General features: G+C 40.3%; 2 protein-coding genes and 1 long non-coding RNA gene across 3 annotated transcripts; 2 read left to right on the forward strand and 1 right to left on the reverse strand.

Moving 5' to 3' along the window:
- Positions 1-23,362: 23,362 nt before the first annotated feature.
- LOC124280971 lies at positions 23,363-27,099 on the reverse strand. Its single transcript, XR_006899806.1, has 3 exons — positions 27,065-27,099; positions 26,621-26,626; positions 23,363-23,440 (listed from the first exon to the last, which is right to left on the reverse strand). It is a non-coding gene; the product is annotated as an uncharacterized LOC124280971 (long non-coding RNA).
- A 5,144-nt stretch (positions 27,100-32,243) lies between these two features.
- LOC124280948 lies at positions 32,244-83,746 on the forward strand. The gene is made up of 2 exons (XM_046716954.1): positions 32,244-32,439; positions 82,678-83,746. Exons 1-2 carry the CDS (start codon positions 32,380-32,382, stop codon positions 83,305-83,307), a joined length of 690 nt encoding a protein of 229 aa, XP_046572910.1. The 5' UTR covers positions 32,244-32,379; the 3' UTR covers positions 83,308-83,746.
- Positions 83,747-111,247: 27,501 nt separating this feature from the next.
- On the forward strand, positions 111,248-128,122 carry LOC124280972 (A disintegrin and metalloproteinase with thrombospondin motifs 20-like). The gene is made up of 5 exons (XM_046716984.1): positions 111,248-111,759; positions 112,984-113,270; positions 114,887-115,057; positions 118,624-118,768; positions 127,721-128,122. The coding sequence occupies exons 1-5, from the start codon at positions 111,438-111,440 to the stop codon at positions 127,753-127,755; spliced, it is 960 nt and encodes a 319-aa protein (XP_046572940.1). The 5' UTR covers positions 111,248-111,437; the 3' UTR covers positions 127,756-128,122.
- The last annotated feature ends 16,057 nt before the right edge of the window (positions 128,123-144,179 follow it).

Genomic DNA, 144,179 nt, shown 5'->3' on the forward strand with positions numbered 1-144,179 from the left:
ACCATACATTTGCCCCTTTGTGTGCAAGACACATGTCGCAGAGTGTACTTTCCTGAATGTTGTTACGCGATCAGAACATGTATGAAGATGAGGATTATGTTTGAAGTGTATATGATACAAAATTGCCACGAGTTTAGTTTTACGCCGCTTTTAAAAATATTCCAGCAATATCACAGCGGCGGACACCAGAAATTGGCTTCACACATTGTACCCATGTTCGGAATCAAACCCGGCTCTTCGGCGTGACGAGCGATCGCTTTAACCATAAGGCTACCCCGCCGGCCACAAAACTGCAGTGACGTTAAGGAGATGTATGACAATCACATGTCAACGTATTTTGTCATAAATGTCCTTCATAAGGAAACAGCCACTCATTCATACACACGTGCATATAGGTTCCAGTGTCAGTGTCAGCAATAATGTTCAGCTTGACATTAAACCCCATTTCTCCGAAACCCACCTTAGATACACGAGAAGTCACTGTCATGACTTCTGACTTTTCCGAAAAAAACCCAATCCTCTTGAGGCGACCCCTTAAAAGCGGGCCCTTTTCTTTCGGGGAAATGTCGATAGCACACGGTGGTCTAGTTCTGGAAAATATGTTCACGTCCCTGAAAGAATATTCAAGATGATCAAATCTTGAGTGTGCGCGTGTGCGTGTGCAAGGCTTCACTCAACATTATTGGTGGAGATTGATTGGGATGTGACGTGAGATGGATTGGTGTTTATTGCACTAACATGGTCATTGGAGTGGTGCGTGAGATGAATTGGTGTTTATTTCACTTACATGGTCACGGTTGTGGTGTGGTGCGTGAGATGAATTGGTGGTTATTTGTACTTACATGGTCACGGTTGTGGTACGTGAGATGAATTGGTGTTTATTGCACTTACATGGTCACGGGTGTGGTACGTGAGATGAATTGGTGTTTATTGCACTTACATGGTCACGGGTGTGGTGCGTGAGATGAATTGGTGTTTATTTCACTCACATGGTCACGGGTGTGGTGCGTGCGATGAATTTGTGTTTATTGCACTCACATGGTCACGGGTGTGGTACGTGAGATGAATAGGTGTGTTTATTGCACTAACATGCTCACGGGTGTGGAGCGTGAGATGAATTGATGTTTATTGCACTTACATGGTCACGGGTGTGGTGCGTGTGATGCGTGTTTATTGAATTGGTGTTTATTGCACTTACATGGTCACATGGTCACGGGTGTGGTGCGTGAGATGAATTGGTGTTTATTGCACTTACATGGTCACGGGTGTGGTACGTGAGATGAATTGGTGTTTATTGCACTTACATGGTCACGGGTGTGGTGCGTGAGATGAATTGGTGTTTATTGCACTTACATGGTCACGGGTGTGGTACGTGAGATGAATTGGTGTTTATTGCACATGGTCATGGTCACGTGAGATGGTGTGGTGCGTGAGATGAATTGGTGTTTATTGCACGGGTGTCACATGGTCACGGGTGTGGTGCGTGAGATGAATTGGTGTTTATTTCACACATGGTCACGGGTGTGGTACGTGAGATGAATTGGTGTTTATTTCACTTACATGGTCACGGGTGTGGTACGTGAGATGAATTGGTGTTTATTGCACTTACATGGTCATGGGTGTGGTACGTGAGATGAATTGGTGTTTATTGCACTTACATGGTCATGGTTGTGGTACGTGAGATGAATTGGGGTTTATTTCAGTTACATGCCCACGGGTGTAGTGCGTGAGCTCCTTTGTATGCCTTGCCGGAACCTTATAAAAATACCACGCACAGCGTTCTAAATGCGAACCATCCAGTCCTTGTTCCATCCCCTTTACAAGGCAGGGTAATAACAAGTACAATCTTCTAACGTCTTGAGGTTACGGATCCCGGATCTTCCCCTCTCTCTGCCCTGGAGGCTCTATCTTAAGTCCAGTATATATATGTTCTTTTAAGAACACTCAAACTGTCCCCTTGACATTCGTGACAAGCATCCATAAATTGAGGACGAAACACGAAACAACGTTGTCACCCGAAAATAGTTTCAAAGGTGTATGCGCTTAATACTTCATGACGTGTTTTACAAGCTGTATCGTGACAATTGGCAGGAAGTAATCTATACACAGCAAACTTCAGCATATCTAATGCTTCGGATGATTCATGTCACAACTGATTGATGGCGACACTCAGATGATATAGACGCCCAATTGATACTTTATCCTGAGTATATAATATCTTCATTATGTAAAGTTTCCATTAAGGGACACGCTTTTAGATCCGGACAAATATATATTCGGAATGAAGTGCTGGAGAACAGAACAGAACAGAACAGATACTCAGCATAAGAGAGAGTGAGTTTAGTTGTACGCCGCACTCAGCAATATTCCAGCTTTTTTTGGCCGCGGTCTGTAGATAATCAAGTCTGGACCAGACAACCCTGCGATCAACAGCATGAGCATCGATCTACGCAACTGGGAACCGATGATATGTGTAAACTTCAGCGACCCTGTCCACCCGATCTCGTTAGTCGCTTCTCACGACAAGCATGTGTTACTGGTGACCAATTCTAACCCGGTTCTTCACGGGTTCAGCAAAAGAGGTACATATATACAGTTAAGTGTACATAGGATGGCGGGATGGTTTACATGAAAGATTGTACAGTTTTCATGATGGTTTTACAAAGTATACATATTTGTTTTAAAACATTAATTCGATTACAGTTAAACAATTCGTTACAAACCGAAACATGAGTCTCATGAACCAATTTAGCCAATGACCTACTTTTCAGCCGATTCCTCGTGTGAAAGTGAAAAAAAGACACTACAAACAACTATGGTTATGCACAATTCCAATTCCTTGTTTCATACGAAACTGGTATTTCCAAATGAATTTTAATTTTAAACTTTAAAAATTCGTATTTCTATATTTTATGACGAGGTTTAGGCAGCATGTCGGTAACTAAGACGTCACAGACTGCCCCTGTTTGATGAGGTCATTAAATGATTCACAATTCATCTGGCTCACTGGTTACGCCTGTTATGTGTTTTTTGCGTTTATTATGTGTATTTTAGTATCGTACAATGTGATCGATATAATATCAAGTCCGTACCAGACCGCTAAACCTTTCTTGCGGCCGAGCCTCGTTTTGAGATTTCCACGATTTCCGTTTGTAAGAGCAGGCTGCACGGCGTGTTTGCAAGGATTGGAAGGAGGGTAGTGTTGCAATATACAAGTGATTAGATGTATCAAATAATACTGATTAATACTTGTATATCCAGTTGAATGAGTTCGTCTCAACATTCTGGACTAATTATTGTACTAAGTTGCACAATGGGACGGAACCCACTCAGCAGGAATCAATGTTTTGAGTTGAATTTGGGTTTTTTAACATAATGGTTTCGGATATAGGTTTACCGATGATGTTTGAGTGAGTGAGTGAGTGAGTGAGTGAGTGAGTGAGTTTGGTTTTACGCCGCTTTTTGTATCATTCCACCAATATCACGGCGGGGGACACCACAAATGGGCTTCACACATGTGAGGAATCGAACCCGGGTTTTCGGCGTGACGAGCGAACGCTTTAACCACTAGGCTACCCCACCGCCCCAGATGATGTTTGAATAAGGACAGAGAAAAATGTTATGAAATTCATCGCCATCATTACATGTGTCGCAGAGGTTACACATTCTTCAAAGTCAATTTTCGTGTATATATATCTACAGCAAAGATGAAGAAAAGATTATTTCTAAGAAAATATGCAGAATTTCAGTTATTTCCTGTCTAAAATGGACATTGAAACGAGTACCACAAACAGTCAATCACTCTATCGATCAATCGATTTATAAACTACCCCATGATAACACATATACATTAACGATATGAAAATCAAAATTGCATTCATTATTTTACTGAGTTAACCTTACAGCGTTAATCGTGATCGTATTAAACTTTGAAAAGGGTTTCCAATACATTACTTGTGACGGGTTAAGAAGACATTTAAAGGTGATTGCATCTGAACAAGTTTGACATTCTTGCGGAAAGGTTAAATAGTGAAATGTTTCAACAATAAAGGTTGACGTGCTCAAGCAGGAATATTGTTACAGATAAAAGTGGGTCATTTTCAAATGACAGTAATTGTAACATATAAAACCGAGTGAAGGACATTCTCACATATTTGCGATGACGACATTGGAAAATGGCTTAACAGGAAAAGAGATCGAGAATGCGTGGTTTTATGTACGTAGTAGTTTTTGTGTTACGACGAGAACGCGAAAATGTCCCTTTTGTATTCTATATTTTGATTGTTGGTGACACCCTTTGCCTTGTAGGAACGTCTCCAATATTGGTCAAATTTCGTAGTGGCATTTTAGAAGTTGGGACGTACAATATTGAACAAACTTCATGGATAAAATTATAGAAGTTGTTTTCCATCAAGTTTGTTCAGTATATCAAACATTGGACGTGCCTATGTATACAACAAATTTGCTAGCTTAAACCACTACATTTTGTAGAATAATAATAATAATAATAATAATAATAATAATATGCAAAAAATTGTATAGCGCCCTATATGGCTTAACATTTAACCGACCCGTGAAGATCCGGGGTGGAATAGGTCTTTAGCAACCCATTCTTGTCATAAAAGGCGACTATGCTTGTCGTAAGAGGCAACTAACGGGATCGGGTGGCCGGGCTCGCTGATTTGGTTGACACATGTCATCGGTTCCGAATTGCGCAGATCGATGCTCATGCTGTTGATCACTGGATTGTCTGGTCCAGACTCGATTATTTACAGACCGCCGCCATATAGCTGGAATATTGCTGAGTGCGGCGTACAACTAAACTCACTCACTCACTCACTAACATTAAACCACTCTAAGGCGCTTAACAGTGTTCAAGGGTGAGAATCTATTGCTGAGGGGTATAAGCATTTTTATATAGATTGGTTTTGAAACAGTTGTATGAATCTAAGTCTTTGATGGTGGCTGGAAGATTGTTTCAGAGCATTGCTGCTAACTTGCTGAAGCATCTGTCCCCATATTTCGCAGTTCTTGTTTTTGGTACAGTGATGAGTGAAGATGTTTGGGACCGCAGGGATCGTGTCGGTCGGTATGGGGTTATGAGCTCCTGGAGGTAACACGGAGCTGTGCCATGCAGCGCCTTGTAAGCATACGTGAGCACCTTGTGCTGACATCGGAGGTGCACAGGTAACCAATGTATATCCATCTGAAGACGAGATATAGGAGACTAGGGTAGTCACACAGGAGGGCGTTTCCATAGTAACGAGATGTTACAAGGGATTGCACCAATGTTTTACAGCAGTCCTCTGTTATGCATGGTCTGATGGCTCCAAGGTTCCTAATTTGGTAGAAACAGGATCTACTGATGGCATTTACCTGTTTTCCATTGAGAGAGTGCTCTCGAGGTGGACTCCAAGAGTCTGAAGCTTGGACTGTGCTGGTTCCAACATGATAGTTCCTACAGAGTGCATGGTTGTTCAGTAGTCACACCTTATTAACACACTATCATGTGTTCAAATATGTGTTCAACGGTAGTGCATTTGATAATATACTCAGCAGCAAAACACAAACCCGTCAGTACGAATTCAAAATTAGATAGGCACTGTAATCAAATCATTACAGAAATGGACATAATAAGCGGATCAAAAACAATTTTTGTGTACAATATCCTACCACATCAATGAATAACTCAGCACAATTTCAAGACATTGCGTGAACGTTTGCAGTCCATTCAGACTCTTGACTTCAGTATCTAGTGTGACCACCACGAGAGGCAATATCTGCAGCACATCGTCTGTGCATGGAGTGCACCAATCGATTGATGAAGGCTATTGTCACCTGGAACCACACTCTGAGAAAGGCCTGGCGCAATATATCGGCTGTGTTCAGCCTTGGTATGACATTATTGAGTCTCCTCTGAATTTCATCCCAAAGATGTTCAATTGGGTTGAAATCAGGACTAAGGGCTGGCCACTGCATAATGTTGACAGCGTTGTGCTGTAGGAAGTCCCGTGTAGCTCTGGCAGTATGGGCGCGGGCGTTATTATGCTGGAAAATGTTGTTCCGGTGACGTGCGAAATGTGGTATGACATGGGGTCAGAGAGCTTGGTCGATGTAGTGCACCGCTGTGATGCAGCTTCCTCTCCCTGGACCAAGGTTCTGGAACAACAAAGGACCCACTCTCTGGTTCAAGCCTTTTCCACCCCATACCATGATGCTTGTACCTCCCCATAAGTCTCTTTTCATAACAGATTGGTCTGAGTAACGCTGGCCACGTCGTCGCCATATTCTTGTTCTGCCATCTGCAGTTGATACGCAGTACCGACTCTCATCGGTGAACAGAACAGTTCTCCATTGCCTGTATCGGCAGTTTTGGTGTTGTAGGGCAACCTGTAGAAGTTCACGCCGATGACGAGGGGTGAGGATAGATCCACGGTAAGGTCTACGGCAATGTAGGTTCTCGCTGTTAAGACGTCGGCGTCCTGTATCAGTACTGATTGGTCTTCCGTATGTTCCGAATGTCTGGCGTGCTGTTTCGGATGCCTGCATGAATGGATTCTGTACATGCTGTCGCACAACATGGCGGTCTTGTCGTCTTGTGGTCATCCTTGGTCTGCCAGTACGGGGGCGATCATTTGTGGTGTTGGTGGCCCGGAAACGTTGCTTCAGAATGTAGATGGTCCGAACGTTGACCTGGAAGTGATTGGACAACGGCTTGTGCAGTGTGGCCAGCTTCAAGTCTTCCTAGCGCCTGGTTCCCTGAGCTGCCATGAGTCGCGGCAGCTGCTGACGTTGTAATGTGAATGTTTCAACCAGGTTTGGGGGTGCATTTTATAGGGCTGGTCCTTGTGAACAGCACGTGCAGCATGAGTGGCGTGCAAAACATGGAGAACACCGTACCATCTCAGAGATCAGGTTGCGTTTTTGAAACCATTTCCTGGGTTCAATTCTCAGTTTGGGAAAGAATGTCTTTGCTCAGGTAAAGTCGGAGATGTTGTCAGAAATATACAATCAAAACATGAAATGAGTTTACAGTTATCCGTTTCTGCGATGGAAAAAATTCCAAACTGACGTTTCTTTTGCTGCTTAGTATATAAGCAAAACTGTGTTACAAAATTGCCAAGAGTTTTTCTCATTTTTCTTGGCGTAGTCAGTCAATACTACAAAGAAGAAACATCGTTCAAGTGCAATGTGTGACATTAAAGGTCACATGCAACGTAAAACACAACTTTGCAGATTCTGATACCTTTCGGTATGGACATACCGAAACAAATCGTCAAAATGCAAATTCAACTTATAAAGTTGAAAAATAACGCGATGAAAAACGCGCGCGAAATCGGAGTTCAAACGTTTCACTAATTTTCCCCAGACTTTTCTGGGGAAAACGGGTTTCAACAGCTGGGCTGCGCTCATAGCATGTGCGCAGTGAAATAGGTTCGCGCAGCTTGGAAGCGGGTTGTCGGGTGAATACTCGGTGAAGGCTTTGGTGTGAGCTATTTTTCTAATGTTTTGTTGATATCTCACAGGCGCAAGCTTTTTATATGTTATGACAGTAAATTAACTGTTTATATAATTTCATTTGTCTATTTCACCACACGTTCTTACCGAGACACTTTCTCAGTCTCGATACTTAAAAGCAATGTCATTATTTAGCGTTGACACAATTTCTAACTGTGATATAGATATGTCGTTGTCACAGACAAAACTCAATGTCTTGTTTTATTGACACCTGTGTGTCTGCCTGCCTGTCTGCTAATGACAATATTCAATACACAACTGCGATCACTGACCACATGCAATTTGAACTTAACACCAATCAGGCTATACACCATAAACAAAACGCATTGATTTATGGCCCGAGTTCGGTCTCTGTCACATTATGTAATTACACAGACAGGCAGGTGTGATACTAGAACACATGACATGTTATGATGTCTGTTGATTGCAAAATGTTATACACAAAAAATGAGCATGTATTTACAAAACCCAACATCTCTATATATACACACACAATGAGCCATGAAGGCGTCATCTGCTAATGAACCAGCCGTTACACTTGAGTGCACACCCACCCGCTCTGACTGGGTTCGGTATCCCGGCTGCTTCGTTTCGAGGGAGGTAAACCTAAGTACAAAATATTGCACTTTTGATTTGCGATTATTCGCTTATAATTTTGTTTATTTGTTTTTTTCATAATCAGCAATGCATATTATATGTCATGAAGAAGTGATAATTGTGTTTTAATTATGTTTGATTTTTTGGTTGCATGTGACATTAACAATTAATAGCAACAATGGCAAACGTATTAACTACTTTACCAAATTCAATTACCCAGTTGACAATTACTCAGTTTGAGAATGACATGTCATGGAGTGCAGAATCCCCACATGATTACTGGAACTATTTTCCTTCTTCATCAACACTGTACTGTTCACTATTTGACCTGTGTGGAACACTCTGGCCTGTGAAGTGGATTCATAGCTCAACATGGATTAAATGAAAGTTCCGTCGGCAAGACACACCTCATCTTCGCAAGGATAACCCGCATTATGAAAGCATCGAAGTGATGGTTTCACCTGTAACTGTGGGATTGCACGCTCAAGAATATAAACCGACGTACAAAAGAAAGCACACACAGGTAAGTAGCGATCAAAACAAGAAAAATGTGTGTGTTTTTTTTTCCAAAAATCCTCAAACAGCAGGTATTTTTGTATTTTTGAAATAATGGAAATTATGCAGATTATTCCAGACAGGCACATGTATGCTAATGGAAATTAGGCACATTACATCAGAGAGGTAAATGTTTGCTGACTGTTTTCCTGATACAATATCAATGTCTCTTACACTAATGCAGCTCATCGAACATTACAAAATGACGAGGCAAACACACCTGGCCCTTTCTGATTCTACATCAGTATCCTTATGACCGTATTCAAGGACATATAAATTACTTATTTCCTATCATTTCCGCTCACCGTTCCGTGGCCAAGCACAGCTAAGTTCATTAATGAGTGTGACAATCCCCAACACACCTGCTTCTCTTTGTCTTGTTATACTCGGAGCACAACACGACCTCTGTAGATGTGGTATTGACAAAATCATCTTGTAGATGCATCGTTTTTCATAACCGAAATTGTCTCATGATTTCTTTTCATAAGAACGTGGAGAACACATTCTTCTCATCTTGCTTCCGTGGCATGTTTGAATGATGTCATTAAAATAACAGCTTTATAAAAATCAGTTTCAGTACGACGTCGGAAATGAGAACTTATTTGACTGGAAGTGGAATCAAGAACAAAGGAACACTATACAAACAGATTGGAGGCTGGCTGTTTTGGGTTCTATATACAAGAGGGGGTGCAAAGTGTTGATGTATGAAAAGAAGGAAAAAATGTTTATCGTCAAGCTGCTGTAACAAAAACCCTTCTTGAGTTTTAGACCAAATCATGATGCGAGTTTACCAAAATATAGATTTTCTTTATAAATATTAGTACTATTTGTGTAAAACTATACTTTTCAAAACTGAATACAGTTTCATGTTACAGTCAGTCCAAAACTAAATTGTCTTGATGTTTTGTCTGTACTTTGCAGCAGACATCATTTTTAGCTCCACAATAGATAATTATCCCGGTCTCAAGAACTCTAAAATAGTGACCTTTGACGTTAGAAGGTTCTGTTCGTTTATTTGAGTCCAACATAATTATAATGGATACACAATCTACAGTTAACCCTGTTCATAACTATACTGTAGTGACACATAGACGTATTCTGATGACGTCATGCCCTGTTTGACCTATGGGCAGCCTTCCCCGATTCTCTTCCTGAAATGGCAATCATACATTCTGTCAGTGACAACGTTATCCATCCGAGACATCTGGACGATGTCAACTACCACCGAAATGCCACCGATACCTTAACCTACTTTCGTTCCATGATCTTTAGCAGGGCAATCTGCCATTAACCGCTGTGATTGATGCTGTCTGAACGTGGAGAGGTTTTACCAACGTCTCACTGACCCTGTCAAGAAACACTGTCACACCTAAACACAGTATGCTTTCTTGAAAACAAAATAATATGAAACAAGAACATGATATCCATAATTGTAAACCAAAAGTCACTGTGTTCTTTAATCTGATTGGTTGAAAAACATGATCAAATGGTATTCGATGCCCGGAAATTCGCTGCGTATTAATGCATAGAAACATCGCTCACACCATTGTATTGTTAGCAGTGGTGACGTCATTCAAATCGAGTCCGAAAGACGTCACAAACGAGCAGTTCGAGAATTTAAAGATGCTACCATGGGAGACAGCCGAAACGGCCGGCTGATGCCATTTCACTGTTCTACCCGTACTCGATGTCAATGAGTGCAGACACAAACGTGTGTGGACCTTTTGGTTTACATTTGTGTTTACAATGTCGATAAACATTGACATTGTTTATCGCCGTCGGTTCCAAATAAATTCCCGTGCTTCCAATACTCAATAACACCCGGAAATTGGCCAACACATGATGTTTATCTCCTAATTTAAAATGTTTGTGTTCCTTAAGTCCTTCTTGAAAAAGCAGTCTGTACGTGAACAAACGAGATCTTTTGTGCAGTTTGTCCTTTCATCGTCTTACTACTGCAATATTCCATGGCCAATGAAGATGAGCTTGGTGAAGCTGTTTGGCTATATTTCAAAGCATTGATATCGTCAGACATGAGAAAATATGTCATTTCTCCTGTTTCATTTACATAAAGGGGCAGTGGGATAGTCTAGAGGTTAAAGAAGCTCGTCACAAATTTTCGATTCCCCACATGGACAAAGTGTGTGAAGTCCATTTCTGGTGTTCCCCGCTTTGCTATTGCTGGAATGTTGCTAAACTCACTCACATTAAATGAATTTATGAATTTATGCAGATAAAAGTTCCATCAGGTCATTACATATTGTAATGTGCCTGTATCGCATAGTGTTCGGAATTGGTTGAAATCTCACAATTGATGATTGCTTCATTACCAACGAACAATCATCGAAAAAAATTGGTTAGCGTCATTTTTCATATTTTCCTATCCAAGTTGTTACTGCAGAAAAGTATAACATGTTGCCACTTGCTACATTAAAGTGATGACTAATATATCATGAACATAAATTTCCTGGAGTCTTAGAGAAATATGCAGTCATGACTTTTCAGTTAGTGGAGTGAGTTTTCTAAGAAATAAACATGTTTTCAGGCCCTGACAACTTCTAAGATATGTTCCATTGTCAAGTATTTCAAAGACTAAAACAGTATTCCAAAATCGTTTATGTTCGATTATGAGAAAATGTGATCGATTGCTTGGTCGTTTGGTCAATTTATCGGAACACCACTAGTATTGCATCGAACCCACAAAGATCTTGGTTGAAATGGAAGTCAGAAACCTATGCTAATTGATCTGGTAACCTAGATTCCTGGTCATGATATCAGTGACTGAATGGTCTAGTATTTTGACGGGCTTATAGTTCGAATATTGCTAAGAACGCCATTTACGTTTACTGCGATAATGATCTCTGTATTAAAACACTGTTTTTACGCGATATCCAGAAAATCACATTCCTTGTTATTTCATACAATGAATAGTATGTATTACTGCAACAATGTTAGATCATGTGAAACACTAACAAAAGAAAATGATCAGTCGATTGACCAACCAAACAGATTCAGTCACACCGCGTCATCCAATGTCGAATACGTAACATAAACTAAACATCATTGCACATAGGCCCAAAAGTTGTGTTTTTGTTATGTCAACAATGTTGTATGTGTGATGCTGAGTGAGTGTGTGACGTGTGTTATACCACACATAACGACCTCTGATATCCAGAAAATCACATTCCTTGTTATTTCATACAATGAATAGTATGTATTACTGCAACAATGTTAGATCATGTGAAACACTAACAAAAGAAAATGATCAGTCGATTGACCAACCAAACAGATTCAGTCACACCGCGTCATCCAATGTCGAATACGTAACATAAACTAAACATCATTGCACATAGGCCCAAAAGTTGTGTTTTGTTATGTCAACAATGTTGTATGTGTGATGTCGGTTATAACATAACGACCTCTGAACTACATCAACAATGTTCTGTATGTGTGACGTCTGTTATACCACACATAACGACCTCTGAACTACATCAACAATGTTGTGTGTGTGACGTCTGTTATACCACACATAACGAGCTCTGAACTACATCAACAATGTTGTGTGTGTGACGTCGGTTATACCACACATAACGAGCTCTGAACTACATCAACAATGTTGTGTGTGTGACGTCGGTTATATCACACATAACGAGCTCTGAACTACATCAACAATGTTGTGTGTGTGTGACGTCGGTTATACCACACATAACGAGCTCTGAACTACATCAACAATGTTGTGTATGTGTGACGTCGGTTATACCACACATAACGAGCTCTGAACTACATCAACAATGTTGTGTGTGTGATGTCGGTTATACCACACATAACGAGCTCTGAACTACATCAACAATGTTGTGTGTGTGATGTCGGTTATACCACACATAACGAGCTCTGAACTACATCAACAATGTTGTGTGTGTGATGTCGGTTATACCACACATAACGAGCTCTGAACTACATCAACAATGTTGTGTGTGTGACGTCTGTTATACCACACATAACGAGCTCTGAACTACACATCAACAATGTTGTGTGTGTGACGTGTGTTATACCACACATAACGAGCTCTGAACTACATCAACAATGCTGAGTGTGTGTGACGTGTGTTATACCACACATAACGACCTCTGAACTACATCAACAATGTTGTATGTGTGACGTGTGTTATACCACTACATAACGAGCTCTGAACTACATCAACAATGTTGTGTGTGTGTGACGTGTGTTATACCACACATAACGACCTCTGAACTACATCAACAATGTTGTGTGTGTGACGTGTGTTATACCACACATAACGACCTCTGAACTACATCAACAATGTTGTGTGTGTGACGTGTGTTATACCACCACACATAACGAGTTCTGAACTACATCAACAATGTTGCATGTGTGACGTGTGTTATACCACACATAACGAGCTCTGAACTACATCAACAATGTTGTATGTGTGACGTCGGTTATACCACACATTACGAGCTCTGAACTACATCAACAATGTTGTATGTGTGATGTCGGTTATACTCACATTACGAGCTCTGAACTACATCAACAATGTTGTTGTGTGTGACGTCTGTTATACCACACATAACGAGCTCTGAACTACATCAACAATGTTGTGTGTGTGACGTCTGTTATACCACACATAACGAGCTCTGAACTACATCAACAATGTTGTGTGTGTGACGTGTTATACCACACATAACGACCTCTGAACTACATCAACAATGTTGTGTGTGTGACGTGTTATACCACACATAACGACCTCTGAACTACATCAACAACATTGTGTGTGTGACGTCTGTTATACCACACATAACGACCTCTGAACTACATCAACAATGTTGTGTGTGTGACGTCTGTTATACCACACATAACGAGCTCTGAACTACATCAACAATGTTGTGTGTGTGACGTCTGTTATACCACACATAACGACCTCTGAACTACATCAACAATGTTGTGTATGTGTGACGTCTGTTATACCACACATAACGACCTCTGAACTACATCAACAATGTTGTGTGTGTGATGTCGGTTATACCACACATAACGACCTCTGAACTACATCAACAATGTTGTGTGTGTGACGTCTGTTATACCACACATAACGACCTCTGAACTACATCAACAATGTTGTGTGTGTGACGTCTGTTATACCACACATAACGACCTCTGAACTACACCAACAATGTTGTACGTGTGACGTCTGTTATATACACACATAACGACCCACACATACATCAACAATGTTGTTGTGTGTCGGACCTCTGTTATACCACACATAACGAGCTCTGAACTACATCAACAATGTTGTGTGTGTGACGTCGGTTATACCACACATAACGAGCTCTGAACTACATCAACAATGTTGTGTGTGTGACGTCGATTATACCACACATAACGAGCTCTGAACTACATCAACAATGTTGTGTGTGTGACGTCGGTTATACCACACATAACGACCTCTGAACTACATCAACAATGTTGTGTGTGTGATGTCTGTTATACCACACATAACGAGCTCTGAACTACATCAACAATGTTGTGTATGTGTGACGTCTGTTATACCACACATAACGAGCTCTGAACTACATCAACAATGTTGTGTGTGTGACGTCGGTTATACCACACATAACGACCTCTGAACTACATCAACAATGTTGTGTGTGTGATGTCGGTTATACCACACATAACGAGCTCTGAACTACATCAACAATGTTGTGTGCGTTTAACTGTAACGTTGATAATGATTTAAGCACCATGTCAATAATGCTGACAGAACATTGTTACCTGCATTGTTACATAACCTATGTCAAATCCAATATGTGATAAAGTTGCTGAACTGCTTTTGTAAATATGCATTAACCATATATAGAACCTAATTTCACCGTTTGCCATTAAAATCGTTATGATTTCAATACAATGCTTTATGGAGTCTCTGAAAAGGGTAGTAATGTGAGCATGGGAAATGAGAAAGAAGCATTCATTTCCTGATCATGTTACCTATCGGCGTATTCTCCAAAACACTCATACATCGTGAAATTGCCTTTGCTTTCACTGCGGTCTCATTCTGATAAAAATCGGTACGAGTCATTCGTCGGAGGGAGTACGACAACAGCGACAGCATTAGAAGAATATAAATGCCCAACAAGCATCAATGATATTGCACAACAAAGTATGATTAACTATGCTAGGAGAGAAAGAGAGCAGTCTTGGTGGGGGTGGGTGGATTGGAGATTCAGGATAACTTGTGCCCAATCCGGGGTGGGTGGATTGGAGATTCAGGATAGTCGAGGTTTCTTTAATTCAACAAGAAGCGCCTTTCTTATGCCTTGAATTTTTCATTGATTTCAATAATTGTTCTCTCAAGGTAAAGTTCAATCAATATGAAAGTATGATCCCACTGAGCACAAGGAATGTCAGAAATCTAACAACCAACTGTAAAGTAAAAAGCAAAATATCGGTTGTTCGTGACAGTTTGTATGTCTGCTGTTATGACGCTGATTAAGGCACGACTTCCAAGGTTTTCATCACGTCAGTATCCTCCAATTACAAGGACGCCGATGGCTGCAGAATTGTTCCAAGGTCACTGTGTGGTTATCTCACACTGAGACACTGTGGTGCATGACCGGAAGTGATCGATTCGTTTGTAACTTTGCCGAACGGCTCACGTTCTACCATTAGAGAAGGACACCGGCTTTGGTGGGGTTACTTTTCATGTAATTTACCCCAAGCGTGGTATTTTTTCCGGAATGGCTAATGATCAGTTACCCGCTGCTTACAGGCACAGACAATGTACAGTACAGGCCAAAGCAGACGTGACTTTTATCTTAAAGAGAGCTACGGTCCATGATCTGAGGCTCAATTTTCTGTCAAGGTCCAGCCAATGTAAGAAGTGATAAGTATCTTATTTGACACCGACTCTGTGTAACTGGGAAATCATGAACTATTTGATTGCTATTAGGGGAGGTTAAATAAGCATAGCGTCATGTTTTAAGTTATTGCACTTAAATCGTGACATACTTTTAGAATGGTTCTTTCCAAGCCTTTTTCATGTGGGGTGCAACGATTAGAATTTAAGAGAAAAAGGTTTGTTTCTCGATGGCCTTTCCCACATGAAAGATGAAAGACACACTTAATAAGTTAACATGTACATAGTGTTCCTATTACACTGACGTGCTGACCATCTCGAGATAAAATCTTCAGTCAATTAGTATGATTTGACATGTATCATAAATCACGAATTTTGCAGTCATTATTCAAATACTTATTATGATTTCTAATTTCGAAATGATCGTGAATCGTTCTCAAATATTACCAAAATGTTTTTTTATCCCCTCCGATAGCAACAGGTCAATATGTTTACCTCCCAGATGTTTATTAACCCCCAAAATCAAGTGCAAATCAACACTAAAGTCGTCGGACACCGGATCGGTTTAAATTCCGTTCACAATTTACGACATTATCATGCAGCCCAACCAATATTTATATTGTCTCGGCTTTTTGGTACACAAGGCAGAGATATATAACGACTGTGAGACTTCTTAATATCTCATGAGACTTCTTAATATCTCACAAGGGTTAGAGATATCTTCTTCCATGAATGAAATGGCTCCGTTGAGGAATCAAACTGTACCTAAAAAGGATTAGGGATAATCCAAATTGAACGGACTGACCGTTCCATAAGCAGAGGAGTGGGACAATGTGATTTGTCTTTTTATAGTTTATCGATTATGTGAGATTTGATGGCTCTTAAGGGCGTAAGTACATTTATTATGCTCAACTGTTGCTTCAACAAATACAGGCAGAACAGACTCAACAACGAGATGCTTTCTTCTTTAAGTGGCATTTAGAAGCTGGTATGATGAAGAGGAACAAGTTCTATGGAATCACAACTTCTTTGTTGTAATGGATGCGACCTTTCTGTGTAGATACTAACAACGTTATTGAGCACTATACTGTAAAGTTGCATCATTGCAATGAAGAAGTTGTCAATCTACTTGACATGTTCCTCTTCAACGTGGATGTTATTGACTATTGTGGTTCTTTTATGGTACTTTATTCGGTTGGTTTTTTTTGCCTGTTGGTATATAAAGGAACTAACTTTATACGTTTCTGGAGGTATAAACGATTTATGCTCATGGCAGCATAACTGAAAACAAGACTTTATTGGTAAGCCAACCAAGTGCCATGGGATTGCTTGCGATTTGTTTAGAAAAGCATAAAATGCGTAATGTATGTTTCAATTTTGATATATTCATCAATTAAATGGATTTAAGATTTCACTCTTCCAAGGACGTCATGTTGCAGATGGAATAGTGTTGGAAAATTGCGGCTCATTAGTCTTTTTAAAACAGATTGATGTTCTGTGAACTGCTGACCAAAGACCCAGCAAGTGACTGGGACAAAGACACCCATTCATTATATCCGTCAGTTCGCTATAAGCGAGTTCGTAATAAACGTAGTTACGTCATACCACTCTTGCTCAGAAGTTGTTTGATCAAGATTACAACATTTAAGGCCTCAGTAAAGTTTTCTATGGTAGACATGTGGAGGAAAGTTCCAAATCTGATGCATCAGTGACAAAAATGAGGTCCGATGCAATTCCCTATTTCGACTTGTAGTTTACGTTCCCGAATTATTGCAGGTGAACAAATGTCTGAACATATGTTTATGACGGGTGCCACCGGTGGGGCAGGAAACGCTCACTTTTTTCACAAACACCTGGTATCATCACAATGTCATAGGGATTCATAAACAAATGCTCTGTCATCCTATCGTGTTGTGAAAATCACTGGATTGTTTGGTCCAGATTCGATTTGTAATACTGCTGAACTGACTGCCTGAGTTTGGTTTTACGCCGCTTTTAGCAATATTCCAGTAACATCACGGCGGGGGAAAAATGGGCTTCACACATTGTGCCCATGTGGGGAATCGAACCCGGATCTTCGGCGTGACGAGCCAACACTTTAACCACTAGGGCTACCCCGCCACCCCTCACCGCAAATACGTTTTTAATCTTTATTTGGCTTCCCCTAACATGCAGTAAATAGAAGCGACAAAACCACACCCATAAGAAATCTCTACTAAAAGTAGAGTAGATTGTACAATTGTGACTATATCATGAGTATGTATTTGTTTCAGCAGTATTCCCACATGGGTACAATGTGTGAAGCCCATTTCTGGTGTCCCGCGCCGTGATATTGCTGGAATATTGCTAAAAGCGGCGTAAAACTAAACTCAGTCAGTCAGTCAGTCAGTATTTGCGGTGAAAGGATTACGTGGAAGGTCAAAGATGGGACTGGTGTTAATTAAATCGAGATGGCCTTTCTCCCTTAGTGAAACAAACAGTTCCTGATTCTACTGTCACGCTCAACTCATAACCCCATGACGCAGTATTCCAGTCATCAGCTTCACTGAAGTTCCAGCTGAAGCTGTCGGGGAAACCAAATAAAGTTTTAAAAAAACGGATTTGCGGTGAAAGGAAGTGGAAGGCCTGAGATTGGAGTGAGTGAGTGAGTTTAGTTTTAAGCCGCATTTAGCAATATTCCAGCAATATCAGAGCGGGGCCACACCAGAAATGGGCTTCACACATTGTACCCATGTGGGAAATCGAAACCGGGTCTTCAGCGTGACGAGCGAACGCTTTAACCATAAGACTACTCAAACGTCCACCTAAGATTGGACTGGTCTTAATTACGTCGAGATGGCCTTTCTCTCTTAATGAAACTGATAGTTTCTGATTCTACACATGTCATCGGTTTCCAATTGCGCAGATCAATGCTCTTGTTGTTGATCACTGGATTGTCTAGTCCAAACTCGATTATTTACAGACCGCCGCCATATAGCTGGAAAATTGCTGAGTGCGGCGTAAAACTAAAACTCAACTCACTCCCAACTCATAACCTCATAACGGAGTATTCCAGAAATCAACTTCACCGAACTTCCAGCTGAAGTTGTAACGATAATGACGGTTCTTTTCCTACATTTAAATTTATGGAGCAGGTTTAAGTTCACCAAGGGAAAACTGTATATATTTACAGCCTATACCAAATTTCAAATTTATTTTTATTATTTGTAATTAAACGTTTATGGACGTTTGTTTCAATGCAGTTGCTTCAAGACCGCACCTCTAAAGTAGTGAAGGTTGTCAAGTGAGGCGAAGTAGGTGTACCGTTTTAGGTTACTGCATTAATATAGCAGGATACATTCACGGGATATACCACTCATTGTATACTATACTGAAAGATGGTTGTTTCCCTTGATGCAATTTTTTGGTTTCATCAAAATATAATATATTTAAAGACAAAACGATTGTCTAACAACCAGGCACAAACATGAAATAGAATATTCTATGAAAGGATCGAACCACCAAACTTCAGTTTTCTTTGAATATACTCTGTGCACTCGTCCTCGGAGGCCGTCCAGATTGATGAAAATAATACAGTTTGTGTTGACAGACAAACAAAGTGAATATAGAATGACTTCAGTCAAAGTTGTTGGGGCTGAAAATTAGTTTGTGAGTAGTCTCCCTTTAACTGATCACCGCAATTGGATCGCTGTATGGAAATAAAGGGAGTGGACCCTATTAACAACCATTTTGAAAAATTATCAGTCAAACAAATACAAAGAAATGCTATTCTAGGTCCAAGGGCAAATAAAGCCCCATAGATTGTGGATCATCTCAAAACTGGACCGCTTCACTAATTGAGGTCGCGAGTTGACCTGGCATATTGTATAAGAAAGCATTCATGAAAAGTTGATACAAACTAAAAGTGTTGATACCCCTAAACGACTCCATGTATCCAGGTAACAAATCTGTTCAAAATCACACAAACAATGCCGTATAACTGAATATCATTTGAGAATTATTGTTTTAAGACATGTGGCAGTGTAATGTTTCGAAATTTCGAGAAAAAGGTTTCGTTTCTTCATGGGCTTAACCCGATGAAAGTTAGACACACCCATTATACATTGCTGTCCTGTTACATTGGTAAATAAATAGACATTGACATGCTGCCCATCGAGAGATAACCCCTTGTGTCAAGTAAGATTACCTGACTTTCCATATATATATACGAACTTTACATAATTCAAATAATTATCATGATTATTTATTTCTAAACCATATCTTAAATCGTCCTTAGATATTACCAAAATGTTTTAATTATTCCCTCTGATAACAACAGGCCAATATTTATACCTCCCCAGAACTCAATTCAATTCGCAATGGCGAAATTCAACCCAAAATCTGCCGGACACTGGATCGGATTAAATTGCGTTCACGGTTTACGACATTATCATGCAGCCCAACCAATATTTATAATGTTTCGACTTTTTGACACACAAGGCAGGGATATAAAACGACTTTGAGACTTCTTAATATCTCACTAGGATTGGAGATATCTTCTTCCGTGAATGAAATGGTTCCGTGGGGGAATCAAACTGTACCCAAAAAGGATTAGGGATAATCCGGGTTTAAAGGCTTGCCGTGCCACGAACAGAGGATTGGGACAAATTAATTTGTTGTTTTTTGTAGTTTATCGATTATGTGATATCTGTTGGCTCTTAAGGACGTAAGTACATTTATTAATGTGTGATGCTCAATTGTTGCTTTAACAAATGCAGGCAGAAAAGACTCAACAACGTGATGCTTTCTTCTTGAAGTGGCAGTTAGAAGCTGGTATGATGAAGAGGAACAAGCTATATGGATTGACAACGTCTTTGTTGTAATGGATGCGACCTTTCTGTGTAGATGCTAACAACGTTATTGAGCACTATACTGTTAAGTTGCATCCATTGCAATGAAGAAGTTGTCAATCTCTATAACCTGTTCCTCTTCAACGTGGATTTTATCGACTATTGTGGTTCTTTTATGGTGCGTCATGGGATCACTTGCGATTTGTTTGGTTCAGACCCAATTTGTTTGCAAACAACACCGTACAGCTGTAATACTGCTGAAGGAAATACATACTCATGATATAGTCAAAACTTTCTTATTGGTGTGGTTTTGTCGCTTCTATTTACTGTATGTTAGATGAAACCAAATAAAGATTAAAAACGGATTTGTGGTGAAGAGATTACGTGGAAGGTCATATCTGGTGTTAATTAAATCGAGATGGCCTTTCTCCTGATTCTACTGACTGTGACACTCAACTCAATCCCATAACGTAGTATCAGAAATCAGTTTCACTGAAGTTCCAGCTGAAGTTGTAGCAATAATGACATTTCTTGTCAGACATGTCAAATTATAGCTCACATTAGTTCAACAAAGGAAGACTTTATATGTTTACTGCCAGTGGAAAATGGAAAATGAATTGTTATTATTTGTACTGAAACGTTTATGCATGTTGGTGGCAATGTAGTCGCTTCAAACACTCACCTCTAAAGTAGTGAAGGTTGTAAAGGTTTATTTAAAACCAGGCATTAAACACACTTAATGTGTTCTATTTCCGATAAAGCAGGTATTTATTCGTCCTACGTGTGAAAATATCGGTTAATAAATAACCTAACACCAGTTTTATACTCCGAGGTTTAAGTTATCTCAGTGTTTGTTTAAAACTGTCTTTGATATATGATGCACGTAGTTTAAGTAAGAACCAAAATAAACTCGCTGCAAATATATAGATCACAGCCTCAGGCAAAGATAAGATTTTGCATTAATATCATAGTCTGAAAAACAAGGTCTCGTTTCACGTTGTCATTGGACACGTGTGGTAATATTTGAAAAATGTGGTAGCTATTTTACAAGAAGTCAGAGTAATGTGTCCGAGTGGGGCGTTCCGTGTTGTAATGTATTTTCTGAACTGTAACCCGGAGGCCCCTAGTGAGTGCTTAGGCCAATGCTATACTGAACAGCAAAGAAACGCAAGTCTGGCTTTTTGTCAAATTTTTTAATAGAAGACAACCAAAATTATATTCTAATCATTTATTCTATAGAAAACACTGTCAAATTAACAGCTGAAAGTTGATGTTGACACTGAATTGCAATAAGTTCAAATTGATCACAGTCCGTCAAATTGAGATACCCCTGAATGTGAAAAGTGACAGTCTCTTTAGTAGCACGTATAGCCACCTTGTGCTTGCACACAGGCCGTGCAACATCGTCTCATTGAATTCACGAGGGTCTGAAAGAATGCCCGAGGCAAGTGTTTCTATTCAAACACCAATCTCTGTTCCAACTGTGCAGCGTGAGTGGCTGTCTACCTGCAGCAATCCTCCGTCTAATTTCGTCCCAAATTTTTCAATGGGAGCCATATCCGGGGAAAGAGACGGCCATAGAAGAACGTTAATGTTGTTCTGAGTCAGATAGTTCATCGACACTCTTGCTGTGTGAGGGCTGTAAACGTCGCTGGCGTTGTTGACGTGTCAAAATTGGTCCCACATATGGCCGTCGGCAGTGGATTTCAGCAGTCCGAAGACGATGCTTCATCGTATCGCTGGACACTGCTCCCCTTGACCCATGAACTAAGGTTGCTGTTGCTGCTTGAGTTCGGTTCCTGGCATGAGTGACCCGGATGAATCGATCTTGCGCAGGAGTTGTCATTCGTGACTGTCCGGTACGAGCACGATCAGCAGCAACCCCGGTTTGCTGATGACTTTGAGCAAGTCGTGTAATGGTGGTAAGTTGACAGCCCAATTGTTTAGCTACAGCGGTTGCAGAGCTACCTCCGTGCAACTTTCCAATGGCCATTCCCCTCTGCTCAGTCGTTAGTCTAGGCATCGTTTGTGTGGCGTGTACATCTCCTAGCGTCAATACCGAACTGTGTTTTGACAAAAAACCTTTATAAAGGATGCCTCAGGGTGACATGCATGCTTTCCATCCAGAATCGTCGATGCAGGAGCTAACATTATGGTTTTGCTGCACTGTGGGTGTGTTTGTGCTAAAGTTTCGTATGGACGTCAAATTGCATGACATCATCTCACCTGGGATCATTACGTCACTTTACCATGAACGTTTCATAAACATGAACAGTTACCATTAAGAGATTTCATTTTTTCGAAACTTGCGTTTCTTTTGATGTTCAGTGTATTTGAAGCGGGCACACATGTGAATTGTCTTGGTCACGACTTTCAATCCCCTAACCAGCCTCATCGCACTGCAATGAATATCAGGTGCAACACTTAGCGTTCACCATGTTGCCGCCCACTTAAAGATCACATGCAAGTTAATACCATTCCAATTATGAAGTTTCGTGAGAATCATGGTTCGGAGAAAACTGTTGGCTCATATGAATATTTTTCCTTCATGATATCGTTTCTGTCGGGTCCCCACGGGCGGATACAATGTATCGGTTTTCATGGTTGCCGATTCAGAGATGACAACGTTGCATGATCCCTGCGTCTTTGCATAAAAGGGACATTTCTGCAGGATATGAATAGGTTTTCCAGTAGGATCGAATTATATATTTAATCCATTTCGTATGGATGTACGGTAATATATTCCCCTAATGGCCAAACATTTCTAAACCAATTGGTCTATTGTATCAAGTATTTGAATCAACCATGCACAGAGGGTCTTCGTTTAATTATCTCGGACATGAAAGGGGAATCGATAATGTGTATGGTGGTTGAGCTGTCATTGTGAGAATGACGGTGATACTTAAAGCATGAATATAAACTAAAGCGGGCAATGATGTATGGGTTTGTGACACTGTACCTACACAGTTTTTTTCTCTTGTCTGAGACAGGGATTCCCGGATATCATGGGTCCAGTGTACCACTTGTCTCGATAGCCCACTGAAGAGTTGTTGTCTGTTGTTTAACGCTGCACTCACTCCAGCTATATGGCGACTATAGCACAGCTTGATCATTGTAAATTTGTACAAATATGTAGTGAGTGAGTTTAGTTTTACGCTGCACTCAGCAATATTCCAGATATGACGGCGGTCTGTAAGTAAATCGAGCTAGGACCAGACAATCCAATGATACATGAGTTGTTGTGATATGATGACATGTGTCTTGCCACCCGTTTCCTTTAATTGCATCAGCATGAGCTGCTGAAGACCAGTTCTAACCTTCTTCACGGGTCCTAATGAAGGTCGCACCATTATTATTTCCCCTTGCTCAGCATGATCTGTATCTTGACAAAAGATACGACATTCTGCTCCCATCTCTCATTCGTTACTTCCTACTGTCACAGTTACTATCACCTCTCCATCGTTGCACCAGTATTTTGTCCTGTTGCTGGCAATGAACAATATATTTAGGAAATATATGATACTCTGCTGAGGCATATGAATGTTGTGTTACCCCACTGACTCAATCATATCGGACCTTTCATGGATTTTGTTGCTTAACGCCACACTCAGCAATATCCCAGTTGTATGACGTTGGTATGACAATAATCGAGCCTGGACCAACAGTAGAGTGATTGACATCATGAGCATCGATCTTTGCAATAGTCATACCATTGGTATACTGAATCAGAGAGGGGCGGTGGGGTAGCCTAGTGGTTAAAGCGTTCGCTCGTTACGCCGAAGACCCGGGTTCGATTCCCCACATGGGCATAATGTGTGAAGCCCGTTTCTGGTGTCCCCCGCCGTGATATTGCTGGAATATTGCTAAAAGCGGCGTACAAGCAAACTCACTTACTCACTCACTGAGTCAGAGAATTTTACCAACTGGTCCAGTCAACCGGTTAGTTACTCATTACAGCAATCATGAGTCGCTGAAGACAGATTCCAACCCAGTTCTTCACGGGTTCTGACGAAGATTGGGTGGTTTCAGTGAGTGACCTAACTGAATACATGCCATCTGGCAACCGCTGGGTTGTCTGGCGCAGTCTTGCTTATCAAGGTGCAATAAAGCTTGAACTATACTGACTTGGCGTAAAACAACATACATTCTTTCTCTGTAAACACCAAACAGCAACCCAAAAGGTGAACCATCTGAATATTATACACACATCACCACCTTGTAGTTGGGAGCATGACGGCCAAACACAAACAAAAAGGAAAAAAAGAAAGCGCAAAAATAGAAAAATTGGAAATATCAAACGGAGTTTTCACAGAAGAAGTCGTAGGGAACGTTATGCTCGAAACTGCAGACAGGGAGCGAAGGTGTAATGATGTGGACAGCCATCTCCCATTCCGGAAGAACAGACTTGGTACATGTCGAGGGCAGTTTAACGGCGTAACCTAACACAGATGAAATTGCATAAGGCATACATCTGAAAACACTTTGCGTTTCTTGTGTTGCAGATTATATACATTTTATCACCTAAACATTATACATACATCATAACCTTCTGAGAATACATATATCATCATCTTAACTTAACACATATATCATCACCATAATGTCACAGATATATCATCACCTCATAATACATATTTCATCACCTTAATATTAAACATATACCATCCCCTCATGCAACAAATGTGTGAAGCCCATTTCTGGTGTCCCCCGCCGTGATGTTGCTGGAATATTGCTGCTAAAAGCGGCGTAAAACCAAACTCAGTCAGTCAGTCAGTCATGCAACAAATATTATCATCTTCAACAACTTACTACTTCTACCATGACCTTACCGGTTGTGGTTAACGAGATACATCTGCATCATTTGGGGTTTTCCTCCTACACAAGTTCCTATTGTTTGCCTGCCTGTCATTAAGAGAATAAAACAAAGACTGGGGAAAGAATAATGTGTCTGAGGGGGATAGCCATGCTAAACTCCGACATGGTGTCACAGTGGGAACTATAAAACAGGCCACAGTCTGGAATTAAACAGGCCAAAGTCTGGAATGGTGCAAAGAGCCACGCCCACACATGCAAGCATTGCTATATTAATGAAACATCTTTAACGCTTCGCTGAACCGCTTTTAAGCTTACCTCGCCCACACAGCGACGTGGTATGAGGGAGAATCACTTTGAAAACTCAACTCACTGATTTCCTCATATTGTGCACATGTTGTTTGATGTTTGACACAAGACTCACCAAAACTACACTCATAAGACAGTGGACTGTTAATTTCCAATTCTAGAGCCACGCACATAGGAAACAATGACACACAATCAACCATGTAGCCGAAACTGACCGTCCTGGCCGTCGAGTCTTACCTCACAAGCAGCAGTTACCAGAGACCTACATTGTAGCCATAATCCATACGTAAACATTACTGTGTATGTTCATGGTAAACTATGTGGTGCTGACAAAACTGTACACTAGCTCAGATCGAATTTAGAACATATTGATTTGAAAAGAATTAATTTTCTTTATAATTTGCAATCGCTTGAACAAACCAAGTCCTGAAATTGAAGTCGACATACAAAATCGACAATACACTTTCCATGGCCACAAGAAACATGGAGTTTGACAATTCCGACCACAACATGAGCATGTGTTTATGACTCGCTATCAAATAGTCTTGGTACCGGGTGTTCGGGAAAAGATGAGCGTATCTTGCTCTTAGGGTGGCAGCCATGCAAACCGCATAACTATTCATCTGAAATAATATTTTATAAAACCACCAGACCATGCGGTACGAGTCATATTACGGACTTACGTTGGCCATCATTGTTTTGGAATATAGTTCCACATAAAGGAGAAGGTTACCATTGGCAATTTGAAGTCATCACTCGGAGAGTTTGTGGAGAGTTCGTTTTTGATACTCAGAATCATCTTCATCTCCATGCATGGATCTTAATATGAAACAGATGAGTCAGTGTCACTGGTCTCTTTTATTTCCATCTATTGCAGGGTTCTTGAAGACCGTGAGATCATCGATATACCTGAAATTGAAGTTGGACGTCTTTGCCAAATTACCTTGTTTTGATTTTGCCAATCAGAGCAGATTTTCCAAAACATGAAAACTAAGAAACAGATCGGCAAGAAGGTGCGTACGGGTGGGGAACGCGGGGATGCCTTTTTGCCTTGACTAAATATTTTGCCCCAACTTTTACACATGATGAAGTCGAGCATTTCACATATTGTTTTTCATACAAGTACGAACACCTATAACTTTCTAACAGTTCAGAATGAGTCGATGATACTTCCTTGAGTATAACATTCAGCTAGCTGTTTATGGACTGCCGTCACCTTGCTTTTGCTAAAAACGTTGTTTTGCACCAAACACTTACTTTTCCAATTAACTTTGTGAGTTGTGGATGCTTTTTGTCTGTCAGCCCTTATACAAGCCGAGGCAGATGTTGGCTTACTGTCAGTCAATACTACGGGTTTTTGTTATTTTCTCGCCATTTCCCTTGTTCCCCACTGTCCATCAGAATTCCCTCGAAGATCTTGTCCCTTGAAACAACAGTTTTACCTGTCATGTGATGAGATACGATGTTCGTGGAATTACGATAGAAAGGTAAAGGCACCTTTGATGAAGTGAAAGGTTGGTTGTATTACGATAGAGAGGTGAGAGTAGGTGAGTTTAGTTTTACGCCGCACTCAGCAATATTCCAGCTATATGGCGACGGTCTGTAAATAATCGAGTCTGGACCAGACAATCCAGTGATCAACAGCATGAGCATCGACGTGCACAATTGGGAACAGATGACATGTGTCAACCAAGCCAGCGAGCCTGATCACCCGATCCCGTTAGTCGCCTCTTACGACAAGCATGGGTTCAATCTAACCCTGATGATGAAGTAAGAGGTCGGAGTTACTACGATAGAGAGGTGACACCACATGTGGTGAAGTAAAAGGTTGGTTGTATTACGATAGAGAGGTGACACCACATGTGATGAAGTAAAGGGTCGGCGGTATTACGATAGAGAGGTGATACCACATGAAATGAAGCAAACGGTTGGTTGCATTACGATAGAAAGGTGACACCACATGTGATGAAGTAAAAGGTTGGTGGTATTACGATAGAGAGATGACACCACATGTGATGAAGTAAAAGGTTGGTTGTATTACGATAGAGAGGTGACACCACATGTGATGAAGTAAAAGGTCGGAGGTATTACAATATAGAGGTAATACCACATGAAATGAAGCAAACGGTTGGTTGCATTACGATAGAAAGGTGACACAACATGTGATGAAGTAAAAGGTTGGTGGTATTACGATAGACAGATGACACCACATGTGATGAAGTAAAAGGTTGGTTGTATTACGATAGAGAGATGACACCACATGTGATGAAGTAAAAGGTCGGAGGTATTACGATAGAGAGGTGACACCACATGTGATGAAGTAAACGGTTGGTGGTATTACGACGGAGCGGTGGCACCACATGTGATAAAGTAAAAGGTTTGGTGGTATTACGACAGAGAGATGACACCACATGTGATGAAGTAAAAGGTTGGTTGTATTACGATAGAGAGATGACACCACATGTGACGAAGTAAAAGGTGGGAGGTATTACGATTGAGAGGCGACACTACATGTGATGAAGTAAACGGTTGGTTGCATTACGATAGAGAGGTGACACCACATGTGATGAAGTAAAGGGTTGGTGGTATTACGGCAGAGAGGTGATAGGACCTGTGGTGAAGTAAACGGTTGGTTGCACTACGATAGAGAGGTGACACCACATGTGATGAAGTAAAGGGTTGGTGGTATTACGATGGAGAGGTGATACCACATGTGATGAAGTAAACGGTTGGTTGCATTACGATAGAGAGGTGACACCACATGTGATGAAGTAAAGGGTTGGTGGTATTACGACAGAGAGGTGATAGCACCTGTGATGAAGTAAAAGGTTGGTGGTAGTACGATAGAGTGGTGATGGTACCTGTGATGAAGTAAGACTGACTGACTGACTTTGGTTTTACGCCGCTTTTAGCAATATTCGAGCAACATCACGGCGGGGGACACCATAAATGGGCTTCACACATTGTACCCATGTGGGGATTCGAACCCGGGTCTTCTGCGTGACGAGCCAACACTTTAACCACTAGGCTACCCCACCGCCCCGATGAAGTAAGAGGTCGGAGGTATTACGATAGAAAGGTGATAGCACCTGTGGTGAAGTAAGAGGTCGGAGGTATTACGATAGAGAGGTGGCACCACATGTGATGAAGTAAACGTTTGGTGGTATTACGATAGAGAGGTGATAGCACCTGTGGTGAAGAAAGCGTTTGGTGGTATTACGATAGAGAGGTGATAGCCCCTGTGGTGAAGGAAACGTTTAGTGCTATTACTATAGAGAGGTGACAGCACCTGTGATGAAGTAAACGTTTGGTAGTATTACGATATAGAGGTGATAGCACCTGTGAGGAAGTAAACGTTTCGTGGTATTACGATAGAGAGGTGGCACCGAATGTGATGAAGTAAAAGGTTGGTGGTATTAAGATAGAGAGGTGGCAGCACATGTGATGAAGTAAAAGGTTGGTGGTATTACGATAGAGATGTGACACCACATGCGATGAAGTAAAAGGTTGGAGTTATTAAGACGGAGGGGTGATAGCACCTGTGATAAGCGGAAAGGTTCGCAATGTTGCGATATAGAAGTGTTAATATCTGTGAGGGACAGATAGACAGGCTGGTGCCATTACAATGAAGGGGTGATAGAACTAGTAGGGTAGGGCTGTGGTATAGGGCTATGATACAAAAGTGATATCGTTTGCGATATTGGGAAAGGTCGGCGGTACTGTGATAAAGACATGATACCACCTGTGACAGAGGGAAGAGTCGGCGGTATTGCGATAGAGAAATGATTGCATCTTTGATGAAGATAATTATTTGTGGTGGTACAAAAGATAGCACCTGTAAAAGAGGGAAGAGTCGGCGGTATTACGATAGAGAAATGATTGCATCTTTGATGAAGGTAATTATTTCTGGTGTTACAAAAAGAGTCCACAACAACTGTGATAAAAGGACAGGTTGATGGTAAAACGAAATATAACTGACACGACCTAAGTATTTCGATGGAGAGGTGATAGGGTATGCGACAAAGGCAGATACGTGTTAGTGATAGAAACAATAAGTAGGTTGAAAGTGTATTTGACAAAAGGAAAGGTTAGTAGTATCACGAAAGGTTACAGCGTCTGTGGCGAGCACAAAGAGAGGAACATCTAGGAGAGTTAAAACAGGAAAGATTAACATCGTGAATCCACAAAGACGTAAGTAGGCAATCCTTTCATTTAGTCTTGAGAGTTGAAATCCCTTCTGCCATTCGTTCAATATCCGCTGGACCTTTACCACGTGACCCAGTCACGCGATATCTCTTTCAACTCGTGAATAGCCGAGAGGTGATCATGTCCGAGCAAACCCATCACCTTCAAATCCCGGTTCGCTGAGTCCCTGATGGTAGCTGATGTCACAGTTGCAATGGATCCATGTACACTTGTAAACGCATGTCGGAACCACGTGGGCTGCTTACAGATGAAGACAATGAACTCCTACGTACTGTTTCCCCTACGACTGAACTGACAATTACAGCGGGAGAACAAACACTTATCCCGTTACAGAAGATCAACATACAACTATCGATAAATATATTTTATTAAGGGTAGCGGACTTAATGTCAGCGTGTTAGTCGACTTCGAAGTGATAATGATGAGTTGACTCGAATCCCTTATGCACTTATATAAATAACAAGTCTCGCCATCAATCAAAGGTGATACAAATATGTCCAAAGTAAAGTAACCATTTATAATAAATATGGATCTTCCGGAAAAGCATGAAACATATGTAAATATAAGCACATTTCTGGAATCTACTTAAAAGAGAGAAGCAAAGTTAATCTGGAAGTACTTTACATAAGCTGCATGAACTCCCCGTGGGATATAACGAAAACTATTTTATTGCAAAACCTCGTTAGTACGGACTTCGTTAATCCAAACTGTATACACAAATAAAAGGTAATAACGATGATTCCATAATATGGACATTTTAATGGGGACAATATGTCCGGTTTCAGAAGTTTTACAGCATAAGGAGTCAAGAATATGGAATAAATGTCTGCTCTAACTATCTCTACAGAAACAAACAAGTTTGTTTAAACGTGACGACGACACTCGCTTCTTTTACAGTATCATATAGTCGGAATCGTACGTGGACCCTGAGAGGAAAATTCGTATGATTATGGAAATTGTTTTGTAGCTTTACCTTTAAGGTATCTATGTTAAGAATAGAATACATGAAGACAAGGGGTGTGTATTGGCTTATCACTCCTTTGAAGACTATTTCAGTTATATCACGGTTTTTGAAGCTGGATGTGGGAGGAGATCCTGAAGTGATGCAGATCACAACCATCCACCACTTTGATGAACTCACCAGCACCGCTATGGCTGACACGCCTCGGAACATTCCGGACAGACAAATTTTATGATTAAAGCAGTTGGTTACAAAGCGTAATCTGAGAGAATGTATCGACAAAATGTGTAGTTGGTCCTATTTATATTTGGACTGATCCAAACACGGTAACTTAAAGATCTTCTTGATATAACTTGACTATTGCTGCCTACGCCGCAAAACATTGAATTTTCTCACTCATAGTGACACCGTAAGCTTGGCTATGTTGTCAAAAGCGCAAGAATTCGCTGTACAGAGTTGTTTGCATTGGGCACGCCAAAAACCACGATAATGGGTTTGAATCCGAGTTCGACCCGATTATGTTTCCTGGTTTGTCAGCACCAGACCCATGCTCTTGGGTTTCAATATTGCAGCTATATGGTGACAGTCTGTAAATAATCGAGTCTGGACCAGACAATCCAGTGATCAACAGCATGAGCATCGATCTACGCAATTAGGATACGATGACATGTGTCATGACATGACAAGTCAGCGAACCTGACCACGCGGTGCCGTTAGTCGCTTTTTACGACAAGCATGAGTTGGTGAATTCTAACCCGAATCTTGTCAGGTAGTTTCACCGAAGTCATACACACGGAAGACCTGCATCACTTTGGGCTTGTTTCAACATCAAATTGACACAGCATTATACAACCGGAACACAGTTCAACTCACTTCCTCACTAACCCCGTTAGTTCAAACCCATTATACCCCCATTATACATCCTCAATTTTGCCTCCCTTCTTACTCAAGCGAGGTTTAGTGTGTAGCCTCAGAACTCGGTTTGGAAATGGAACTTGTGAGGGGGCGAATCCAAAAGGATAGTGTGACAAATATAAGTAATACACCAATAAATGACAACAAAATGCTTCTTAAAGTAGCATGTATTTTTGAATACCAATAATCGCAGTGAAAGGAGCAGTAGGATCAGGAAAGTGGTCACACCTTAAACAGATCAATAACACCCATACGAACTGGAAACACAGTGGTCAAGCAATCTAATGTTTACTTAATTTCGTTCCAGAATAGTTGGGATTACCGCCAGTCCTATTTTTGTACAACTCTTCCGGAAATTATAACCTGACAATTACCGGAATATTCTTAAGGGAAGAAGGCCTTTTCATGGTTTAGCTGCGACGCAAAATAATGACTAGTATGGACACCTAATTGCTGAGTCGTAGTAAAATCCTCAAGTAGGAAAGCTTTGTTTTCAAATTAATACGTCACAACCTGAAAACAAACCCATCCCAAACACCAAAATGCAAATCTCAGTGAGTAGCTAAATAACCGGATAACTTAGCAGTCCAATAACCCAACTCCACACGCACATGTCTCCCACGTTCCAATACATCGATGATAATTATTGTCCCACACACTGTCGTCTGCGCTCTTTCATAGGCAGACGACACTTTGTGATTGCAAGAGAGGCCGTCAGAGAGCGCGAGAGCGTGCAGCGCGTGGTCGTCTGCTCTTCGGGATTGTAGAACCATTTCCAACACCAAACGGTATACTCGTCTGTCATGTCGTCTGCCCATGTTCTTTTGTTGGTCTTTCTAGCGGTTTTACAAGTTATAGCCCAGGTGAGTGTCTGTATTGTTACATTGTTCATTATTATCCCTCTGTTATCATAACATGTGTGCCAGTTGTGATATATTTCAAACGATTGATGTTGTTCAAGGTAGTATTTATACATTCAAACACAAAGTTATTGAGGATATTCTTGCTCAAAAGTTGTTTGATCCTGGTTTCAGCATAAACTTCCTTTGTAAGGCGCTAATATTTTTTAGTGACAAAATTATATCGGAGGCCATTCCCTACTTCAACCATGTCATCCTGCTTACAGGTGAACACCTAACTTTCATTTCATATGTCACAGGTGGGGCAGGATACACTCACCTTTTCGCACATTTGGTACCTTGTTGATAGTTATTCATAAACACGTGCCTGTGATATAGACGGTATGGAATAGTGATTGCTTATGATTTTGGAAGTTGCTGTGCGGCGTTTCATTAACTAAATGATCCGTCCTTTAATGAACTAAAACATTTGGCATTATGTTTTCAACAAGAATAATTGTCTCACAAATTAGAATTATTTGCAATGTCTACAATTGTAGGACGTATTTTCTTATCCAAAAATGCAACCCGTTTTCACCAAACTATCCCCTCATCAGTGCATTAGATCATGATCTCAAGGATTGTTTGTATTCTATTGTCTGTGTAACAAAATACACTTATAATGTGAGCTGTTTAAAACTCTTCTGTATGATCAGCTTCAACAACCAACGCTTCTTCTACGTAAAAGGGGCCGGTGGGGTAGCCTAGTGGTTAAAGCGTTGGCTCGTCACGCCGAGGATCCGGGTTCGATTCCCCACATGGGCACAATGTGTTAAGCCCATTTCTGGTGTCCCCCGCCGTGATATTGCTGGAATATTGCAAAAAGCGGCGTAAAACTAAACTCAGTCAGTCAGTCAGTCTACGTAAAAGTGTTGTTTCTGAAATTACGACTTAAATATCATTTTGTAAGTCAAGTTATTAATTCTTGTTCATACAATTATTTATAGTTATGTATTGAGATTTGCATGCAAATCAACTGGACAGACTTCCAGGAAACTGCCATCTCTTTGAAGTGAAAGTTCCATCAAGACCTTTTACAACTTTATCACAAACACCCACATCACGTCATGCGGGCGTAATAAAGAAACCAGTCACGGTGTCGCCATTTGTTCTAAGATGGATCTGTAAAGTTCTACATACGTACCACGTAGTTTTATGTGTTCCCTCTGAACAATCGTTCTATTAGAAGTTTGCGTGCGTCCCTTGTATTAAAGCATATGTAAGACGTTGCCTTTTGCAGCCAGAATATCCCCGAGCTCATAAATCAGCGGTGTTCTTTTTCTCAAAGAACGGAGCGTAATGTTAATGCAATCAGACTAAGCAATATCCGAAACTCTGGCGATGGCAATATGATTGATGACCAGTAGTTTTATGATATCGCTACGGTTTTATACCCTGACTCCATGTTTGATGTCCGTCCCACATGTCTCGGCTATCAGCGCTAGATCATTATTTTCAGAATAACATGAAGCATATGAAGCTAGACTTAAGGGAGAGGAGGATCTAACAAATTAGTAGTCCTAGCTACATCGGATCAGGCGTTAAGGCATTTGTTTGTGTGTCTGCAGGCAAAGAATTAATATAGAGCATTACTGAAATGTTTTCATGATTTCCAAATGCCCCATCGTAAATGTGGCAATTATTACAATGTTAAGATCGCGTACCTGTTAGTCTTATGCAAGACATTCGAATCTGGAGTCCCTCTTAAAGATGTAGAACTTGTCATTTTGGTTTACTTCGTTTGTTATAAACCACTACAGTCACAAGGACTGACTGACTGACTAAGTTTGGTTTTACGCTGCTTTTAGCAATATTCCAGCAACATCACGGCTGGGGACACCAGAAATGTGCTTCACACATTGTACCCATGTGGGGAATCGAACAAGGGTCTTCGGCGTGACGAGCCAACGCTTTGACCACTAGGTTACCCCACCGGTCGGTCACAATGAGAAAGGTTAACTGTATTTATCTTTTTTTGTGAACAAAATGTATGATAACTGTTTTAGAGTGGTATAGTGGGACTTGTACGATCTACTCTGCTTGAGAGATGCACAGCTCAAGATGAATATTGTTGCTGTTCACCACACCGTATCTCGCTCTCGGCTCGGTTTAAAATTGTTTTCCAGCACCCGTTGCTTGTGTAAGAAAGGGATTTCTAAATGGAACCGGTGGTCCATATGTTTACTTCAAAATGGTTCTTAAACACATATTGTGATACAGTCGCAATCGTACAATGGACTATGCTTTTAAGACATTTCTTTTGATTGAGGACATGGTTTTGTCACTTATCATAAAGAACATACAATTCCTTACTCACAAATCTCACTGAAGGTTAACTCCAAGGGACCACAGCGGTCTGATGCTTGTGGAAAGGGGTTAATCTTGTGAAGGATGGGTGGTAATGCTATGTATTATTTGACTCTGCGTCATCATACCCCGTGGGGGCGTAGGACGTGGGGCGTGGGGCGTGGGGCGTGGGGCGTAGGACGTGGAGCGTGGGACGTCCGGCGTAGGGCTCGGGACGTGGTGGCATTGGACATAGGGTATGGTACGTGGGACTGTGGTCTCGGACGTGGCTCGTTCCCCAGATTTAATAACTTAAGAAAGCCAAATCTACTTTGGCAACGTCTTGATTAACAGAGTAACTTAGCTGCCACGAAGAACTTCTTCATGTATGACTGGGGCCGAACTGACAACCAGGTAAAAGGAGACTATACACGTCTCATCAACAAAGCTTGGAAATTCCTTTAAAAAAATAAAAAGTTGTTCACCATGAAGAAGCACCAGTCCTTGTCCACGTTTTGGATCTTGTGACAGGCCAGTCTGTCCATTAGGGACGATCAAGCCGATCGTCCATCTGGGAGATTTGACTTGAGTGTAGCATGTGATGGAACATTAGGTTTGTACTTATGTGCAGTTGTTCTTGTGGAGGACGGTATTTACCGATAAGCTCTGAACTAATGGTCATTTCACGCAACTGTGAGATTGTGAGCGCAAGGTTGATAAATCAATGGTGCCCCCAAACTCGTACTTTTGTCATAAATGTGGACAAATGTGTTTGATAACTACTTTGGCTGGATCTTTGTGGTTGATGTGTCGATTAACGAGACGTCTCTGGAGAAGAGGGGTGGCACCCCAGGGAACAGCACCGTATGACGGGTCTGTCTTACTACTTACCACTTAATGTCTTTAAACAGCAGTAGGCTTTTTTGGTCAAATCCAGTTTTTGAGGGAATAACGTTAAACAAAGAAGCATGCACACGCACACGCACATACATACGCACACACACACACACTCACACACTCACACACTCACTACAATCACAACGTCTCACAATTTGGGCACACACAGTTAAGTTCTTCTTTGGATGTGAAAGTGGGTGATACAGACTCACCATCTGTTTCCTAAAATGAAGACTGGCAACCGCGAAGTGTACGTTCGTATCCAAATCGAGATATGAAACAAGTTCTCTTCTCGTCTTGTCTCGTTTATATGCTTGTGACCATGGATGATTGAGTTAAAGAATTGTTCTTCAGATTAACGATATATGAGATAATAACGCATTTTACAGAGAAAGAACGATTACCGTAGCATCCCCGTTAAATATCCCGGCAATGGTTCTGTACAATATACCAGTTGTCATCTGGTACTAACTAAATTTTATCAGATATGTGATGTATAATATCAGATTATAGGACTGTTTCTCCACACAACACATGAACAGTATCTATAGCAACTTAGTTCATTGTGAGACCGGGTCTCTAGTACTCTCTCGGCTCATCGATCAGTGGTCAAGCTATGTGACTTGGTTGATAATATGTCATCCTACTCCGACGGTGCGAGACATTACTCGTATTTCACTTATTGGTTTGTCTGGCCCTGACTTATACTATATAAGTCGTCGTGATATAGCAGGACTCTTATTTTTCAAAACAAACTTAAATTTGAGTTTTCACTAACTTCAGTATACTGCAATTACGTCTTGGTGGATCCGATTCACTCAAATTTGAAAACAAACTCAGTAAAATGTATTTCCCGAATTAAACTGAAATTAACGTTAAACTCAAACTGGAGAATTTTAGTTTGATAGATAGGTTACTTAAGTTATATTTGTTTTTGGTTTTGAGAAACGCTAGTTATAACTCGGTTGTTTCAAATTCTCAAATTCAGTTGGAAATCTGAGTAAGAGTAAAAAAGTCGAAAAATCGGGACCTGGATTATTGGGGGTTGTGGGTTAGCCTAGTGGTTAAAGCGTTCTCTTGTCACGCTGAAGACCCGGGTTCGATTCCCCACATGGGTACAATGTGTGAAGCCCATTTCTAGTGTCCCCCGCCGTGATATTGCTGGAATATTGCTAAAAGCAGCGTAAAACGTAACTCACTCACTCACTCTGCGCATTGTAGTAAATATTGACAGTCTCGGTCATTTACTATATTGGTGATATTGCCGGATTATTGCTTAAAGCGGCGTAAAACTGAACTCACTTACTCACCTGGATTATTGTGTGTGGCGGCCAACAAATATGATATATGATGCGACATATTTGCATCATGAAGATGTAACCGTTGTGGAGATGAGCGATCTATGTTTGATTTGGCTGAATGGAAGATGACCAAAATTAATTCCTGAAAGAGATACATTTCTCCAATATTGTTAAGATTTTTCATCAAATCACGTCTTTTGAACAAAAATCCAGTTACTGTTATTTGCAACGTCATTGTTTATTAAAATTTAGAAATGTATTTTCTAAGGGGTCATCGAAAGTCTTAACGCTTTCAATCCAATATGCCACACCAGGTTGAGCACAGTTGTCATGGAATCGGTTCCCAATACCAATATGGCATTGTAAACCTCCTTTTGCTGTTTTTATTCTGAAGTAACGAAACAGAGATATTGGCAAATGTTTGGGATAATTACTAATAGCTCGGACTTGATCACTGTAAATCTGTTCAGATAGGAAAAAGGAACAGATTGTCATTACGTCTTGGTTGATCTCACAAGATTGCCGTTACGTCTTGGTGGATCTCAACATACTGTCGTTACGTCTTTGGTTATTTCAGTCTACTGTTTTGTTGGATCTCAGTTCTTGTCATTACGTCTTGATGGATCTCAACAGATTGTCGTTACGTCTTGGCAGATCTCAACAGATTGTCGTTACGTCTTGGTGGATCTCAACAGATTGTCGTTACGTCTTGGCAGATCTCAACAGACTGTCGTTACGTCTTGATGGATCTCAGCAGATTGTCGTTAGGTCTTGGTGGATCTCAGCAGATTGTCGTTACGTCTTGGTGGACCTCAGCAGATTGTCTCGTGGATCTCAACAGATTGTCGTTACGTCTTGGTGGATCTCAATATGCTGTCCTTAAGTCTTGATTTATTTTGGTATACTGTCATTACGTCTTGGTGCATCTGAGTTCTTGTCGTTACGTCTTACTGAATCTAAACACTTATCGTTACGTCTTGGTGGATCTCAGCAGATTGCCTTTACGTCTTCATGGATCCCAGTGGGCTAATGTTAAGGTCTCATAGGATCTGAGCTGTCGACAGAGATGAGTCGATTTCCGAAAAATGTCTTTGGATCTATATGACTGTCGTTTATGTGTCAATTTGATTGCTGTTAAGGTCTCGATGAACCTAAGTGGATTGTCATTAATGTGTTGGTGGATCTGAATTGAATGTTCGTTAGGGTGTCGATAAAATCGGTCACAGTGAATTTACGTAGACAGTCGTCAAGTTCTCGGTGGATCTTAAGGATTAAGATTAGGAGACATAATTCTTTATTGATAACCTCAACTCGATCAATTTTTCCCCTAAACCAATTATTTTTCAGTTTTCAAATGTTGTTCTTCAATGACTACAGTCATTCCACCTGTATTTAAAAACAGGTAGCAGTTGTGTAGATAAGCCGCCTAAGCGTTCGCTTATTACGAAATGGATTCAGGTTCGATACCTTACATGTATGAAACTGATGGTAACTTTGGACAAGGCCATTTTTACTGAAACTAAGTAATCCAAATTCCTCCACTCACCAACTTTATTTCTCATGATAATGATGAAAATTATGGTGAGTGAGTTACGTTTTACGCCGCTTTTAGCAATATTCCAGCAATAGCACGACGGTTGACACCAGAAATGGGCTTCACACATTGAGCCCATGTGGGGAATTGAACCTGGGTCTTAAAGGTGTACGAGCGAACGTATTAACCACCAGTCTAACACCACCACACACGCACCCCCACCCCCCAGCCCCCCATATATTATAGATACAGATTCTCTTAGGACTAAATCTACTCCTGCAACTGGTATGCGCAGACCCTTTTTCTAAAGACGATCACGTCTTAACATATGCAGCTCGTTCCTCAGACCAAGGATATTGATATCGTCGAATTGTTAACCAAATTCAATTCGATGTCTGTTTCTAACTGATAAGAGCCTTATATGTGAATGCACATGTGTCGCTTGGCCTGAACGACGACTGTGGAGTCGAAGCAATCTATCGGTATCACATCCCCTAAGGGCGTTTGTTCGTGATTAAAGCCTTGAAGTAGTTTGAAAGATTTTCCTGGATTTTATTTCAAATAACTGCTGTTTGAAGCACAGTAACGTTTACATGAAATGAGATCCTAACTGTAAGAATTAAGCAAGATTCCATGTCAACCATGCTAACGTTTGAAGCGTTTCGGTATTACGTCATTCCATCGGATTGATCAAGAAACAAAACCAAGACATACAACTCTAAAAATAATTCGATAAAAATTGGAAAGTATGGTATGTTTACGAGGGTGATAAGCGACGCCTCTTGGGGGTCTCATTTGGAATATGGATTCTTTTCCTGAACAGGCTTATTCTAAAGATCACTGATCAATATAAACTCGAATACGATTTCTTAAACTTTGTGTCTAATTTTAAAACTGTTGTCAATCAATTTGAATAAAAAAATAATGAATATGTGTTTTTTTTAATGGAAAACATAAAGGTTAACTTCTCATCCTTACCTGCCTTTAAGTATTGTTGAAAAGTTTTATAACCATCGATCCTGTTCCCTGAATGTTACTTTAATCAATAGTAATGATGCGATGCCCAAAACCATTGTCAAAAGGACGATACGAACCATATTCAAATGGTTTTCCTTTACCATTGTGACGATGGGATTACAAAAATGGTCATGGATTAGCATAATTATGAATACCACTGCATTGTTTGGTCCCGGGATCATTGCCTTCATATCATATCAGTGAGTGAGTGAGTTTTACACTGCACCCCGCAATGTTCCAGCTACATGGTGGCGGTCTGTAAATAATCGCGTCTGGTCCAGACAATCCAGTGATCAACAGCATGAACATCAATCTACGCAATTGGGATACGATGACGTGTGTCAACCAAGTCTGACCACCCGATCCCGTTAGTCGCGTCTTACGACAAGCATGGGTTACTGAACATCAATTCTAACCCGGATCTTCACGGATTCATACAATATCAACCTTTAGTGTGATACAATGATCTTCACGGATTCATACAATATCAACCTTTAGTGTGATACAATGATATTTACACACAGTTTCGAAACCTCTGTACGTACCAGCACAGATTTTCACAGGAATTAATTTAGAGAGTTGGACACCTGGTGTCATTGTTGATTTTAAGTGACTGTCATACAATTTTCACTGTTACTTCTAGGGCTCGCTATCGATATAAATCATGTAGATCGATCATCGTTAATTGAATATCGATCGATTATCGATATATATCAGAGAAGTATCTCTGAGCATAAATGAATAAAAAATATGAAAGAAATCAACATATTTCACACCAGTGGTGAGTGGTGACATATTAAGGCTTGGATTACCAGCAAAACGCCGTCCTGAACATACTTTAGGAGCAACCCGTGAATAAAAAACTCACTTTGTGTTTTCTCCGAGTAAATTATATAATTATTGAACTCACAATAGTTCATTTACGATATGATCGATTACACAATTTTCATATCGATAATCATTAATAATGATTTCCATCGACGATATTTTCGATCATTTTAGCCAGCCCTAGTTTGTGTAACTAAACGCCCCGATGAAACTGTTTGGCTGGATATACGAGACTGGTTATTCTCTAGCGATTCATATTTGCATAGCGACGTCCTTTCCAGTTAAGGTCTCTCTGACTGCATACGACGCCAAGGGACCAGGCACATGTTCCACGTATCCGGTTTCAAATAGTAATAGCAGAAAAAGAGCCATCTGGCACGAAACAAAGTGACTGATGATACCGTTCCAACATAACGAGAGCTGTCTGCATAATGAAACCAGTGTTAGTAGCATAATTTAAGTTGTCGTTGTCTTCTAATCGCTGGAAGAGACAATTGAATGTGACACCTTGCCAAGGTCGTTGTTCAATATGAAGCACTCTGCATCTAATCTGTTAAATATTTCTGACTGATCCAAAGTGAAGTCATTGGAGATCCATTCACGTTTATGATCAATATGTACGTGCGTGCAACATTCATTAGAAGGGATCTCTGCGTGAGACGTTTACATGCTATTTCACAGCAGTGCGCAAAAGGTGCATCATTGGGTTCACTGTCACTGGCCTCCAGTAAAAGCACACTTCCGTGATACCTTTTGATGACTGGCGGGACATAACCAAATAAATGTATGACATCGCACAGGGTTAATCGTCTTTTGAAACCGCATGACCATGATGCTTTTGATTACTGGCGAGACATAACCAAATAAATGTATGGCAACATATAGGGGTAATCATCAGAGAGCTCTTTTAAAACCTCATGATACCTGTGATTGCTGGCGAGACATAACCAATTAAATACATGACAACATATAGGGTTAATCGTCAGCGACCTCTTTCAAAAAAGCACTCTCGTAATAACTGTGATTGCCGGTTGGCCGTAACCAATTAAATACATGACAACATATAGGGTTAATCGACATGGTCATCCTGTAAAACCACACGCTGAAGCTGTTTCCTGATGACCGACAGACCATAAAAAAATAATAAATAAAACATAAATGGTAACGTTCAGTGTTAATTGGCAGAGAACCCCACTAAAACCACACACTCAAGTCTCCTGGTGAGTGGCTGAACATAATATCAATATATGGCACCACTCTGGTTCAGTCGTCACAGACCTACAACTCGAACACAACAGCGTACAAGCTACCATCAGAGCTAAGATGCAATACAAATCAACAAATGGAAGCATACAGGGTTAATCCTCACAGAATTTACGTTCGAATGAAACCAAAAGCTCTTGACATTTCACAGAGATAGTATCAGTAAACTTATATGGTTAGTCGTCAGAGTGAAACCAATATTGCACTTAAAATGATTCTTCATTTTGGATTTTATGTGAAATGAAGATGGATATCAATAGTGTATGCCCAGAATTCCTATTTTATGGCGAAATATTGTTCCATAAGCTGTAATTCTCTATTAATTATACTAAATAAACGCCATAAAATACTATCCTAAACCCGTTGCTTTATATAGACTTTGAAAGTTATGGTAGTACTGATGTGATTGGCATAGTAAGAACTCTGGCGGTTAACGATAAGTATGCTATCACATTCGAATTAAATATTCTCTCTATGACGATTAAAGACATTTTGGATTTTATGTCATTTAGAGAAGGGGCGTAATTATATACATTTTTCACTCGAGAAAGACATGTTTCTGAAAGAATTATAAAACGGGGAAAAATGCTGGAAGCTAAAGTTTCACCAGAAGCAGATACGTCCGTTGATCAAATATGTAATGCTAAAATAATTACATGAATGGCTTCATGAACAAAACGCATGGCTATATGGACAAAGGTTAATGTCGAGTGAACGATACTTGAAACTACATATGCTACATATGACACAGAGCTTAAGCTTAATGTTAGACTTACGGTGATGTGATACTACATACTTCATTGAATCATAAAAATGAAGGTCATTGCCAGAATGACAGCGAGAACAATTCACCACCCACATACTTGCTAATAAATAAATACTAATCGACGATAAGAAACAACGTTTATCGGGCGTACTTCTTCTTACAGTGAGTTGGACTTTTCCATACTGAAAATATGAACCGGAGAGATCACGCATAATTTTTTTGCCTACCAAGATTGAAACATACTCGACACTTCAGTACAATGTCAGTTGTCAAGCATGTCAATCAACACACTATTCTTCACATGAGGCGGGGGATTTGAAAACGATTCTTATTGGCAAATAGTTACCATGAAAAGCAAGATTTATGGATGTCAACTTCTTTATTGTGAATACCACGACGTTTCGGAGTGGATGCTTGCTCCTTCATCAGGTGAGCTGAGATGATGAAGGAGCAAGCATACACTTCGAAACGTCGTGGTATTCATAATAAAAAGTTGAAATCCATAAATCGTGCTTTTCTTATGCATTCCACTTCTAAATGCCCTTCAAAGATTTGAAAATTCTATGCGAAGGATTGTAAGTAAATAACTCGTCAATGCTCAAAGCATGATCTTCTTTAGCCTAATACAGTTGAAAATGTTACTTGGGTTATTATTTGGTACAGGAGATATTTAATACAATGTGATCCACAATGAGATTTGGAACATTATGTTTGATGGTATTAAACTGCGGTTAACAGGCTAGAACTTAACGCCGTAAAAGGTAGTACCTAGTGTCATCTGAAGCAACTGCAAAGCCAGGCTGAAATTCTGAACTCCAGATTTCGGTGTAACTTTTAGACACCGGGCTTAACCTGAGTGGTGCAAGAGGAAACATATCGGGATTCTGTGTGCATTAGTATAAGGTTAAAGATCATTGCCATTGAACATATCAAGCTGTGCATTAATCAGCAATAAGAACATCTGGACAAAGGTCAGCTTTGGTAGACTGCAAGTTATTAGTGATAAGGGAAAAGACAGAATACTCATTGGACTATTTAATTCTTCCCTATCAGCCATTGATTTGTAGCATGTATACATAGATCTAATCAGTGTTCCTATCTACTCATATGGAGATAGATTAATCATATCAGTAAACAGAGCCCCAACGTTCAATAAAAATAGTTATTTGCTTCTGGTGGGTTAACAATACGTGCAGGGATTTACCTTGGTATGTAACTGGACGACAGGGAGCGGGATTCGGTACGTTAACCCCTGCTGTTTGTAACAACACAAAGACCGCCTCCATGATGTAGTGGAGTGGATGATTTCCACATGGAGAACTGATGGCCAGTTGTTGGATTCCTGTCCTAGAAACCAACGGTAACATATTGTACTGTCTGTTTGGGTCTAAATGATACCGATGAATCACAATCTAACTCCACATCGGTTCATGATCAAACATTCATTTCAACGCAGCATGTAAGGGAAACATCAGACCAACTTTGGACAAAAGTTACACAACGTTTGTCTCCAAAATAAAAAAGGTACTGAACAAACTATCATTATTTTGTTTTGGTTTTGTTTTCCGAGTTAAAAGTAACAGTAGTACTGTTGCAGGAACAGCCTCAAGGGCAAGATAATTAGCTTGAAGTAAACCGTTTGAAAATAAGGCATTTCAGCGTTTTCTTGAAGCACCATAATAAATAACAACTTACTTTGATAGATGTATAAAAGATGATCTGCTGGGAACGATTACTTGCGCGAGAATCTTCAAACATGTTATAGTTGCATCAAACTATCGATAATGGAATCATATTTTGGTGGGTTAGCTCAATAGTTAAAGCGTCCGCTCGTTTCACTGAAGACCCGGGTTCGATTCCTCACATGGGTACAATGTGTGAAACCCACATTGCTGGAATATGTCTAAAAACGGCGTAAATAATACTCAATCACCAAGTCATCAGCTAAGAGACAGCACAGCATATTAATAATCATTATTCAAGCTTACCTCTTTCACGAACCATATCCGGCTCTGGATTATCAATTCTCAGCTTTCTAACATAAAATAAACTAATGCGGATACTCTCTTAAAACCCCACGTCCATTTGATATGAATTTACCAATTTTATGGTCGCAAATGGACCATATTTTCGAACAAATTCCTGTATTTCCGTGAAGCACGCGAGAGAGCATACATGTTTCTGTTTATTCAATCCTTCTGTAATATGAACATGTGCCTGGGCATTTTACCAGATCAATTATCGAGGTGCGATCAGCTTAGTCATTATTGCCCTGCTTTCTTCTTGGCAAATGCTTGTTTATCGCTTGTTTATGAATCGGACATTTGATCCCTCTTCTGTCTCAGTACTCATATGCTGTTAACCGGTGTTTAAATAGGTGGTAACAATGTGTGAAGCCCATTTCTGGTGTCCCCCGCCGTGATGTTGCTGGAATATTGCTAAAACCGGCGTAAAACCAAACTCAGTCAGTCAGTCAGTCAGTTAAACAGGTGGTACTGGCTGAAGAAACAGGATGACAGCGCGTCTCGTCTGTTATTGGCTGTCGTCACTGTTGCATGTCCAAGAGGTTCGGTTGACACCGTGGCGTCCGACCACGATGGATCGTGATCTGTCACTGTCAGGGCTAGTGTCAATTATTTACAGCTATATGGGGTGTTTGGCAACACCTGGTGTCTTCCCTTATTTTCAGTGATCAATTCATATAATGTTCATTACTGTTTTGCCCACTACTGACCTGGGTTCGATTCCCCACATGGGTACAGTGTGTGAAGCCCATTTCTGGTCTCCCCCGCCATGGTATTGCTGGAATATGGCTAAAAGCGGCGTAAACCTAAAACTCACTCACTGTTTTGCCTTTTTCGCCTCATGGAATCCGTTTCAACTAATAGGGCAATGGTGATCTAAAGCAACTTGATATAGTCGCAATATGGCTGAAATACTGCCGATGTGACTTAAAACTTTAACTCACTCACTCACTCTTTTGTACTTGATTCCAATTAGACCCCGTGAAGATCCGGGTTAGACCCATGATTGAGGCGACTAACGGGATCTGGTGGTCAGGCTCGCTGACTGGGTTAACACACGTCATCGTATCCGAATTGCGTAGATCGATGCTCATGATGTTGATCACTGGATCGTCTGGGCCAGACTTGATTATTTACAGACAGCCACCAAAGAGCTGGAATATTGCTGAGTGCGGCGTTAAACAAGAAATAAACAAAACGAATTCCAATTGAAGCTCTTCACAAACCGTACAGAGAGTCATATGAATAGAAATATCTGCTGACGTTGGTAAAACAAGGTTACATGGCCAGGGAGCTGAAGGATTAGTTTTTTTGGTGGTCTTTCATCGTTCAAAAATCAACTTAAAAATTCCCCTCGACTAATTCACCATTCTTAAATATAAATAAAGGAGACCAGTGACTCATTTATTTCACATTCCGAGCTGCGCAAAGATTCAGGGTGACAAAAAACTCTCTTCAAGACTATATCACAAGAGTATGACTTCAAAGGTATGCCATTTTCCTTTATGTGAAGGTATAATCCACATGATCCAGCTTCTGTGTCTACATTTCAGAACTTTTGAGGAAGGAATTGAGTATGCTCTGTCGTGTTCAAACAATCAAACCCTCAGAAGTGTTCACAAAGTTTTTATGTTAGATATATGAAGGACCTTTCCAAATCGTATCAGTGAGAAAACATTATGTCCGACGCAATTCTCTATCTTAGCTTTTCAGGTGAAAAATTGACTTGGCTTTTGCGTGTGTTTGTGATGGTGGCCACTGTTGGGCAGAATACTCTTACATTTTTTACCACCTGATGTCATTACTTTTGGACAATCATTACGAAACACGTGCTCATAACATGGTTAGTATGATATCATGGAAATTTCTTTAATTTCTTCTGAATATAGAAAAAACAAATCTTTTCTTTTTTCAAAATACCATTTGTGTTTTCCGACTGGAAGCTTCATGGCGTATTTTTTTGGGCCTAACTGTTATTTATCCTTTAAACCAACTATACACAGTGCAATTAATGGAGGACCGCCTCCGTGGTGTAGTGGTTAGAGCGTCCGCCCGGAGAGCGGAAGGTCGCGGGTTCGATCCCCGACAGCGTCATACCAAAACACGTTAAAATATGGTACTTGTTGGTCCCTGCCTGGCACTCGGCATTAATGGGTACAACAAGGACTCGGAGTCAGTATAATGTGTCTGAGTGGGGTATTCATGCTTCACTGCGGCATGGTATCTCAGTGGGCTAGCACTATAAAACCAGCTTAAGTCTGGGCTAGTACAAGCAGCCGCACATACATATACACACCCATGCACGTCGTCATATGTGCGAAATATTCTCAAGCACGACGTTAAACCCAATTTCACCTCACATCACCTCACCGCAATTAAGGGTGTACGGGGTTTGCTGGTAGATCCCGCCATAACGTGAGTCTCCCACAAAATTTACTTGTTTGGGTTCGGTTTTATGCTCGGTCCGAGAAGCCACACAATGCTGCCGCATTTACATACCAATATATATCTTACGGTGACACTTCCATCTTGTGCCAGAGTGAATGAGTGAGTGAGTTAAAATGTTACATAGCATCGGCAAAATCGCAGCCATAAAGCGATGAGAACAAGTTCAATAATATCAAAAGTCTATCTACAAAGACAGTAAAACAGTTGATTATAAAACAAACCAATTTTTATCAAAAATATTATTTTCTCAGGCTGATATGTGGAAAGAATTAACATTAGACTACAGATCACGATCGCGAGTGACCAATGTTAGACCACTTTCCTGAGGATGAAGGGGACTTATGGTACCATTACTTTCTGCATGATTCCCAGGAGGATTTACGGCATCACTTTGGCCACCACTGGCTGTATCTATTGCTAACTAATGCTGTGACGGGTCCATATTTTCTACCCGGGTACCCCACCCCCTATTACCCTGACCTACCCAGATACCCGGTATGTTAATTCCTGGCATCGAATTTGTAAGAAATGGCAACATATTCTTCAGCTCTGAAGTTAAAATTTCGAGTTTCTCAATATCTAAACCATGCATTATATTCAAAACAGGTGACTGTAAATTATGTCAAATTCTTCAAAGACAATACAACCTATAAATCATGAAAGAATAACATAGTAAGAATAACTATTAGTCACATGATCATAACGGGTCTGGGTATTGAGACGGGTACCCACCCGTCCCGGGTATCCGGGTTACCCGTCCCAGCCCTATTGCTAACCAATGTGAAACAAATCAACTTCACTGTGATCAAGCAATTAAAATACTAGTCGATATAATATACTTTATTTTAGTTTGACTTCTTTTGCCAGAACGAGTATTTAGATATTCATGGTGCGCCCAATTAAGACGAATAGTATCACATTTTACATCCGTGACTTTCATTTAGCTTCGCCTGTTATATATTTTTAGTTACTCTTCATTAACCTGTAAGTGCACGGACAGGTAAGATAATACACTGTACACTTATTTCAACCAGATAATCATTTCCTGGCAGACGCACAAGCCCTGTGAAACTATTATCGGAATCGATCAAATTCTTCCAGAATACGTAGATTGTAATGAACGATATGACATCTTTGACATGAACCTAATTTGGTTGATTTGATTAAGGGATGAAATAACTTGAAAACATGTCAAACAAGATTATTGTTGTATCATTGGCAAATTGTGTAACAATATTAAATAAGGTTCAAACTGAAAATAGAACTAATTTGAACAACGACGTCAACGTCTATTAATGGCTGGCTGCCCACACAGATCAGTATGGAGGCTATTGGAGGTACTGGCTTTGCATGACACTTTTTTCACAATTTGTTTGCTTGTTGTTCGCCACACTCAGCAATATTCCTGCTATATGGCGTCGATCTGTAAGTAATCGAGCCTGGACCAGACAATCTAGTGATCAATAGCATGAGCATCGAACTACGCAGTTGTGATACGATGACATGTGTCAACCAAGTCAGTGAGCCTGACAAATAGACTCTGGTTAGTTGCCTCTTACGTCAAACATGTTCTTGAAGACATGTCTTCATGAAGATTGTCAACTCCAATCTGTTGCAGTGTTTGTGCATGTGTGTGTGTGTGTGTGTGTGTGTGTATGTGTGTGTGTGTTTTGCCTGGGGTACGAGGGGTAGCTCGGTTGTTAAAGCGTTCGTTTGTTACGCCGAAGGACATGTTTCGATTCCCTACATTCAATGTGTTAATTCTATTGCTGGTTGACTCCCGTCTGGATTGCTGAAAGTGAGATTCTTTTCTCAAGAATATCCTTAAATGCGTATTCTTCATGAGAAAATTTGAAACTGTTGTAGTTATAGCTCTCGCTGTTTGGTTTCGGTATGCACAGGCACACACAGCCTCATAACTACCCGATCAAACAGCACAAATTATGAAAGCACCACACTCATACCCGTGTCCCAATCTACAGGTTTATTTATCTTGCTGATCCATAGGTTTTTATATATTGCTGATCCATAGGTTATTAAATATTGCTGATCCACATGTTATTATATATTGCTGATCCACAGGTTATTATTTATTGCTGATCCAAAGGTCATTATATATTGCTGATCCACAGGTTGTTATATATTGCTGATCCACAGGTTATGACATATTGCTGATCCACAGGTTATTACATATTGCTGATCCACAGGTTATTATATATTGCTGATCCACAGGTTATTATATATTGCAGATCCACAGGGTATTACATATTGCTGATCCACAGGTTATTACATATTTCTGATCCACAGGTTATTATATATTGCTGATCCACAGGCTATTATTTATTGCTGATCCAAAGGTCATTATATATTGCTGATCCACAGGTTGTTATATATTGCTGATCCACATGTTATTATATTTTGCTGATCCACAGGTTATGACATATTGCTAATCCACTATATATTGCTGATCCACGGGTTATTATATATTGCTGATCCACAGGCTATTATATATTGCGGATCCACGGTTATTATATATTGCTGATCCACAACGTCATGTTATTATATATCGCTGGGCCCTTATTCTCGAAACGTTCGTAGCCCTAAGAATTCTTAACTTTGATCGTAGCCCGTTATGTTAAGAATGGGCTTACGAAGTTCGTAGGGCTACGAACGTTCGAGAATAGCTAGCCTGATGTACAAGCTATTATATAATGCTGATCCACAGGCTATTATATATTGCTGATCCACAGTGTTCTATATATTGCTGATCCACAGGCTATTATATATTGCTGATCCACAGGTTACTATATATTGCTGATCCACAGGCTATTATATATTGCTGATCCACAGGTTATTATATAATGCTGATCCATTATATATTGCTGATCCACATGCTATTATATAATGCTGATCCACAGGTTATTTTATAATGCTGATCCACAGGCTATTATATATTTCTGATCCACAGATTATTATATATTGCTGATCCACAGGTTATTAGATATTGCTGTTATCCGATCCGCAGTCATTATGTACAAGTTAGAAAGCGATACAGAAGTGTACGCCGATATCTCATTCTTGCAATGTAATCTATCGTTATTCAAACACGACGAACATTCAGTAGCCACCAGGCCGTGCTGGCGGCCACGCGAATTGATTACAACATCGCCCGGAGACACGTGCCTTCATAAGAAACGTGGAACTAAAACATGAGAACACAGACCTAATATCCTTCATATGAACGCCATTCCTCACAGAATAGATTAGTTTCAAATAACTTTAAGAAATGAATGCACAACAGCAACCGACATGTGGCAGGTTATTTCTTTCGAAGCTTTGTTAGGGTTCTTTCATCACTACTACTACTACGACGACGACGACGACGACGTACTACTACTACTACTACTAGTGCTACTGCTATTGCTACTGCTACTGCTAGTGCTAGTACTACTACTACGCGTGAAGATCCAAGTAAGAATTCATCTTCAACAACCCATGCTTGTCGTAACAGGCGATTAACGAGAGCGGATGGTCAGGCTTGCTGACTTGGTTGACACATGTCATCGTGTCAAAGTTGCGTAGATCGATGCTCATGGATTGTCTGGTCCCGACTTTATTACTTACATATTATTGGAATATTTGCTGAGAGCGGCGTAAAACAACAAACAAAATGAAATACTACATTTTTCATCACCACCACTACTACTACTACTGGTGTTACTACTATTAAACCTTTCAAAACTGACAGAAATTTCAGGCAACTAATTCTAAACAATGGCACTGATGAGAAAAGACCCTCCATGGATTAAAGTAAATTCTTTTGGAAGCAATTGTAGTCTGTTCCCGGCAAATGCAACCTGAAGGAACCATGAGTGATGCACAATGATGATGTACACCGACATGTAAGGTTGCTGTTGGGGGGTTTAATCACACCTGATTGCTCGACAAAAAGGAATTAAAAAGTCCAAATCTAATACGGCGCCAGGGCCTGATGGCGTTCGAAACTGGAATGTCCAAACACCAATACGTCACTGTTTCAATTCTCTCATGGCTACAGGGAGACTTCCTCCTTGATTGGGCAAAGGTCGAACAATAATCTGCCAACGAAAGGTGATTTGTCTGATCTTAAAAAAGTCAGCTGTATTACATGTTTGAATACATAGTACAAAATAGGGTGTCTTGCAGATATTTTGTAATCATACTGCATCACCAATCATATTTATTAACATGGAACAGCAACGAGCCAGAAAAATGATGCTGGGGTTACAAGAATGAATTGTTGGTAAGCATATCCTTGAAGAGACTTTGCACTCTCACAGAAAATCATACAGAATAGCTCATGATTCTCTACCCCAGGAATCGATTTTGAAAGAACTGGAATGAATTTACCTTCCCCGGCGAATACCCCATTTACTTAAGTCTTTAATGAATTGCTGGACCAACTCATCTTGAAATGTATTCTCTCGGGAAGGTGCTGACTGTAGAAACCATTTCTATTAAAAGAGGAATAGTTCAGGTTTCTTTTTCTCATTTGCTTTTCCGTTTATGACTCTATCCTTCAAGTGTTTTTTGTTCAAGAAAGAAGAAGGTTATCATCCACGACCCCTTTAACACAGATCCCCAACACATTTTATTCATCTCCTTTACACGGATGACCGTGAACTCATTGCCACGCTGAAAAGTAGCAGATTGGCCTTGTCGAATACTTTTTCATGACAGGGATATGTTGGGTTTTTTCATCCTAATTAAATGTTGCAAGACAGATGGGGGATCAGTTAGTTTACCCGGGGGAGGAAGAATTGAACGTCTCGTGAGGGTCACACCCATACACCCTTAGGAATATCGAAATTTAAATCACCTCGAAAGCTCTGGGGGTCTCAAACCTCGAAATTTTAATACCTTGAAAATTTCCCGGTATACGGTATGCAAATTAGAGACAAACTCCAGACTGGCCATATAAACTTCAAATAGAAAGACGGACAGAATACAAATATAGAATTCGGAAAGTGGTGAATTCAGAGCTCAATGCTCGCAATGAAGTCAGTATTCATTTGTTGTTGTTCATTTGGGCGAACCAGGAAATTCAGCGAACTGACACCCTTACACGAAGAGTTCTGTCAGATAATACATGCCATCACTCTAGCTAATCCCTCAGCCATTATTTTCATATTTATCTGTTATAATGGGAGAGCATGGTTTGATTACAGAGGAAGCTCGTCGTGACAAAATTGTATCGTGCACGTTGGCACACGTTTATTTGTCTTATGATTTGCCTGTGAATCATGCAAAGGCTTATAATGAAAACAATGCATTCCACAGCTCGCCTAAAGGATGTTGACATTATCTCAAAGTCAATGTTGATTTTGTTGATGGCTCTGGAAATGACTGTCGAACAAGCAGAGTGTGATGTCATATTGGCACAGACTCAGTTTTGCCAAGGTCGACCGTTGCATCGAGTTTATGCGCAGTGTGCTGAGAAGACGACTCTCCAAAGTCCGTCACTTGGCCTGAAAAGTGAAACAGAAAGCTTTCTGTTTGCTGCCCAGTCTCTTCCCATGCGTTACCGTGGAAGGGTGATTTTGAAATAATCATAAATGTGACATGTAGATTGTGCAATGATTTTATGAAACTGTCCAATACCTTGTCAGGTGGCCAGGGTTGGTACAAACGCAGTTTCTTAAGCGACATGATGGCGTAGCAACATAAGTTTTTACCGTCTTCGCCAAGTCTTACGATGATATTACTTGTCAAATGTTTTGTACCTGAGGTTTAGATTTCAGATGTTGCCACAATCCATTTTGTGAAGTCATTATAATTTGATAAATGAACTCTCGTCTTCCGCAATTATCACCCTGTGCACAGTGTTATTGGATTTAATTCCTGTCTGATATACAACGTAATCTTTTGGCTGATATGCATTACAATCTCTTAGATGGCGTCATGGTTACCATGGCAACAAGTCTTGATATCTGACATATATAACAAGTGTCATAACATGAAACGTCCACTCAGGAGAACACCCAGTCTCGATTATTCCACGAAACAAATTTGTTTGAACGTGTAAGTCTAAATTGTAAACATCATGCAAATGAATCGTTGAAAATCAGTGCTGTCACAATGTGTTCGCGAATAGGAAAACCTGACGGTAGACCCGCCACTCTCACAATGACTTCCGTTATCACCGGGATTCGCTCGTCAGAGTGAGTGGATGAGTTTAATTTTGCTTCACATTTAGCAATATTCCAGCAATATCACGTCAGGGGACACCAGAAATGGGCTTCACACATTGTACCCATGTAGAGAATCGAACCCGGGTCTTCCGCGTGACATCGAACAATTGAACCAAATGGCTTTCCCTCCGCCCCCGCTCGTCATAGGAGATCTGGCACCGATTCATAGTCAGTGGAGTATATTCGACATTCATTTTATCCAAAGTATACCGCTACATGTACCTGTAACGTGAGTGAATACTGTTCGCCAGACCTATAACACCTCGCAGGTTTTAAGTAGCTTTGTTTTGCAACAGGACTGTGATTAGGCGCAGGATCCACATTTCACATGGATTACTCTTGCCGCTGGAGCGGAAGGGTCTTATGATCACACAATGTATACCCGATCGATCCAAGGTTTAATAATGAGATTGTTGCGAGGTTTTGTCTTCCTGCACGTTTGATATCTCAACGTTCACAAGATTTGCCAAGCTTTTCAATATCTTGTTTCATATTATTACGGAATATATACTTCAAACCGTCGCACAATTTTCGGACGAACGTCATATTTCCGGCCAGTGGACATTTTGGGCATATAACTCACTTCTGTCTGATATCAACTCCTTTCTTTGACAGTATTGATCCCTTTCGGCGCCTTTACGACATTTAATTTCTCGCACCCCTCACAATTCCTCCCTCCTCTGCAATTTTTAAGAACCTTGGCGATAGGATACACATTTGACCTGACGGACTATTTCGGAAACCTCTTCACAATGGGTGTTTTTCCGCAGCATTGACAAGCGGACTAACAGGTCCTCCGGGAATATCGGATATCTAATGCTACTTGCCATACAACTACCTTCATTAGCCGCAGGCACTTAGTAGTGCTTGCATTACAACAACTATCATTACTGGAGAGCACTTTATACTATTTGTGTTGAAATCGCTGTCATTATAAGCTTAGTGAAAGACCCTTTACCGAAGCCAATGGTGGGCGTTTGGCTACTCCTTGGAGTCGAGATCCCTTTCGATATATCTCAAGCGTCCCAAAACCTAATTATCTGAGGAACTGTCCAATCTTTCATTTACTGTTGGAGAAACTAATAAACACATACGTATTTGCCACTTATTTCGTACAAATACACCACAGATAACTGTATTTTACTGGACTCAGATATGATTACTATGATTCATATTGCTGGATTATTGCTTAAAGCGCCGTAAAACAAAACGTGCTCACGCACTAGTATGAAAGGGGAATCGAATCACAGCGTCTTAAAAAGGTATTACCCATTGATAACGACCCTAAGTATCCCACACTTGTGACAACCAACAACAATCGCCTCGTTGATTTACTTATTGACGTATCCCAGTGGTGTAGAATGTTGCTCATAACGTTGCATTCGTAACTACTCGTGTCATTCCGGCAAACCGGATGGCGACTCGTACCCCTCTCGTGGCCATTTTCACGACTGGGCCTTGTCTAAGCGCAAAAGAGCACGGAGATTTAAATAGTCTACTCCCGGAAAATGCCAATTAATTTATAATACAACACGAACCTTACTGAAACTCACTTATGTCGTTAACAAATATCAGTAACAAGATAATTGTAGAATCACGGAAAATAAAAAAAATCGATAATCGCAAAGAAACTATTTGACCTCATTTGACATTTTAAAAAGCGCGATCTGATTGGTTTGCCACTATTCTTGGCAATAATGGCGTACTATACCGGGACGAGTCTTCCTTCAGAGTAGTTACGAATGATAGCATTGCTGACTGAGGAGTAAAACGTCTTACAAAAACACTCCGCCTCGCTGACAGACAGCAGGATGGAAATGGTTTTATGCCTGACTGTGTGATTAAGTGTCATGCTCCGTGTTTGGTCGTCGCTCATGCTGCTATTAATTACTTTTTCTGCCGACATTACTATTTACAAGATCCTGAAAAGGCAAACTTGATACCCATGTACACCACGTGACCTCCTACGCACGACCCCCCTACGACTAGAAATTTCAAGTTAGAAAAGCTTTAGTAACATATAAGAAACAGACACGGCTCCGATTATGATACATTATAAATCTTTTGAGAAAAACTGGAATCGAAATTTGCCTTAAAAGGGTAGCCTCTTAACAGTGTTAATAAAAATTCATCATCTTCTTCTCATCACTGGCTTTTCTGACAGTGAATACAGCCTACTCATTCCTGTACTCGCCACGACCCGTGAAGGTCCGGGTTAGAATATTGATCTTCAGTAACCCATGCTTTTCGTAAGAGGCGACTAACGGGATCGGGTGGTCAGGCTCGCTGACTTGGTTGACACATGTCATCGGTTCCCAACTGCGCAGATCGATGCTCATGCTGTTGATCACTGGATTGTCTGGTCAAGACTCGATTATTTTCAAACCGTCGCCACTTAGCTGGAATATTGCTGAGTGCGACGTTAAAGTGCAAACAACAAACAAACAAAACAATATTATTATTTTTAGTTTTTAGTATCAGCATTACACCTTTTTGGACGATGGGTGATGAGAAACAAGAAATGTACCCTCTGTGAGCCTTGAACCTTTACTCGTATGATAACTATAGGTTTGTGTAACTGAAGGATAGGCCGCACAAGAGCCTGAAACAAAATATAGTGTTTTCCCCCGGAGGCATTATATGAATTATACTTGTAATATGTATTGCAACTGTCATCGAATGTTGCCCTTGATACTGAACCCGATTTTTCGAGACAGTAAACAGACCGCTACATGACACTGGTCTAGATCCAATCACAGTCATGTATCCTGTCCATGGCGGTCACACTGTCTCATGGGTTTAGTCCAGACGATTCCAGTTCTCCAGTGGTAGATTGTGGTCCTTCTCTTACCTGTTTTCGGCGACAGTGATGGGACTCTCCGACTCCCTGAGGAGTAGAGTCAGACTTGTAGTCAAGGCAAGCATGGACTTACATACTGATTGACAGTGGATATATGACCTCCTTCATGGCCTTGTGGATGGAGCATCTGTCCAGAGGGCGGAAGGTCTGCAGTTTGATCTCTGGCTGTTTCATACCAAGGGACGACAAAATATGAAACTTGTTTTTACCGTTGCTGGCGCTGGACATTGAAGGGATAGAATAACGATCGATTGGCTCGGCGTCAGTATAATATATGTGGATATTTGTATCCATTTTTATCTTCATCATGTTATAGCCGACGCTTTACACTTTAAAACGAAACAGGTACACACTTGACTTTGTTTAATTCACAATAGTATGTTAAGAGCATAATACAGCTATAAAAATCGGATGCTATTTGATTATTTTGTTAATTGTGTCACGTGTTCGACCCTTTCTGATTTTCTTGTATAGAAAAAAAACAGACAGCAAGTGCATGAAGTAAAAATTGAAATGGATCGTAGATTTAAAAAAAAATGCAGTTTAGTCATATCGTAATAGCTCTTGAAGGTACACGAATCAGCAAATAAAAAGAGAATAAGAAAGAAAAGAGGCAACTTTATTAATCAATAAGGTCCTCATATTTCTTTTCGTTTCCGGGTAAACGGAAGTGAAATGTTATGTAAGAGTGATGTCCCCTCCATTGTATGCTAATGGCCCGGAAGGTGGTGTTTCCACATCCATAACTTTTACGTTCATTTCTAAGTGTCACTTGCAGAAATTCTGTGAGTGACAGAAGGACATTGAGTAAATATAGCTATCGACATATCCTAAAAGTCTGTTTAACCTGTAGAAACACGTAAATCCTTTTGTCACATACGTTTGTTTGTTGTTGTTTAACGCCGCATTCGGCAATATTACAACTATATGTAAATAATCGTGATCAGACAATTCAGTGATGATCAACAGCATGAGCATCGATCTACGCAATTGGGATACGATGACATGTGTCAACAAAGTCAGCGAGCCTGACCACCCGGTCCCGTTAGTCGCTTCTTACGACAAACATGGGTTGCTGAAGACCAATTCTAAGGCACATATGAGTTGTACAATATTGTGATTGTTTATAACAAAACAGCAATATAAAACAAAAGTACAGCAAATACAAAGCATTATACTCCAATGACTTATGCTTTTTAACCATAAAATCAACACCAAAACAGTTCATTGAATGGCCATTCGATGTCTACCTTTAACCTTTCGACAGAGAGTGGTGAAAAGTGAAACTTCTTCGCCAAAGAATCAGCCAGAATTATCTGCCTATATTGGACATACTTATCAAAACAAGTCTGACAATGGTATGAGCAGATCACTGATCATCAGTGCCGGCACCAGAAGCAGGCTGAAAGGGAGCCAACTATCAGGTACACCCCAAAACACCTTTTACGTCTTCGAATTGTCACACATGTAGTTGTTGGACAAAGTATTCTTTCGCATGCTTTAGTTTTTGACGTAAGTAAATTTGACACTGTCATAGACTTGAAATATCTGTATTGGGGACGGTGGGGTAGCCTAGTGGTTAATGCATTCGCTCGTAACGCCGAAGACCCGGGTTCGTTTCCCACATGTGTGAAGCCCATTTATGGTGTCCTCCGCCGTGATATTGCTGGAACATTGCTAAAAGCGGCGTAAAACCATACTCACTCACTCAGGATGTCACACACACGAAGGACTGAGACGCCGGAAGACATAGACGTGTTCCCAGTGCATGTGTGGAAGACTGCAATGAGGTGAACAGTACTACTACTTAACTATTCAACAAAATCAGTAAATACACTGCCGTATTCCTGTATCTTTCAAGCCATCACCTGCATAAGACATCTTTGAAAACATACATCATGTCAAGAAATGCCATTTGACGAGATTTAAACTATTACATGTTAAAGTTAATGTCCAAAGTGTGTCAAAATGAAAGGAACCTTTCATGACAAACAAAATGTGATCTTAATATTGGTAATAATGACCCGAGCCTGTACACGACTGTACAAAGATCAATTACCCTTTGTAACATGCAGAAGAGTTAATGGTTCATGCACGTTATGCCATATGTCCTTATATTTACAAACCCATACCTAATTATTCCGACAGGATACAACAACCACAGACATCAAAATCTGTTATTGATTTCAGGACACTTTAGGGATACGGCTGTGTTCGCGTTGGCTTTTAAAATCCTTTAATGACAATATCCAACCGGGAATATGGAAACGTTTTCAAAGATCTGTAATGTCCTTCTTCTACATACTCTGTAAAGGTCGGCAAGGAATACAACCGGCTGTTATGAAACAAACTCAGCCTTGAGGTCTTTCAGGGAGATAAAACGATCTGTTCGTATCGCATCTGACTTTACCATCCATAAAAGAATTAAGTGCTGTGCCAGGATGCGCTAGTCTTTAATTGCTCTGCACTTTTCTTGCTTCACTATTGACTTCGACACAAAAGGCTTGCATTATCGCCTGTCTGTGGACGCCGAGTCCTCTAAAAGCTGAAGTGCAGTGCACACATACCTAAATGGCAACTAGCGATCTTAACATTCGTACTTTGGGTTTTCGATTTCAAATGATGGAATCATGACACAAGAAGTATGAAGAATAACATGAACTAAAATTCCTAAATGATATAAAAACATTTACAAAACGTGTGCTGTAAACAGGTGTTGTTTGCAAAAGGAGTTTTTTTTCAAAAAGGTAGATGCTGTGTCAAATCTATTAGTTCTAATAAAGATCATATTCTTGACAAAAGATCAAAGACTACGTGAACAAAATGGTATGATGTGTGTAGTCTTTTGACGTCTTATCACTCACTTACTGTCAAGCATCCTAGTTAGAATCGATCTTTAGCAACCCATGAAGAGTCATTGAAAGGAATTTAATACCGATATGTTAACAATTGAATTCTTTTACCAGATCTATGATTAAGATATGTTAAGGTTATTTCATCCTATCTGTAGGAAAAATCAGGTCGTGTTTGATACTTTGGTATTTTCCTGGGGCATCTAATTGACGCAAAAAACGACATGAGGCATATTACAAATGTCATTCACGATATCATATTTCCGTTTTTGTGATTTTCATGTAAAGCAATCAAACGAAATAAATGCTTGAAATAGAGACGTAAGCGGTCGGAAATTGAAACATGACGCTCTCTGACAGAAATATCACAGATTGCATTAATGCGTTGAGGGTGTAGCATCTATGATGCAGTATAACTATATTCTATCTTCTGTATTTTAGTTGGCAGAAAAAGAAAGTATTTTTTGCAAGCATCGACGATTAACTTTAAACTGTGTGCGTCAGTCTTTTTTACCGATGCTTTCTGTTGCTAAGTAACCTGAATCAGATTTTGTTCTGCATAAATGAACCTGACATTGTAGATTGTAACATAGAAACTAGTTCAATGTATGTCCGTTTGTGTTCGTTGTTTCCATGGTGGTAATAATATAACCATTACTTCCAAACTGTGTGTTACTTATCGCGTACGTGCGTGTGTGTTTCATTGTGGTTCTCTGTGTGTTCCTGTTTGCACTGTTCGGATTGATATCAGCTGAGATACCATGCCGCAGTTCAAGAAGTACACTATCCTTAGATTCATTATTCGGAGCTAATCAGCCCTTCTATGCCATATACCCGTGAAGATCCGGGTTAGAATTGTTCTTCAGTAACCCATGTTTGTCGTAAGAGGTGATTACCGGGATCGGGTGGTCAGGCTCGCTGATTTGGTTGACAGTTGTCATCGTATCCCAATTGCGCAGATCGATGCTGTTGATCACTGGATTGTCCGGTCCAGACTCGATTATTTACAAACTGCAGCCATATAGCTGGAATATTGCTGAGTGCGGCGTTAAATAACAAATAACCAAACCTTATGCCATTAATGCCGAGCGCGAATAGGCAAATGTATGGACTCATTGACTTAGTAGATTTGGAGCAACGTTCCCCTACGCCGCTGTTCATAATTTAAATCATCGGTTTGGCTCCGATCACATCGATCACATGGTAGAAAGATTTATGAAGTTGCACTTTACAATTCTCTCTCATGTCTTAAACCCATTTGAAATAGTAGATATCAAATGTATTTGTGAGATCGAATCATAGGTCCGTTTTGGTACATGATGGTGATGACTGAAGGTCAGATTATATGGGCACCGTTCCTTATTGTAATTCTTTGATGCATTTATACGGTCGAATTCATCGGCGTCTTTTTTGTCGGAACATTATGATTTTGGAAAGCTGAACAAACAGTTCTTTGATTTTACCTAACTGGCATTATCATCATAGCCTTGATCATCCACTATGGCAGTAACTATTTTCGCGGATGATCACACGAGATCCAAGTAAGAAGTAAGCCGGATGACGTCGTGGTGTTATGCATTAATGCGCCACTCTGATCGATCATTAGAATTAACTATGCATCAATTCGATGCTGAAGCGGTGCGATGGTGTTAGAAACAAATGACTACACTTGTGTCTGTCATGTACCATTTATCTGCATCTGACAGACACTTGTGTAGAAATCTCCAGCCACAGATACAGAAACCAGTCAATGTCTTGTGTTTCTACAGCTTATCCGTGGGGATTCCGGGTTAGAAAAGGTCCTCGTTTAACTATGCGTAAACTGAAAAGCGGCTCATAGGATCCGACGGAGTGAGACTTTGCTCAGCTTATAGTATGAATCAATCATTTTTCTTGCCCAGGGCCGCATATTCACAGGCCACCGAGACGAATCTGGCATTGTGTTTAATGAACTTTTTAAACCAACAAGCACGTGCTGAAATTAGAGATAAAGATCCTGAAAAGTTCTGATCGAAATAATTCCTAATCACAATAAATTTAATTCCTTTCTACCATTGCGATAAAAATTCTTATAATGTCATGTTCTTTGGTGACAAGTTTGTTGTTGACAATATAAACCAGCTGAATGTCCCCAGTAAAATTCGTTCTTGGATCAGAATCTCCCAACCCTGAAATCGACCAGGCTGAACTTGAGCTGTTTCTGTTACTCAAGCTATGGACAAGTTGAATATCCCATGTAACAGTTTAACGGATCAAGGATAAGTATTTCTCCACTCCCAAATTCGACCTAGTTGAATTTGAGCTATTTCTGTTGCTCAAGCTATAGACCAGTTGAATATTCCCTGTAACAGTTTTACGGATCAAGGATAAGTATTTCTCCTCTCCCAAATTCGACCTAGTTGAATTTGAGCTATTTCTGTTGCTCAAGCTATAGACCAGTTGAATGTTCCCTGTAACAGTTTTACGGATCAAGGATAAGTATTTCTCCTCTCCCAAATTCGACCTAGTTGAATTTGAGCTATTTCTGTTGCTCAAGCTATAGACCAGTTGAATATCCCATGTAACAGTTTTACGGATCAAGGATAAGTATTTCTCCTCTCCCAAATTCGACCTAGTTGAATTTGAGCTATTTCTGTTGCTCAAGCTATAGACCAGTTGAATGTTCCCTGTAACAGTTTTACGGATCAATGATAAGTATTTCTCCTCTCCCAAATTCGACCTGGTTGAATTTGAGCTATTTCTGTTGCAATAGCTTTGGACCAGTTGAATATTCCCTGTAACAGTTTTACGGATCAAGGATAAGTATTTCTCCTCTCCCAAATTCGACCTAGTTGAATTTGAGCTATTTCTGTTGCTCAAGCTATAGACCAGTTGAATATTCCCTGTAACAGTTTTACGGATCAAGGATAAGTATTTCTCCTCTCCCAAATTCGACCTAGTTGAATTTGAGCTATTTCTGTTGCTCAAGCTATAGACCAGTTGAATGTTCCCTGTAACAGTTTTACGGATCCAGGATAAGTATTTCTCCTCTCCCAAATTCGACCTAGTTGAATTTGAGCTATTTCTGTTGCAATAGCTTTAGACCAGTTGAATATTCCCTGTAACAGTTTTACGGATCCAGGATAAGTATTTCTCCACTCCCAAATTCGACCTAGTTGAATTTGAGCTATTTCTGTTGCTCAAGCTATAGACCAGTTGAATGTTCCCTGTAACAGTTTTACGGATCAAGGATAAGTATTTCTCCTCTCCCAAATTCGACCTAGTTGAATTTGAGCTATTTCTGTTGCAATAGCTTTAGACCAGTTGAATATTCCCTGTAACAGTTTTACGGATCAAGGATAAGTATTTCTCCTCTCCCAAATTCGACCTAGTTGAATTTGAGCTATTTCTGTTGCTCAAGCTATAGACCAGTTGAATATTCCCTGTAACAGTTTTACGGATCAATGATAAGTATTTCTCCTCTCCCAAATTCGACCTAGTTGAATTTGAGCTATTTCTGTTGCTCAAGCTATAGACCAGTTGAATGTTCCCTGTAACAGTTTTACGGATCAAGGATAAGTATTTCTCCACTCCCAAATTCGACCTAGTTGAATTTGAGCTATTTCTGTTGCAATAGCTTTAGACCAGTTGAATATTCCCTGTAACAGTTTTACGGATCCAGGAGAAGTATTTCTCCTCTCCCAAATTCGACCTGGTTGAATTTGAGCTATTTCTGTTGCTCAAGCTATAGACCAGTTGAATATTCCCTGTAACAGTTTTACGGATCAAGGATAAGTATTTCTCCTCTCCCAAATTCGACCTAGTTGAATTTGAGCTATTTCTGTTGCTCAAGCTATAGATCAGTTGAATATTCCCTGTAACAGTTTTACGGATCAAGGATAAGTATTTCTCCTCTCCCAAATTCGACCTAGTTGAATTTGAGCTATTTCTGTTGCAATAGCTTTGGACCAGTTGAATATTCCCTGTAACAGTTTTACGGATCAAGGATAAGTATTTCTCCACTCCCAAATTCGACCTAGTTGAATTTGAGCTATTTCTGTTGCAATAGCTTTAGACCAGTTGAATATTCCCTGTAACAGTTTTACGGATCCAGGAGAAGTATTTCTCCTCTCCCAAATTCGACCTAGTTGAATTTGAGCTATTTCTGTTGCTCAAGCTATAGACCAGTTGAATATTCCCTGTAACAGTTTTACGGATCAAGGATAAGTATTTCTCCTCTCCCAAATTCGACCTAGTTGAATTTGAGCTATTTCTGTTGCAATAGCTTTGGACCAGTTGAATATTCCCTGTAACAGTTTTACGGATCAAGGATAAGTATTTCTCCTCTCCCAAATTCGACCTAGTTGAATTTGAGTTATTTCTGTTGCTCAAGCTTTAGACCAGTTGAATGTTCCCTGTAACAGTTTTACGGATCAATGATAAGTATTTCTCCTCTCCCAAATTCGACCTAGTTGAATTTGAGCTATTTCTGTTGCTCAAGCTATAGACCAGTTGAATGTTCCCTGTAACAGTTTTACGGATCAAGGATAAGTATTTCTCCTCTCCCAAATTCGACCTAGTTGAATTTGAGCTATTTCTGTTGCTCAAGCTTTAGACCAGTTGAATGTTCCCTGTAACAGTTTTACGGATGCAGGATAAGAATCTGGCAACCCCGTTATTCCACCTGACTGAAGTGGAGTTACATGATGCCCAAGCTATCGACCAATTAAATGTTCCGAGTCACAGTTTTACGGATCTGGGATAAGAATCTCTCCACCCTGAAATTCGACCAAGCTGAAAATCGAGCTATTTCGGTTATGCTTTACACCCAACGTGACCGCCAAAGTAAGTTGGAAGGTGACAGTACTATTTACACAAACACCGAGAGAGCGATGTTTGTACTCCATGTGAAGGCTATCAACAGATAGGCATATTCTAATGGAAGATATGCTCACGAGAAAGAGTTATCTTTTAGGAATCAAATGGCTTTGAACGCTTAACTTCATTTGGCTTTTACATTTGGTAGAAAGAATTTCATTCCTATTCAGTTCATATGTCGCTTTTGGTAAAAGCAAATGACTTAATGCTTGAAACAGATTGTATAGTATAGCACGGAGTTGGTTAAAGAAATGTATTTAAATGTCAAACGTGTGTTTTCTTTTCCCGACGCAGTCTAACATGTCTTTCAGAAAAATCTGTAACGCAAAATCTATCTAACATAAAAACGACAATGCTTAACAAAATCTATAATTTTGAAACAATATAGATCATTATTTCTGGACAAATTATAGCTTTTCAATGTCCAACACAGTTGCTTAAAATGAAGCCATTTAAGTACGGCTTCCTGCCTTTTTTTGTCAAGGAATCAACTCTGAAGGAAAGAAATCTTTAACAAGACATCATTAAGCTCTATGGCGCTGCAGGCGAGGCAATATGCCAAAGTCCTGTACATTAACTGTATTTGTTTGGTGTAAGTCTCTTGGCGAATATAATCACCTTTGGGAGGCCCTGATAATGTATTGAGTGGTGTAGGGCACTTTATCAAATTGCTGGCCATAAGATACAATAATTTTCAAAACTACCGCAACCTCGATCGCAATTCAAAGGCTGAACGCTGACTATTCGCGTTCCGGTCGAGGTCTTAGGGACGATTCTTTCATAACCCGTGCATTAACCCATGACATAAATACGCGCGTGCCTCGCGTCCCACTCGCTCCCTGTACTTCTGCATACACAAGTGATAAGATCGAGGGGACGTTTGTTTTGCACAGTATTGTAAACTGATCTCATCGGGGATTCCGTGTTATCGTAAATATTATGCTACAGCCAACTGTTCTGATATGTATATATGGACTCAATCATACATTATCAGTGTCAGATTGTGTTACAGGACGTGATAGCAATGATATTCCCTCGGCACGATGTCTCCTGTCCGTTTCGCATCGATATGCTGAATTTTGCATGTTAGAAAATATCGGATGGCTTAGATAAACACACACTACTGTGATGGACCTTGTCTAAACAATGCCGAGATCATTAATCAGTTTTCGTCGTTTTGTTTCTGCGTAAACAACGTCATTTTATGGTTGCGTAATTTGATTTTCGGAGTTATTCACCTTCCTTGAGGCATTTTCGCCGAATTTCCAAATTTTCACTTAATGTCTGACCTTCAATATTGTGTGTGTGCGTGTGTGTGTGTGTGTGTGCGTGTGTGTGTGCGTGCGTGCGTGCGTGTGTGTGTGTGTGTACTCCTTTGGCATGGGTCTTTCCTCATGCTATCATCCATCAATTTGTTTGCTCCTTAAGTACGGTCAGACAATTGCGTCTGTTTATATTGTTGTTATATTCCAACTTTGTGTTGGCAAATCTGGATAGTCGAATCTGAACCGAGACAACCCAGTGATTGGCTCCAGTACAAGCTATCTACCCAAGTGAGACACAAAGACATTCATCACCAGGATCCTGCAAACAAACATGACCCAGGAGTAATTCTGTTGGATCATGTTCTGAGGGAGTTTTAGTGAGTGAGTTTAGTTTTACGCCGCTTTTAGCAATATTCCAACAATATCACGGCGGGGGACACCAGAAATGGGCTTCACACACTGTACCCATGTGGGGAATCGAACCCAGGTGTTCGGCATGAAGAGCGAACGCTTTAATCACTAGGCTACCCCGCCGCCCTCAGGCAGGTTTGAACACTGAGTGATATGATTTCTTCAACAACTTGGCAAATGTCATCTCTATTAACATTAGATTTCAAGGTATATTCGTGTAGAAATAACCCAATTTCTCGGTCCAGGGGAAGCACAGCCCAGTGACCTCGGTCTTGGCGCGTCTTGTGATTTGGGAAAGAAATGGCTGTCTGTATCGTGGTTACCTCCAGAACCAGGGTCAACTCAAATCAGGGGATAGCATGCGTCTGTGTTGGCATCAAGCAATTTTGTCGCTTCCGCTTAGCGGGATCGGTAATCGTAAACGTTTATTATTGGCGTTTAAATTGACTACTGCCAAGCTTCTCCTCATCAGTGCACAGCATAGGGGTGTTTAGACATGTCGCAAGTTGCAGCATTCGTTAGGTTAGGTGATCAATCGGATATCTTTTTTACACTGGTGTGTGATGGCAAATAGCGAAAATCAAATATAAATATATGAATTACAATTTAATTTTTCTCTTCGGATGTTTTGATTGTCAATAACGTGATCTTGGTGCAAGTTGTCATATGACTAGTCAATTTCTTTGGAGGTCACTTACATTAGAGACCGACAAGTCCAAACCAGAATTGCTGGAGACATGTACAAAACTAGTGTCTTTAACTATTCCGCCACAGCCCATTTCTGGCGTCCCCCGCCGTGATACTGCTGGAATATTGCTAAAAGCGGCGTAAAACTAAACTCAATCACCCATTCATTCACAAGTCACTGGTCAGGCTGAAAATAAGATAATTGTAATTGTCCGGTTTTATGGCGCTTAACACAGAATTGATCGGTGTGCGTCAGTATTTCCTTCTCAACTCCCCGTGGAGTATGCAACCCACGCTGCCGTTAGGAATCATGTGCGTGGAACGGAATTACCACTGTGTGATTTTAATGATACGCTCCTCGGCACTTAGTCACTGGGGTTCCAGAAATCAACTTCCAACGGTCTTCATGCTCGTTGCTATCGTAGGGGCGATACAAATAGTTGCCAAGTGTAAATTAAATCTCAAACCTATTTTAACATTCCCACCCTAATTATAACCTCCTACCACTGTCTTTTATCGTGAAGGAAACAACTTTCACAGTATATAGTCCGTAGTAAATGCGTTATAGTAAATTGTTATTGCTGCTGAAAGATGCCATTCAACGCCAGGGGACGTGAAGGCGACACCTGATGCCGCTCCTGTATGTCAAATTTAGAAGTCATAAATCTGGTTTCTGAGACTGGTGCTGGTTGAATAGGTTTCAGTGAATTTGAAGTCAGAGCCTGGAACCTTTTGGGGCAACATCTGGAATTCCTTCGGACACTTATGATATATTTGGAGAACTACTACTACTACTACTACTACTACTACTACTACTACTACTACTACTACTACTACTACTACTACTACTACTACCAACTACCACTACCACTACCACCACCACTACCACTACCACTACCACTACCACCACTACCACTACCACCACTACCACTACCACTACTACTACTACCACTACCACTACTACTACTACCACTACCACTACTACCACTACCACTACCACAACTACTACTACTACTACTACTACCACTACCACTACCACAACTACCACTACCACAACTACCACTACCACTACTACACTACTACTACTACTACTACTACTACTACCACTACCACTACCACTACTACTACTACTACTACTACTGATAAAATTAATAACAAACAGAACTGTTTGAATCCCTAATAGATAATACTGAATACATGCACGTGTATACAGAACGGATTCCATTGGGCTCACAGCAGTTTAAGTTTGGATCCCTTATAACAAAAGTCTATTTATACAGCGCCGAGTTCCAATAAGATTGCATTACTTACTCCCCGGGTCATTGAATCAGTGTGCACGCGATTTCATTCTCAGCTCCCTGGGGAGTGTATAATCAATCTTCCTTTGAGGCACGGGGCGCTGTCACATTACCATCTCATCATATAATTCACTCCTGGTGAACAGAGTCTATTTCGGATAGTCACGTGGTAGCTAGACCAGCGCCTTTGAAACTCTCCGAATCAAGTTGATAAAACGGCCACCCTTCCAACTGCTCTCAGAGCATGTGGATAGCCTAATGTTTAAATCGTTAGCTCATCACTCCTAAGACACGGGGTTGGGTCTCCACATAGGTACAATGTGTGAAGCAAAGTTCTGGTGTCGCCAGCCGGAACATTGCTTGAATATTGCTACAAGGGCGTAAAACCGCACTAAGTCACTCCAACTGCTCTCCACAACCGACGTTGTTCAACTTCAATTGATTTGTGAATTGAATCCTGTGATCTGTACACAACCCCACGTGCCACCATATGTTCATATGTTCATATGTTCATCTCACCACTGCTCCCAAGTAATCCTGCAACGTTGTCCAAAATGCGCATGCACTAGTCTTGATCACTAAGTTGCTTGACATCCGGTTTCCAATGAAACGTAAGACCTCAATGCTAAAGAACGACCAGTGTTCAGTCAGATTTCATTTGGCGTAAATATCAAAACAGCTATGAAAATAATGTGAAGGTTCCACTGGAGATCGGTGCTGGCACTAGGTGTTCTTGAAAAGGGTAACCATGTCCTACCCTACCGTTAGCATTCGTCATTCACACATTTTGCATTCTCAAGCACAAACAGTTCTCCTGTCATGCGACAGAGGCGTAAAAGCAAACCAGACAATCAGGTGATGTCCTGAAAGATAAGGGACATGGCAGTGTATTTATAGATTTTGTTGAAAAAAGGATCATCTGGTAGTCTGTAGTGTTCACTTCATTGCAGGCTTCCACACATGCACTGGGAACACGTCTGTCTTCCTGCGTCTCAGTCCTTCATGTGTGTGACATCTTTGAGTGAGTGAGTGAGTGAGTACGGTTTGACACCGCATCTAGCAATATTCCGGCACACATCCAGTGTCACTAATTCCCTAAAAAGAGCTATAATTACAATTATAATTACATTTGACAAATCATCCAAAGACTATTTCACTCTTTCAATTATCGCCCATCTGCTGATCAGAGGATGGATTAGTCACTTTAAAAACAGTTAACAGCTTCGCAGTAATCCCATGTTGAAGGCAGACATCAAATGTTTGGCAACAAAGTTAATATAATAATTACATTCAACCCAGAATGACACGCCGACCAAGAACATCGTAGTATGAATGGACTGACTGACTGAGTTTGGTTTTACGCCGCTTTTAGCAATATTCCAGTAACATCACGGCGGGGGACACCAGAAATGGGCTTCACAACCCTACCAACCAAGAACATCGTAGTATGAATGGAAGAGAAAGGGAATGTGTCATTGTATTGCCAACCAAATGTTGGAGTACAAACAGAATACCATGCCCAAATGTACAAGGGTACAATGTGTGAAGCCCATTTCGGTGTTTCCCGCCGTGATATTGCTGGGAAATTGCTACAAGCGGTGTAAAACTAAACTCACTCACTCGTCTGTTCACCATTTGCTCTGTCATATTGTCGACTGTTATAACTTAACATTTTAGCTCACTGACATATTGTCTGTCATATTGTCAACTGTTATAACTTAACATTATAGCTCACTGACACACCCTTGTCGACTATGTCCCTAATTAATTTCATACTGCTTGGGCATAGTATTCTGTTTGTACTCTAGCATTTGGCTTGCAACACAATGACACATTCCGTTTCTTTTCCATTCATATTACGATGTTCTTGGTCGGGCGTGTCATTCTGGGTCGAATGTAATATTACATGTAACTTTATTGCAAAACATTTAATGCCTGCTTTCAACATGAGATTACTGCGAAGCCGTTAACTGTCTTTGAAGTGCCCAATCGGTTCACTGATCAGCAGATGGGCGATAACTGAAAGGGTAAAATAGTCTTCGGACGATTTGTCAAATGTAAAAGCAATTTTTAGGGAGATAAGTGACACTGGGTTTGTCCAACTGCTATATTTGGTCCAAAAAAGCCTTCAGACTCGAGTTCACTGTCACTGTCGAGTTATCACCTCCTGATACTAAGACAGCCTCAATATGCTGGAGGAAAGAGCGGCTCCCTTTAGGTCGGTGGTACTTGTTGTTTCCTAGCCTCAAGGGAAACAAACAAGTACGGGTCACGTGTTAGTCATATAAGTTCATTTAAATTTCGGCCTGGTATCCCGGTGTCGGCATTATCCACACACGTGGGCGCACACACGCACGCACACAATCACACGTGCGCGCGTACGTGAATCGTCCCTATAAGCCTTACTGTGTATAATTATTCCGTTTCAAATCATATTCTTTGCACAGACGCGATGAGGTTGCAATTGTATTATGTGAACAATCACCGATTATACACAAGAACAAGTAATAAAACTTATCGTTTGTGCCATTCCAATACTACAGGTGAACACAAACCATTTCATGGGTCCTTTTCTTTCGCTCCAACATCCAACAGTACAGGGTCGGTGGGGTAGCCTAGTGGTTAAAGTGTTCGATCGTCACGGCGAAGACCCGGGTTCGATTCCTCACATGGGTACAATGTGTGAAGCCCATTACTGGTGTCCCCCGCCGTGATAGTGCTGGAATATTGCTAAAAGCGGCGTAAAACCCAACTCACTCACTCACTCATGCGGACACATTGCTTTACAGTACACACGTGGGAAACATTTCACAATTTGAAGCAACAATGGCAATATTGATGCAATTTCCCATTTAGACTGGAATCAAGTGTTCTCGTGTTTTACAAGTGAATAATTGACTTACCTCTGCGTGTGTTTGTGATGAGTGCTAACGGCGGGGAAGATAGATTCCGCTCGCGAACACCCAGCTTCATCATAGCCTATGTCATTCACTGACGACACTGATAATACAGCTGACATGTATTTTGTGATATCAATGTTGATCCCACTCAACCTATTAGGATACCGGGTCAGGAATCTCCAAGCAGTATATACTTGTCGAAAAGGCATCTAAATGGATGTGGTGGTCGGATCACACCATATCCACCAGTATTCCTGTACAGTGAGGGATATCCTCAATACAGTCACTATTTTATTCTGTACAGCGATGAATATACACAATATATGCATCACTATTTCTGTACTGTGAGGGATATCCTCAATACATTCACTATTTTATTCTGTACAGCGATGAATATACACAATATATGTATTAGTATTTCTGTACAGTGAGGGATGTCCTCAATATATTCACTATTTTTTTCTGTACAGCGATGAATATACACAATATATGCATTAGTATTTCTGTACTGTGAGGGATGTCCTGAATATATTCGCTATTTTTCCTGTACAGCGATGAATATACACAATATATGCATTAGTATTTCTACATTAGTATTACACTGGTATTTCTGTACAGTGAAATATATCCACAATATATGCACTTGTATTTCTGTACAGTGAGGGATATCCAGAATATATACACTAGTATTTCTGTACAGTGAAATATATCCACAATATATACACTAGTATTTCTGTACAGTGAGATATATCTAGAATATATGCACTAGTATTTCTGTACAGTGAAGGATATCCAGAATATATACACTAGTATTTCTTGTACAGTGAAATATATCCACAATATATACACTAGTATTTCTGTACAGTGAGGGATATCCAGAATATATACACTAGTATATCTGTACAGTGAAATATATCCACAATATATACACTAGTATTTCTGTACAGTGAAATATATCCAGAATATATACACTAGTATTTCTGTACAGTGAGGGATATCCACAATATATATTCAAGTATCTCTGTACAATAAGGGATATCCTCAAATTATACACTAGTATTTGAATACAGAAACTAAGTACATAGATCACTTTCACGTGAAGCTATTATTTTCAAAATCTTTACTTATGTTTTTTCTGTATGAAACAAAAGTCTCTGGAAACAACTACGTAATTCTTCTGAGTCTATCAGACAGCTAACAAACTTTAAGCCTCGGGCAGGTTCTGGCAGTTAATCGGGGTCGCAATGTATGGCATTCCAAATGACCATTGGTAAACGCGACGAAACATTTCGTAATTTCCAACATAACAGCCATAGAAGAACAAGCCATGGCGTTAGCGAAATCATTCCACGTGACTCACCCGGGAAATAAGAATTGTGGCGGTACATATGGCCAATTATGACAACTGAATTACCAGACTCACAGTGGTATTTACCTCAACAAGCCCGTGATCAATTATTGGCTAAATGTCACGACACAACACAAAGAGCGTCAGTTTCCCTTGAGTAAGTATGATTTGCTTTGAGCCATGCTTGTGCAATGTGGAAAATAGGATTATACGTGATATAGAAATAGAGCTGGTACCACAGACTGGCAACCATTGTGATCGTTATCGGAAAGCATAACTGACTATTTTAGTGGAAACATGTGGGAGGTGTCATTAAAACTGACCAGTGGGCAGTGAACTTGGGTGCTCGGCGCCAAAGGCTGGACTGTTATCTGTTGCACTGACGCACGATAGAGCTCGTTATAGAACAAGGTTGAAGAGCTGTGGCTTAATATGTAGAACACTGTTTTCTCTGAAGCGCAGTGGTACTTTGGTCAAGGATAGTGTTTGCACTGGAGCACAATGGCATTTCTGTAGAACAAGGTTTAAAATCAAAGTATCTGAGCATGTACATATATAACAATGTTTGTAGTGGAGCCCGGTTTCTCAACATATACCTACAGAACAATCTTGAAACGGAGCACAGTGTCTTAACATGTACACTCACGTGTATGACAATGTTTGCATCGGAGCACAGTGTCAAAACTTCATGCACATGTATGACAATGTTTGCATCGGAGCACAGTGTCTCAACACCCACATGTATGAAAATATGTGCATCGGAGCACAGTGTCAAAACTTCATGCACACGTATGACAACGTTTGCATCGGAGCACAATGTCTCAACACTCACATGTATGACAATATGTGCATCGGAGCACAGTGTCAAAACGTCATGCACATGTATGACAATGTTTGCATCGGACCACAGTGTCACAATGTCATGCACATGTATGACCATTTTTGCATCGGAGCACAGTGTCTTAACATGTACACTCACATGTTTGACAATGTTTGCAGCGGAGCACGGTGTCACAACGTCATGCACATGTATGACAATGTTTGCATCGGATCACAATGTCTCAACATGTACACTCACATGTTTGACAATGTTTGCATTGGAGCACAGTGTCAAAGCGTCATGCACATGAATGACAATGTTTGCATCGGAGCACGGTGTCACAATGTCATGCACATGTATGACAATATTTGCATCGGAGCACAGTGTTTCAACATGTACACTCACATGTTTGACAATGTTTGCATCGGAGCACAATGTCTCAACATGCACATATATGACAATGTTTGCATCGGAGCACAGTGTTTCAACATGCACATATATGACAATGTTTGCATCGGAGCACAGTGTTTCAACATGTACACTCACATGTATGACAATGTTTGCATCGGAGCACAGTGTCTCAACAGTCACATGTATGACAATGTTTGCATCGGAGCACAATGTCACAACATGCGACGTTTGTAACCTGTATAATTCATCCCCTACAGGGAAGTACAAATACATCACCAAACGTTATCCTTACATCAATCAGAAATTGTTTTTAAACCATGTCTTTACAGTATTTTACCACGAATGTAAAATATTTTTAAGATAATTTAAATGAGCAAAAGAAATGTGTAATGTGTAAAACCTTAAAGCCCCCAGATAAATCTACGTCCTTCATTAGGAAGCTATTGGCCGTAAAACGAAACAGCTCACTAAAAGTAAAGTCAGATAAACATTATGTCCTTCCGGCCCTTTTAACTCTATTGTAATGCTAACATCTTTTCACGTACATCAATAAAACCTCTTTGCGGAAGATCAAACTCAACGATAAATATCAAGAGAATATTGGTGTCTCTGAAATCACATATTGTAATGTTCTCCTCAAGCTAGTCCACATCCCTTCATGTTAGAATGTGGACTTCGATCAAATTACATCATTGATGAAGAGGATGGTGACTTATCCTGGCAATATGCATGCCGTGGGAGACGTGTTTAACTTATAAGGCATGGCTATTGTGAATCATGCATCTACCAGCCTCGGGTGCTTCTTTGATTATCTTGGAACCATTCAAAGCAACATAGTTACAGGAATTACAAAGCATTGTCTCCACGTAACGACAAATGAACCGTCACATCGTCCAAGACCAAGACAGTGTTTGTTTAACGATTCAGTATTCTGGTTAAAGGTTTTTGAATTCTGGATTTTTAATGTGTGGGTGTTCATGATTTTGACAATAATCGATCACATACTCTAACCATCAACTTTGACATTTAGGGATGGTCAAAGCGGGGCTCTACGAAGGTTATTCGAAGAATTCCTAGCTTCAATAGAAAATCGTAAAGAATAAAAATGTTCACAAAATATACTTCAGAGCAATCATATTTTACTTGAGAACACCTGGTCCAGCGACAAACCAGTTGTTATCACTGCACTGTAAAGTCTGTATTTTGCAACCTTCTCGAACACATATGCAATTATTACACTGTAACTTCAAAGAGTTCATAGTATTTATTCATGTGTTGAAATCCCACCTATATTTATGTCATCATTGATGTTTCAGCGAACCATTCATAACACTTTTACCGCTATTTTTCTTCACTGGATAATTGAGAGTCGTTATCTGGCGTTGTATTTTCAGTAATTACCAAGTGGTTAATGAAAATAAGTTCAACATCAGTCGGTTGACACGTTGATCTAAATCGCTCTGCGCGGCCTGTTATAAAACCACAGTGTAAACTAAGTGCTACATGATAGCACATGGCCACCTTACAGGCAGCATTAACGTAACCTGACCATCTGCGTTAACACCATGGACAAGCTATTACATAGACTGAAGTGGCTGTGCTTAATGAGGTGTTACAAGAGTGGTCTCATGGTGACACTCGTATATGCTCAAGGCTTCAGCTAACAGCAAACGAGGATTAGTGAAGCTAATGTTGATTATAGTGCTACCAAGAGAATTCACATCTACAGTTGTGGATAAGGAGAGATAGACAGACAGACGGATAGATAGATATATAGATAGATAGCCGCGGGGAGTAAGACACAGTGATAGGGTAAGAATAACATACATGCACAAGCATCAATTTCACCCAGGAAGACTACCTCACTCAGTAAATTCAACCTATATTGCACAATAACGTATGATTAACTATGAGTGGTGTAAGTGTATGTTGGTTATGTTGGTTATGTGGAGAGGGAGAGGGAGAGGGAGTGGGAGAGGGAGAGAGAGAGAGAGAGAGAGAGAGAGAGAGAGAGAGAGAGAGAGAGAGAGAGAGAGAGAGAGAGAGAGAGAGAGAGAGAGAGAGTGTGTGTGTGTAGCAATAGTGTAATTGTCTGTTATTTGGAGAAAATGAGGACGTTTGTAAGTTGGCTTCAAGGCTAAAATGTGTGTTTCGCTTAGAAACTGGCAATGTTTTATTTTATGTGAGAAGCTAATCCAGATATACTGGCTTATAAAATATTGCACTGTTGGAATGATGACCATGCCAGAGTGTGTGTGACTGCTTCTGTTGTTCCGTACGTACACCGGTTGTACCACATTTTTACGTCTTGTATCACGAGGTCAGGTGATCGAACCACCGACTTTATGCTGTCCGAGCGGACACTTACCCACTACACCATATATAATATCCCAAATATAACACAACATAATACAAAACTGTATTGCATATCATGTATAACTGATTACTTATTTGTTTGTCTGTCCCAGTATCAACAGCTGTTATTTTCAAATTGCGCCAGTGTGTTCTCATTCAGCTCTCGGGGTATTTTATCAGTGTGGCCATAGCAAGTGAGTGAATGTTCTTTTATGCTCCAGTCAGACAACGACATTAAGGCAATATGCAAATAATGAAGACGGGGCCTTGAAAAGCAGTGGTTGGGGACGTCAACGACCATTCCAACCCTCCAGCTACATTGACATTAAAGAGACAAGTATTGAACAGTTGGAACTAATTCCACCTCAGAATATTTCCTGACACTGACGTAGCATGGAAATCAACTCTCTAGCAACGCATGGGCTAGGAATAGAGATCATTGAAGTGAACAGCTGGAAAATATGTGATTTCCATTCATAGGACTCTTTAGGAACTCTTGATCAGCAAATTTAAGAAATTAGCAAAACATTTAGAATTCGGTATGGAACTTGGATGTTTTTTTTTCTAACTGAGAAGGTGCTTCTGCGTGGTCTTGACTTAGATTAACATCTAACGTTTCCAAAATAGTGTAAATAAAAAAGGTCAACCCCAGCGATTAATAAGTCTCGATTATCAATAGACACATATTCCACTGTGCAAACTGTTTTAGTGTTTGAAACACTTGCTTATGGAAGATATCTTGTAAGAGCCTGAAACATGTTTAATTCTTAGAAAACTCTTTTCACTTACTGAAAAGTCATGACTGAATATTTATTGAAGACTCCAGGAAGTTATGTTCATCATATATTAGTCATCACTAGTAGCAAGTTGCATCATTTTACACTGGACGTGAAGTTTGCAAATGCATTTTGCACAGTTTCTAGATTAAACAAATATTAAAAAAACAACAGAGATTATACTTATCTGCAATAACAACCTGAATAGGAATATCTAAAGAATTATGCTAACCAATTTTTTTCGATGATTGCTCGTTGGTAGTGAGCCAGTTATGAATTGTGAGGTTTCAACCAGTTCCCAACACTAATATGTATACGTACGGATAAGACCATGTGCGTTAGTTTTTGTAAAATAATCTGTTACAATACGTTTCCAGTTCCAATGAGCCGAATAGCTGTCGTATCTCGTCCATCCACAATGACAGAATAGGACTTTCAATCTTATAAACATCTACATATTGTGGGATCAAGAGCTGCTGAGCCATAGAATGGTTGTTATCGATATTTAAGGAAACAGTCTACAGTCCTGTATGTTCGTCTTGTGGAAAGTTTGCGTTGGTTAATTATGCCAAATAGTTTCCCTGATCGTGCATTTGGTGCTTCTGTCCAATAGTTTTCATAGCAAGCTCTCTGAAGCAATACTTTTCCGGTCTAGTGAACTAAATGTCTGTCATATTTCGTTCACCAACACATACAGAATAGGACTTTCAAATTTCCTTCTGTACACCTCCATGATCAGCGCTGCCAAAGAATGGCTGTTAACTATATTTCAGGAAATACAGTAGAGTCTGTGTAATCCAATATCTGTCTGATCGGACATCTTTATGTTAGTCTTGTGGATGGTTTGCTGTTACTTATGCACAATAGTTTCCCTGATCGCATTGTTGATGCCCATGTCCTTTAGTTCTCGAACAATACTTTTCCAGTCCAGTGAGCCAGATATCTGTCATATCTCATTCACCCACACATACAGAATAGGACTTTCAAATTTCCTTCTGTACACCTCCATGATCAGCGCTGCCATAGAATGGCTGTTGGCCATATTTCAGGAAATACAGTGGAGTCTGTGTAATCCAATATCTGTCTGATCGGACATCTTTATGTTAGTCTTGTGGATGGTTTGCGGTTACTAATGCACAATAGTTTCCCTGATTGCATTGTTGAAGCTCATTTAGGTTTCATAACAAGCGTTCTGCAACAATACCTTCCCAGCCCAATGAACCATATTTCGTCCACCCACACTCACATACAGGACTTTCAAGTTACCTTCCTTACACCTACATGTTGTGGGATCAAGCTCTGACATTTTTGATGCAGCGATTTGCTCAGTGGTTCGAATGGGTCCTTGATAAGGTTTCCACTTTGCCACATTGGGACCGATATGTTCACCAAAGTGGTAAACGTGAACTGGCGACATCAAGCTAACATGAAGTGATATGTCCTTCAGGAATTGCGTCTTGCAGTTCTTATAAGAATTACTTTACAACATGCTGACTGTCATGTTGCACGAATTACCATGAGAGCTATATCCGTGAAAGTATTTTTTTTTTAAAGTGAACAGTTTAGGTTTGATTTAAACATTATACAACATATTTAAAAAATATTGAGCTTCAATCGCCTACTTCTATCTTTTTAATATTTTTAGAGTGAGTGAGTATGGTTTTACGCCGCTTTAAGCAATATCCAGCAATATAATGGCAGGGGACACCAGAAATGGGCTTCACACATTGAACCCATGTTGTGAATCGAACCCAGAGTTGGCGTGACGAACGAACGCTTTAATAACTGGGCTACCCGACCGTTCCATATGCTACAATGGAAGTGTTATGACATATTAAACTATGTGCATCTTGAACCCAGCACCAATGGAAAATATATTGACAATAAGTGTTCTTTATACCAAAACGTCTCTTGGCCTCGCGAGCAATTGATGATCCTGTGTGGGAATCTAGTGTTTCTGGGACCACACCAGTACTTGTGGGTGTCACCAAAATGGTAAACCTTTGAGCCCTGTGGCACCTCGGGCTTTTCTTTCAGATTATACTAGCACGGCGTGATATATCAGGATAAAAGTAGGTAGAAAGAGGCGTCTAACCCACTCACTCACTCTTCATCAACTCTGAGCCTCGTATAATTCGATTGCAGTTTGTGTCACCAGCATTTAAGCCGCTTAACTGAGGTTACCCTGATAATTATCGCTTTGTACGTTCTGCTATTGCTTAAAGGCGTAGAGAACATTAACAAATAGCGTTTGGGTTAGTGCTTGATTCTGTTCCACGTCATTGCAATACAGTGTGTACTAATCGATAATCTTAATTGTATCGGTCGGACTTAATTGAGCTCTCCAACTGATATAATTGGCCAATAATATGCAGGGGAACGCAAAGTCTCGAAAAGCAATCATTCTATTGACTAAGCATTCACGCATGTTTACTTTCAAACTAGCTCAGCTTGTGTCAATACAATAACATAGCCCCCATTCCAAATCTCATGGGGAACTTCTGTTGATAGTCACCGGCAGATGTGCTGGTTGCTCTCAGGGTGACCAAATTAATCAACATGATGGACTTCATTTCCGATGACACGTCTTCAGTATGCTTGCTCTGCTCAGTCAGGGACAACGTCCAATTTAACCATCTCCACTTAGTGTCTGATTACGATGGATTTGGGTTTCATTTTATGGCTTGAATACAAGTACTATATTGGACGCCGATAAGTGCAAACATAATTTATGAGTGGCCTCATTCATAGGGAAAATGACCTGTCACTTGAGGAGTAATAGTGTGTACACTCGTGGAATCTTTTTGAAGACCTTTTCTTGTCTCAGTTACATGATCAGAACCAGGGCGACGTGATCGATCACCTTATATATCCTAGCAACACTATGTATTTCCCCCATCGTGGCAACTGATGATAATTAATTTGATAATGTAACGTTATTTCTTCATAACAATTAAATGAATAATAACAGTTTTATTTGCTTGACGGATGCAACTTAATTAATTTAATGTCACATGTGCTCTCCACCAGTCAAGAGCTCCAGGAACAAATTACACAATTGCATTAGGTTGGTTCGGGAGGTAGTTCGCGCAGTCTGTCAATTGTATAACGTCTACAGTTATTATTTGATTGTTATGCTGGGATGTGTATCAAATTCCTCTGTTGGTGTTCAAAGAGCCTATGGGATAGTGTTATAATAAGGTTACTTGTCATTTATCAACAAGAGGGAAAGAACCCTCTCGCTCATGATACGAATTCTCCGCTAGAATACTACTGTACGATTCAGACATCATCATAATGTAGCATTAGTTTTAGTTTGGACCCTGAAAGACCAGTCAAGGGAATCATCAAAATGAAAGTTTGGATTGCTCTCAACAATATTCCAGCTATATGGAGGCGGTCTGTAAATAATCGAGTCTGAACCAGACAATACAGTGATCAACAGCATGAGCATCGATCTACTCAATTGGGATACCATGTCAACCAAGTCAGCGAGCCTGACCACCCGATCCCGTTAGTCGCCTCTTACGACAAGTATGGGTTACTGAAGACCAATTCAAACCCGGATCTTCACGGGTTTCAAAATTAAGTGCAATACTGTTACTCTTGGCGTTTCAAGACGCCGAGCATCAGAATCCTGAAGAATCAAGCTGAATTTAGTCAATACTTATTCACTTCCAGCAATGAAATCACTGCCTATGTTCTCCTAATCATCTTCTTTTTGTACCTGTATGAGCTATAGCTCTGGTCACCGAACTAGCCTCAAAGCAGTTTCGTTTCGTTTCAATAGTTTAAAAAAATCACTGCATCCGCTATCGTGTCATTGGATATGCTAATTCGCGTGCGTGCGTGCGTGTATGCGTGTGTGGCCGGCGAGAGACAATTTTGGTTCCCCACGATCCATCTTGAGTTTTAACAACATATCTGTTTTTTAAAATGTACCGTCACGATTTCTAAAACGTCTATTGTCCGTCAAAAATGGTATTTGGAGAATCGGGTTTTTAACCTTTATTTATTTACGTCAGTTGAGTGAGTGAGTGACTTTAGTTTTACGCCGCTTTTAGCAATATTCAAGCAATATCACGGCGGGGGACACCAGGAATGGGCTTCACACATTGTGCCCATGTTGGGAATTGAACCCGGGTTGGGCAAGCGAACGCCTTAACCACTAGGCTACCGCCCCCTTAATGACATCCCAAACTATGTGTCGTGTTATTGGTCTAAACAGGTACAAAGTTGATCAAGGTCGTCCCAATCGTAAATAAATCATGTTCTTATCAGATTATATCTCATATAACCATTACAAACATGAATATATAAACTTTGTAAAACACAATCTGGATAACCTGGGTTTCAGTAATGCATGGCAATCTCAAAACAGTTTCTCCACCCCACAAAAAAAGATCACATGAATAACAAGTACAAGAGAAACATACCTAATAATGTACTTCATATAAGTTTCAAATCCCAATATATTTGGAGACATAACTTAATAACAATAAATACAGACTTTTCGGACTTCAAAGGGAAAAGTAGATGGAACAAAATACCATCAGCATTTTGATTACGCCCATTGCACAACGCAAGAGACACCGGTGACGAGTTTCATTATGTTTTAATCTGTCATTGGTAAAAAAAACGTGATCAGGAGTAATGGTTGGGTTCAACTGGGAAATTACATTTTGTTCAGCTTTAATTACCTGACATTTGTTTGTGTTAAAGCCATGAGCCTAAATATAATTGAAAATGTATTTTTATGGCTGGAAAGCTGATGCATTGGGGTTTTTTTTAGAGTGTAGAGTTTATTTTGCGTAATTGGCCTTTACTTGTGAAAGAAAATGTCAATATATGTAAGTTTTTATCTTGAAATTCAGCTTCACATTTGAAATGCGTGAGTGATTGAGTTTAGTTTTACGCCTTACTCAGCACTATTCCAGCTATATGGCGGCGGTCTGTGATTAATCGAGTCTGTACCAGACAATCCAGTGATCAACAGCATCAGCATCGATCTACGCAACTGGGATACGATGACATGTGTCAACCAAGTCAGCGAGCCTGACCACCCGTTCCCGTTAGTCGCCTCTTACGACAAGCATGGGTTACTGAAGACCAGTTTTAACCCGGATGTTCACACTTGAAATGCGTTCAGCATGAATTATAAAGCAATGTAATCGCACGATGATAAATGCATTGAAAATAATAATATTTAACGCGAAAGGCGACTTGACTGACACAAGTCATTGTATCACGATTGCGTAGATCAGTGCTCATGCTGTTCATCACTGGATTGTCTAGTCCAGACTCGATTATTCAGTCTGCCGCCATATAGCTGGAATATTGCTGAGCGTTAATCAAAAACACAACAGCAAAAGGAAAACAAGAATGTGTGCGTGCGCGCTTGCATGCGTGGGTGCATGTCTGCTTCTTCTAGTCTAGATGATATACCATGCCGCACGTTTACGTGGATACCACCACTGAGAGATAACCCACATTATTCGGACTTCGAGCCGACCAGTCGTTGTTGTATAATCCAGAGCTCCAGGCAGTATTACATCAAATACCGACGTCTCCACAACACAACGGAGGCGGTTGACATCAGAGATAAACATCCATTACATATGCTAAAGCTTGGCATGAAAACGATATTGATACACTTTCAATCTCCAAAGTGCGGTGATGACGAAAGGGGACATAATCAATACTAAAAGATTACATAGAACCGCTAGCAAAGTAATTTAAGAATGCATATCGAAAACCCTGCGGAATCAACGCCAGCGATTATAAGGTGTCTTCTTTTCGTGCCAAGATTAATAAAGTCAGTGGAAATTGGAACCGGAGTGTAAAACAAAAGCATAAAAAGAAGCGCCATTTGGCATTCCATTAGCGCCTATTTTTACGTTGTTGACATTTTAGGACGTAAAATATGGCACCGTGACGTGATAAAAAATTGTTAATACGTTCTTGTCGTCTGAAAGGACGGAACGGATTACTGTAGATAATGAAAAACGCACGCAGCGAAATGCTGCCGGCGAAATTATACACATTGGACCCAGGATACGTGAAGTATAGATATCAGTGAACAATTTGTGATTCGATACTGACCTTTGTGTGAAATAAAACTTATTTTGAGTTTAGTTCGTTTTTATCCACTTTTTGTCTGTTTCCACATTTATATTAAAAGATATCTTAATTTCATGATGCAAAATTAATATTAGATGTAAATGTATTATAACCTTATGGAATATAGGTCAGACACATCAATTTACTTAATCTGAAATGTCTTTGTCAAGGGTTTTACTCGACGCAGAAAGTACGTCCTTTTATAGTAAATGGATAAAATTGACGCGGGTAAAACTATGTACAGTGTCCCGAGTGACCAACAATGACAATCAGTGTGCAAAATTCTTGAGAAAAAGTATGAAGGCCCTCTATTTGAAGTATCTATTTAATTAATTATTAAATCTTATAGTGCAGTACCCTGCAACATTAGATTTCTTCACAGGATCTTAATATTTCCAATAAGGACCGTTGAAATTTGTAATAGGGTATCCTCAGGACCTAAAGATATGTACAAATATCGTAACAGCCCTGCTTGACAACAGCGGATATGGTCTAAGCCTCAAACAAGGCACGGAAGCATTCCCAGCAGAAGGTCAAGGTCGTGAGCATTTCGGATAACAGGGTCCGCTCAAGCGCAATTTTACTGTATACGACTTAGCATGAACTTGTAATTATGCACATATATTTTCTACTCTTGTTTCTTTGCAGCCTGAAAATGGTGACAAATCCAAGCAAGATGCAGCTTCAGTACAGAGAACGGAACATTCCACTGGGACGACGTCATACGACAAAGTATCAGATGAAACAAGACTCCGAGAGGTCATCGACAAATTTGTAAAAGGATGGGACTTCCACCAAAATACTGGCGCAACAAAAACCAGGCCCACGCGTTCCAAAAGATGGGCAGAGTCGGAGAAGAGGCCCAGTTATTACTACAGCTCCTACATGCCTACCAGATACGACAACCAGAGATGGCGGTATCCTAGCAACCTGATGGCAATACTACGTGGTGCCAAGCGAAGCTGGGTGGAGGAGCCCAGGCCGAGTAACGATCGTTGGGCGTATCCTAGCAACCTGATGGCGTTGCTGAGGGGGAAGAAAAGCGCCATGTACGAACCAGAGGACACGGATGATGTTGAAGGAGAGGCTGTGCAGAACGTGATGGACCGCCTTGCGGATGGATGGCAGTACTTTGTTGAGCACTACGTCCCGGAGGAGAGTTCCAAAAGATCTTCTGGATGGGACAATGATCAGAGAACCGGGAACTCAAGAAATTTTAGGCCATATGGTGCACGTCAGTTCTTGGTGCTGAACGGAGGAAGGTATATCATTGGTTGAAGGTCAAGTGACTATCATACATTGAAGTACAATCTGCTGAAACATACCCAGATCATACAAATGCAGGTCAAACGAAAAACATAAACGTTGTGTAAGCTTGCACAATAGTGTGATTACAATGCACATTATCACAGCACTGGGGACATTGTATCGACTGTCAACATGTATCTGAGTGAACTCTCAACGTTTTTTAATATATTTTGCGAAGGAAATATTCCAGATTCTTTCTCATGAGCAACTATGGTACATCGGTGTCTTCTGCTTCATCTCTTGGATGACGTCATCTTGTTCTTGCTATTTCAACTACTGGTGCTATGACGAGGCTCATTTTTGTGACTGTGGGTTTCTTTATTTTCTCTTGGATTTGGCTTAAGTAGCTCTCACCTGTTAATACATCGTCGATGTTGCTATCCATATCATTATTAAAGTGTTACTTTCACGAGATCGTTGTCATGTTGATTCCAGTGGATAGTGAATCCATCATCAGAGATGCCAAGGCGAGAATGACATAGCGATGTAGCACGCTTTCTTTGGCAGGAAAAAGCAACCGAAAAAAACGGTATGCATTAGAGTTATTTTATATATACAAAAAGAGGTCAGATTGGAACTACTTCCAGACTGTACAGAATGTCAATGCGCATTTTAGGATTTGTTGCTTTTTACAAGTACCATTAGTAAGAAATGAGAACACGTTGAATTGATTTACTGATCCACAATGTCGGGGAACTACGACAGACCAAGTTACCGATCCAACCACAATGTCACCTGTAACGACCAGGTTGGAGGGTTGTTCTCAGTCTGAATTTTCCAGGCCTGTGTGTGTCTGTGTGTGTATGTGCGTGCGTGTGCGTGTGTTGTAGGGGGAGATAAAATTTATGAACGACTTTATATCGTTATGAGGTTTAGCGCTTGAGTTCTTTGAAAGTTCAGGATCATGTATTCAAGATTCATCTGATCGTTTGCTTTTTACTTTTGTCATGTCGTGTATCAAGATAGCAGGTATTTCCTTGTCAGATAACACAGAGACAATGGACTTACATTGATCCTGAAGACCACTGCCACATCCTCCCTCTTTACAGATGAACGTATTAGTGACCATAGTACTGTGCTGACAAGCATGGATAATTTGAGATTCGGACAAATCGCATTGTACGACCTAGGCGTCACAACTGAACAAGAATGGCAGCGATCGAAGTACTCTCCGAAAGGATTGATGTTTCTGTTCACGGTCGCACAAAGGCCAGGATGAAGATATAGGTCTCATTCACATGGGCTCGAATTTCAGTAAACCTTCACAAACTAGGATGTATTCTCGCAATCACAAATTACCTGCCCTTGATTAATATTTTCAATTTGCGAATTTGGTTGGCTACGCTACAGTCCTAACGTACCGATCAGAATGCCAGTTGCAAACCAGCCTGAAATTTGGGTTGGCAACATCATCAGCGTAGCGGCCAACTCCATTGACCTTGACATAGTTTACATGAAAATTCAGCTGAAAAACTGGCTGACTCAAAATGGAAAACCCCGAAAAATGTTTTTGAATGGATACCTTCATGTCCAGGAATACGGTGGCTTTGTTTCCTAGGTATAACGAGTTACCTACCTTATTCTTTCCCTTTTCTTTGTCCCCCGTGAAGGTCCGGGTTGGAATGAACCTTCAGTAACCCATGTTTGTCGTAAGAGGCGACTAACGGGATTGGGTGGTCAGGCTCTTGCTGGCTTGGTTGACACATGTCATTGGTTCCCAATTGCGCAGATCGATGCTCATGCTGTTGATCATGGATTGTCTGGTCCAGAGTCGATTTTTTACAGACCGCCGCCATATAGATGGAATATTGCTGAGCGCGGCGTAAAACTAAATTCACTCACTCACTCACTCACTCACCTTTTCCTTGTGTCTTCATTTTATTGGTAGGTAAAATCTTCGTGAAAATCAAATGCTTGTAATTAGCGATCGCTGGAACCACGGGAATGGATACGGGGTTAGAGTAGGTTTACAAAATGCTAGATATAGGGGAATAACAGATCATCTACATACCCATGACCGAAAGATCCACATCTCAAAGTTTCGTTGTGAACACAGCAAAATCGACAGGGTCCGTAAATAATGGAGTCTGGACAGATGCGGACATCATAAGCATTAACCTGCGTATGGGGGATTCGATTCGATGACATATCATCAACCATGACCCGATCTGCTAGCACTCTTTTCTGACATGCATCTTTGAGCAGAAAGCCACCGGATAACGACTAGTATTTGTTGCTGGGGACCTCTTTTCTTCCTCCGGTTTTATATGACTCTTGCGAGCCTGGTACCCTCTTTCCAGTTTACAGAAGAAAGACAAGAAGGCGGTCGTCACATGGCTCCAGTACAAACACAGCCATAGTTCCTATGTGTTGACTTTTACGCCAACGCGACAGATGGACAAGTACTGACCAGTCAAGACCATGCTTATACGATGTCTTTTGTATTGGATGGTTCGTGAAGTAGAACCTTCATGTATATTTCAAACGTGTTGAGGAAAACTTTCAAGCATTGAACAAAAGCATATAAAGTAGGAAGCATCAGCTGAAGCTGCCCTGGATCTTATTTCAAAATCATTTCAAATCTACTGGACGACCGCATGTTATAATACAGTTTCTGTCAGTCTATCCACTGATTGGGCGGTGGGGTAGCCTAGTGGTAAAAGCGTTCGCATGTCACGCTGAAGACCCGGGTTCGATTCCCCCACATGGGTACACTGTGTGAAGCCCATGTCTGGTGTCCCCGCCGTGATACTGCTGGAATTTTGCTCAAAGCGGCGTAAAACTAAACTCGTTCACTCACTATCCAGTGATTGATATCATGAGCAATAATTATAATAATGTTACCTTTCCTGATCACTTGAAACATTTAGGTGATTACTACACAAAGCACTCCTATGTTGCACAGAATGGCCAAAATATCTGGAGGAAATACGGTATTCTTCAAATTCCTTAGTCGATCACATTTGCTGTGGCACAGGAAAACTCTTTTTAAGTTAATTTATTTTCAAATAGTATTTTTTGTAATTGCTTAATGGTAGGTGGTCGATGTTCTATTAACAACACAACGACCTTCTAACCAACTTAATTCAGTATTATAAAAGTATTTGGAATCAAATTTAAATGCCTCCTTGTGTGCTCAGTACGAGGCTCGAGCTATGTAAGTGCAACAACAATTTTGGGGGAAAAAGCACAGTCTTTAGGCCGAGAATTATGGAATACTGTAAGTGACATTCTCGCGATCTCGCATTTTCACGATCTCGACCTTTGGAAACAAGCTAAAAATGCCAAAAGTGCGAGGATGCGACATCGCGAGAATGTCCCTTACAGTATTCCATAGAGAATGGATTTTTAACGACATAATTCTTCATTAAATAAATCCTTGGCTTAATGTGCACATCAGTTTTCCAATTTTGGGAGTAATATCTTTTGGATTCTGGGAATGTTTACTCTCACAAAAATTAGTTTCTGTTTCAAAATGAATTGATTTATACACCCCTGCCACAGCAGAATAAGGTATTGGTTGGTCATTAGACTGATTACTCATCTCACTGTTGCCAATGCCAGGGCCGCAGTGGTTAAGTAGATAGAACGAGCACGCCGACTCTGATTGAGGGTGAGTTTGGTTTTACGCCGCTTTTAGCAATATTCCAGCAACATCACGGCGGGGGACACCAGAAATGGTCTTCACACATTGTACCCATGTGGGGATTCGAACCTGGGTCTTCGGCGTGACGAGCCAACGCTTTAACCACTGGGCTACCCCACCGTCCCCGGAAGAAGAAGAAGAAGAAGAAAACGTGCTGTCGGTCAATTCAGAGCAGCTCGGTTTGGGTCGTGCATACATTTAGGGGCGGATACAGCTTTTTGAGAAATAGTCATTTAATAAAGTTTCAAGGCAAAAGGGGTCGTGCTCATTCCTCCTCCCCCCTCCCCCCATCTGGATCCTCCTATGTAATACAGACCCTGAGTATGAGTCCAGATTACAGGATATTATATGAAATCTTTTACTTTAATAACAGAAGGATGTGGCACTGAGAAATCATCGATCACACTCAGAGAACGGAACGATACTATATATATGTTCTAACCACCAGTTAAATCGCAATTTCGCCCCACAACCATATCTTGAGACAGTCGGCATTTCTTTCCCCATTACCTCAGTCGTTACGATGAAAGTTTAAATCAAATTACAGATACATGACATAGTCGTAAATTAGATCCAATTCTATTGATTTCGACCTTAACCTAACCCTGGCGTCGTCTCTGTTGACATTTGAAAATCAACTTTCAATTATGTTTCTAAAATTTGTTTAATTTGAAAGAGAATTTAGAATTGCGTCTGAGAAAATCAATCTGCAAGTATCCTGTAATTTAAGATAGAGACGACTCATGTTCTGTGCAACTGAAGCTGCAGAAACTGCGGATTCGATTTCAAAGATGATTAGACTTGAGAAATGGGCGAAATAGCAAGTGTGTTTCAGTTCGCTTAAACGTCAGTTTTGAGTGTTATTGTTTTCTTCAAAAGTACAGTTAATTTTAACCGTAACTGCATAGAGAGAACGTCAGGTGTATGCACGTCTGATAAAAACGTCTTGAATATGACGGAAGTGGGCACTTTCCCGAGAATGTAACAGAAACTCGCCCATTTACAGTCATACTGATAAGGGTGACTGACTATGGCTTTCCGCCGCAGGTGAGAGAGTGAATGAGTGAGTTTAGTTTTACGCCGCTTTTAGCAATATTCCAGCAATATCACGGCTATGGACATCAGAAATGGGCTTCACATATTGTACCTATGTGGGGAATAGAACCGGGTCTTTGGCGTGACAAGCGGACGCTTTAACCACTAGACTACCCCACCGCCCCTAAATTGATAAGAGTGAGCGTGAAGTGAAGTGTGATAAATAGTCTGTCTGTCCCTGAAACGCATTATTTCCTGTTCTGTCCAGTCCTTTATGCAATGCTGAAGCCCTGAATGAAACAAGTCGAGATTTCTTCAGATACTGCATCTCCCTTCTCACTGGGGCTCTTTTTCGAATTAAAAGGCACTGTTTGTTTCTAACAAAATTATATACACCCAGAGACTAAGCTACCCCACCGCCAGAGACTGAGCTACCCTACCGCCAGAGACTAAGCTACCCCACCGCCAGAGACTAAGCTACCCCACCGCCAGAGACTATGGAACCCCTTCGCCCTCTGTGTGATGACTGACTGAGTGAGTATGGTTTTACGCCGCTTTTAGCAATATTCCAGCAACATCACGGCAGGGGACACCAGAAATGGGCTTCACACATTGTACCCATGTGGGGATTCGAATCCGGGTCTTCGGCGTGACGAGCCAACGCTTTAACCACTAGGCTACCCCACCGCCCCCTGTGTGATGAGGTCAAATGGAAAGGGAGGTCAGGGGAAATTTGACTCCTGTAGCGACGAGCATAAATGCGTTCACTGTGCTAACCACCCGAGAGAAACATGCTGTAGTTTAACATTACATCAAGACACATTCTGAGCCGATCAGTCCTCGTCCCTTTAATCCCAGCTCCAGGGTAACAACAAGTACCATGTTTTAACATGAGATAAAGAAGCCAGGAATCGGACCAACGACCCTCCGCTTTCCGGGCAGACGCTCTTTCAGGAAGACCACGGGTTTGTTTGTAATTTGTTTGTTTGCATGTTAACACCACTCTCGACAATATTCCAGCGCTATGGCGTCGGTCTTTAAATATTCGAGTGGAAACCAGCTGCCAGAGATCAACACCATTAGAACCGCTTTGGTGAAACCTACAACATGTATATGATGGTGACAAAGGAGGGTCACCATAAGAATAATATAGGATTCGAACCCATAATCACTGGCTTCTGTCATGCTCGTAACTCGAATACAAGAAGTAGCGGATCTGATGAATATCCGCGATTAGTGGTATGTTAGATTTTGAATAAAACTGCGTGTAAGACTAAAACACTGATTTTGTACCAGGACAGTTTTTACTGCATATATACTTCCTTTCAAAAGTTTAGACTCACTTAAAATACTCACTATATGTTATGCGAAATATTCTCAAGCACGACGTTAAACCCAATTTCACTTCACTTCACTTATGTATATATACATGGTTACTTCGAAGATTGATTTCTCCACTAACTTGGGGGAACCAACTGAAAACCTTATGTAGATGAATTGCACAAGGATCATCCACCAAATTGCCGAAAAGCATGTGCAAATATCGCACATGTGAACAGCTGCGTTTTGGTGTCTCGCCAATTTTCACTGAGTTTCATCATTTACTGAACTCATGACAATAATGTTTTCAACGTTACGAATTTGTTTTCTAATACATCAGTTCATGTGTAAACAGCACCTTTAAACAGTATGGAATATTTTGCAAAATTTAGTTAGAACAGTTGACTGAAGTAAGTGGCTACAATTACACTAGTGAGTCTAAACCTTTGCAAGGAAGCATAGAAAACGTTGTGTTTGCTGTTTAAGGTCGCACTCAGCAATATTCTAGCTATGTGAAAGAATGATTGATACCTTTATTATTTAATATTTTTATTCTTCATGTCCTGTATAATACATACATATCTTGACTATGCAATATGTCTACAGGAATAGAAATTTGGGAAAAAATATATATCAGCTATAAGACGGCGGTCTGTAAATATTCGAGTCCGGTGGTTGACGTCATGACTGACTGACTGAGTTTAGTTTTACGCCGCTTTTAGCAATATTCCAGCAATATCACGGCGGGGGACACCAGAAATGGGCTTCACACATTGTGCCCATGTGGGGAATCGAACCCGGGTCTTCGGCGTGACGAGCCAACACTTTAACACTTAGGAATTGATATACACTGAGTGACAAAGGTTGTTGGTGAGTGTGTATCGGTGTAGATATTGTGTCTGATATACAGAAGCGATCCACTCGAAGTTACATTTAAACCTGAAAGCGAGCCTCATCACAGGAAGTCATCCGATCCGACACGTGTGATTCCACTATCAGCACCGTGATGCTGATGAGGAGGATTTTATGTCGTTTTCCGACATAATGTGTATTCCCCACACGGCCCGCCAGGTCATTTAGTGTTTGATCGAAAAAAGGGAGATTTGACCGAAATATATGGCAACCTGAAGGGGCGTTTATGTTGCATAATTGAATTTGTATGAATTTTGAATTTGGAAACTTGCCAGAGTGAGTGAGTGAGTTTAGTTTTACACCGCTTTTTGCAATATTCCAGCAATATCACGGCGGGGGACACCAGAAATGGGTTTCATACATTGTACCCATGTGGGAATCGAACCCGGGTCTTCGGCGTGACGAGCGCACGCTTTAACCACTAGACTACTCCAACGCCCGAAATTTGCCGAAAAGTTAAAGGGGAGCACTATTCTGCTATCAAACATCATGTCACGTGATCCCAGATGTACTGTCACGTGCTGAGAATATCAAACGATAAAATACTGATAATTTCATATGCAAATAAACATAATCCATACTGTTTGCATTGATGAGAATATAATACACACAATCACTGACAGCGAGGCAATGTGATGTATGTGTTGGTCCTCTGTCCGCTTGCCACCATTGAGTGGTCATCCATCACCGGACTGTTTGCACTGTAATTACCTGGCTGGTTAAATGACCAATCAGCGCTTGTCCCTTTGCGGCTTAACGACACAGTCAGCGATATTCCAGCTATACGATGACAGCTGGTAAATAAACGAGTCTGGGCTGGTGATTTATATCATGAGCAACGCCTCCCGACATTGGGGTACGTTGACACCAATCAGTCACGTCACTGGGCCTGACAGCTTTGATCCTCACTATCACTTCCCTTTCTAGCCCCGACTCTGCGCTGAGGGAGCGGTTATTGCCATCAAATTGTGTTTGGTACACTCACTGGAAATTCCTGTCTTTCCAAGCAGAATAGGGGCGATAGGGTGGCCTAGTGGTTAAAGCGTTCGCTTGTCACGCCGAAGACCCGGGTTCGATTCCACACATGGGTACAATGTGTGAAGCCCATTTCTGGTGTTACCTGCCGTGGTATTGCTGGAATATTGCTAAAAGCGGCGTAAATCCAAACTCACTCACTCACTCCAGACATAATATACCCCATAAGATCCGGGTTTGAATTGGTTTCAATAACCCATGTTTGTCGTAAGATACGACTAAGTACGGTTTCGGGTGGTCAGGTTCGCTGACTTGGTTGACATATGTCATCGTATCCCAGATACGTGGATGGATGCTCATGTTGATCAGTAGATTGTCTGGTCCAGACTCGATTATCTACAGACCGCCGCCATTGCTGGGAAATTGCAATGACAAACATTGAACCAAACAACATCAAACAATCAAACAAGCACAATGTCTTACACGTTATGTAATCTAAAAGGACACACTGAGTACGTTTGAGCGCATCACTTTGAAGAAACTAAGACATGTAATGTATTGTATATTTTACGTGCGCTTCAATATTGTGCACAGAGCGAGAGAGAGAGAGAGAGAGAGAGAGAGAGAGAGAGAGCGTGCGTGTGCGCGTGTGCGTGCGTGCGTGCGTGCGTGCGTGAGAGAGAGAGAGAGAGAGAGAGAGAGAGAGAGAGAGAGAGAGAGAGAGAGAGAGAGTGTGTGTGTGTGTGTGTGTGTGTGTCTATCTGGGATCGAACACAATCACACCGTTCATTGAGCTCCGTTAGTTTGGGGTTGGTCACCGATATTCCGGATTGGGCAAAATCCAACATCGCGGCCATGTCGCGCTTCAATCCTTCGAATGGGCAAAAGAGGTAGTAAATATTCATTTTTGACATTTTATAATTTCAGACACCGACAACTTAGTAGATCAATCGTTTATTGAGGCACCCCCATGTTTTACAGATTAAAGATAGTATGCAGCAGAGAGGGTTCGGATGATTCCGGCACAGTCAGACTAGTAAGGTCATCATCAGCTCAGGGCCCTTGCCCCCTCTATGATTACTATTATTATTATTATCTGTGCACGTTCATCTTTACAACTTCTAAAATGCCTCTCATAGAAACGTGTATATTGGTTCGACATAATTTTACCACTTATTTGTAATGGGACTATTATAAGTTTGATATGGTCCTCAAATTAAAGAGTATTTTTTGTAAGGCTGGTTTGAGCCTGTCGGGCGAATTTTCGGACCATTTATATTTTGACTTAATTTTGACATATTCTGTTGTCAAACACCATTCTTACCTCTCGGCTGCGTATCGTGTCCATTCGTCACCTCTCGCCCTTTTCCGTACCCTTTCCGGACTAACACGAGTGGGTCACGTATGTAGCGAGTCACGTACTTCCTGTTGTCTTCATGCTGAACCCGAGCGAACACCATCCAAGGCTACCTCACCGACCCCTGACTGTTTTGATTAGTATTATGGAAAACACTCCAATAAGTGCAAAAATTTAAAAACTAGGTAATCCACTTACGAAATAGTATATTGGAAATCCATGAACTTTATCATTTTTCGTTTGTCTCACTAGCATTAACAAAATTGAAAAAAAAATTGAAATAAGAAAACACTGTTGAGCGCCACCAATGCATAGTGGTTAGGAATGCAATGGAGGCAACCTTCTCTAATACAATATGTATAGCCTTTTAACTTTGGAGCCAAAAATCAATGTACACACAGGGTCGTGAAGAGTACACAAAATGCTGATGTCCATGAAAGCATGACGTTTAAGAACCCACTGTTTACTGAGTCACTAGGGGCGGTGGGATAGCCTAGTGTTTAAAGCGTACTCTCGTCACGGCGGGTTCGATTCCGAACATGGGTACAATGTGTGAAGCCCATTTATGGTGTTCCCCGCCGTGATATTGCTGGAATATTGCTAATAGTGGCGTAAAACTAAACTGAGCCATTGAGACAGTGGCGGCACAAGACTGTATGGTGTAGACATTACTACATGTCCTTTTCATCTTTGTTTGGGACCCGTGAAGGTCCAGGTTAGAATTGATCTTAGTAACCCATGGTGGTCGTAAGACTGACTGACCGAGTTTGGGTTTTACGCCGCTTTTAGCAATATTCCAGCAACAACCAGAAATGGGCTTAACACATTGTACCCATGTGGGGATTCGAACCCGGGTCTTCTACGAGCCAACGCTTTAACCACTAGGCTACCCCACCGCCCGGTGGTCGTAAGAGGCGACTTACGAGATCGGGTGGTCAGGCTCGCTGACTTGGTTGACACATGTCATTGTATCCCAATTGCGTACATCGATGGTCATGTTGTTGACCACCGGATTGTGTGGTCAAGACTCGATTATTTACAGACCCCCTCATATATATAGTTGGAATATTTCTGAAAGCGCCGTTAAACAATAAACCAAGCACGTGTCATCCCACAATGCACGTCATTTGAATCAGAGGTGTCAGTGTTGTCGAGAACGGTCGCACTGGGTTAATATCACACAGAAGGATTTGAGTCTGAAGGCCTCCTGTGGAACGCGTTCTGGACGTTCACGTCGTAGTGTGTGAACGTTTTCGGGATGAGGCTATGAAGGAATCCGGGTGGGATCACGAACCAGACCTGAAATTGTGACCCAATTCCTCCGAAAGCAGAACCTCCATGTTATGCCATGGCTAACTGTCAGTCATGACCTTTCTCAAGTCAAACACGTCTCTCACGTCATTTCCAGGCGTCATGTCAAAATCCATCCACCAAGGAGCTTGGTGCTGTTCTCAGAAGTCAAGATGACATTTGTCGACAGGAATTCGTGCATATCTGACTGGCAGATGTGGTTTTACCAGAAAGAATGACATTTGCTGCAAAATTTCCTTAGAGTCAATTAGATCTCATCACCTAATCACGAGCAAATTACATGACCATATCATCACGCGGACCCTTAGAGCCAATTAGATCTCATCACCTACTCTCCAGCGTATATGACCATATCATCACGCGGACCCTTAGAACCAATTAGATCTCATCACCTACTCTCCAGAGTATATGACCATATCATCACGCGGACCCTTAGAACCAATTAGATCTCATCACCTACTCTCCAGCGTATATGACCATATCATCACACGGACCCTTAGAACCAATTAGATCTCATCACCTACTCTCCAGCGTATATGACCATATCATCACACGGACCCTTAGAACCAATTAGATCTCATCACCTACTCCCCAGCGTATATGACCATATCATCACACGGACCCTTAGAACCAATTAGATCTCATCACAAACTCTCCAGCGTATATGACCATATCATCACACGGACCCTTAGAACCAATTAGATCTCATCACCTACACTCCAGCGTATATGACCATATCATCACATGGACCCTTAGAGCCAATTAGATCTCATTACCTACTCCCCAGCGTATATGACCAAATATTTCCATTAAAGAACCGTGATTCCCTTACTCATTGTGGCTTTCGCAGCGATTTGGTTTGTACTTGAAATGTGGCTTTAGCGGCAATTGGTGTTTTTCAAATGTGGCTATACCGGGCGGCGATCGATTTGTCTGACTTGAAATGCTCCAAAAGAAGAACATATTGCATCTCGCTCCTGGGTATATGAATGCAGGAAAATCGATCATAGAGTCAGAAACAATCGAGTTTTTTTCAATTACTTGTACTTGGTTGACATTGCTATTTCTGAAGTATCTTCCCATCACTACTGAATTGTAATTATGTAGTCTCTTAGAAAAATTAGAGGCTTACGATTTAGCAATCCGTGGCCACTTAATTATTGACAACCATAACTGACATGGCAAACACACATGTGATGCACGAACCCAGATGCAAGGATTACTCTTTTGTCTATGCTGTATTCCCGTAACATGCTTTGTCTGCCTTTGTGGTTGTGTGCGTTTCGTGCATATGGGCGTATGTTTCTGATGACACCAGTCCTGGCTGACAATGGAGGAAGATCAGTTCACTCCCAGGACCATACCCACTGTCGTCATATTCCCTTAAAGGGCAAGTAAAGCACCTAATATTGTGATCTTGTAAATTTTATAGTCCAACCTACATGAAATCTAATTTCAAGTGATTTCTTTTACTGAAATTGGTAGAAAGTATTTAAATGAAACTGCTGATATCACACTTTCCGTAACAGGCCAAACAAACAAACATATTTGGAGACGAGGAAACAATGGTCTCCCAAAAGAGGCCTCGGCTGAGTATCCAGGGTTAGAATGATCTCCCCACAACTGGTGGTCTTTTTGTACTTGAGACTGACTGACTGACTGAGTTTGGTTTTACGCCGCTTTTAGCAATATTCTAGCAATATCACGGCGGGGGACACCAGAAATGGGCTTCACACATTGTACCCATGTGGGGATTCGAACCCGGGTCTTCGGCGTGACGAGCCAACGCTTTAACCACTAGACTACCCCACCGCCCCTGTACTGAGATATTGAGATATAATATAAGATGTGAGGAAAGAATTAGCCTCCTTAGCTGAGCATTCTTAAAAAAGAAAAGTAGGGGAACTGAACTTTCAATTTGGATAGGAAGTATAAGCGTTAACAAACGTTTCGAAAACAGACTCCTTATGAAAGCGTCACAATTTCTTTTTATCACCATCCCTAAACACAACGCATGGGATGCACATGCACAACGCAATAGCCCCAAACACGTGCATGGGGTGTGATTCTTGATTTTGACGGTTTTCAAGATGGTTGATAAATCACCTGTTGACCATTAATTTTGACAATCATCTTCCATCAGACAGTTGTTAGTTTTTGTTTTAGCTTTTGTGTGTATATTGTTTGAAAATGAAAATCCTACACATGCAAATTTTACGTCAAACACCAATCATCTTTCAAGAGCGATAACTGTACAAACACACGTCAAAACATTGATTACACAACTGTCTCGTTCCTGTTGACTGGGTCCCGTCTTATTGCGCAGCTTAGTACAATAACCAGTCCATAATTTTGAGACCAATTCATTTAACTGGATACATAATTATTAATCAGCAGGGCTGCACGGTAATACCGGTATACCGACAAACCGCAATACGAAATTGTAACAATTACGTATCGCGATACGTTTATGTCGTACCGGTATACCGCCAAAGATTTATTTGTTCAATTTTAACCCATTCAACACCGCACATAACACTTCCGCCCGTATACCCCCTAAATCTTAATGGTGAGGAAAAAGATATATATGTATAGTCAGGTAATATGGGTGGTGGTGGTGGGTGGGGATTGGGCGGAAGTCTTTCCAAATGACTTAAAAATTGTCAAAGAGCAAAGTATGGACGTTTCGAGGAAATCATTAAAATTGAATAAACTAATGAATAAAATCAACAGTTCTCATAAAAGTTGTCAAACGTACATCTAAGTTACTATTTCCATCTTTTCGTGCCATCCTGTTATGTAAGTCAAGTGACATCTCGGCTTTCGTCACGTCGATCTTCATGCTCGGACACACGATGTTTAATGAGAAAACATTTGCATAAAGAATATTTGTCACAGGTCGTCACCTAGCACGATACGTCCAATTGGTTCCATAATTTACGTATGTATGGCGATTTGTTGCTTAACACGTTCAGAATAGCATTATTGTACCAAAAACATTTGTCTAAACGTTTCCGTTTATGAGGACGGTATTCATTGTTGTAATATGATTGGCTTACGAGCATGATTTTTACCAATCACGAACATTAAGCAGACTGTGGCGAAAAAGGGTCATTAGAAATCAATCTTTATCCAATAAAATCCACTTTTTACAACTGCAAAATTACTCCTGGCAAGGTTACTGTGACATTATTGATGATTAGAGCTTTTGAACGATACCCGCCATCAAATGAATCTTCTCGAGTGTTGTTCATACGGAGCTTCTCTACTGGCATCGGAACAAGTGTGACCCAAGGACTCGAGGACACATGTGCCCTCGAGAACGCCAGAAAGAAGTAAATTCACTGGCCAGAGAACACAGTACTCGACCTGACACGGGAACATTCTATCCCGGATCGTCACGGGTGAGAACATAAGCGCTCCCCAAGGCACTAACAAATAAGTGCCCCCCTGTTGTAGTGACAACGAGGTTCTTATTCTTCATCCATGTAATCCTTTGTGGCTGTGTATGAGATCGAAAACACACACAAAACTGATTTAATTAGTTCCCTGGGGCTATGAAACAGAAATATTTATGAAGAGGTTCTTTGTGTAAGTAAAAGTGAGATTTGCTTGTGTCAGTTGAAAGACGAAGGATCAGTTTGCAGGAGAAAGCAGTAATCGTTACATTTGTGAGTAAATGTTTTGGAACAGAATGAGGTTGCCATGTGGAATGCTATAAACATTTACATAGCATTCTGGTTACCTCATTAGAGCTGCCACAACATTCAGAGTTTGGGTATGCAAACATAGAGAATTATCGATTGGTCATATCATTTGCAAGAAGATAACTATAAAGAGCCGAATGAAAATAATCAAAGTTGCCAAACAGACTGGAAAGATGTTATCAGGCAGATATAACTGATTGGTACCCGTCATTATTTTCGTCTCTGCGGATCTGTCAATACTATATGGATGTGGCAGTGAGTCCTTAGGAACGAATGACAAAGATTTTGGGTTGGTTTGTTTTTTAACGCCGCACTCAGCAAATTTCCAGCTATATGGCGGCGGTCTGTAAATAATCCAGTCTGGAACAGGCAATCCAGTAATCAGCAGCATGAGCGTCGATCTACGCAATTGGGAAACGATGACATGTGTCAACGAAGTCAGCGAGCCTGACCACCCGATCCCGTTAGTCGCCTCTTACGACAAGCATGGGTTGCTGAAGATCAATATTCTAACCCGGGTCTTCACGGTTCGAATGCCAACGACATGTCGGACGTATTATATATATGCTTATATACTGTTCACAATCCTTTGGTTGTGGCATATTTAAAACCAGTGTGGATCAACACAGCTTAACTTTATTGCCAGGCATTGCTTTGTCAAACTGACAATCATTCTTTATTTTATCATTGAAAGGCTTGCTTTTTGGTTAACCTTTACTATAAAAATAGTTGGGGAGATATGGAGGATGACTGACAACGAAACCTCTATTTTTTTAGCTTATTACATCCGCACCCACATCCGCATCCTAAGCCGCAACAGCAACTGCATACATTTCCACATCCTTGTCGGGGTTCCTTGTCAATTTGCGTCCATCACCCCAGATATGCACATTAATCCGCGTGATGTATACGGTCTCTGTGAGTCTCGTGCATATTTGTTAACAATAAAACATTAGGCATATTATTGTGATATTGTTCTTGCACTCTTTCATTGTCTCCCAAAGTTCTATGTATTTGTTTATAAGAAACAAAACACTGTGTGTGTGTGTGTGTGTATGTGTGTGTGTGTGGTGGTGGTTGGGTAGCCTGGTGGTTACAGCGTTCGCTCATCATGCAACTCACTCACTCACACACTAAACTCAATCACTAACTTACTCTTCTTGCACTTACATTCACTTACTCGCTCACCCAAAAAGAATTGGCACGTATCCCACTTCACGTCACCAGTCGGATGCTTTTATTCCACGCGCCGGAGAATTGTATGTGTCTTGAAGCATGGAGTCGTCCCATCATGCGGGCGTCACACCAATGACTGTCATCTTAAAGATTGATTTCGTTAAGAGTCACTAAAATGACATTCATGCCAGGACCCGGTTGTATCAAACTTTAATGGAGCATTAACGTGCCATTATACGTGCATTAAGTAATGTAAATTCTGTTGTACTAGGTTCGGGGGTATTATTAGACTGTCATTAACTTCCTTTGTGCAGAAGTTATTTTTCCTGTAAGATCTGTAAAGTGAACGTCGCGCAGCACTGGATCTACCCACAGCTGTAACATTACAAAGAAATATAGAACATTAAATGTCCTATTCCATGGTGTAAGCTCTATTGCAAGTACTGCGGTGCTTTGGAAAACAGACACCGCTAAATGTTATCCGAAAAGTACATTTCTCCGCTTTTTATTGTGTACCAATAAAAGCACCGTGCGACTATTTTTATAATTTGGCATCTTTACAGAAGATGTGAGCGAACAAAACACACTGTCGATTCAATGTGAGGAGAAATGGTGTTCAATGTTAATGGCACAAACCCCATTTCACCTCTCATTGAATGGTATGGATATGGGGCACAGACGAATGTTTCAAACTGAATAAATGCATTATGACATCTTCAACACATGTATCGGAGCTAAAACATCAAGCTTGCCTTGGACAAATACTGTTTTGCTCTACACGAACACATTAGTATCAAGTGCCTTTTCTCTGTTTCTTGTTCAAATATATTTTTTCTGAAATGAATGCCCTTGTGCCGTCGTCAGCTTGTATCCTTAATCCTAAAACACATACATGTATCTTTGAGAGCAAACATCATAATGGATACATTATCCATAAATCCATATGCAACATAAAAAAACGCGTTATAAGCATAACGCGTTTAAACATCCAATGTACATATAGATGCATTATGTTTGTTCACATTACAAGCAGTTTGTCAGTGGATGATCTTCACATATAAATACAACATCGATCTTCATTTCTGTTCTCAATTTCCAAAGCCGCAAGTTGAAATGCATCAATAGTGTGTAAAACAAATCTCATCAGAAGCGTTGTTGAGTGATAGAGATAGTGGTTGCGGTGTTTTTGAATGAATGACTGTTTGTTAAGCTAAGTCGGCCTGTTCATAAAGGAAGAATCAATATTTTGACATCTTGGCAGATTGATGATGTATGTGTGTGTGTGACGTCTATGTGTGTGTGGACGTCCATTCATATGTGTGTGTGTGTGTATGGACGTATATGTATGTATGTGCGCGTGGAAGTCTATATACATATATGTGTGTGTGAAATCTGTTAGTGTGTGTGTGTGTGTGTGTGTGAACGTCTATGTATATATAAATATATCTGTGTGTGTGAACATCTATGTATGTATGTGTGTGTGGACGTCTAGGTATGTGTGTGTGGACGTCTATATATATATGTGTGTGTGTGTGAACATCTATGTATGCATGTGTGTGTGGACGTCTAGGTATGTGTGTGTGGACGTCTGTGTATGTATCTGTGTGTGGACGTCTAGGTATGTGTGTGTGGACGTCTATATGTGTGTGTGAACATCTATGCATACATGTGTGTGTGGACGTCTATGTATGTATGTGGGTGTGGACGCCTATAGATATGTGTGTGAACACCTATGTATGTATGTATGTATGTATGTGTGTGTGTATGTATGTGTGTGTATGTATGTGTGTGTATGTATGTGTGTGTATATATGTATGTATGTGTGTGTATGTGTGTGTATGCATGTATGTGTGTGTATGTGTGTGTATGTATGTATGTATGTGTGTGTATGTGTGTGTATGCATGTATGTATGTGTGTGTTTGTTAACATCTATATATATACTTCCCATCAAAAGTTTAGACTCACTTAGAACGCTCACTATATGCTATGCATATATATATGGTTACATCGAAGATGAATTTCTCCACTAACTTGGGGGAACCAACTCTCTGTGTGTGTGTGTACGTCTGTATATGTTATATATATATATATATATATATATATATATATATGTATGAATGTATGTGTGTGTAGACGTCTATGTATGTGTGTCGACGTATCTGTGTGTGTGTGTGACAGTGTCCAATAAATTACATGACCATGACTTTATGAACTTTCTTAAAGGATATGACATTGTTCATTTAACAGAGACATGGGTTGCTGATTGTGATCTCAGTACTATAGTGTCATCGTTTCCTTTATACAAGTGTTACCATATCCCAGGTGTACGACTGTCAGAGTCAGGCAGATTATCTGGAGGTATCCTGCTTTGTGTCAAAGAATGTTACCAGCCATATGTTAAACACATTCATAAAGGAGTAAATGCGATATTTGCCCTGTTTGACAAAAGTATGTTTTCCACTGTAAACGATAGAATGTTCATATTTGCTTACATACAACCAGAAAGATCAAACTGGTATTCTTCACGCATCTATTCCAATAATGGTATTGATATTCTATTCAATGACTATTGCGATTACTCTGCGAATGTTGCGTACAGTGATGTCATTCTGGTGGGTGATTTAAATGCGAGAACTGGCCAACAAGCAGATTTTAGCAATGACAACTATGAGTACATATCGGATGATTGCGAAGATTTGAATGACTTTATAAACGATGGATTCTCATCTACACGAATATTTTGCGATACCCATATAAACACATTTGGGAAAAGTCTTTTAGAAATGTGTCGCCTGCTTAACATCCACATTGTAAATGGAAGATATGGTACAGACAAGGGTAAAGGTGATTTTACTTTTATAAGTCAGGCAGGATGTAGTGTGATTGACTATGTGATCGGGTCAGCTACAGTACTTAATCAGATGTCAAGATTTGATATTATCTCCGTTGTGAATCACAACATCTTCCGATATCGTTTGCTCTGTTGTCGAAACATGGCAAACAGCTAGCTATAAATGAAATGTCTATAAATACACCTATTGTTAAGTACATTTGGAAACCCGAAAAGGAAGGCGAATTTGTTTCAAACCTCTTGAGCTTGTCAAGCGAGTTGGAGAATGCAACAGAAGTAATGTGTTCCGATTGTGAGCTTGGTATACAAATGTTTAGTGATGTAATAGTTAAGTCAGCGGAGTGCATGAAGCGGACAATTACATCGTCCAAACGAAACCCAGATTGGTTTAACAACACATGTCAAGGACTTAAACATCAGCGATGTCATTACCTTAACAGATTTAGAAAGCATAAGGACACGCTTTCTCGGGATTTATATATTTCTTAAAGGTCACATGCAACGTAAAACACAACTTTGCAGATTCTGATACCTTTCGGTATGGACTTACCGAAAAAGCGTCAAAAATGCAAATTCAACTTATAAAGTTGAAAAATAACGCGATGAAAAAAAACGCGCGAAATCGGAGTTCAAACGTTTCACTAATTTTCCCCAGACTTTTCTGGGGAATACGGGTTTCAACAGCTGGCTGCGCTCATAGCACGTGCGCAGTGAAATAGGTTCGCGCAACTTGGAAGCGGGCTGTCTGGTGAATACTCGGTGAAGGCTTTGGTGTGAGCTAGTTTCATAATGTTTTGTTGATATCTCACAGGCGCGAGCTTTTTGTATGTTATGACAGTAAATAAACTGTTTATATAATTTCATTTATCTATTTCACCACACGTTCTTCTTACCGAGTCACTTTCTCAGTTCGATACTTAAAAGCAATGTCATTATTTAGAGTTGACACGATTTCTAACTGTGATATAGATATGTTGCTGTCACAGACAAAACTCAATGTCTTGTTTTATTGACACCAGTGTGTCTGCCTGCCTGTCTGCTAATGACAATATTCAATACACAACTGCGATCACTGACCACATGCAATTTGAACTTAACACCAATCAGGCTATACACCATAAACAAAACGCATTGATTTATGGCCCGAGTTCGGTCTCTGTCACATTATGTAATTACACAGACAGGCAGGTGTGATACTTGAACACATGACATGTTATGATGTCTGTTGATTGCAAAATGTTATACACAAAAATGAGCATGTATTTACAAAACCCAACTTTCTATATATACACACACAATGACCCGTGAAGGCGGCATCTGCTAATGAACCAGCCGTTACACTTGAGTGCACACCCACCCGCTCTGACTGGGTTCGGTATCCCGGCTGCTTCGTTTCGAGGGAGGTAAACCCAAAAGTACAAAATGCGATTATTGCTTATAATTTTGTTTTTTGTTTTTTTGCGATTATACGCTTATAATTTTGTTTATTTGTTTTTTCATAATCAGCAATGCATATTATATGTCATGAAGAAGTGATAATTGTGTTTTAATTATGTTTGATAATATTTTTGGTTGCATGTGACCTTTAACTGTGTCCGCACAAACAACAATGTTCTTACAGACGTATTTGACTGTCCTGTTGGTGTTAGGCAAGGCTGTGTCCTAAGCCCTTTCCTATTTTCGTTTTTATTAACGATCTAGTGTCTGAGATTAACCATTCATGTTCCACTGGCGTCCAATTATATCCAGATCTTATTGAAATATTTATGTTGATGTTTGCCGATGATGTGGTGTTTTTCTCAGAGTCAGTGATTGGTCTACAGAGGCAAATTAATGCTTTAGAAACCTACTGTAATAAATGGTCCTTAAATGTTAACCTTGATAAAACTAAAATTATGATTTTTAAAAAAGGACCTAAACTATCAAAATCAGAAAAATGGACATATAAATCAGCTATGCTGGAAGTCGTTACATCGTACCAGTACCTTGGAGTATCATTTAATAGAACTCTAAATTGGTCCCTCTCTGCCAAACACATTTCACTTAAGGCAAAGAAAGCTTTAGTGTGTATTACAAAATGCCTTTGTAGCTTTAAAGACTTGTCATATGATGTCTATTTCAAAATATTCGACTGTAAGATACTACCCATATTATTGTATGGGTCAGAATTATGGGGCTTTCACAAACATGATTGTCTGGAAAGGGTATTGCTTTATGCATGTAAACGATTCCTTGGTGTGCGAATGTCTACACCAAATACAATTGTCCTTGGAGAAACTGGTAGATATCCTATTCATGTGTACACGCTAAAACGCTGTATTGCTTACTGGCTTAAGCTCCTCTCCATGCCCTGTTCACGCTACCCATTTAAAGCTTACAAAATGTTATGTAATCTAGATTTAAACGCAAGCGCCGAGCGTAATAGGTTTAATTGGGCTACGCATGTAAAAACAGTTTTATTTAGATTTGGACTAGGTTATGCGTGGATATGGCAGGGAGTTGGAAATAAGCACCAATTCTTAAATTTACTTGTAAGAAGAAGCAAAGATTGCTTTATACAGGAGTGGCATGCAAAACTCCAAAATAGTCCCTGTACATTTACTTATTCCCTATTAAAAGAAGACTTCTTGTGTGAACCATATGTACGTTGTATCAATATCAAGAAAGTAAGACAAGCCTTATCACAGTTTCGTTCTGTTTATTATGATTTAAGTTGTTATAAGGGAATATTTCACAAGAAATCTACTGTGTGCAGATATTGTAAAATGAATGTCTTGGAAGATGAATACCATGTACTGCTAATTTGTGACTATTATAGAAACATTAGAAGCAAATATATACCCAGTTACTTTACGAAACAACCGTCAAAACATAAATTTATCAAACTGTTGTCAACTTCTAATCGTATATTGATTGAAAATATTGCTTTGTTCATATACCATGCGATATTGAAGAGAAACCCACTCTGCTTTTGAACTTTGTATATACCTGTACTATGGGCCTGTGGCCTTCAGTTCTGAATAAAGATTGATTGAATGTATGTGTGTGTAGACGTCTATGTATGTGTGTCGACGTATCTGTGTGTGTGTGTGACAGTGTGCGTGTACGTATTAGCGTCAGAATGAAAAACGCACATACCTTCAATTAACAACGTCGACACATTTAATGATGAGTTACATTATGTAATGTTCTGACAGTACTTCAATACAGACACATCAAGATTTAAAGTCAGACAAATCGATAATAATCAAGCCAGAGGCAACATAACACACACTCGGATCTGTTCTCCATTACTCCTGTAAATAATGGTTCCAAGTCGATACTTAGCCTGGAGCGATGCACGCTGACATGCCTGCTGTGTTATATAATTAAAGCATGATCATGGTGAACTGTATAGAAATAGTAGCGACAGGACCCCAACCAAAATCATTTGAACAGTTGTATGATTCCCCTAACATACTGAGCATTTGTTCAAGAGTCAACAGCCAATAGTGATGACACTACGTGTTGGCGGACACGTGTTGGCGGACATGTGACCGTATGCTGCTCCACGGGTGGCACCGGTCCCACAAACATGCAAAACACGGGAACAAAGCTATGGTGCAAGTCCAAATGACAAAAACACGTGTTACATAGTATGGGTGCATGTTTTCTCTTCTGAGCTGGGATGAGGTAATGGTGATGAATATTGAATTACGTGTCTTTTCCAGAATGCTCATTTCTTGCAAATTATTTCATTTTTGCAGAAACATCTATTCATAACAGGACAAGACCTGCATACGTATTTTGTACCGTTATACTGAAGGATAAAGAAGCTTAAAAAAGGAGCGGTGGGGTAGCCTTGAGGTAAAAGCGTTCGCTAATCACGCCAAAAATCTGGGTTCGATGCCCCACATGGGAACAATGTGTTAAGCCCATTTCTGATGTCCCCTGCCCTGATATTGCTGGAATGTTGCTAAAAAGCGGCGTAAAACCATTCTCACTCATAAAGACATTTCGATGTTGATATCGTTCACAGAGTGAATGGCCTTGTTTCTATTGAGGCAGATTCCGGATTACACATATATCTTGGGTGAGTCAGGGAGTGAATGCGTTTAGTTTTACACCGCTTTATCACGTAAGGGGGGACACTACAAATGGGGGGAATCGAACACAGGTCTTAGGCGTAACGAGCGAACACTGTAACGACCGAGCTACCCCATCACAATAAATGTCGAATGAAGTTCAGCGAGTTGGAATGAGGCTGTATAGAGTACATAGTTACTTTGGCTTATGAAGGTAATTAACTATTCTCAAGTGTTCACGGGAGCTGTAGAACCAATCCCTCCTGTGACTTAGTGTTTATCGACATGGCGGGAGACCATGAACAGTTCCGTAATGGGATGGATTTACTGTTGTATTTTTTTAATGTTGTGCACTGTGTTCGATCCAAAAATAAGTTGTGCATGAAACGTTTGACGTGTGTATCGCTAGCACTTTTAGCGTGTTTTGGGGCTACTATGCAGGTTCTATGTCTCGTTTCACACGAGAGTTAGTTCGCCGCTTTAAGATGTGTATGTGAATTATATATATGTAACATTTACATAATTCTTTGTGTTTTACTTTTGTATACTATTTGTTTTATCGTATTATTGCTGGTGTGACTTAACCAATTTGCATGTTTTGTTTCCGGCACTAAGATGTAGCGTTAAAATGGTTATTAATTAACATTCGTTAATGAGTGAGTGAGTGATGTGAGTGAGTGAGTGTGTGAGTGAGTGAGTGAGAGTGAGTGAGTGAGTGAGTGAGTGAGTGAGTGAGTGAGTGAGTGAGTGAGTGAGTGAGTGAGTGAGTGAGTGAGTGAGTGAGTGAGTGAGCTTCGGTGAGAGCATCGCTGTGTTCATAGAGTGTTGATGGATTGTGACGTTGACGTACACGTCGGCCAATAACGTCCCCGAAATTTTCAACAGGTAAACGATCTGAGTGCCATGACAGGGATGTTTTGCTTTTGGGGGAGTCAGCGGGTGAGTTTAGTTTTACGCCGCTTTTAGCAATATTCCAGCAATATCACGGCGGGCGACACCAGAAATGGGCTTCACACATTTTACCCATGTGGGGAATCGAATCCGGGTCTTCGGCGTGACGAGCGAACGCTTTAACCACGGGGCTACCCCGCCGCCCCAGTGTGATCGGAAAGGTAGCCTTAGATAAGTGTTCACATTGTGATCCAACATTTAGAAAAGACAAAGGTAAAAAAATATCTCACATGCAACTGACTAAACTTCACTGTGACCTGCATTAAATGTGCCTGTTTCCGACGTAATATATGAAGAAATTGGCATATCAATGAAATGGTAAAATAGCTTATCACTGACCTTCATTATGACCTTTACCTAAAGCGTGGAAAACTCGTCATGTTTTTCGATTTAGTCACCACCCGCAAGTAAACATGTACCAAGATTCATTTGGAACGGATCAAACTTGCCATGGACACGCTTCTCAAAGGGGCTTGGGGAAACATGAATATGGTCATCTGCAAAAAGGTATAAACATGAAGTGTAATTAATAGTAATTTATGGAATTAAGCAGTTAACATGCCATTACTCTGTCAGTGACCTTGACGATTACCTTGACCCTTGTCTTAATATGAATGTAAATATTGTAGAAAAGTACATGCAAATTACATCTGGAGAAACAAGGGAAAACGCAAAGGAACATGACATTTTCTTGACTCTCTGACATAACATACTATATGCTCTTTGAAACTGATTTAGGTGAGTGTCATTGGTAGAATGCACAAACGGAAAAACGGAAAAGGAAGAAATAATGTATTGAATAACAAGAACTGGAATAATGTAACGTATTGATTTCCGAAGCAAGGGTTAACCCAGAAATCGGTACTGGGAAATAATCACACACGATCAATAAACAAACAACACAGTATATTGAAATACACATGATTAGGTTTTCAATCATGAAAGTCAATGTGTCAATACAGATACGGCGGCAATACAGATAAGCCCTATTACACCAGCCAGTGCACTCGCGAATGTCAAGTATTTGCCAAAGTGGTGGGAAACCCACGCTTGTCGTAAGAGGCGACTAACGGGACCAGATAGTCAGGCTCGTTGACTCACGAATGTGAAGTATTTGTAACAGTGGTGGGAAACCCAGGCTTGTCGTAAGAGGCGACTAACGGGATCAGATAGCCAGGCTCGTTGACTCACGAATGTGAAGTATTTGTAAAAGTGGTGGGAAAACCCACGTTTGTCGTAAAAGGCGACTAACGGGATCAGATAGCCAGGCTCGTTGACTCACGAATGTCAAGTATTTGTAAAAGTGGTGGGAAAACCCACGCTTGTTGTAAAAGGCGACTAACGGGATCAGATTGCCAGGCTCGTTGACTCACGAATGTCAAGTATTTGTAACAGTGGTGGGAAAACCCACGCTTGTCGTAAAAGGCGACTAACGGCATCAGATAGCCAGGCTCGTTGACTCACGAATGTCAAGTATTTGTAAAAGTGGTGGGAAAACCCACGCTTGTCGTAAAAGGCGACTAACGGCATCAGATAGCCAGGCTCGTTGACTCACGAATGTCAAGTATTTTAACAGTGGTGGGAAACCCAGGCTTGTCATAAGAGGCGACTAACGGGATCAGATAGTCAGGCTCGTTGACTCACTAATGTCAAGTATTTGTAAAAGTGGTAGGAAACCCAGGCTTGTCGTAAGAGGCGACTAACGGGATCAGATAGTCAGGCTCGCTGACTTGGTTGACACATGCCATCGGTTCCCAATTGCGCAGATTGATGCTGATGAAGCCAATCATTGTATTTTCTGTTCCAGATACGATTATTTACTTACCGCCGTCATATTGCTGGGTTATAGTTAAAACGGCACCCCAGCAAAACGGCACCAAATGTGTTTGGCGAAAACGGCATCATTTTGGCGAAAACGGCAACTGATTTCAGTTGAGTAAATGTACTTAAAACATCAAAGGTTGCAGTGTTTTCATGCTAAATTGGAATGCTTTTCCAATCACTGTCGGCACAGTAGATGTATTTACTATCTAACCTGAAATATCCACCATGACAAACTAGTTTTCCCCATAAGATTTTAGTTGGTGCCGTTTTCGCCATAAGATTTGTAGCCGTTTTCGCCAAGTGGAGGTTCCGTTATGTCCAAATGGTGCCGTTCTCGCCAGGTGCCGTTTTGCTGTGGTGACGTTTTAGGTGGCGTTAAACAACAACCAAGCTGAATATCTCGAATGAGACAAGACTTCCCTTTTTGAATACAGGAAGTCTGAGTGAGTGAGTGAGTGAGTTTACTTTAACGTCGTTTTTAGCAATATTCCAGCAATATCACGGCGGGGACTTCACACATTCTTCCGGTGTGGGGAATCGAACCCGGGTCTTCAGCGTGGCGATTTAACTACTAGGCTATCCCTCCGCCCCCTGTCCGAACACGAACTCAACATACTACAGTGTGATATAATTAACAATCGTATTCTAAAATTAGCTAAGTTCACTTTTAATACAATTCGCTACAAAGGCATTACAGTGACAGTAGGATACGAAAGCAGTGATTTTTGCAATAAAGACGAATGTGGAAAAATTCACCTCACAGCAAGAATGGTCAACTTTCCAATACAAAGCCCAGACTGATTATCCAGGGTAAGAATGATCTCTACACAATTTGCTGGTCTTCTTGTAATTTGAGATCTAAGACAAGAATTGACTCACCTTCTAAACATAAGACTATGACGCTAGAAGATACTCCAACTTTCTGGGTCAGAATATACTGGAAACGCCCACAGGGTTGTAGTACCCTGCAGTACCTTCCAGAACTCTGTCTAAATACAGAACACAACTGTTGTGTGCTTTACAGTGTTATACACCTGGAACATTATCACACAACGGTGTGTTCCCAGAGTGGCTTCTCTGTATATTATGTAATAACCAAACTCGGGGTCCACTCCGGGACAAGTCGTCAAGAAGGTGAACATGGGGGCCAGTGTGGTTTACTCCCACTTTGCCCACTTTTTAAAATGGGCAGAGTTAAAACAGCAGATGTATTAGGGTATAGCCTGCACCAGGCTGGTGGGCAGTAGTATATATATATGTGTATAATCTACTTAAGTCATAAACTACTAGTACATACTTGATTCATGAACTAGTATGTAACTGGCATTAACTCAGCAAGACATAAGTGTAATGAGTTTGAAATAATAATTTCCTAACATACAAGTGATATGCATCTTAAGAAACATCAGTATGAGTAACATCAATACCATGTCATATACATGGTGATATACGGAAGGAAGTTTGCTGCTTCATCACGGGAACGTAGATATGCGAAAAATTAAACAAGCATAAGTAAAAATGATAAATAGCATCGTGAAAAACAATCTGAGAAACCTGAGGTTGCAATTATAACATTGGACATGTTGTTCTTACATGTAAGGCCAGACCAATTTTATTTTTTTGCTTTACAGATCCGCCGGTGGTATTTTTTGAAGAATAAGAAAAAAAATCCCTGCTCAAAAACAAAAAACCTGATGTTTTTATTGGCCAGAAATGTAAACTTACCCAAAAATATTTTTTCATTGTTTTTTTACCCCATATACACTTCATAAATTGCCAAAAGTGAAATACTTTAGTATTTAAAAGGAATAGTACTTTGACTGGTGAATTTTGATTTTTTTCACTCCTGCCTTTAGGTTTTCTGAGGACAAACATCCATAAAACAAGAAATAAAATTAGACTATAACTAATCCCCCTATTGTTCTACGGGTGACTTCATTTTGTTGTTTTAAGAAAAGTGGGCACAGAGGGGGTATACCGCCAGTGTGGGAACGGTTTATTCCCAGGAAGGGGACTCGTAAAAACACAGGAAGTGACGCGTGCAAGGATAATCACTGTGGTCGAAGTTGGAGAACAAAAGATGTTTCTTGTGATCACAAGCATCTGGGCAAGTGTGAATACGTAAATGGAAAAGTACACGAAACTTATTAGTTGTTAAAACAAAGAGTTAATCTGCTACTGTGAGTAGAAGGTGACTGCTGATGCTGTTAGCAAAGTGATAACTTCAGAGTACAAAGTGAAAGTCTGGTTATCATTAATGGAAGTTTGTGTAATAATTTATCCTATATTTTCTTGTTTTCCTATGTTGTTGGCTGCTGGTGTGATTTCTCAGTTAGATGAGGAGGAAGTTTGTGTAATAATTTATCCTTTTTTGTGTGTTTATCCTTTCTTCTATTTATGCAATAAGAACACTTCTGGGTGAATGTTGGTCATATCAACAATGGTTCTAATTGGAGATGAATATTCATTTGAAGCTCTGGCTTCTTTGATACTAGAGCGTCACTGGAATAAATTTGAATGAGTTCATTAAGAGCGTGATAAAAGATTCACGCCAGTTGGGACACAAATAAGTATTTGAGAGTGTTCAAGTGTCTCTGGATGCTCCGTGAACACAACATTAATTCAAACAGCTCAATGTTCCTTTCAACAAACAACTTACAATACATCGCCTTCGGAATAATACCTGACCCAACAAGTGAATTCTACAACGTCCCAATAGAAACAGTCCAGACATGTCTTGACGTCTCGTGGGACTGTGTTCCCTAAATATTGATTGGTAGCTTCTGTCTGTTCTACATCAATTCTGAAGCCTTCCAGTTACACGGTACTTTTTCTTCTCTAGAAACAGTTTGATAAGTGCCATGGTGTCAGACAGGGAGCCATAATCTGACATTGTTCTTTCGTACTAAATGAAAAATAAACTTTAGACGTCCAAATTCTGAAGACAGAGGACAACCGTTATACGAAAGGATGAAGATTACTTGGAATGTTATAACGACATTCCTGTTTTTAGTTCAGGAAGTTTTTGGAAGTGATTGCGGCGAAAGTGATCATGAGTTTCAGAAAATAGGACGAATTCTTCACCCTAAGAGTAATGGTGGCTTCCTTCTGACCACCACGGCCATTAATGTGGATTGTGCTTCTCAGTGTTGGCGGAAAGAGCAGTGCTGGTCATACTATCACAATCCACATGACCAGGCGTGTTTCCTCGCCTCCAGATATCAGACCGCTGTGCCGGACACGTCTTTCACAGATACCAGTTCCAACTACTTTGACCTGTACAGGAAGCCAGGTAACCAAGGTTATACTCCGCCGTTTCGATAAATTGGGCTAGTTTCAGAGAAAAAAAATATTTTAAAAGTACATCATAATAATTCATTCCTGGGAGTCATATGGTGAAAGCACTGTAAATTCCCATGCATATTATAACTGTCAATAGGTATTTGGAAATGTATCTGCTCTTTTTGTACTCAATATTGATATCCGTTAAACCAAAGGAATATTTTCTAAATTTCTTTCACCAAGAGTGAAAATATTAGAGATGCAGAATTTGTTTTAATTGTGATGGTATTGTTGGTTTTCTGAGAAGATTCTATACTAATTTGTTAAATATGTTTTCATCAAGACGACCTTTGGCTTTGAATCTCTCTGACATATGTTTGCCAGCCATTTGGCCCAACGTCTTCGCTAACCCAACGTGCCCTAAATGCTCTAACCTCAAAACTGACAAAGGTGTTCCCTGTGAGAAAGTAATTTATTTCACATCTTGACATGCCTTCACTTTCGACAAATTGTTCAGACCTTTAAAGGCACTATGTCACATCACACATCTCTAAAAATAAATCATGCATTTCTCTCAATAATACTATCAGCCTTCAGGGAAGCTACCATATAAATTTATTCCATAAATAATTACGTATTTATATTATAATATTTAATTAGAAAGTTCGAATGAATTATTGCAACTTTGTAATCGACTCTCGAGCCCTCTACCGACTGAACATTATTTCAAGCACAAACCATATAGTTATGTCCCTTGGAGCGCTATTTAAGAATAGCCTACGCACAACTTGTGACTGAAACCAGTTCGGCAAACACCGACAACACCGTTTGCGACAGTTTTCTATGTATGGAGCAATTGTTAACATTCCATTATAGCAAGTGCTCTCTTTTTGGAAGCTGTTCGCCTCGAAGTTTCAATTATCGATTTCAGGCAAGTCGTAATGGATAATAAGTCTTTTGTTGCATCAATAGGAAGATAAAGTAAGTGCACATGCCCCAATATCTATTATATAGGTAAAAATGTTGTCGAAAATTTGTGACATTGTGCCTTTACAGATATAGATGCGAAGATATCTATGGTCACAACGTAAAAATGTACAGATGCTGTAAAGAGCGTCATAGAACCAAGCTCAATGACTCACCCACATTCAGCTGACAGATGTAGATGTAACTGGAATGCTTTTAAATGATACTATCGTATTCTGAATGAGTTATATTAAAACTATTTTTACAGGTGGGTACTCTACTTGCAAGGAACTTCAACTGGCCAACCCAAGCGCAACCGATGGGGATTATTGGCTGTATCCCACAGCAAGTCATGTCCACTACAATATTGTCAAGATGTACTGCTACGCCATGGGGACCAGCAGTCCGCGAGAGTTTATTACTCTACCCACGCCCAACCGAGGGGAATATCCAAATGAGACTTACCAAAAATGCCTTACTCATGTCTACTCCCTAACGGGTTGCCCTGGAAGCCAGGGTGTCTATATCTACAGTAAAATAGAGATCGACCCAACTGTAAGTCACATCATGGTATTGATTGATGCTTGTGCACCTTTGCGGGGACCTTTCACACACGCTTACTTAATGGCACTCACTTTAGGGGCGGTGGGGTAGCCTAGTGGTAAAAGCGTCCGCTCGTCACGCTTAAGACCTGGGTTCGATTCCCCACGAGTACAATGTGTTTAGCCCATTTCTGGTGTCCCCCGCCGAGATATTGCTGGAATATTGCTAAAGCGGCGTAAAACCACACTAACTCACTTTAAATGATACGTTGGTCCCTGGTGATTTGGGCAACGGCTACAACAGGGTGACGTGGTGGGTGGGCCACTGTGCTACACGTTCTGTTTGCAATATTCAAGCTTTTGGGCGGCGGTCTGCAAATAATCGATTCTGGACCAGATAATCCAGTGATCAACAGCCTGATCTACGCAATCGAAATACGGTGACGTTTAAACAAGCTCAGCGAGCCTATTAATGGTTATGTCAAGCATGGGCTCATTACGCTCACTTTAATCTGTTTGGAACATAATCGAAACTGATAACTTCCTGACTTGCACCTTTTGAATGGGATATGGCAGACCTGTCAACTATCACGCCTTTGTCTTAAGACCCACGCTGTAATTACTTCCGACAAAACTGATATATCTCAAGCCAAAATTCAGTATCCACATTTTGACCACTTAACATCACAAAATAAGCCTGAATGCATTGTTTTTGTTGAATTTGCAATTATGAGTTGGCCCACCACCAGGTTCCACCCTTGACCCTGCCGGACCGGCCTGAAGCATCTCAAGCTTTTTCCTTTTTTCGGGTTGGAAGCTATAAACATGCTGCATTGTGAGCACTCCCAGGTTTGCTGAGTGTAACTATGCTGATTTCAGGGTAGAACCGCTCCCTGTATACACTGAATGTTACGTAGTTGGCTTTCTGCGGTTCTTGTCTCCCAAAAGGATTTCGCAGGTGAAACAATCATCGGCACCCATTGCTCTTTTCCCGGCAGAACAGGTCCCCATTTCTCAATGACTATCACCACGTAGGAATTTTACATCTGAGTAGGTAACCAGCAGCAGTTCTAGTGCGTGTTATCCTGAAGGGATTTCCTGACAGATAGATCCCCAGTATGAAATATTGTCTTCCTGTAGAATTTCATTTACAGACAGGGACTCACGTACAGAATGCTTGTGACGACGTGAGGACACCGAGGCAGGATAAATACCCCAGAGTCCATGACTGTCGTAAGAGTCTTCTTTGGCGGATCGGTTATTAATAATGTATGCTCTGGCTCTGTCGAATTTCGTTTTGTTAAATACCGATTTTCCTGCTCCAGACTTACCCTTGAACATATTGCTGTGGCATAGCTTGGATATTGCTAACTGAGGCATATACTCTACAAATATATTCCCTTTCAGCGGAAGTGAGTCGCATTTTGTTGACATTCATTTTGACGTCTTTAAATGGCATTCTAGAAGTTGGGCAGATGAAAAATGAGGACTAATTCTATGGATATACAACTTCTTTATAAGCGACGTTTCGAAATAAATTTTAATTTTAAATTTTAATGTCGTTGTCAAGCACACCAAAGTGGAGTACCAAACTCCCTTACTCACTCGGTCTTTTTCTTATATCTGCAGACCATGAATGTGAACAGGGCGACCAGAGCCTTCATGACAGGTTCCGGGAAGTCACGTGACTACGCGTGGGTTGGAGATTGTTACACTGAGCTTGACAATAACTACACGTGCGGACCCAAAGGAACTTTCACCATCAACACCTCCGGCACAGGTCTTATTGTCGACCCAGCGGTAAGCTTGGAAATACTACGTTTTGTTTTTTGTTTGTCTGTTATTTAACGCCGCACTCAGCAATGTTCCAGCTATATGGTGGCGGTCTGTAAATAATCGAGCCTGGATAAGTCAACCCTGTGATCAAAAGCATGAGCATCGATCTACGCAACTGGGATACGATGACATGTGTCAACCAAGTCAGCGAGTCTGACCACCCGATTCCGTTAGTCGCCTCTTACAACAAAATAAAACAACAACAAAACAAAACAAAAACACAACCTACGTAGACCAGTTACAAAATAGTATTTGGGAATCAATGAACTATCTTTAAAATTTCCCATTAGCCCCACTGGATTTAACAAAATTGAAAATTTGTTTGAAATCAGAAAACACTGTTGAAGGTAATCAGTGCATAGAGGTTATGAATGCTTTCAAAGCTACCTTCTCTAATACAATATGCATGGCCATTTTAACTTTTGAGCCAAAAATCAATGTACACACAGAGTCGTGAAGAGTACACAAAATGCTGATGTCCATGAAAGCAAGACGTTTGAGAACGCAAGGTTTACTGAGTCACTGGGGGCGGTGGTGTAGCCTAGTGGTTAGAGCGTTAGCTTGTTAGTCGCCTTTAACGACAAGCCTGGGTTGTCGAAGACCAGTTCTAACCCGGACCTTCACGGGTCTGGAAATTCTACGAAGTACAAAGGTTCACCAGGTTTACCATTAGACCATTTGCGCCTTTCCGTTCAGTTTCAGTACTCAGTTTGAGAAACAAATTATTTCATTTAATTACCTGCATGGCGCTCACCATAAAGGAACGAAACCAGGTTTGGCACATTGTGTGTGGATCGGTTATCCATACGCCAGGTGTTCTGGCGCAATAAAATCAACATAACACCGGGCTGAACAGCCGGGCCAAAGGAAGCATGTCCCAATGTTTGATATGGGGAATAGGGGCGGTGGGGTAGCCTAGTGGTCAAAGCGTTCGCTCGTCACGCCGAAGACCAGGGTTCGATTCCCCACATGGGTACAAAGTTAGTAGCCCATTTCTGGTGTCCCACGCCGTGATATTGCTGGAATATTGCTAAAAGCGGCGTAAAAGCTCACCCACTCGCTCACTGATAAGGGGAATACCAACACAGTGGATTTGTCTTTGAGGTCACATGTCATGACATGTCATACCATCATCCCACCACCACATGGATGCACTTCCGGACAGCATCATGGCGCCAGTCGCCCCCTTCCCCACCCAACCCATTCGTAACTACTCGCCTCTTTCCGTAACAAGAAGACTCGTCCCTGTACAGTACGCCATTATTGCCAAGAATCGTGGCAAACCAATCAAACTGCGCTTAGTAAAATGTTAAATGAGGTCAAATAGTTTCTTTGCGGTTATCGATGGTCATGTGGACCACAATATGACAACAAATATGACAACGAATATGCTCCTGAGACTGACTCGAGATACTGACACAGTCACGGGTACAATGCCAATACAGAACTACAACCCAATACATGGCTAATTCATCAGACTCAACTTTGGTTGGTTCTCATTTCCAAACATCAACCTCTTCCAGTTGAAAATCGTTAGGTGTGTTGCTGTGCCTCTGTTCACAGTCCTACAACACGTTCCTTCTTAAAGCATAAATAACCATGTGAGTTATTCCCAGGTTTGTTTACGCTTCGCTTCTTTCACGATCACGTGAATAAATCAGGCCTCTCTTTGGTGCTGTCACAAGTGGACTCCCTGGGCCATGAAGTGCACACATGACATCGCATCGCCCCAAAAAAGTAAAAAATGTTACGGGGAATGTAGGGGTAACCATTCCTTATAAATATTGTACAAGCAATTTGGAACGAGTGAGTGAGTTGGGTTTTACGCCGCTTTTAGCAATACAATAATAATAAGTCATCTTCTGTAGCGCACAGTCTCCAAACAGGTGTCCTCCCATTACGCTGACAGCCAGTTCGCAGACACCTTAAAACAACAACATTTACGGTTATCTACTACCTGTTACTTGTTGTATCATATAAATCAAATAAACACAAATGTAAACCTAAATATTATTCACTTAATTACGACTTATTTAGAATATATTTAAAATATGACACATCATGTCAATGTGGCCATGGATGTGAGAATGTTTTTCATTACTTCCTTGAAAGTCCACTGTATACTACTCAAAGACATAAACTGTTACAATCTTTAGAAAGTATTGTTAAAATTAGAACACTGATTGGTATTAATCGTAAATTACATGGCAATGCAGGTGTCTCATGTACTGCAAATCAGAGGGGCGGCTCGGGGAATACAACCTTACCCAGGACTGATAAAACCCCGTATTTCCCTCGACACGATGTGATAACTTATAATGCATAACATAAAGTGTGCTTTAGGTGAGTCTTACCTTTAATGGGTAGTATATAATTGATTATGTATGTGCGTTAAATAACGCATGAGCTCAGAAATACTGATGCACCACAAGACAGGAATCTGTAAACTCTTAGCCATTGATGCTTTTCTTCTGAAACAATAGAATGACGTCAAAAAAAACTTAGTTTATCTCTTCCGACACGGTGTTGAGGCGATGTATATTATGCATATGCACAGAGTGAGTTTTCGCTACGGTAGGATGCCAATCTAAAACATGGGATTGGTACCACACGGCATCGGGATTACTCGTAACTGTCACTGAACAGCATCATTCGTCACCACTCGCCCCTTTCCGTAACCTCCATGAAGACGCTATTCGACTGGTCCCGGAATAACACGAGTTGGTCACGAATGTGAACAGCATGTTTACCCGTAACCTTCGTAATTGTCCGTGATCCATTCGACCCTTTCCGTTCATTTCCGCAATGTCTTCGGCATGACACGATAAATATGCACAGATCTTATTAGACTGGTGTGCCTGTCCAGGAGCGCTGCTTTGTGCAATCCGACAAGTGGTGAAGGGCAGGGTACCAGTCGACAAATTTACTAGTGTCGTAATGTTCAGTGTGTAGGTTAGTAGGTTAGTGGCCGCGAGTTCGCGTCCGACGGAATCTCACTAAACAAGGTGCTTATCTTAGAGAAGTAGGAGAACTTGTGATGCTTTATTCCGAAGGTAGTCCATAAAACATAATACTTATTATGCCCTCTACCTAAAAACATTAGTGACAAATTAAATTGTTTCTTTACTGTCATCTTCACGTATTGATTTTGTACAGGTGGCAGCCGTTCCAGGTGCCACAAGTCGAGATGCATAGTTACCTCCCTTCGGCGTGCCAGGAACCTCTAATCATGGACTCGAATCTCGGGTCGCCCTGATAATGTTTCGAAGTTCAACATTATACCCATTATCACGTTTAAAATCAGCATTACTGCTGACTCTCCTTCCACGCTGATTAGGGGCGATGGGGTAGCCGGGTTCGATTCCCCACATGGGTACAGTGTGTGAAGCCCATTTCTGGTGCCCTCCGCCGTGATATTGTTGTAATATTGTTAAAAGCGGCGTAAAACTAAACTCACTCACTCACACCGCAATGATTAGACACAGTGTTCCATGTTCCATCCTACTCGCTCGACATATCTCATATTTCAGCTGACGTGGAAGAGGGCAGGATACAAGTCCAAAGTAGTGATGACGAAGTCAGACGGTGACGCCGTCATCAACCTCATCTGCGGCGGATACCCGGGCTCATGTGCCCCTCTCTATCAGATGAAACTTTACATCAGCACGGCAAACTGTAAGTATTTGCTACGGAGCCGTGCCCTGGCTTGGTGTCATTAAGTGATGTTTAATTGCAAATATAACGTCTTCGCTGACAACACCCGTGAAGGTCCGGGTTAGAATGAACCGTCAGTAACCCATGCTTGTCGTAAGAGGCGACTAACGGGATCGGGTGGCTTGGTTGACACATGTCATCGGTTCCCATCGGTATTAGCAAAGATTGGTCACGCCACACTCTGCCAAGATGCCCAGACAGCCTGCACGATCCGTCAACAGAATTAACAAAAAAAGGCGTTTCCTAAAATAAAGAAACTACAAGTCCTTGTCACAAGAGTGAGTGAGTACGGTTTTCTGTCGATTTTAGCAATATTCCAGCAATATTACGGCGGGGGCCACCAGAAATGAGGTGAGGTGAAATTGGGTTTTACGTCGTGCTTGAGAATATTTCGCTCATATGACGACGTGCATGCGTGTGTATGTGTATGTGCGGCTGCCCACTGAGATACCATGCCGCAGTGAAGCATGAATACCCCACTCAGACACATTGTACTGACTCCGAGCCGACCAGTCCTTGTACCCATTAATGCCGAGCGCCAGGCAGGGACCAACAAGTACCATATTTTAACGTCTTTTGGTATGACGCGGCTGGGGATCGAACCCGCGACCTTCCGCACTCACGTACGTACGTAAACTTATCCGCATAACAATAAGTCCGTCTGGTTATTTAAATCTGTGGCATGTATTTAATCAAAAGGTAGTTTGTTACAAAGTTACAACGTGTCAGTTCCACACACAACGCTAGCCTCGAGTATTGTCAGAGAGAGTAGTATTTTTGCCCAGATTTGAGATGAATAAATAAATGAATAAATGAATAAATGAATAAATGAATAAATAAATAAGAGCATGTTTATCAGGACATGGTTATTATGTCCAGCCTACAATTTTGAACTTAAATTTGATGCAAACATATAATGTGTATAAATCAATTCCGACCCACAAGTATGGAATGGCTCTGGCAAACAAAACTGCCCTTTGGCTGTATTTCGTAATAGTAGATATGTAATGTTTCAACCAGGCAAGTTTATAAACATTTCAATATGATTATTGCCATTTTTCTCCCCGATCTCACAACACTATCCTTGTATTTCGTAATTGATAGTAGATATGTAATGTTTCAACCAGGCAATTTCATAAACATATCAATGTGAATATTGCCATTTTTCTCCCCGATTTCACAACATTATCCTTGTATTTCGTAATGTATAGTACATAGTAGACATGTAATATTTTGCAACAAGGCAGTTTTATAAATATATCGATATAAATATTCACATTCCTCTTCCCGATAATCCTCATTAAGCTGTAGGGATGCCTCGATACATCGATGCATCGATACTTTTTCTAAGACGATACAATTATCGATACATTCAAAACCGTATCGATATTTAGTTTTGAAAGTATAGGTTTAAATTCGTTTACATTTTGCAATTGTATCATGTTTTTGTTCATTGAGTTATAAATGATTATTTTTCATGCACAAAGATGGGAAATTAGAACTTTTTAATCTCTGAGAATCAAAAATGTTGATCTTTTCATGGACAATTATAAAATATGTAATATTAATGTTCAAAATGTTACTAAATCTACGCAATAATGCCGCGAAAATAGGTATCGTGATACGTATGGAATCGTGACATGGGTATCGTGATACGTATCGATTCATGAAACTTATGTATCGTGACATCCCAGTTAAGCTGACAATATTCCACACAGGTCCCTGTACATCCTCCCCCACATACTAACATTGACCCAGGTAGAACCGGAACTAATTAAGCCCTTATTGTAAATATTCTCACTGTTACCTTACGTGTTCTCAAAATGGCATCTATTTAAAATCAGCTGGATTGGCTTCGTCACATTTAAACTAAGAGTCAATAATTCCCTGTGTAAAAAGACTTTCCAGTCACAAGTCCCTTCCTTTCAAATCCCACCTAACAAAAATATGATATAATTGATGATTAAAACAATCATCTTATGTTCATTGCTGTGTCGCAAACTCTTCTAATACCATTCTGAATATTTTAGCATTTCCTTTTCAACAACTGAACAATAGATAACGTCTGATTTGACTTTTCCCAACACAATAACAGCATCCGCAATTAACCTCGGAATTTTGTTTCCATTCTTTACCCTGCAAATGTTACAGGATCAATGTTAAAGGTAATAAGTCAAAATGCTTCTCAAAAGCATAAATTAAATGTGTGTATCCATTGAGATATCCAGAGGCAATGTTGATTGGAGACTTGCTTAATGAACAAAATGTCTAGAGACCTAGTTCCTGGCACGCAGGCATATGCCAAATTATGCATGCGACAAACAACGTCACTGATGCTGAGGTTGCACAGGTGCTTTCAGTCGTACAATCCTCATTGGGAAAAGGTGTTGTCGTCACCAGTTCTACGTCGCCGGGGTCGTCTATATGTAATAGTTCTGTCAAAGGTTGGGCACATGGCAGTTTGCTGGTAAACGTCTACTAAGGCAATTCATACATTTCAAAGGGCGCTCGTGTAGCCTAGTGGTTAAAGCGCTCGCTCGTCCTGCCGAAGACCCGGTTCCGATTCCCCACATGGGTGCAACAGTTGAACTTGTGATATTGCTGGAATATTGCTAAAAGTGGTGTAAAACCATATTCACTCACCCACACATTTCAAAATTAGTCTGTAATTGTGCGTGACAATGCAGTATTGGCATAGGTGTATGTGTGACACTTTTTAGTTTTATTTGTATTTGACATATTCCCGTTATATTGTCAGTTGGCCATTTTGTATGTGGCAAAACCCCTTGGTTAATACAATGTGTTGAACAATTTGTCACAATAATCAGAGACCTTGAAAGTCTTTCTTATTTGTACATCTTCCACACGTACTAACATTGACCCAGAAAGACCGCCGGAACCAATTAAGCTCTAATTATGAATATTATCATTGTAGCCTTACGCGTCCCACAAATAGGATCTATTCATAATCAGCTAGATTGGCTTTGTTACATATAACTTTTGTAATCAACCAAGAGCCAATAGTCCTTTGTGTAAAATGTCATGGAAAAGGATGCTTTTAAACTTCTTTTGAATAGGCCCATGTACAGCCTCAGAGGAATTCCAGCCAACAAACCTGATCTTGTCCTTTTTGATAAAGCTAATGATTTTATTTATGTTATTGAATTTTCTGTCCCTTTTGACAGCAATGTGATTGGCAAGATTCAGGAAAAGCATGATAAATATGCGGACCTTGCCTTTGACATGTCTCGCTTGCAAGTACATTGTTGTCAGGCTCCCCATTGTTCTCAGGGATATACGACAGTAGATAATATGTTAATACTACAAAGTATTATTCAAAGGTATTTAAACTCTAAAGGGGGGAAATTCTACGCATTATTTGTAGATTTTTCAAAAGCTTTCGATTCAATACAACGAAAAAAACTTTGGCTTCTTTTTAATACCCACGGTCTCAGTGGTAAAATGAGTAAACTTTTATGCAATATGTATGAAAATGTTAAGGCTTGCATTAAAAGTAATCATAATTATTCAGAAACATTCGACTTGCAACTTGGTGTGAGACAAGGCTGTATACTAAGCCCATTTCTATTTTCCTTTTTTATAAATGAGTTAGCACGACAAATCGAAACTAATTGTGTACACGGCATTCAACTCCACCCTGATATAGTTCATATTTTCCTATTGCTATTTGCAGATGACATTGTTTTGTTCTCAAGCACGATTAATGGCTTACAGAATCAAATTAATGAACTTGAAAGTTACTGCGATAAATGGAAATTAACTGTAAATAGAGAAAAAACGAAAATTATTGTATTCAAAATTGGAGGCAAATTGTCAAAAAAGGAAAACTGGTTATATAAAGGTATGCAGCTGGAGTGTATTGGCTTTTACAAATATTTGGGACTATATTTCACCGGTGGCCTGTCATGGACGAGGCATGTAAAATATGCAGCGTTACAGGGACAAAAAGCATTAATTGGAATTATGAAACAGTTGAGTGTACTTGGTAATATTAACTACTCTTCATTCTTTAAAATATTTGATGCCAAAGTCAGTCCAATTTTATCATATGGGGCCGAAATTTGGGGAATAACAAAATTTGACGAAATTGAAAAAATCCATTTATACGCATGCAAAAAGTTCCTCGGAGTTAAAATTAACACTATTAACGCAGTGATTTATGGTGAATGCGGAAGGTACCCATTGCACATTCTTACAAGCATTAAAGTTATTAAGTACTGGCTAAAACTGTTGATTATGCCTTCAAATCGCTTACCCAAGAAGTGTTATAATATGATGTTGTTATATGATAAAGGTGGACAAAAAAAACTGGGCAACCAATGTAAAAAACCTTTTATAGTCTATTGGTTTTGGAATTACATGGAATACACAATATGTCGAATCACCTACGTTATTCATACAATCCTTAACAACAAGACTAAAAGATATGTATATTCAAACATGGAGTGAAAGGATATCCTTATCAAATAAATGCATGTATTATTCATTGTTTAAAAATGCCATAGTTCTTGAGTCATATCTATCCTGTGTTAATGTTAAAAAGTTTAGAATAGCACTGGCACGATTCAGATGCTCTTCTCATGATTTGTTGATTGAAAGAGGCAGATATATGAATGTAAAAAAAGAAAATAGAATATGTACACTTTGTAATTTTAACGAAATAGAAGATGAATTACATTTTCTCCTAATATGTCCATTTTATGACCGGTTGCGAACAAAATATATTAAAAGATATTACTATGTCCATCCAAATGTGATAAAATTCTCCTCATTGTTAAGTAGTAAAAATCCAGTTCTTCTACAAAATATTTCAATGTTCATTTACTATGCTATGATTACCCGATCTAAATTCCTCTCAAATGTCACATAACTTTATGTACCATAGGCCTGTGGCCTTCTCAGTGCAAATAAAGATTATAATATTATTGTCAGTTGGCCATTTTTGTATGTGGCAAAACCCCTTGATTAATACAATGTGTTGAACAATTTGAGACAATAATCAGAGACCTTGAAAGTCTTTCTTATTTGTACATCTTCCACACGTACTAACATTGAACCGGAAAGACCGCCGGAACCAATTAAGCTCTAATTATGAATATTATCATTGTAGCCTTACGCGTCCCACAAATAGGATCTATTTATAATCAGCTAGATTGGCTTTGTTACATATAACTTTTGTAATCAACCAGGAGCCAATAGTCCTCTGTGTAAAATGACTTTCCACACACACGTCTCTTCCTTTCAAATCTCATCTAACAAAGATATAATGAATAATAATAATAATCTACTACCGTCTTCGCCTTGCCTGTGGCTTTGACTCCGAGGTCCATCCATGGTACGACCCTGAACATGGCCAGGGTGTCATGGAAAATGATGCTTTTAAACTTCTTTGGAATAGGCCCATATACAGCCTCAGAAGAATTCCAGCCAACAAACCTGATCTTGTCCTTTTTGATAAAGCTAATGATTGTATTTATGTTATTGAATTTTCTGTCCCTTTTGACAGCAATGTGATTGGCAAGATTCAGGAAAAGCATGATAAATATGCGGACCTCGCCTTTGAAATGTCTCGCTTGCAAGTACACTGTTGTCAGGCTCCCCATTATTCTCGGTACCCTTGGTTTGGTACCTCCTGATCTCTTGGCGCTGTGCCAAGCCCACCTGGAGCACAGCCCTTCTGACACTCTGGGTAATGCAGAAGTCTGCAGTGTTTGGGAGTCTACATATTCTCCGGATAGTTCTTGGTGGGTTCGACTAGGCAGCGTTTCCTGGGAGAAGTCCCATTAGCTGTCTCGGCTGCGTGTAGAAGGGGCAATAGTCTGACTCACAGTCCCTGAACCACATCATTTTCCCTACTGCCAAGCCCTCTCTGCAGTGCTAAAGCCCTAAATAAAGCAAGTCTAGATTCCCTCAGGTTCAGGATCTCTGGCCTCCCTGGGCTCCTTTTCAATTTAAATGGGCTTGTTTGTTACTATGAAAATTATATATATTCAGAGACAAAGCATTAGTCTAAGTGGGCAAGGGCCCTGAGCTGATGATGAGCCTTACCAACCTGACTGTGCCAGGATCACCCAAACCCTCTCTGCTGCATACTATCTTTAATCTATAAAACATAATAATAATCCATTTATCATGAATATTGCTCCATGCACAATGCATGCCCGTAGCGCCCACACAATCTGATTATTATTACCCCGGATAACAAATTGTGCCTGTTAGGCGCTAGAAGGTAAATAGTCAAATGAGTTTATCCCACCGAGTACCTATTTTCTGCTGGGTGAACAGAGGCAATTTTGTACAAACTCACTTGCCTAAGGTGAAACCACATGTATCACAAGTGCTTCGTTGTGAGGCAGGACCGAAGTCCTAGAAACTCTCAGGAGTCAAGCTGCCAAACACGGTCACCCATCCAAGGACTCTGAACTCTATTCATAGTACCACGTGCCACCACCATTAATGATTAGAACAATTACTGTTCTGTTCATTATTGTGTTGCAAACTCTTCTTATGCCGTTCTGAATAAGCCATAATTTTCTTTTCAAAAACTGAACAATAGATAACGTCTGATTTGCCTTTTCCCAACAAAGTAACAGCATCTGCAATTATCCGGGGAATTATATTTCCATTCTTGTTACAAAGGTTCACGAAAAAGAAATATCGGCTAAATTCTGCGTGCGTCAGACATCGTCGCTGACCTATCAATTCCTTTAAAAAAACCAAAACAATAGAAAACGTCTGATTTTACTTTCCTCAAAACAATAAACAGCATTCTCTATTATCCGGGGAATTGTGCTTCCATTCTGTACCATTCAAATGTTGCCAAGGAGCTTGAAACTGTCGGAGTGAACGTCCGGAGTTAGCGCCTCCCTTGTGACCGCTTACACCAGCCAGCAAGATAGTGTTTCTGAATATGTCTGTGTTTAACTGACATGATGAGTGAGTGAGTGAGTTTGATTTTACGCCGCTTTTAGCAATATTCCAGCAATATCACGGCGGGGGACACCAGAAATGGGCTTCACACATTTTACCCATGTCGGGAATCGAACCCGGGCCTTCGGCGTGACGAGCGAACTGACATAATGAATATCAACGGAATGTTGCAAAGCAGGCACCTCGCCTGTTGACTGCTGACACCAGCCAGCAATACAGTGTTTCTGAAGATGTCTGTCTTGAACTGACATGATGAATATCAACGGAATGTTGCAAAGCAGGCACCTCGCCTGTTGACCGCTGACATCAACTAGCAATACTTATTTCCTTCTGAATATGTTTGTGTTGAAATGGCATTTTGAATCATTTCCTTTGACAATGTAAATATTTTAGAATTTAACTTTGAATTAACAATGTCATTTTCTTGCCTATTTGTAATGGTGTAATGCAAGATCACGGCGGGGGACACCAGAAATGGGCTTCTCACATTGTACCCATGTGGGGAATCGAACCGGGGTCTCCTATAATGGTAGGAGTTCCTACAATGGTTACCCAACCACTGTGTACAGAGAAATTCCAAGCTTTATTTACTTGAAGAATGTTTGACATCATCAAAACTTGATATTCAGCAAACACTTAGTATGGTACACCCAGGGACCTCACACTGCCATATATTTGGTTTGAGCAGTATTTAGAAAAGACACGTCACGGAAAATAACCACGGGCGAGTGAAATCGCCTACAGTTGCAACAATAGGTGAAATGACGTCTTTCCGTTAAACACAATGTCAGAAGGGAGGTGTAATATGCTTAATAATTAATGATAGAGTTGAATTGAAAACCACGAGTGTATCATGTGTACAAAGGGAGAATCAGGAAGATAATAAGTAACGACATTGATTAATGCTCCTGTCCTTTAAAGAGGAAGAGTTACAAACAGCTGACAATCATAGCAAGCTTGAGTCATGCATACAAGATATTATATCTTTGATCTCTGTATGTCGGCATGTATTATGCATAATCATGGTAAATTACTCACATACAGACAACGTTTAACACATGACACTAATTACAACATCTTGACAAAAATTGTGATATATGACCCCGGAACCGACCAAGTAAGAACGGGGATTTTACTCCAATGCGATATGTCGTTGTGAAAATAAAATGTATCTGCCAGTTCTGAATGCAAGTAATAAATGCTGGGTCATTATGTTGTGAAAATTTACATACATTGTCGTTTCTGAGCGGCATGTTTACATCCAAAAGGGAGTGCCAACGAAGGAAGGAATCATCCTCGATATCTCGAGGGTATACGTTCCGATAAATCTCCACTATATACTGGAGATTTATAGGAACGTATACCCTGGAGACATCGAGGATGGGGAAGAATCAGCCGACATCAGATTTCTCCAGTTGTCAAAGTTCACTCAACCAGCGCAGTTCCGGGTTTAAATTGGTCTTCAGTAACCAATGTTTGTCATAAGAGGCGACTGACGGAATCGGGTAGCCAGGCTCGCTGTCTTAGCTGACACATGTCATCGTACTCCAACTGCGTAGATCGATGCTCATGATGTTGATCACTGGATTACTGCAGCTGGAATACTGTTGAGCGCGGCGTTAAACTACAAACCAACCTACCAACCAAAGTTCACTCAGGGTGATCTTGGTATCGTATCAGTGTGAGGGCGACAAGGTAGCCCTGTGGTTAAAGCGTTCTCCAGTCACGCCAAAAACTATGGTTCTATTCCCCAAATAGGCATAACGTGTGAAACCCATTTGTGGTGTCCCCTGCCTTGATACTGCTGGAATATTGCTGAAACCCAACCCACTCACTTTAATAAATCGGCATTCTGTGAGTCGTCTTTGTGTAGCTATAAACGAGATTTTATGGCGTTTCCCGGCTGTGAATCGTGTTTGTTTCAACTTGATTTTCAATTGTAGTTTTCTGGACATGTTTCAGATGTGAATCCTGCCAGCGCAACCTGGATGACTTGAATGCGCCGCCATGACAACATCCCGACTGCGATGGATTTGAACGCCGAGGAGTCTCATTTACTTAACCCTATTGATAGCAAATTAACTGCAGAGACAGGGATGAGCTCACTGAAATAGTTTGTGTGGTGTTTGGTAAATGAGCCAAGGGATGGATGTGAAAGCAAGTCCAGTAGAAACTCCCAAAAAGGTGTCCACACCATCCATTAATGCATACGTCCAATTTGTGGTGTACTCGCTCCTGACTGGTTCAAGCTGCCATTTCCCTTGGATTCAAACATATGTTATCCACAATGTAAAAGAGACATGGAACCAGTTTTCCAACTGTCAACATCTTTTCTCTAGTAGTTAATATATTCTTGTGTTTTGACATGTTTGGCTTCTTTGTTGTTTAACGAGATGAGTATAAGCTAAGTATACGCAGAGTGAGTGAGTGAGTTTAGTTTTACGCGGCTTTTAGCAATATTCCAGTAATATCACGGCGGGGAACACCAGAAATGGCCTTCACACATAGTTATAGTACCCATGTGGGGAATCGAACTTAGGTCTACGGCGTGACGAGCAAACGTTTTAACCACTAGGCTACCCCAAATATAAGCTGAAATGGTATGTTAGGCATCGAACTATAGTATAGTTAGGGGTAGAGTCAGTCCCAGTGACTCACTCATGGCCAACATTCAATCAACCTTCCGATCTCATGGCAGATAGTCCTATTTATTTGGCCGCCTTCCTGCAGTTTGGCGACATGTAAATGGCGAATTATAGTCAAACAATGTTTGATATCATGAGCAAAGTCTCACACCTTCGGATCAGATGACACGCAAGACACAAAACCTCTGAGGATGACCATTCTATCACCTTCGTCACCACTCGCCCCTTTCCGTAACCTCCAAGAGGAGGCTTGTCCCGTAACTACAAAAGTTGGTCACGAATTCGAATGCACACTATCACTAAGGTATATCCTCTCATGGCTGCCACCAGTCTAAGTAAACTTAGGCTCAGTATTATTCGTTACACTGCTATCTACTGAGTCAAACAAAACCCATTACACAGATGTACATTTAAGAGATTATTAATTGTACATGGACTAAGTTCCAACATTTTTATGCAGTCTATATCTTCAAACGGGTGTTCGAGACAAGCGCGTAACGTCTGCTATTATAAATACAAATATGGCGTGCGAAAACGATGTTTTTTTAGTCCACTTTCCTTTTTCTGTTTTATAAATAATTAGCATTAGAATTCTATAACAGTTTTGCATATTCAACTACATCCTGTAGACTGAGGCTTAGTCCCTGAATATATATAATTTTGATAATAATAAATAAACTCATTTAAATTGAAGAGGAGCCCAAGTGAGTTGGGAGATTCAGGACCTGAACCTGGGGACATCTACACTGGTTCAGGTCCCTCTCCTCCTATTAGTGTGTGCAGATGATAGTATTGCGTACTAAAGCACAGCTAAAGTACTGTCGCAAATAGAAAAAAACAGTTTTTAGGCTGTTACTCTGTAGCCCTAAAATGTACACAATTGCAAATAGCACATGTCGAAAAACCCCACATCGGCCTAACTGGGAGTTCAGTGGGATGCGTAATAGGATATCCAGAAAAGCATGTTTACTCGTAAAATCGGGCAAAACTTAGAAAAAAATTCGAATAGCTGCTGAAAACAATAAATCAGACTATACATGGCAATTAGGTCGCTCAGTCAGGTAGGACTACGGACCATCGACTCACCTGGCATGAAATGCACGTGCTGCCTACAGCATCTTAAAGATATTTGATGCCTTTACTTGGGTGTTGAATATGTCGCATCTATTGATTAACATCTTACGTGTATTTCTTTCATAAAGTTTATGTTCTGATATGTAAAAGAGTATGATACTCGTAGAAAAGCATAATCAGTCATCGTATTAATTGTCTCAAAATATATAGGTGGCATGACGACCCGAAGATCGACAGGACTGGATATTATTTGTAAATTGTTATGGCATGCCGCTTACTTCCCCAGTTTAATTCCCCAGAAGGATCATCTTATCTTAGCTGATATCTCTATACCCCAGGCCGACCCAAAACCACCGTCTCCGACACCCGTCCTTTTTTTGCTTTTGAGACGACCCCTCCTACGTGTTTCTTTATATAGTGATAGTGAGACTCCATAGTAGCTACATCCTTAATAGTTTCAGCATAAAAGTTATTATTTTTTTACGTTAGCTATCGTTTATAATGAAGCTAAGTCTAATTTCAAAATGGGTATTTAAAAAGTGTCCTTTGTAATACAATATCATCGCCCTCTAATTTGCATAAAGCCATGGTCTGTTCCAAAATAAGTCGATTTGGACTTAGAAAAACCGCATTGCCCATTTCTGCACTAATCTCTCCTGAGTAAAATCCTTCTTTTACATTTCCTATCTCCCTCCCACTGCGACTGTAGTTAGGCCGAACTTAGTTTAACAGATATTTCACACTTTCACATATTATCTACGTAATTGTAGATGTAAATGTGAAATAACAGTTTTTTTCTATTTCCAACAGTACTTTAGTGACATGCAGAAGCAAACAGTAAGGCAATTATTGTGAAAAATGGAAGTCTTTGTAAATAGAGTCAACTATAAAATTATTCGTTCCCAACATGTCTTGAACTTGCCAAACATGAAAAATGGTCCCTAAAATGTCTTAAGTTTGGATATGGCTAGATGCTATACATGTTTGGGTGTCCATTTCAGTAATGATCTGGGTCCTGGCAAAGGAAGCGCCCGTCCAGGCCACTAGGAATGTATGTGGAATAATGAAGATTCGTATTCTTGTTAATATAAGTTAGAAGTCATTCGTTCTGATTTCTGTTGTCACAGAAGTCCAGTTTTACTTTACGATCCTACAATATGAGGAGTAAGACAATGCAGCCACATCATAAAGGTTCACTTCTACACTTATATGTATATGAACCGACTCATAGGGGCGGTGGGATAGCCTAGTGGTTAAAGCGTTCGCTCGTCACGCCGAAGACGCGGGTTCGATTCCCCACATGGGGTACAATGTGTGAAGCCCATTTCTGGTGTCCCCCGCCGTGATGCTGCTGGAATATTGCTAAAATCGGCGTAAAAAACCTCAGTCAGTCAGTAATACTGGTCGGCTTAGGCCCCTTGATAGAAGACTGACTGACTAAATCGAAGCGGCAATGCACAACATGACATTTTACGAAACTTCAAATAATTGCACGCTCACTGAAAGTGCCAAATCGGTTCAGCTTTCGCCGTATCAAATTGATATAATTGACGAAACCGTTTTATGTCACCCCTGATACGACGTAAATTGTAATAAAGACGCAAATTGTAAAAAACTTAACGTAAATTGTAATAAAAACGTAAATTGTAATAAAATTGACGTAAATTGTAATACGCAAATTGTAATAAAAATTGACGTAAATTGTAATAATTTTCGTTGCGGTAAAATGTAATAAATAAAAATTGACGTAAATTGTAATAATTTTCGTTGCGGTAAAATGTAATAAATATTTACGTAAATTGTAATAACAGTTTTAATCACTCGTAAATACGCGGGTGTTTCTTTTTCGTTGCATTTCATACATCAAATAAGCTTGTTAGGGCGATAACTCAAGAAAGAAATGACTCACCGACACAAGTGAAATGGAGTGACCTTGAGATAATTTTCAAGGTCACAGCAAAAATCTGAGGGTTTTGCCAATATAAAAATTGTTAGCGCGATACCCAAGAAAGAATTGACAAATCTTAGCTAAATGACGAAAATGATATTCGTCCTGATATATAATCGATATAAAATCTCTGACTGTCCTCTGTATCATGTCTTTTCGCAAATATCTTTTGAGGTTTTGATATGTATAAATATAAAGTGGGGTTGGGGTGGGTTTCTAACGGGTATATCAAATCAAATCAAATCAAATCAAATTAGACATTTATATAGCGCTACATATCCAGAGTCCTGCTCATGTGCACTTAGTCGAATGCTCCTTTGAAGAGGGTGGTTTTGAGACAAGATCGGAAACTGTATGTTGATATTTTCCGATTTTCTGACATTTTCAAGTAATCAATTCCAGAGTACAGCACCCGGTCTGCTAAATGATCTGTCTCCGTACTTGTGGTTCGGACAAATGGAATAGCCTAGCTGACTAGCAATGAAATGCATCACAAATTAAACTTCAGGAAACAAAATATGCAAGAAACATTTTTGTATGTTTGAGATTGGTAGAGGTCGGCTAGAATCAAACGTAGATATTAAACTGCACAAAAAGGCAATTTGAAACTACAATCGCTTGTTCAAATGACTCCCCCTTCGGTTTACTGAAAGAACTCGAGAAAGAAATGATGGATTTTGTTCAAATTTGGTACCAAGGTTTATTGACGAGATGTACCGACACCACTTGAATTTAGTGACATTGAGGTCATTTTAAAGGTCACAGCGAAGGTGTAACAGTTTTGCACATGCCAAGCTTGGTAGCCGCGAACTTAGGAAGAATTAATAGATTTTGATCCAATTTTATATCAAGGTGTATTGGCGGGAATCCCCTACACCAATTGAATCAAAATATGCAAAAAACATGTTGTATGTTGGTAAAAGTCAAACTTAGATATTAAACTGCACATAAAAGCAACTTTAAACTCTAATCGCTTGTTCAAGTGACTCCCCCTTCATGTTTACTGAAAGGGCTTGTTTTGGAGACACTACTCACCCCCTTTCAGTTGACGTCATCATAAGAATATAACTCATCCTAAAGTTTTCACTTATTCATACATGGTGTCAAGGGTTCAAACTAAATACTGAATGGTCACACAAGTGTCAGCTCTCAATATGTTGTATATCTGGACACAATGTTTTTGAAAATTTAAAATGAGGGTGTCCTAAAAATACAGTCCCCGTCTATATGTAAATCAAGCAATCCAAATCTTTGAATGTTGATGATGACGGGAATTCATCCAATACTATGCTGAACATATTTTATATGATACTATCTCAGGGTATACCATTATAGTGAAAGCCCTGTTTCGAGGAGGCGCCGAGGTTCGGTTCCCGAGATGGGCACATTTGCGTAGTATCCTTGGACAAGATACTTAGATCTACACTGTCTCAGTTCACCCAGCTGTAAAATGGGTACCCGTGAGTATATGCTGGCAATGTGAGTGTTAAGTTCATTGCGCCTAACAGGCAGCATGGCTGTACAGTCCCCAGGGAGTTGAAAAAGTATCGGAAACTACGATAGTGTCCTATGATCGGGGATAGTAATGTACGTAGCGCCGTGAGCAGGCAATGTGCCTGGATGTGAGCGCCATATAAGCGGACTATTACTATTACTAGATACCTAATGGGAGATCGTTTTCCATTTTCTGCAAATTTGCAAGAAACATAATACCCCAATGTTGTGATGACTAATATCTCGCTAACCACATTACCCACATGCAATCATGGATATGACTTTGCTAATGATTCCTTCAAAATAAAATGGATGCTTTTTTTCAAACATTGGACATCGAGAATATAGTTAGTTTGACTACTTTTTCAACGCCCCTTGTAACATACTAAAAGGAAATGAGAACGTCTAAGGAAAAAAGCATTTCGATCTCTGAATACTTCTGAGCTATTTAGATACAAAAAGCAAAGGAATAAAGTAAATAATCTGAAAAGAATAGCCAAGAGAAACTTTTAATCTATTTTTGATAACTATTTATCACCTCAGTCTACTCAATCAGGTGGTTACTACTTCATCGGGACCCATTCCCCTTTTTGTCACTGATGATTCTGGGATACCTTCAGTTTTTACAGATTTGGATAAAGCTCAAACATTAAATGAATATTTTGTATCTGTTTCAAATGTTACTGATGGCGGCAAGACTTTGCCACCTGTTAGCCATCGCTGTGTTAACAGTATAACAAATGTCATTGTAACCGAAAAGGAGGTATCTGATAAGACCTTACCAGCAAACAAATCTAGTGGACCTGATGGCATTAACATGAGAGTGTTAAAACGAATTTGTACATCTATAGCTGAACCTCTTTGTTTGTTGTATAATATATCACTGAGTGACTGTATTTCCTACAATGTCTAAAACGGGTAATGTTACTCGGATTATTTTGAAAGAAGGAAATGCATCCCTCCCAACTAATTACAGACCTATTAGTTTAAAACCTATCCTTTGGAAAATCCTTGAAAGAATAATGGTAAAGCATGTGCACGACCATTTCCATGAACATAACATTTTATGTAAATTCCAGTCAGGTTTTACTGCTAGTCGTTCTGCTACATCTCAACATAGGCATTTATCATAATATATGCTCAGTCCTAGATAATCACCACCTTTACTGTATGCTGTTTTGTGATATTTCAAAAGCCTTTTACAGGGCATGGCATAAAGGTTTATTGCACAAATTAGAAAATGATGGTGTTCGTGGAAACATACTTAGTTGGTTAACTAACTATCTATCTGGGCCCGGTTGTTCAATACTCGGTTATCTTAACCGCCGGTTAACTCCTAACGGCCGGTTAAATCCTTAACCGGCCGTTAGGTAACCGAAAGTTAAATATGCGTTGTTCAAAACATGGTAAGTCATGCCGTTAGCTAACGTCGGCGTCTAAGTTTAACAGTGTGGTTAACGTCACTGGTTAGTTTCCATATATCCCATAGTTCCGTTTTCTGTTTACTTCCGGTTTACCAAAAATGAAAACGCAAAATGTCGCCTGCACCCCAAGGAGAAAGAGAAGTCGAAATTTCTCTGCTGACGAAGAGAATGTAATCCAGTCAATGGTTGAGGACAACTCTATAGTTTATCATAGGCATGCGAAAGTCGTAGCGCTACGAACGTTTTGGATTGGAACACAAGGTTCCAGCCGTTTACATAATTTATATTTCAAAGACAAATGATCCCAGTTCTGAGTGGGACCTACTTCAATTCCAACAACAGAAAAGACATTTTAATGAAAAACTATAGCACAGCTATAGATAAAATATGATGAATCCATGGAAATAATATTAATATTAGAAGCATGTGTTGTCCGTGGATAGAAAATGTACAAATATTACACACAGAGTTACGCTTAGACGGCTACAGTCTTAATGAATCTTTGAATTCACTCAAGACCTATCGCTCACTTTTCACTCCTTAAATTGTCATGACTGTATGGCCACGTCGTGAAGATGCTATCAATATCATTTATTAATTATTTGCCAAGTCTGTCAAAAAGTGTAATGTATGAACACACATTGCCAAAGCTTTTAACATCAAACAATATAGATGTTGTGACTATAATACCATTAGCTTTTATCTGAAATATGCATTCAATGCCAATAGAAACTTAATAAAATATTATGTTACTAGCACCACGTGCAAGCAGATCAAACTGTAATTTTACTATAGGCCTCAGGGCCAACACTGCTGAATAAAAATTGATCTATTATCCGACCTTACTGTTGACAGAAATCTCGTGAATAATACTGTGCAATATCGTCATTATCTGAACGCCTTCACAGACGCATATTCCGGAAAGATGTCTTGAAAAACATGAAGCTGCGTCTAATTTATAGATGAACATAATTTCCTCGATACTCATTAATCAGATGGACCTTCATTTAGTTCAATTCACAAGTGACTGCAGAAAATGCATAATTCTTTTTAATGACTTCACGATCGGAAATAATGTATTATATACCCTCCCAAAAAAGAAACACATATAGGAATTTCAACTGTATTTTTATGTTTATTTTGAAACATCTTGTAGGCTTTATGAGTTAATGAAATATAGCGAAATTGCACACTGGGAATGCAGACTTATCCGTCTTTGGCACCAACTCGAGGGAAGTCAGTTTGAGTGTCACATGGAGACGTGTGGTGGCGCTGAAGTCAATACCTCGTGTGACCACCGTGGTCATCCAGAACTGCACGGCATCGCCTCGGTATCGAACGAATCAGTCTCAGAATCTCGTGTTGCCCAATCGCAGCCCACTCTGCCTGTAGTGCCTGTGCGAGTTGCTGAAGTGTCTGGGGCTGAGGGTTACGGCGTCGCACCCGTCTGTCCAGGGCACCCCACAGATGTTCGATCGGGTTTAAGTCCGGTGATCTTGAGGGCCAGGGGAGCACATTGATGTTGTGGTTCTGGAGGAAGTCTCTAGTGTGACGTGCTGTGTGGGGCCTGGCATTGTCCTGTTGAAACAACTCCCTCTGGCGATCAATGATTGGAAGGAGGTGTGGGCGTAGGATTTCGTCACAGTACCGTTGAGCTGTCAGATTGCCCTGGATCATCACCAAATCACTTCTCCTACGGCAGGTGATCTCACCCCACATCATAACACTTCCCCGGCCGAATCTGTCCACCTGGGGAACGCATGCCTCGGCGAAACGTCCACGTCGACGTCTGTACACCCGCATTCTTCCATCGCGTCGTTCCAATAGAAATCGTGATTCATCACTGAACCAGATTCTACGCCAATTCGGTAGGTTCCAGGCCTGAACGTTGGTGCACCATTGAACTCGATGTCGACGATGTTGTTGTCGAAGCACAGGGCCCAAATACGGTCTTCTGGCGCGTTAACCTGTTCCTGACGGTCTGTGCAGAAAGCCTCCTCAATCCGGGTATTTGTCGAGCGGTACTGGTCGCCGTAGCTGTTCGATGACGCAGGTGATGTACCCGGATGTAGCGATCCTGCGCCGCAGTGGTCGCTCGAGGTCGCCCACTACGAGGGGCATCTGCTACCGCATTCTGCCGGCGATATCTCTCCCAGAGCCGTGAAATGGTACTTTGGTGAACATTCCTGCGTCGGGCAACTGCACGTTGAGACTGGCCAGCTTCAAGCAAACCAATGGCGATATGACGGTTGGCTTCACTTAGACGTGGCATTTTGCGTTCGTCAACAATATTCCAAATACAGTGAATAATCGACAGACAGCGATCAACCTTTTATACCCATCATTGAGACTATCTGATCCCCAACTTTCACGTGCATTGCATGTGAATTGTGTATTCTATGACACTACACGCCGAAATTGAAAATCATGCTGTTAAATACGGGTATTTTACGGATGGTGCGTTTTGTTGTGATGTTTCAAACCATAAACACCATAGGACTCATAAACAGAGCAAAACCTTTTGTAAAATGAATCACGTTTTAATTCATTGCTACATGAAATTGCTATTTTCTTGATGCGTTTCTTTTTTGGGAGAGTATATTTCATAAGTGTATTATAGAACGCTGTAGTAGATGAACATAATTTCCTCGATACCCATTAATCAGGTGAACCTCCATTTAATGCATAGATAGTTCTTTTCAATGTCTTCAAGGACGGAAAACATGTATTATATTTCATAAGTGTATTATAGAAAGCTGCAACGATTCGGCAGAGAAATACTATTGTGCCAGTGTATTCCTTATATGAACCTATCAGTGTATAACATTAGCATTCAGATATTGTTATAAAATAAGTAAAAAATTCCAAATATTATCGTGTAATATGACAAGAGATAGTGTTGTGTTCGCTGTGACAAAAAGGTTTCGATATTCAAATATAATATTTAATCAAAGTGACTACGAAGTAGGCCTGCATATCACTCACAACAGAAATAGATACATAATAATGTTTTGTTTCTTTTCCTACACATCAGTTGCGAGAGCAATGTTTATGCTAACTTAGTTTTCGTCAATTTATATAGCATTTTTAAAAGATGATTTGCTTCAATTAAAACATTCGAAGAATGAAAAAGAAATTAGGCCTATTGCTGAAATGATTAGGAAAAATATAATTAAAATCCATCTATGGGAAGGGATGCCAGACGGACATATCAAAACAAAATCGGATAATTACTTGGAGTATAGACTTTCAAAAATAGCATATTAATTAACAATGATATGAGTTTTTAATAAAATCACTAATAATTCTGAAACGTTGCCGATAAACCTGGAATCGTGTTCAGATGTTTTCATAAATACACTCACACGAACGCCCAAGTGCACTTTGCGCCCTATTGGATAGTGTTTACAAAATCACGTTTCGCGAAGGCCGGTATTGAAACGCCAATTACATCACTTATATTTCTTATTCAACGGCGACAAGTGAATCACTGCATTCTAAGGCTGGGACGGGTACTCGGGTACTCGAATCCGGGTCGGGTACAGCTGGAATCGAGTCCTATTTCTAGGAATCGAGTATCCGGAAAGGGATAGAGCTCTGTAATGACAAGGGCAGACAATAGCTTGTCTTTTTCATTTTTGACTTAACACACATTTACATCATTGAGTGAGTGAGTGAGTTTAGTTTTACGCCGCACTCATCAATATTCCAACTATATGGCGGCGGTCTGTAAATAAACGAGTCTGGACCAGACAATCCAGTGATCAACAACATGAGCATCGATGTGCGCAATTGGAAACCGATGACATATGTCAACCAAGTCAGCGAGTCTGACCAACCGATCCCCTTAGTCGCCTCTTACGACAAGCATGGGTTACTGAAGATCCATATTCTAACCCGGAAATTCACGGGTTTTTACATCATTGGTATTGTCCGATTAATGAAGCATAGTTTTAATGACTGTAATTTATCTGTGCATGTGCAGTGAGTAGTTAAGTTACAGTAGCAGCAGGAACAAAACGTTCGTTGTTATAACGAGGAATGTAAGTAATGGTGTTACTCTCCATGTTGGTTAAACAGACGTAAATTAAATAGCTTGAGGTCAGTTTTAATGTCTTATTACCAACTGTTCAAGTTTTCTACAATAATCTCTGTCAAATCGTGATTGAATATTCAGAAAGTTGACCCGAATGTATTTCTTACATTTCGGGTACGTACATGCGGGTACTCGATTCCATTGTTACCTACTCGTCCCAGCCCTACTGAATTCCTCATACATTTTAGAATCTAATTACAACTGGTCTTTTTGGCACCAATACCAAGTGTCTAGATAAAGTGAAACGAAAGATATTGGGAGTGCTCGAAAGACAAGACCTGTTTGAAATGTAAACAAAGAAAATTTCAGACTTTACACTGTGTAGCATTTTATCAAATTTGCAGACACCCATTTGCATGGAAAGAGCATAGTAGCAAGAAATGGGAAATCAAAAATAGATACAATACAGGAATGTGATGTGTTTACACGAAACTGTCAAGTTTCTGTGCTGCGTGAAGCCATGACTGATGCAAGTGTTAAAAGATGAAACGTAGGCATCATGCATGTACTTGTAAAACATGTATTTTAGTTCCTATGATGTGCATAGATACAGTTTCGTATGTAACTCTTCGTCAGAATAATTTCCAATATCGAAGTCCAGTCCATGATGCACCCTATTCTTTCTTTGCTGAACTGGCATCATGAAAGCAGTGTTAGCCATGAACGCCATTTGCGAGTTTACCACACTGTTAAAAAGTTAGCGGCGGTGTTACGACGTAAATTGTAATAAAAACGCAAATTGTAATACTTGCAGCAAATTGTAATAAACTTGACGTAAATTGTAATAAAAACGTAAATTGTAATAAAAATTGACGTAAATTGTAATACGCGAATTGTAATATAAATTGACGTAAATTGTAATAATTTTCGTTGCGGTAAAATGTAATAAATGTTTACGTAAATTGTAATAACAGTTTTAATCACTCGTAAATACGCAGGTGTTTGTTTTTCGTTGCATTTCATACATCAAATAAGCTTGTTAGGGCAATAACTCAAGAAAGAAATGATGGATTTTGTTCAAATTTGGTACCAAGGTATATTGGCGAGATTCACCAACACAAGTGACATGGAGTGAACTTGAGATAATTTTCAAGGTCACAGCAAAAATCTGAGGGTTTTGCCAATATAAAGATTGTTGGCGCGATAACCCAAGAATGAATTGACAAATATTAGCTAAATGACGAAAATGATATTCGTCCTGATATACAATCGATATAAACTGTCCTCTGTATCATGTCTTTTCGCAAATATCTTTTGAGGTTTTGATGTGCATACATATAAAGTGGGGGTTGGGTAGGGGTGGGTTTCTAACGGGTATATCTAACACACTTGCATGCATGTAGAGTCGGAGAGGTGGGTGGGTGTTCTAAAGGGTATAACTACGAGGGACGTTCAAATAGTAGTCAGCCTCACCTAGAATATGATACAAATGCAGCTGTTTTTATGTTTTATTTTTCTACATATTATCTGTCAGTCTCAAGCAAATTGGTTTTGCTATGTTGCAGCCTCACGATCCCCATTTTGTGAGACTTTGTATATTGGCTTGGTACTCCCCCAAAAACGTAAAATCTGCAATAAAATGCATCACAAACTTCAGGAAACAAAATATGCTATGTTTGAGATTGGTAGAAGTCTGCTAGCATCAAACTTAGATATTAAACTGCACAAAAAAGCAATTTCAAAACTACAATCGCTTGTTCAAATGACTTCCCATTCTGTTTACTGAAAGAACTCGAGAAAGAAATGAAGGATTTTGTTCAAATTTGGTACCAAGGTTTATTGACTGTAGATTGGAGATTTACCGACACCACTTGAATTTAGTGACCTTGAGGTCATTTTAAAGGTCACAGCGAAGGTGTAACAGTTTTGCACATGCCAAGCTTGGTAGCCGCGAACTCAGGAAAGTATTAATAGATTTTGATACAATTATATATCAAGGTGTATTGGCGGGATTCCCCCAACACCAATGGATTGGGAAACTTGTGCTCATTAAATCGCTGGCGCCTGGTTATTCCTTGCCACATAGCAGTCAATCTGTCTACTCATTTGTTGTATTTGATTGATGCATTTAAAATAAAATGTAGAAATGATATTGAATTGCATCATTTGCTTCAAGGAATCGATCAGATGTGCTCGTTATCAAAGTAAAGTCAAAACTTCTTTCTGTAAGGTATACAGTGGAAGTTGACACCTTAATTGTTATGGGTAGACCAAAGAAATCATTTATTTAGTTTCACAGTGAAAAGTGTTTTGCACATGTCTAACTTTTTAGTGCGAAAATACAAGACAGAATTAATATGTTTTACTTAAAGGTAGTACCAAGATGCGTTGGGAGTATCGTCTAACGCCAGTCGAATTCAGTGACCTTCGGATTATTTTCAAGGTCACAGCGAGTATTCTTGCGATATCTCCAAACCTAATGCATGGAATTTGTTCGCATTTTGTATCAAGGCATCAGATGACAGTTTCGGTAACGTTTACATAATTTTCAGGGTCAGACAGATGATAATCGCGACATTCTGATATCGACATGTGGCGGGGGTAATAGCTATGTTTGTGACAAACGCTTTGTCACTACTAATTTTCAAATTTTTGTTGGCATATGGTTTCTATAATTTCATGTTAATTCTACCAGCTGTGAAATTATTCGTCTTAAAAAAGCCAGAGATTATTTGTGTATGTTTCGAAAATTAAAGTTAATTGTTTTTCATTATGGAGTTATTTTCGACGTTGACGCAAGGACATATTTTACGAGCAATAGCTTTCAATAATTTAATGTTATTTCTATTACATTTTGAAGTTCTTCATAGCATATCCCAAAATAACAGGATATTGTTTGTTTACGCTTTGAAATGTACGTTTCTTCTTCTTCATTTTCGAATTATTTTCAATGTTGACGCAAGGATATATTTGAAGTCAATTTTATGTTTTGATCATATGTGATTTATTATGATTTATGTTTCGATCATACATTCATATATTGCGTTGTCATAGTTTAACCTGGTTTGTATTATTTTCTTCATCATATTACTACATATTATTGTATTTTTATGAGAGGGAATTTTAAGTTACATTTGCTAAGGATATCATAAATCGCTGGCGCCTGGTTATTCCTTGCCACATAGCAGTCAATCTGTCTACTCATTTGTTGTATTTGATTGATGCATTTAAAATAAAATGTAGAAATGATATTGAATTGCATCATTTGGTTCAAGGAATCGATCAGATCTGCTCGTTATCAAAGTAAAGTCAAAACTTCTTTCTGTAAGGTATACAGTGGAAGTTGACACCTTAATTGTTATGGGTAGACCACTCCTTCTGATTTCACTTGTGGAGAGTCCAACTTCAACTCGTCTCTCCTTGCGCAGTCCCATTACCCATGCCGAAGGACTTCGTAGTGAGGAAGCCGTTGAAGTAAAGGATCGTCCAAGACATGGAAGAACGAGGAAGATCACAATGTGATCTTCCTCGTTCTTCCATGTCTTGGACGATCCTTTACTTCAACGGCTTCCTCACTAGTCGGCTTATAACCATATGGTTGACGTTCAAGTTAGAACCGAGGATGCGACAATTCATCCCTGCGTCACACATGCCAGTAATTTGTATCTGATGATAGTTTTCGTCTTGTCATGCGACGAAAGAGTATGTTTTAACTGTGGTCTATAAATTTCACAAAATTCAGTTCAGAAAACTGTTGTGCACGTTGCGCGATTTTTGAAATGTACACCCCACTGTGCTTGGCGCCTTCTCAGCACGTGAACATGCGACTCAGAGCATGTGAGATATTGTGTGAATCACGTGCTCTACATGAGCAATCCCGCAGGGTTGGGCATGGTCGCCTGTTTGGACTAAAATGTTAAAAAATGCCTTTGGATTCAGTTGGTGCTTCATCAAAACTCACATGTATATGTTAATGTTCAGTGTAACATTACACCCGTAAAGATCCAGGTTAGAATTGATCTTCAGAATTGATTTTCAGTAACCCATGCTTGTCGTAAGAAGCGACTAACGGGATCGGGTGGTCAGGCTCGCTGACTGGGTTGACAACATGCTATCGTATCCCAATTGCGTCGATCGATGTCCATGCTGTTGATCCCTGTATTGTCTGGTCCAGATCCGATTATTTACAGACCGCCGCCATATAACTGGAATATTGCGTAAAACTAAACTCAGTCACTCAGTGTAACATTACGTCTGTCACAGATTTGGCTATTTAAAACAGCCAAACAGTTTGTCACATCTGGCGCTCAGTAGTTGAAATAATGTCATGAGGATAAAGCATATTTCGAAAAAATTACCGCTGAAAAGTGTACACATGTACCAACGACTCAGTAGAGTACGCGAGTACACATATTCTTTATCTGTGCATAGCAACATCATATTGTGTATTTACTGAATTGTTTTCCACTGAAGCGGAGCAAGTATTCAGTTGGGAACTTTAACGATCATATTTCCGCTTCACTATAGAGCTTGGTCCTTTGTAATCTGCCTCTACTGACCGGGGATGATGATGGAACTCCTCCCACGTACAGCAACAAAATACGTTTGCGGGTTGGTTTGTGCTTAGTAATAGAAACGGGACATAGATGTGTACGTGGTAGTCTTTTTCATGAAAGTCTCAGGCACGAAAGCTTTAATCATAAACTGATTGGTTGTTGTTTAACGCCGCACTCAGCTACATTCCAGCTATATGGCGGCGGTCTGTAAATAATCGAGTCTGGACCAGACAATCCAGTGATCAACAATATGTACATCGATCTACGCAATTGGGACACGATGACATGTGTCAACGAAGTCAGCGGGCCTGACCCTCCGGTCCCGTTAGTCGCCTCTTACGTGAGGTGAGGTGAGGTGAAATTGGGTTTAACGTCGTGCTTGAGAATATTTCGCTTATATGACGACGTGCATGCGTGTGTATATGCGGCTGCTTGTACTAGCCCAGACTAGCCCAGACTGAAGCTAGTGCTAGCCCACTGAGATACCATGCCGCAGTGAAGCATGAATACCCCACTCAGACACGTTATACTGACTCCGAGCCGACCAGTCCTTGTTGTACCCATTAATGCCGAGTGCCAGGCAGGGACAAACAAGTACAATATTTTAACGTCTTTTGATATGACGCGGTCGGGGATCGAACCCGCGACCTTCCGCTCCCCGGGCGGACGCTCTAACCACTACACCACGGAGGCGGTCCGCCTCTTACGAGAAGCATAGGTTGCTGAAGACATCTTCACGGGTTAAACTGCTTGGTAGAAACATAAGCACCATCACTGAGGGTGGCTAAAGAAGAAACAGGAAAGTGTTCGTTGGAGATACGGGTATCATAGTCATGATTTGGACGTTATACGTTATACTTACTTGCAGTATAGTGACAGTATGTAAACGTTTACAATTTTGTAGTCTGTCATACAGGCCCTGAAACAAATATATCGAAGAAAACCCATGTAAATCTAGAACATGTGGCAAGTCAAGATTACCACAGGAATGAAAAGGAAGAAAGTCTCTGGGTCCCTTTTCATTATATTTTATAATTATTATTTATGAACCGTTTTTTCTGTAAAATATGTTCATTGCAGAGAAACTAGATGTTAGTTTAAATTTTGGGGTCAGGTGCAGCTCTCAAGTGTGTACTTTTTTTAGCCCGGCATATACAAAGCATATAAAAATAATGAAGTTTTGGAAACTGTGGACGCAGAGTACAAAATGACAGGAGTCGATAAATTCCGTTAGTATGCTCAGG

This window comes from Haliotis rubra, unplaced genomic scaffold (assembly GCF_003918875.1).
Source record: "Haliotis rubra isolate DU_JTF1 unplaced genomic scaffold, ASM391887v1 Scf277, whole genome shotgun sequence".
Lineage (NCBI taxonomy): Eukaryota > Metazoa > Mollusca > Gastropoda > Lepetellida > Haliotidae > Haliotis > Haliotis rubra.

Coding starts and splice junctions, on each gene's coding strand:
- LOC124280948 (XM_046716954.1), top strand. CDS start 32,380: ATGTCGTCTGCCCATGTTCTTTTGTTGGTCTTTCTAGCGGTTTTACAA. Junction 32,440..82,677: donor TTTTACAAGTTATAGCCCAG/GTGAGTGTCTGT, acceptor GTTTCTTTGCAG/CCTGAAAATGGTGACAAATC.
- LOC124280972 (XM_046716984.1), top strand. CDS start 111,438: ATGAAGATTACTTGGAATGTTATAACGACATTCCTGTTTTTAGTTCAG. Junction 113,271..114,886: donor AAATAGAGATCGACCCAACT/GTAAGTCACATC, acceptor TTATATCTGCAG/ACCATGAATGTGAACAGGGC. Junction 115,058..118,623: donor GTCTTATTGTCGACCCAGCG/GTAAGCTTGGAA, acceptor CTCATATTTCAG/CTGACGTGGAAGAGGGCAGG.